Below are 131,300 nucleotides of genomic sequence, written 5' to 3' on the forward strand. Positions count from 1 at the left end.
GCTGCAAACTGATTCCATATACCAAACAGACCGGTTCTGTAAGGCTGCGTTCACATAGAAGTATTCGGTATTCGCTATTCGGGCACCGAGTACACCATCACCCGCACCATCAACTCACCATCCCACGCAGTGAGGATTTCTTCCTCCTACATCCCAGCAAATCTTATTAACAATTTCTAAACTGCATCAGAATGTCAGTCTACATGCCTATTTTTTATAAAAGGGCAAATCCAGACCAAAATTGTCATTATTTCATAAACGAGAGACGGTATACGCTGCAAGATAATCGAACAAGCTCGATTCCCACTTTGCTATACTATTCGCAGCTATTCGGTACTTTCGAATAGTGCCCTCTTATGAGAACCGGTGTGAGGAAATCCTATCGTTCGATTCAAGCTATTCGCATGACCTCGAAAACGAGCCCCGAATACCCGAATAGTATACTTCTATGTGAACGCAGCCTAATGTACAAGTATTCTGATTTTATGCATTCTTTGTGCACAAAGGTTGCCCTTAACAACCATGAAACTTGCTGAGGGCTTGACCTACCTAGCAATAACTAAGTGATTCCAGCCTATGGAACTTAATGGAAGGGCACAGGTGAATGAAATGCTTCCTTACTGAGCAGTAGGAAATAAAAATTCATAAATTATATAACATTACAGAAACAATCTATTGAGTATGCACAGGAGGATGAAATACCTCATTACTAGGTTCATAGACCAAAAATATCCATCCAATTTGAATATGTTAGAAACCCTGGCCTCGTGCAAGCTCTGTCACATGTACATAACATAATTTGTGGTTTTTGTTCTCTTTTTTTTTTTGGTATTATTCACATGCACACAGCAACTACAACTCAAAATAAGTTAGAAAGCATAGACAAAAGCATACCATAATGACAGGTATGCTTAAAATGCTATTGTGCAACTCACACTTTGTAACAATACACCAGGTGCATGATGTTCCTAACTCATTATTAATAAGCAGGGTATTCAAAGAATGAGAAAAATCACATTGACACAAAGAGCATTGTCTGGCTTTGTCAAATCTATCCTGATTTCAGGGCCACACTGTGCAAGGGGCGGGGCAATCCTAGTCAGTCAACCAATGAAAATCTTCCTGTGATCTGGCCAGAAATTGCACAGTTATGATTTGTGCTTTGAAGGGTGGAGTTGCTGACTGCACCGGCAATCCAGTCATGTCTGTGCACATTGTACATCCGAGTCCTTTTGAACACTGATAGGTGCAGCTACATACTTTCAATATTTAATAAGATGTTGGGGGGGGGGGGGTAGGGAGGAACACATTAAGTTGTGAATCTCCCAAACTATAGCACACATTGCGTCAAGGCCATATGCTCTGGTTATAAAAGCACATACATGTACCTGCACACAGGAATGTCTCATTTGTGACAAACATAACTGTCTTGTAAAGGGCTGGTTTAGAAGAACTACATTTTTTTTTTTTTTTTAGTTTTTGTAATGAACTTCACATCATGACATGAATCTAAATGCACTTTTGAGGTAGGACCACAAGGCATGTGCCCTGAGTTTTCCAGTGAACTTGAAAAAATGTGCATCCTACAGCAACAGATATGAATAGCAAGCAAGAGGTGGCTACTGATTGGCTGCTATCAGGATGTTACCATGCTCCATTTTGTAGCAAGAATTAAACAGAAAGTTTGGTCACTTTTAGAGAAAAGAAAATAGTGATCTAAAGATTTACCCTTTTATCAAAGAATGTCAGGACTATTTGTACTACATCAAGAAAACATGAACATTGAATTACCATGAAAATGGTACACAGGCAGTAACACCACACTTTCACTGCACCTAAGCTGATCTCTTCAAGCTAAGGGTATGCTATGCAGAGATACCGGTACTGTATCTGAATCATCCTACAAGAGAATTATCTGACCTAAACATAACTGATTTGCCATTCAAAGAAAATTATGAAACTGCAAATAAAACTGAACTCATACAAAAACTGCTGCGGCTCTCAAAATTCACTCTTAATCTGTTTGATTTGTAAAAAAAAACACCTCACAAGAAATCCTTTTTACAAGTTAAATTCCCCTGGTCCCATGATAACTTCAAACTCAAACTGGGTATTGTCACTGTGTGTCTGTTAACAACTTAAAATATCGTAGGTTGGACCAACCTAAAATACAAACTGTTGGTAAGATGTATCGCCATTGAGCATCAGCAAAGCTTCTGCAGTTTCATTTCTTTTGTAACATTAAATGTCCAGCTACTAAAGGCATTCAGGCCTCTGAGTTCAGCCATAAGGAAGCAGGGTATATTTTCATGAGGAACATGACACCAATTTCAAATTGTATCTGTGCATGTATTGCTCATCTATTTCGATGTTACCTGTTGCCGGCAATATTGTTATTCACAAGTCATATTGGTTTACCTATTTTCATTCTGAATCCATCACCTTTTGATGACATTCTCCATCTTATTAGTGTACAGCATTTACAAGAGTTGCAACTGCAGTTGCTACAGCTAGGACCAAAGATAACTTCATGTAGCAGGCAATATGGCACTCAAAGACTTATCATTTCCTCTGCATGTGAAGAAACATTTGCACAGAGGGTAAACTCTGTGATTGGATGTTTTCAAGAGATTCAGGAATAAGGGCTTCCTACAGCCCTATATCACAGCTAGGGACAGATTTCAGAACTGCCCTCTACTTCTGGTATTGATAGCACTGCACTCACTCACATTTTCACACAGTGACTACTGGATCACATATCATGAATGATCTCTAATGGCTGTAACACTGCTGCAAGCAGTCAAGGGGTTAACTTTGGATACACTCTGAAGTACCTTTCCTCTACCAGACCATAACGGGAACCCTGGCCAGTGAGTGGACACCATAAGCTGGTTCTTTCAACACTTGTTCTGTTTAGTTAACTCATCCCATCTACAGCATTGTCCACACAGTTTCTAGAATGAAATCCAAAGGCTAGTATCAAGAGGCACGAGGTCTAGCGATCAACAGTCAATGTGAGGGCGGTCATCATCTCTTTGCTTCTCGGTGGTGGAAGCGCAGCTGGACAGCGGATGACCCATTGACCGATGGCGCACTGTGGCTGTGAGTCTCACCATTGTTCCTCATGTACTTGCTCATCTCAGAGTAGGCTCGACGCTGACCCTCTGTCTTTTGACCTTCGCCCTTTTGACCTTTTGCAGACTTTTCTCTCCTCTGAAAAAGGGCAAGAAAGACATGCTTTCATTCCTTTTTTTTTTTTTTTGGTTACATTGTTTACTTTCAAGTACACTTTTCTGCAAGAAAACTAGCTATACCACATCATATGTCTGCTAGGAAAGACAATCTTATATCACATTGTGAATATGCATGGTTGAACCTTCTTGAAATTGGACCCTGTGGTCAACTGATTCTGAAAGTGCAAATTTCCTTTTCTTCCTGAGTGCATAAAATGTTTGTGTGTATGCACATCAGTGAGCCCAGAAATCTGGGAGTAAATTCATAGAAGACCTATATCAAATGTAACTTCAAAATGATACGAAAACCCATAGCCAAAGCAGGTCCTCAGCTGGTACTCCTGTTGTCATAGCAATTTCCATTTTTTTTTCTGCTATGAATATTTCCATTTCTGCGGCAAAGCAGCACAATTACACAATACCGTCAGCTTTGAGCAGACTCTGAAATAATTGGCTGACGGTGAGCTTGCACAAGCCTACCTTGAACTGATTTAGAGCCGAGACATTCGCAGCGGGCTTTGGAGTGATGAGTGAGGAGAGCTTGTAGTAGTCTAGAAATGTCTTCACAAGGTTCCTGCCCAGCTTCATATCTGGTTGTGGTCAAGCGGTTAAGAATGGATAAATCTCTGCTTGTTTCTATCACATTGTTCTATAGGGTAAGGCCATAATGCTCTCGACACACATCCAATACACATTATCCTTGCACACTCTAATTCAAGGCTCATCTTGTTAGTGGAATAGCATTTACATTTATTTTATTTTATTCATCTCCATTCAAATATGCACATAAACACACAGACACACATGCACACACATTTGTTGCTGTTGTTTTTTTTCACATTAGGCATTTTGTCAGCAATTATTCTCATCATATAAAACTGTCATTCAATTATTCTCAGTAAGACAGTGACAAGTAGTGTACTGGTACTCTCACGGAATTGATGGCCTTACTCATTCTTATTCAGTTTCTGATAGTTTCTGACAGCATGTGGTCTATAATACCTGTAGAAGAAGACTACATTGTTATATCATATTTTATTTATCATATTCATTTCATAATTCATTATGTATTGAGTGTTTGTCTTTTTCAAATAAAGTGCTAAAGACTAAAAACATACAAACGATCAGCATCGCCCAAAACTATGCTGTTCAACTGAGAGAATTCCCACAATGCAGCACATTACTCTTGATGTAAAATAAATAAAATTCATACATCCCAACGTAACAGAAGCCAATGAATGAAACCAGAATAGTAGACAGATGTATGGAATGTAAAAACTAAGATTAATATCAAAACTAAACATTTTTTTTTCTTTCACAAGTCAACTGATTTTAGAACGCAAGGTACATTAGCTATACATAAATATAGGATTATCTTGCATTTTCTCTAAAATCCTATATAAGTGATCAATTTGTTCAGTGCGCCATCTTAAAGGCATAATTTACCATTTGCAAATGAAACAAAAACCCAGCATTAGCGCTTTGAAATAGTTCAAAAATATGAGTTAGGAATAGAAACAACCACTGTAAAAATGTGAATCAGTAAAATCAATGTTAAGTACTGTTCAACATACAAAATGTGAACAATAGTTATAATAAAGGTGTTTCCAGACTAAATTGTCTACAATTACGATTTTATCGAGAAAAATACAGATATCTCCTTATATTTCAGGCTTTATCGCGAAAATTTTTTGATAGGATGTTTTGTGGTACAACAGACCTACACACATGCATTAAATGTCATATCTTGAAAATGTTTTAAATCACTGTTCCCAAAGGTAAACAGGACCTTTAATGTCAACTGTTAAGGGTGCTGCCTGGTGCTATTCAATGCTGTTTTTCATCATTATTATTTGGGATTTCCTTATCTTTTTTTCTTTGGTATGCTAAAGATGAATCTTCAAAAAGAAAAAAAAAGGAAAAGGAATCTCCTGCCCACCTATAATATCAGGTACATGCATGAAATTCAACAAATAGCAGCGGATAGCCCTTTGTGTAACAACACTCCCCATTCATTGTACCGGCACGTCTATGCTTAACACTGTGGAAGTTAATTTACTGTGCAAGTAGTAGAAAGCCAAGCCTATTCAAACAAGACGGCATCTCATCCAGCCCAAAAAGCCAGATTGTAAATTCTCATCCCTGTGTTCTCTGTAAAATTCTTTCATTTTCTTCCACGAGCGCGGGCATCTCTCTTGTGTCCACATTAATCACGACACAGTCATCCGCCGGATACCAAATGCGTAACCCTGAAACAAACACCCGATGTTGTTTACTGCCGTACCTGTTTTACCTGATGCAGCACGACAGTTCGTCGTACTTTGATCAAACAAACAAGGTGGAAATCACCTATTGCCTACCTGGGCTCACCATCTCAATTCCAGATCAAAAAAAGAAAAGATAAAAAAAAAGATCCCCCACCCTCCTCCATTTCATCACCACTCTACAACAAGAGGCTCATGAAAGATTTAGCAGGCTGTGGCAGAGAAACAATGAGAGCGTTGATTAATGGAATAGCTCATCTGAGTGCGTGTCCATTTCAGGCTAATCAAAAGCGACTGACTGCCTACCGGTAGAGATTCCACACAGAGAGTCACCACCCTACTTAATTGATTTTCAGAGACAAAAGAAATGCCGGATGTTAGGTGATCAGCTTTATGGATACAGCACATGGGTTGACACACTGGAATGATTTGTAATTGATTAATCCCTGTTGTATTTTTTCCCCTTACCTTGAAAAACATATTAAAAAAATGAGAGAGAGAGAGACACTAAATTGTGAGAACATTACAGTCAAGGGAATGACTTCAGATTGATTTACATTGTTAATAAAATCAGTTTTGGTAGGAGATAACTTCAAGTACTAGTAGCATGGAACAAGAAGCTTTAAGCAGAGTCTGGCATTGCAATGTGCACATTGATGCTCATGCTACATACAGCCACACAATAACTTACTGTGACACGCCAAGCATATGTGACCGTGCACCTCAAAACGAACATAAAGTCGCACACGCTGATTTTGCGTTAGGACTGAAAATAAGTGAAATGGGTCAACCTAGCCGAACTTGACTTTTTCATATTTTCTGAAAGAGCGGGTCTTCTTTTACATTATGCTAAAATTTGGTATCATAAAATGGGCAGGAAAGTGTGTTTTTGTAGCAGTTTATCTCGAACATTTTTGGTAGAATAGTGTGATTAGGTATGTCTTTAGAATCCCTTTTTCATTTCTGAAAAACCTTGTCCACACTCTTCCTTTCAACTCTAATAACTTTTGAAAGGATAGTGCTACTGCTTTGAAAGTTGGCATTAATTATGGACAGAATGTATTAATAAGGCATGCTTAATTTCAGTATAATCTGATAATCCCTTCATTGTTGTTACTCTGGTGGTTTACTTCCTGTTTTTTGTCCCATTCATCGCACAGCCAGCACAGTTTGGTAAAGATTAAGCATTTGAATAGACACTGTACTTCAGAGCCTCTTTTCTCAGTTCACACTTTTCCTGAGTTTGTGCTTTCTTTCCAATATCTAGATAGGTTAGGAGAGTCCATTTGATTTGAGTTATACATCATTTTAAAGCTTAAAGTCTGCTCTTTCAGAATATGGTCTTAACTAAAAATTCATGTCTGGCGACTTTTTGTTTGTTTTGAGGTGCAGGGTCACATCTTATACTGATTGGGTTGCTTTGTGGAAAATAAGGTAGCCGTATTTTCTTCTTTCTGAGCATTTTATTACCATGAGCCATGATCACTTGCTGATCTGTCCCATTTACTACCAGATTCTTACATTCCATTGGACCTTACTTAGGACTCAATAGGTTCCTACAGGCAATGTGTTCATACAAAGAAAATATACTTAGGCGACATCTGTCTTTTCTTCAGTCATATTGTGTCAATATTGTGTGAATGTGAATGCTCCCTTAATTAATAACATTTCCTCTTGTAATGTGAGAAGGGAGGTGATTTGATCGTAAGGGATAATAGCACAAGTTTTAATGTTATAATAACAAGTATGTCCTCAATGCACACGCCTGTTTGAATGGTACCTATTAATTCAAACTTTGCACCTTTACATCATGGTATCCTCACCCATGCCTACATAACGTAGGTCTATCTCCTGACGAAATCTGGAACAAAGGCAAGCAAAGTCAGAGTAGATCTGTATTGTAGGCATACTACTTAAAACAGACTGATTTAATTAAGCTAAAAATAGCCTCATAATCCTTGAATGGCCGTTTGATAGATATGAGATCAACCAAATTTGTGACTACAGCCATCTTTCCAACAATTTCATGACAGCTACTTTGAGGGAAAGCTTGCATTTGTGAAAACTTGAGTTATTGATGGTTTAGGGCAACTGCAATTATTCAAAGCAAAGCAAAAATAGATCTCATATAAAAACCTGTAGTATTTTGTCGCAGAGCAGAATGCTTAGAAGCATGATCAGGTACTATTTTCACTGTACTTACAAGTGTAAGTTTAAAAAATGGGGCAAAAAAGGGAGATCCCAGAGGATTCTAATTTCACTTATACATTGAGGATTCCAGAAATGCTCATTTTAATAAAGGTCCTCTTGGGTGAAACTTTTCTCATAACCAACATAAACAGAATTCTAGCGACTACAATCTTAAACTTAAAAAAAAGATAAAATAAAAAAATAAAAAATGTTTTAACCTTTGATCATGAAAAACACATAAAAAAGGGGCAATTTTGTGTTATGCAGTCACAGGGTTACTTGAGCAGTGTAATAGATCTACCTGCACTGTCCAGTCATGTACTATTCATGAAATGGACAATGTACTTTTCAGAATTCTCCCAGAAGCTGGGGAGTAATTAGGGTTCATCACACTTATCTCACCATCCTGGCTTGAATTGTCTCTGGAGAGCATTAGCTCTGCCTCGCTGGCGCCGCAATGTTTAAGGAGACGTTAATCATTCTCATTGATTCTCGCAGCTTGACACAAGACTAATGGTCAGCCCGTTCCTCCGCACTCCTGCGACAGTTTTACAGTAGCCCTCACTGAAGGCCTGACAGAGCTACTAGATGTAGTGTAGTCAGTGAGGCGAGAATGTCACTCAGCACCACAACTCTAAGCCATATAGTAATGTGTACTTGGAAGAATACGTAGGTAATCTAAAATGATCTTTCATTGAAACTAGATGCAGTGTGAACACCAAACCACCAATCTAATGACAACATCATAAAGCAAAGTGAGTTCCTGGTTTCATGTAATGTCTAACTCATACAAGTTCCTGTCATGAATGGCTAACTGTCAGAGTTCAACAAGTTCATGTTAGAATCAGACTTTGCAAAGTCTCTGCTGATGATTGGTTCTGGCAGTCATCTGAATTTGCAACTTTGCATTGAGAAATCTAATTCATTGAACATTTGAACATTTTTCCTCATTCTTTCTAAGATTGTCCTTGGTTGTTTTGACTATGCAGAAAAAGCTGCATAGTTGTACATATGAAGAATTCTCTGATAGCCGTAGTTTAGTGTTTTCACTTTTAATAATTCATCATGTCCAGAGCTACACAAGACATACTGTAAAACACGATATATTCGCGGCATGAAAATTTCGCAAATTGGAGCCGAATGCGTTTCTCACAGCATGAAATTTTTGTGACTTGACACTGGGATCCAATGCATATTGTGTAGGCAAGAACTTTCAAGTGCATTTTAATTTTGCGAATGTTGCAGCTCGCGAAATTCGCCAAATTCAAATGCACGCGAACATTCCTCGTTCTACAGTATCTAGAAAAACAATCTGCAATCTACCATAACTTGACCAAAGATGAACCCTGCATTTCAGAAATTTAGATACTGTAAAAGTGGTTTCTTTCGCGTACAGATACTTTCGCGGTTTCCATCGGTGCCGACTTTTTCGTGTGTGTGTTTAAATTCGGGGTCGACAAAATCTGTGAATTCACAGTCGGCAAAAACTGTTTTATTTTGCACATGAAAACCCAAACTATAATCCAATTATTTTGTTTAATCTATTAGATAGAAATTGAAATTAAATGCAGGCTTACCTGAAATCCCGTCCCTCGAGTACTTTATAACATGCTTGTATAAAACTATTGATGCCTAGATGACCTAAATTGCACGGATTCTTCGAGTGTGCATGTGCGCAATAGCGTTGTAACAAGCGGCGAGTTTAAAACATTTCCTTACGTGGTTAATTTCGTGCGACTTTTTAAAACATTTTCGCATAATGTTAAATTCGCGGTTCAACCTCAAAGCACGAAAATAAAACCACCGCGAAAGAAACCACTTTTACAGTAATCAGCTTTCCACGGCAGAGGGGAGATCAGCAAGATATGTAGATAAAGACAATGGTAAAATATTTATGACCGATCTATGACGAGAAAAAAACTAATGAAAAGTTAGTCATCAGTCAACTGTAATAACTTTCAGCCTGTTAACATTGTTAATATTATTAACATTTCAGCTTCAGTAACATTGATGCCAAGAGTTGTACAAAAACAAGCCAATATCATCAGGTTGATAAAACTACTCAACTGTTTTCATGATCATGAGGCCATCAAAATATTAAGACATATTTCTGACAGTCTAAAAAAAGAGTTTAGATGTGTACACTCTGCCATATAGAGAAATACTGTACACTTTGCAGCAGTGTGAATGTGTGTTTTGAACATTTCTGTCCTTATGACAATGTCAAAAATAAAAGATAAAAAATCCCCAACAGCACTTCTAATAAAACAAAAGGGGGAACCTCAGAAACACATAATACTTTTTTTTTTTAAAGGCAAACTCTTAAATGTAAAAAGAGAAGTGTTGCATTTGTCCAGTAAATGCCTGTTTAGGCATGTTTTAAGTGGACATTGCACTATTTTAAAAGGCACTTTGCACGATGAATTGCTATGTGATGAATTAAGGCCATTAAAAGAGTCTCATTGGCATTCAGTAGAAGGACATTAACACTCATGTCTGGAGACATAAAAGTCTCTGCAACAATCATTGTAAGTGAGGGAAATTGGCCATCAATAAAAGTGCCAATATTTCTCACATTCACAGATAACTAGGACTCTACAAGTGTCAAAAGTTACTCTGGAAGACAATGGGATGATCTGGTTTAATTTTTTTTTTTTTTCAAGATGCTGCTGGTTTTTAATGGTTTTTAACATCCTGCATTCAGTGTCTTGTGGGAATCATTAAACTACATTCTCATCCTGGTAAGCAGCGTGTTGCAATGGTGTTAATGGTATATTCTGAAATAATCAAAACTGTAGTATCCATTAATCTAGATAGAAAAAAATGACAGACAAATTGCATAAGAAGGCGAACTATGTGAAGCCAAAGGGGGGTGGGGGGAGGTACATCGATTGAAATTTACCCTCTGCATCCCCAGCATTTGTTTTATTTTCTTCCGTGAAAGAAGTAGCATTATGGGAAAAAACAATTATATTATTAAGCTATTGTTCCACAGTCATTGTTAGACAATGCTAATGTAATATGGCGTTTCCTGTCGCTTTTTCTGTAACATCCTAGTATGATGTCTGCATGTATCTAAATGTCATAAGAAGTGATAACCAACATCATTTCAATAAAGTGTGAACGTAAAACCTCATCACACAAGCATCAAGTGACAGGTAAGATATTTGATGTTTTGTTGCCTTGTAAGTTTACAATTCATTCACTGAGGTACCATATTGCTTTTCCTCCAACAAATGGGAGGAAAAAAAACACATTAAAAAGCTATTTTTTCCCCTGTCTTCTTTGACTCTCTTTATTTTTTATTAAATGCTTGGGGGGGGGGGGGGAGGTAATTTGGGTGGAGGCGTGCCTGCTCAACTATCAAGATTGAAAGGTTTTGTGAAAAGGAAATGCAGCAAAAAATATGCATGTAAAGTAGCCTGTCCAAATTATTGTGATTTATGAGTTTCATGTACCATAAAGTCTACTTGACTTTCCCCATGTTACCCATTCAGGTAAAACAAACATTAGATTGGCAAAGGAGAAGATACTTTGTACAGGGTTTTTAAAGTGTGTCTGGACACTAGCTGATAGACACAACTACCTCTGGCAAAGTGGTTTCTGGCCTTATCAATTGAAAAGAAAAGAAAAAACAACCAAAAACAAAACAAAACATGACAATAATAACAGTTTTAACAACAATAATAGTTCATATCTTTATAGCATCTTTGCCACTGAATACAAAGCACTTTAAAATGCCATCCCTGGTCAGCATAGGAAAAAGAATTATAAACAAAAATTACGCGGCAGTGACTGTAAAAGTCCAGTGCATACATAGGGATTATAGGGATATCAATATAGAATCAACTCACCTTCCACATATACACACAAGCAGAAACAAACACACACATACCCCCCCCCCACACACACAAACACACATGCATACACACTCAGAGTGGCCTGCCATCACATTCATTATTCCAATTGTTATGACAACAAGCATCATCCAAATCACCAGTCACCACCACCGTCCCAGTTGCCATGGCAAAGGATACAGCTGTCCTCATCATAGGGCACCACAGTGGAGGATGAGGTGGGGGTGTAACAGAAGAAGGAGACCTCCAGCGTGTAGCAGAGAGAGTTCTCGTCCAGGATGCCTCCAAGAAAGCGTCGCCCCGTACCAGCTTTGACGGCATCTCGGTTGAAAGACGTGTTCATCTGCACAGGACAGTCAAGGGATACTAAAAATTACTTCAATCTGCTAATACATGCTAAGAGGAGCGCTCACTACATGATGAAAGTTGTTAATTATATGCATCACTTTACGCAAGTCCAAATTACATTTGTTTCAGCATTCTGTTTGATGTTAATACTGTATACCTTCTCTTTTTTACTGTGTGGATCCCCTCAAAAAGAAAATGGAAAACAGCTTTGCAGGCTTTCAAATCAATAACAGGATGTGAATCTACTGATACGAAATAAGTATAAAAATGTGAAGAAGTAAAACAACATAACAAGGGATATATAAATAGATAATGAGAAGACAAGTGAACAAAGTCCTTCTTGGGTCATATGGAGATACAGTCATAAACATGACATCTTCAGTGTAGCATTTGTCATCTACATGACTACTGACAGACAGACAGAAAGGAAGAACTGTTGAAATTCATTTAAAAAAAACATGGAAAGTAGGAGGCAGACATTACCTGGCATTTAAGAGGAAACCAAGTCTGCACTATAAATACACAGAAAACTGTGAGTGATTGCTGGCATATAAGCTAGCTTTAGACACATGGCTGAAGATGAACCAAAAGGGGGTTGAATAACAGTGAGGCAGAAGAGAAAGCAAGCCATGCACTTACAACACAGAAAGCTAGAACACTATGGTGGGAGACATATGAAGATGAAGGCACTGTGCTTTTAATATGACAGTGAGAAAGAAAGAGCGAGTGAGCCAGATGAACAAAGAGGCAGAGACATAGGGAAAGACTTGGAAAAAAATCAGAAGTGGACACTAAAGACATTTTGCACCCTACCTCCTTCCACCAAATAAAGGATGGGGTGGGGCATGGAGGGCACATAGAAGTATCATCACGGAGTGGAAAAGAGCGACAGATATTCCAGGAGAGACAAAACATCAGCAGTTCCGACACACACAAAATCAATGTTTGCCAGCAATCTGACACCAGAGCTGACAAAAAAATTGGGGCGATGGGGGCCCAAAGGCATCTTCAAATTGGTGTCACCTTACCACCAATTAGCCAGCTCCGCCTCCCTAAATATCACCACGGGTGATATCCTGCCCGGTAGGGCTGGGTTGCCGGGCTGAGGTTCAAGGGGCAGGCAGAATTGATGGGAGTGTATCGCTACCAAACTAGGTATCATCCCGACCTAGGATGAAATCAGGGATGCGGGCGAGTCTGATCTCATTTTGGGCTTTTAACCCTGTTAACCTGAAGGGGGGAAGTGCAGGAGCTGGGAGAAAGTTAGCAAAATATCCGAGGGTGTGGGGTTTCTCTCCCCGGGCAGAAATGGACAGTAGGGGTGGAGGGGGATACATACACCTCATGTCTCGAGACAGGGACGGAAAGGTTAGAGAGTACATTGGCTGGGTGATGGCTGAGATCAATGACCAGTCCAGTGCCAGGTTGGTGGTGCTTACTGCTTAGTAGCAGTTGGGGTGGGATGGGGGCACTGGTGGGGATGGGGATGGAGGGCAAATGGTAGGGGGTTGGACAGAGGGGAAAAGGGGAAAAGGTAGAACCATCTCTCTCCCATATATGACATACCAGAAACTGAGCAAATAAAAATCATTCCAACACACCAATGCTCATAAATTAATGGAAAGATTTTTTTTTTTTTTTTTTTTTTTTTTTTTTTTGCTTTAGTCTTCAACCAATCTGCTTTCTGGCTTTGAATGGTGAATGACAGGAGACATTTACAAACTATGACAATGCAACAGCTATACTTGATCATTAGTATCATTTAATGGTGGTTAAAGTTTAAAATGAAAGAATTACAGAATGGCAAAAACACAAGAAGAGAATTCTATCATAGTCAATTTCACCGTGTATGTGATGAATATCCAATGACAGTAATTAGTAACTTTACTTCAAATAATGATATTGATTGAAGAAGCAATCTAATGAGAAGGAACAAAACTGAAAATAATGACTATTACTTCATTACAATTATCTTTATTGTTTTAATCATCATCATCTTTACAATCATCATCAGTATCACTATCTTAACATCAGCAAGACAACTAATGCACTTCAATTCTTTAATGTAGCCAACTGGAAGTTCAACTACATGTAGATACACTTTGAGTGCAAGTTGAAGAGAAAGGGTTTTTGAATCAACAGGCGAACTTTGTTTGGAATGGATGATTCACTGCTTGAGGTGACAGTTGACTGCCTCAGCCAAGCATATCAACAACATCTCAAACTCAACCAAAAATACACAACTTGGTTGAAGAAGTATGAGTCACTGATTTCTCAGAACGCAGCAATTTTCACACGGTGAGTTGAACAACATCCTCGCGTACCTGTACAAGTACAAGTACAAGAAGTACGGAGCAGAAGGAAAAACACGCAAACACAGTGAAAAGGGGGAAAATGCAGAGAAAAAACAACAGCATCATCAATGGGAGCTGGGCAAAAACTTTGTTCTGGAAAGAGTGAATCACCAAGAAGGAGCACATGAAATTTGACAAGCCAAGTTGAACACCTTGCTCCCCACCTGAGCCTCATGATTAATCCATATGCCACCACAAGGAGCTCTACCCTTCATACATCTGACTCCATCGTATCACGGGGGGCACTTACTTGAACTTTGATGGCAGGCAAAGGGAGCTAGAGTCCAGCTTACATCAGTGCTCACTTTGCGAAATTTACACCTCTCTGAACAAACTCTCTCTTATCTCTTCATATGAGTCATCGCCGCACTGAAAGTTAAACTTTTCATGAATTATTCAACAGATTGGAAAAAATCTTCAGAGCGAAGGAACAAGTTCTCCACCTCTCCCTCTCTCTCTCTCTCTCTCTCTCACTCTTTCTCACTTCTCTGTGTTTCTCTCTTTCTCTATTTCTGTGATTTAAGATAATGATGTAATGCTTTCATTAAAGCTTTCGCCTGTCTTGTGTTTTCCTGCAGTGGAATGGTGGGTAAGAGAGATGTGCATTAGGTATTTGACACATGCCTGACTTCACATGACCTTAAACTTTTCCCTACAATTCACAAGTAAGGAGAGGGGGAATCATTGCTCCTGGTTGTGGGGGGAAGAGAAATCCTCGCTGCAGTCATAATGGAACCAGACATACAGATCGCATCCAATGACTCAAAGTGATGTCAGCCATGACATCAGCACACGGCTCATGCATATGCACGAGCCATCGACCGTGGGTGTGCGGGAGAGCCCGGCCAGGGACATGCGGCGTGGAGATGTGCCTCCAGGGGGGGATGCGTACTTGAGCGAGCAGCGAATGGTAATAAGCCGTTGCTAAATGCATCCCATGCCAGGCCCTGCCTAACCTTGGACTTGTCTTCTGTACTGCAAACTGATGTGATTTGGACGTCTTTCCAAACAAGCAATCGTTAAGCTTCCTTCCTCTTCTTTTTTTTTTCCATCCTCTACCTACTTCTATCCCCTCCCTTCATCTCTCCCCCTCCCCAACTACTAAAAAAAGAAAAAAAAAATACTCATCTCTTTTTTCCCCTTCAACTTTCCTCGTTCTTACCACTTGGCTGAGCATTTTCTATTCATCTAATCAGATTTGTTTCTCTTAATCAACTTGTGCTCCAAAGCTCAAGAGAATAAGTCAAGGTCAGAGTTGCCAGCTACAGGTGATTTTTTTTTGTCTTTTTTGTTTTTTGCTCTTTTTATTTTTTGCATATTGCCCTTTCTGAAAGTTGGTGTTATATAAATTTTATGTGCAGCAGGAATGAAATGCAAATGAAAAAAATATGCCTCTTTCTCACTTTTGTTTCTGGGAATTAAATACTAATAAGATAATTTAGCGCATGTCTATTCCATTCAATGTAATTAAAAGGTGGTAAAGAAAATCTATTGTACTTCATTCTCACATCAGATAATCTTAGGATAATCCTTATTATCGCTTAAGCCTTCAGTCAGTTAATGTCATTAATGACTCACTATCAAGAGACTATAAGCATGGACAACACATGTGTTCAAACCAAATTAGATCTTTCATGATCATTGTACCTCAAAGTGTTGGCTTGAACTGGGGCATAATTCCTGGCCTGCAGGTTTGTACTCTTAGCAAAAAGTTTGAAGGTGCATAATAATTTTATTCACAGTAAATTTTTCACAAACATATAACAAAATCCCATCCATTTCTTTTTGCTTTGTTTGGTTGGTTTTTTTTTTTTGGATAAAGAGATATAAAAAAAGATACTGGCTATAAAAGTAATGAAGACAAAAGAAAGGAGGCAGAACTTAATGGAAATGCCTGCTCAATCATCAAAGCAGATTCTGAGCTTTGCCTGCAGAGCAAATGTAAAAAAATAAAAGCTATTTGTCAAAAAGAAAGAGCCGGTATAAAGGAAAGGAGGGCTAACTTTCGGTAACAATATTAACATGCATATTCATAAAAGATAAACAATGAAACAGTTATCTAGAGCAAGAGATAAACATTTTCTCTTTTTACGCAATAGTTAACCACATACACACAGAAATATGAAAATTTGAAGTATGATATTTGAACCCCCCCCCCAGAAAAAACAAAAAACAAAAACAAACAAACATGAAGATGCAGAAAACAGCAAGTTGTAGAGAAGATCAAAGGAGAATGTAAGATACGTTTAAGGTGATAATCCATGAGAGAAGAAAATTAACTGACACAAACAGGTGATAGATGATGGAAGTATTAAAGAGAGAAAGCACAATATGTAAAAAAATAAAGAGTATTTTAAACAAAATCAAAATGCCACAGGAAAGGTTGTGGTCCAGGTGTAATACCAGGGCAAGTTTGACTTACCATTGAGAAGTCATCTGCATTGGCTAACATGAGTTTGGGAAAGACAGCTTGTTTCTCGTAACGCACCGGGTCGTCATACACGTTGCCGTACATGAATCCGTTCATCAGCGTGGAGTGGGCATGGATGTCGATGTAGAAATCGACCTCAATGTTCTGTGACATGATCAACAGACTCTCAACTCACATTGGACTCAATGATATTTGACATCATTTCCACACATTAAAAATTTGACATACATGTGTTTGTCACAGCTAGTTCAAAACAATATTAAGAAGACTGTTATCTTTATGACAAATATTTGCGACACTTCATCACAAAACCAACAAAAAATTGCCAGACATGGATTTTTGTTAAGGGCAGATTCTGAAAGAGCAGACTTTCAGCTTCAAAATTATGTATAAATCAATTCAAATGGACTCTCTTAACCTATCTCAATATAGACAGAAAGCACACTCTGGAAAAATGTGTACTGAGGAAAGAGGCTTTGAAGTTTAGGGTCTATTCTAAAGCACTTAATTTTACCCAGCCGAGCTCTAGGCAATGAATGGGACAAAAAGACAGGATATATAACTCCTTAACAACGACAATAAAGGGATTATCAGGTTATGCTGAAATTGAGCATGTTAACACATCATATTCATGACTAATGCTAACTTTCAAAGCAGTAGCATCACCTTTTCAAAAGTTATTGAAGTTGAAAGTGAATAGTGTGTAAAGGGCATTTTAAGAAATGAAAAGGGACTCTAAGACCCATCTAATGACACTATTCTACAAAAAAAAAAAAAAAGTGTTCCTCTAGAAAAACTGCCAAAAACACATTTCCCATTCATTTTATGATTCCAAACTTTAGGATAATGTAGCAGAAGAATTGCTCTTTCAGAAAATATGAAAAACAAAATACTGACTAGGCTGACCTGTTTCACCTATTTTGAGTCCTCACACGAAATCAGTCTTTTTTGTTGGTTTTGTGATGCAGGTCACATTTAGTATACATCAGCTACCCATCAAAATGGATAATGGAATGAGTTCCAGGATGGACAATTAAAATGTGATAGAACTACATAAAAACCTTGTACTTTGAACACATAGCCTCATATAAATATTATTCAAATACTATTTTACAGGTCTCTTGTGGTAGGAATTGGTAGATGAAAACTGAAGAAAGAGTTGAAGGCTGAAATATTCTTAAAGATCATATGACTGCGCTTCTCGATCTTCTTGTATTTTTTCCCCTTTTTTAAATCAACATGCCATTAGTCAAACACCTAAAACCAAACTCTCACTTGAAAGGGTAGAGAACACACAAAATTCAAAAACAACTTTTATTCATCACAGTAAGCAATTTCATTTGAAGAAAACTGACAATGAAATATGGTAATGAAAGCCGAGAAAAGACCGGAAAATGCAAATGATTTGACCTTTTTCTTTTTTCCTGTCACAAATTGCAAAAGGAAGCGAGGCTCATGACTAGCTGAAGTAAGAATGAAAAGGAATACTGCAATAAACACATTTGCAATTGATATAGTGGAACTCTTTACTGGGTTTGCATTCATGTCCATTAGGAGCTGCTTGGTGGCGTGCAGCGTGGGGTGAGCCCAGGGCGACGGCTCGTGCCAATGTCTGTTGAGATCAAACCCCATGAGGGAGCACCTGAGGAGAGAGAGGCAGCCAAAGACCCGCACTGACAACACTATATACGCCTTTAGGGATCAGCAGGTATGATCAGAGACTTTACAGCCCGGTACACAAAACACCCTCATCATTACAAAACCCTTCTCAAGTCATCAACTGGCCATTTTCATGAAGACGTGGGACCGACAGCTCACTTCTTCATTTCACAGGATTCAGAGAAACTCTGGTTTATCGCTCGCCACTCAACAAACAGTAACATTATCTGTCAGGTAGAATTTTCATGAATATTGTGCTTTGACCTTTAGGTTTGAGGCAACACCTTGAAATAAAATCTTACAACAATATGTATAAGTGTGTTTATATTACATATATGTGTGTGTGTGTGTCTACATAATATGTTTATATTTATTCATATGCAGAGAGAGAAATAGATAAAGAGAGAGGGAGAGAGAGAAAGAGAGAGAAGAAACTGCTATAAAGGTGTCATGTCCTGGAGCCAGTATTACAGGTCATAGGTATCACAGGAAATATGTGATAAAAGTGGAAGACATGTTCAAATATAAATGCTTACAAATATTGGTAATTTAACTCTCAAATTATAATCATATTCGACTGTGTAAAGTTTCCTTTGAGCTGCGGCACCTACATATGAATATATAACCCAAGAACATGCATTTTAAGGTACCTGACAACCAGAAGGGTGTAACTCCACAGAAAAAGTTAAGAATTTATTAGCATTCTTCTGGCACTACTGTAACATCTTTCTTCAGAATTAACAAACTTTGCCATCACACACTCAATATCATGCACTCCTAAGAACACCAACACATACACACAAAACAAATATTAAAAGGAAAATAATCAGAAACTTTAATTTTCAGGTGATCTAGGACACAGGTGAAGGCAGAAGGAATGGGATTGTCATTAGCAAAGCTCTCCCTCTCTCTCTCTCTCCCGATGGTGGCTCGACGTGGTGGCACTCGGAACTCACCTGTAGTTGCCAAGGTAGACACCGTCTGGGTTCAGCATGGGCACTACTTTAAAGACGACGTGTTCCCGCAGAACCTTGGCCACTGGGTGCTGACTGAGCAAGAAATCCAGCAAACCTGGAAAAGCAGACACATACACAACACAAAACTTATCACTTTGGTGCTCTTTACAAACAGATTGGTAGATAAGAATGCTACATGGCTATGGGTAAAACTGTAGTATAGGTACAAAATTGTGCACTGTCTGATACTGACACAAAGTCATTAGTAACATAATAATTCAAGGTGCTCCAGAAACTGTCTGAATTCTTACCACAAAACAGAAGTTACACACATTATAATTTACACTGTACCTTTCATGAGACAAAATTAGTCTACACAATAATGAGGTAGAAATTTAGTAATTTTTCTTAATTTCTGACTACTCAGATTACTTCATAATTGAATTTTGAAGAGCTGCTGTACTCGGCCTGAGATTGTCACCAAAAAAGCACAATATTTTCATTATGAACTTAGGCAAGATGCCCATGACGAAGTCCTTCTATCATTCATTTACTTTGTAACAGCCTACCATTTTTTCTGATGCCCAGCCACGATAAACTGCAGAAATCATAGCTTTATTTAAAAAGTTGCTTTGTGCAATTTTGATCTTTTCTTTTTAAACAGCAAAAGTACACCTGCTGCACAAACTGTCCTTGTCCTCAGCAAAGACGCTGTGAATCATTTTGATGCTCGCTTGGTGACAAGATACAAATTATAATGACTAATTCATTTCATATTTTTGTCCATCCTTTGATTGATATCAGGGACATAAACTTAGGTGATGAAGAGCAAGTCATCATATTATAATCTGAATCATATTCCTTTCCATGACAAGGCTGCATTCAGCAAGATAGATAATCACATCAAGTTCATAAAAACAATCAGTGATTGGTTTGTGTATTTGGATGTGTTTTTCCCTGTGGTTTAATGTGGTATAATAAAACTAATAGCAGTAACATTAATCAAACTCCATTGTATTAGAAGATGGAATGAATGTACACACAGATGTTCTAATCAAGGCTGTGCAAATATCCCAGCATTATCTTTTCTCCCCCACCCCCTCCCTTTATCTCCTTCTCTTTCTAATCTATTCCCCTCTCCACTAAATCACTGAATTATACACCAGAGTGTAATCAAATCCATTATACCAGTCACCTGGTGAGGATGAAAATGGAGGTGACTTTGACAGGGAGCTTTTAATGACCCTCGATGTGCTCGCTAATCAAGGACAATTTTTCACCTGAGATTGGATGAGGGGGATGGTGTGATGCGGTTCAATATTTTTTTTTTCCACAAACCTTCCGCTCACGCCTCCAGAGGAATGCATGAGATTCAGCCCAAGGGCACTTTGATGGGCACACACACCAACTCGTGTCATATCATCCTAACTTGCTTTGCATCGCGACCCCTCCCCCTCCCCCCCCCCCCCCACACTTTCAAAAGAAGTAGCTCAACTTACACAAACTATCTCTTTCTGCCACACCTCATGTGACGTCAGTGCTTGTTATCAGCACAAATTGTTATCTATTCAATCTTACATTAAACTACCAACTGGTTTGACAGTCAGATTAATGAAAGTGTTACCCAAACTTTTACATACATTGTCTTCGAATGTTTATAAAAACCTTTCAGTAATCCAAAGACAGCCAAGTTGAATAAAGTTGAGGCATCACTGTTACCATGAATAAACTGTCGCCAATAGTTCATCTCCCTCACTAACCATTTATAGTAACAGTAAGAGAGAGAGAAAGAGAGAGTTAAAAAAAACCCAAAAACTCAAGACCCATGCAAATACAATGAATGTACACCTAGGTGTGGCTTATGCAATGCACGATTAGTAGTCAGCAATGCCAGTATTTATTTAAACCTTTTCAGAGAGGCTCGCAATCAGATATTCAACCATATGAAAATTTGTCTTACAAGTCCCAATTTAGAAAAAAAAAAACAATGCCTAATGCATAAATAGCATATCATACAGTATAGTACTGTACAACAAGAAATTTTCATGGGCATGATACTTTCATTTATTTTGTGAGGAACCACGATTTGCATCAGAAAAATACACGCAAAAGTTTTTGTCTACACAATGCAGCTTCATGCTGCATATGTGTCTGTTTTTACAGTACTGCAAAGGAAGAAACTAATGTGGCATTAATTTTTGCAAAATGGAGCCGATGTCCTTTTTGCGCGCCATGTTATTTCTGCAAATTGCCACTGGCATTCAATGCATATAGTGTAGAGAAGAAATTTCGCATGCATTTCAATCTGGCAAATCTTGGCTCTTGTGAAATTTGCAAAGGTAAAACACTCATGAAAATTTCTGGTTTTACAGTAACTAGAGGTGAATCTGAATGAAGAATGACCTCTGACCTTGACAAACATAAGAAGCAGGTGTTTCTCCAGGGTGCACCCTGGCTGTGATGACTACTACTCTCTGTTTGACGTCAGGCTCCAGGTTCTCTGCAAAGACAGAAAAGAAAGAATCACAATAGCTTCCATGCAAGACAAAACTTTTTTCGTCTAATCTTGTTTCTTTTCTCTTTCTTTCCCCTCTCTTTCATACTCTCTATTCATCTATCTCTCTCTTTATCTTTGTATACAGACATTCATACATAATATTGGATTTTTGTTTCTTTTTTCTCTATCTATCTCACTTGGTATACTACTCCATCTATCATGGCCTTCTATCTATTCATGTTTCCGTGTTTTTTGCTCTTACAGTTTACTAAAATGGATTACTGCATCTCATCAATGAAAGTGCACTTTTGCACATTTTCATCTGCACACGTAAATGCTAATCTATTCAAACTTTTCTCTTTGTCGTGATACATGTTTGTCATGAATGTGCTATCACGCTGAAACCAACACACGAAGAAGACATACAGCACATAACACAGGGTACCACTGTGAATGCTTTGCTGTTGAGCTTCATGTTACAAAGAATTCTTTTTGCCCACAGCAACTCCCTAAGCCTGCAGTTCATTGCGCAGCATAATTCATTGTGGTCTTGTTCATTGCGCACAAATATAAAGATACTGTCAAGACAAAACCAATTAGAACAATGGATGAAAGAAAAAAAACATGGAATAACAAGAGTAAAAAGTTTGTCAACATTAGGGATGCATGAAAGAATTGATATACAAGGTGTTTTCTTCATGCAGTAATGTCTGCACTGTATAGAAGCACAAAGCCCCTTACATCATCTCCTCTCTACAATACACACAGGCCATGTGTTAGCGTGCTGTGACTGAGCCCCCTTTTCATCAAATCACTCACTCAGGCAATGTAAGAAAGGCTAAGTATCTACATTGTGTCCTGTACCTCCAATTCATTCGCTTTGTGATTCTCTCCCCACATGAAGTGTAAGACAACCCAACCTCATTCTCATGCATGGCCGACCATTTCACAGTTTCCATTGCAGGCAAACATACAGAGTTGGTCGGCCAGAAACAATATCGGTGGTATTTAGCTGGCTAGGTCCTTCCGACAGGCAGCCCACATAACAAGCTGCCTGCATGGATTCTTACACCTTTTCCCACAGTAGAGAATTCACCATCCAGCCCACAAGACCAACTGTTAACTTATCACTTGCAAAGCTCCTGTATTTTGCTAGTGTTAACTCAAGGTCAGAGCGAGGGGGTTCTTTTTAGATCCCTTTCAACCCCCCCCCCCCCCCCCCATCCCAACCAGTCCCAAGAGTTTCTCACTGTCTTTTAAGTCCAATGTATGAGGAAAAGGTGACAGGATTCAGGAAGAGGCGCTAATGAGAAACAGGGGCAGGCAAGCGAGATGATTGAATAACCAGCCTGAACTTGGCACTAGCTGCAACTTATTTGGAAGAGTGGCCTAGCGGAAAATGCGAAGCAGCTTCCCAAATTGTTGGGCTCACGCATCGGTGGAGTGTACTTTCTTCTGGGCTGATCGTGCGTGAAGAATAGTTTGCTATACACCTCCAGCATCCTGCCAGCGAGGTAGGATGGGGGGAGTGCGAGACGAAGGAAGAGGGAATGTTGGGAGTGAGAAAAGAGAAGGCGGAGGACGAGGCCAGACAGACAAAAAATAATAGCAAGCACACAAACAGCTTAAGCTTTAGAAGGAGAGAGAGAGAGAGAATGAAGGCCCAAAAAGACTTCCTAGCACTGGGAGTGAAGGCTTACAAGGATTATTAGATGGTGGGGAGTGATAACTGGATGTTTTGGATCGACAACAAATTTGGAAGAGAAATCTGCAGAGTTGGTGCATTTGAGAACAGCATAACATAAAGAAGGGGTAGTTCAAAACAGAGAAAGATAAAAAGTAATTTGCAGTTTAGAAAGAGATAAGGTGTAGTCAAGTTGAAATATGGTCTATAAGTGAAAGGTAATATAATAAGATTATTTTCAAAACGTTTTATACAGAGGGGAAAATACTGTCATATCACAAACAAAACAGGTAAGAAAATATGTGTAACAACATGGGGGGAAATAAACAACACCAGGCACTGTACCATCAAGGTAATGGCTCTAGCTTTTCTTACATTCCACATTCCATCAAAGATTTTTTTTTTTAATGATACTTTTCATTTGATTTCATTCAATATCAGGTTCTTTTTCACAATAATACCAATTCAAACAAGAATAAGCAGCTGTTCTTCTCACTTGTGCTGTTAAATCACATTCTCTTTTTTTTTTTCTTTTCAGTAGCACAAGTGTTACTGTTATGAAGCAGATATTGATTAGTTTGATCAGGTTGATCAAGATAGCTTTTTCTGAGATTTATGCAGAGTTTGATATCACTTTCGTATACATAGTTTGATTTGTAACAAAAAAGAAAAATGTATTGTATGTTCTTTAAAAAAAAAAGTGTACCCTCATACACACACACACACACATGGGATGAAAGGTGTGGGACATAAAGAAGACAAAGTTTCCTACTAGACACAGACCAGAGACAAGCTGGACAGTCTGCCTGAAAATCATGATACATCTCATGGGCTACTCCATAGAAGTGAGTGGAAGAGATGAAAAAAAAAAACAGAGAAAAAGAAAAGTGTAAGAGAGAGAGGGAGAGAGAGAGCAAAGAGATACTGGATACTGGTCTTTTTGGGGGCTGAAATTATGTAGGAAGAAGGGTAAAGGAGTGACTGGGGTGTAAGGGTCACGCACTACTCTAACTATGAATTATCAACTTGTGATGGTAGTCATCCATACCAGGACTGTGTACATTTCGCCTCTTGCCAAGCCTCCAAGGATCACAATTGTGCCTTGCACCCTGACCTACGGGGGGCCCTTGTTTGACTGAAGAGGTCTTCCCTAAACGGGTCCCGACACTTGACTCACTTTCGGTCTCCACCAACGGGTGAGATGCAGTGGAGTGGGGCGGGGTGGTGTGGGGCAGGGGTGATGGGATGGGAGGGGGGTGGGGCGGGGTGATGGGGTAGTGCAGATGTGACGAAAATCCCACCATGATTCTGTCAGTCAGAGCAGCAGTGCTTCACAGGAACACCTGCCAGGCACAGACAGCACTGAAGAGGGTGACTTTAGGGGCAGACAGTGTACTGTCTAATCAGGCTAAGATGTGAACTAACTGGGAGAGTGTGTTTACATTTTTGGGTCACTGCGTGTCCTGTGCAATCTCTGACACAATCACACAAGTCATGTAACTGGTTGGGTGGGGGTGTGTGAGATGCAAGATATTAAAGATCCTTGTAAATGTATAGAAGTGTATTCATTTGCAAAGACTGTAGCAGATTTCTTGGATTACTGCCAGAAGGATCAAGATAAGACATGGATGTAACTCATATTGAAGGATGTCTGAAGTCCAGTGAATTCCTTTCATCAGCGACATGGATATGGGCAGAGCTGGTGTCCTCATGCGATGGATTAACCAACTCTATAGTGTCAGGAGCATGATACATGAGGTACGAAATAGACATGGGTAAATCATCATCTTATTGACTGATTCATCAATTACTCCTATGTAGAAATGATTGATAGTTCAACAGTTGAGTGGGAAGAGCAGATCTATAATTGCTTACATTCAAGCCACATCATCACATTACAACACAATCAGTAAATGGGTAGTGCGCTACAAAGTGACAAATGATGTCATTTTACTGTCTTTTAGCACAACTAAGTAACCAATGAATTCTGGAGATAAAACCCCTCATTTGCTAAAGATCCTCTGGGCAGAGAAATGGGCGGAATCAAAATTGTACTCTTACTGGTGAAAATGACGTATTGTATGGCAAAGAATTTTCAAAATGTAATCAGTGAGCATTTACGTGCAGGAATGTTAACTGAAAGTAACAAGAGTCACCCCTCCCACCCCTTCATCTTTAAGGAACTGGAGGAAACTTGTGCAATATGAAAGTTTAAATTTTTAATGACATTTTGAAACAAATTTGCACTTTCACTGCCATGCCTAAATGAGCTTGAGACATTCACTCTTCAAGAAATTTTAGAAAGATCATTGGACAGCTCTTGAATTGAAAACTATTGCACATGTCGGTGCAGCAGTACTTTTATAAGTGCTACACTCACGATGGAGCAAAGACCTCAATCAACCAAAAAAAAAAAAAATGTAAAGATTTTTTGCTATGGCACAATGACATAGTCCGAGGAAATGCACTCCTGGCAGGAACATGACCTACATCAAACCCTGCACATGGGACAGCAGACACCAACAGGAGCCATGTCCCCCTCCGATGTAAATGGTCTCTCCCGAGGTGCATTTTGTGTTCTTGCTTGATTAGTCTAGCAATGTAAGCCTGCCAAATCCACCCCCTAATCCCGGTATACGCTACGTAACCTTCTTCAAGTCATTCGTGTCTGGCAGTCCGCCTACTTGATGCTGTGACCCTGCATTGCACGGTGTCTTTCTCCATGCGGAGAAAGTGCAGAGGAGCAGGAGTTCACGCTATGATGTCATTCCTCTTTCAAACTTGTCATGGGTGATAGATGGGACTTTGTGGACAGCTAAAAATACATGTTTTGAATAATGTTATCTCAGTACATGTAACAACAGTTTTCTTCTCTTAGACCGCCTTACAAAAAAGTAGCGAGTAGATTTAATGTTCTCATATCGCATCAAAAATGAAATCTACCTGCGGCAATTTGATACCTAGGGCAGTATACCAATTCACACCTGAGAAATATGTCTGAGTTGTAGGCTAGAGGTTAGCACCTGTAAATGTTCTGTCAAGTATCTGAAAGAACTTTTGCTCAAAGTATTTCAACCATCCTGATCACACTATACCATAACATGCATATCTACCACAATGAAAATGAGATGAATTTCTTACACTACCTCTCAACGATATAGACATACCTTTTGGAATATTCTGGTAGTCAGTAAAAAATACTACCCTAGGAAAATGTAAGAAAAGTTAATTACATTACATAACTCTTGTGCAATGCTCAGTTGTTATGTTATGTTTTGTTTTTTCTGTTGTTGAAAAAAAAGGAGATTTCACTCATTCTCATTTGTCTGGATGCTCATACAACACAGCTACATGGGACTGCAAAAGGAACTGATTCTTTTTGACAATTTGAAGTCCCGAACACTAGCTGACATCTAAGGCTTACTTCTATGATCAAGTTTTTCTTTGTATAAAGCTTGTTGTCTATGAGCCACTACTTGACACGAAGAGACATGAAATTTTGACACTCTTTGTTGATCTACAAATCAAACTAACAACAAAAAAAGCATACAATGTAACATATAGGCAACCTACAAGAAGGCCAATTAGTTAATTACACTCAAGAGCAAACAAAATTTTAACACTTTTTGCAGGAAAAAGAGCCCCCCCCAAAAAAATTTCCACACACATTGCGACGGCATAACCACAATGTCACTGCTCTACATTCGTTACACAGTGTATGATTCAGTACTCATTACATTGATTTTATTGCTCCATAACCATAATGTACAGTGCAAGGATATGAGGGGGGAGGGGAAGATCACATAGTAGGATACTGTACTGGAGATGTACTGTATACGTAAGACCAGGAACATTCGCAGCATGACACTTTCGTGTATTAGAGCCAACAGCCTTTTTCATGGCAAGAAACTTTTGCAAATTGAATTCAATGCATAAAGTAGACAAAACGCTTGTGTGCATTTTATTTTAACAAATCTTGGCTCCTGGCAAAATTTGCAAGTCTCATGCACTAGAAAATTTCTGGTTTTACACTAGTCTAAACCTTGTTCTCCATCTTTGCATCATCAATAGGTATACATTCTTTGAAATACATTTGCAACCATTCCTGATGTTATGAGGTTGACTTCACCTAATGTACCAACCCTTGTCAGCTATGCAGAGTGTAGAACATTTAACTACCAATATCTCAGGAAATGATTGCTTTCTATCATTGGTAACTTTCTTTGGTGACGTGAGCCTCAAGCCTTGAACTAACCCTTTGAAGACAATGTCAGAGAGATCTCTGGCTGATGTCTATGTAATAGATGTGTTACAGCATTTTCAATCTGACTGCAATGGGTTCATGGATTAAAGGTATAAGGTGAGTACATGTGGCATGTCAGCCGCATGAGGGAGACCTGCAGGTTTGCATGCATGTTGAAAGGTGTGTGGGCATGATGTAAGAAGCAATCAACTAGCAGGTGGCTGCAAGACAAGAGTGCTTGATTAGAATTAAGCGCTTAATGAGAAATGAATGTCCCGGTCAGTCCAAGAAAAGTTTGATCACATGAGCCATCGGGAACGCTCGATTCAAAAGCTCACTAAGAAACAAGAGAACTACCTGGTAGGCTACATAAAGTGGAAGGGGGGGGGGCAGATCTAATATGAACTTAGAATTAAGGAATTGTACTGCTTCATCAGAGAATTGAACATTCACCATCTCAGGTTAGATGCATGCAGAGATTACAGCGTCTGACACAATGGGCAATGCTCTTCCAATTATACTAAAAAAGAGCTGCACGAACAGTTTTAATCAATTTCGGGCCAACAACTGTAATCAAGTGTCAGAACCCAGCGCATGTACTGCACAACTCTCCACACCAGTAGCTGTCTATCAACAGCACTGAATCACAATTGACATAAGACCACATACAGCACCAAGTGGAAAGAGAGTTTATAGTGAAAGTTTTGTCATTTTTTCCAGCCTTCACTGGATAGCCATACAAGAACATGATTTTAGATCATTCACTCTCATACGTGTAGCTTCCTCATTTCAACGGCTTGGAAGAAACATCAGCAAAAAGCAGAGTTTAGATAAACAGCATAGGCATGAGGAAGAACGATTTATGTGAAGTACAATTTTGATTTCTTCATGACAAAAATATAGATAAAAGTTATCCTGTGCACTCACAGACAGCACTTAAAGAATGAAATCGAGGAATAACATGATATAACACACATTGTTTTATTGCAGCCAACAGAACCCAACTAAGTTCAGAATGCATACATGTCTTTATGTATGCATTACAACCACCAGGAAGGTACAGTAAAGCATACCCTTGATATCTGTTTTGCGTTTGGGGTGGGGGTAGTATGAATGAAGATAATATGTTCTCATTTCTTCTGATGGTGTTATGGCCTACTTTCTGGTGGGAAATCAATTTACATCAAATCAATAGAGGAGGCACGCACAGTTCATTGTATCACCTCAACTTCACAGTGATGTGGCTGACGTCATAGCACAGATAACAAGTGGCACAGACTCAAACATAGAAACATGTCCTCTCCTTCTCTTTGATTCATAGAGATTGAACACAAATTGATGAATTGACTGTAAGAAAATAACATGACTTCAGAACTAGAAGGGCTGTAACATAGTATGAAGTGAAAGGAGATGACCCTATTGTGTTTCCATATCTAAGGTAGATGTCATTTCACCATAAGACCTGCAAAGGTCTGATAGAAACCAATGAATTCTTCCCTTTTTGGGGGGTGGGGGGGGGGGGGGTATCCGAAATGTACTTTCAGCAGAGAACCATGTATTCATGTGCCCATTTCAAATTTCATCACATGGAAGGATACGAGTGGTCCACCTTCTAGTGAAGTGGACGTTGTGAGAAAATTTTGCTCTTGAGTCTCATTTTGTTTCATTTCATTTCATTTATTTTCAAATTCTCATTACAGTGTGAAGATCAACTGTGAGAACAATAAGATTATATTGGATTGCAACATCAAAAATACAATACATTGAGAGAGAACAAAAGATTAAAATGAAATTCTAAGAGAGAAAATGGAGGAGCTAGCAGAGGCCACTGGCCTATCTATGGCTGGGTTCCCACTTGAGATTACATATACATTTTGAGATACACTTAAAACAGGGAGAGAGAAAACAATAAATGACAATGTTTCTTGCTTAAATTTTTATGATTAACTTAAATTACTTTTTGACATAGTAATACATTTAGCTATTCAATTATGCTTTCTAAATGCAAATTTTTACAATTTCTCTTCCAAATATTAGCAGTTGAGAATCAGAAGGACATATTACAGCTGCATAGAGCAGTTCGTACTATCCTAGCTTTTCACTGATGTTCTGATGTTCAGAAACGAAAACTAATCTCTTAATTGATAGCTAAAAGAACACGAAAATTTTGTGAAAGTCTCCTTGAGCATAAACAAAAGTAACATACACTTGGCACATACAAAGTTTTGCAGAATAGAAAAAAAAAAGCCACGATAACAGACAAACTTAACTTCAAGCTGGATTCACTCAAAAGTAAAGTTTATTGTTGTCTCACGCAGGTGCGCACAGAACATTCATGGGCCTATTTTCAATTAATTTTTAATGAGAAGTGCTTCAATGATTAAGGACGGAGTACAGCATCTGATCAGGCAGACAGACATGACATAGCAGCAATCAAAAAATAGACCCGGGAGATAGAAGGGAAGTACAGGAAACGGTAAGAATGTGAAGGTCAAACGGGCATCTCTCCCTGCCAAATGCATTTGGTAATGTCAGATTGGAAAATTCCAAGGTTACCAGGCATTTCCATCTCTTCCGTTCTCTCTCCCTGTCTCTCTCTCCCTCTCCCTCTCCTCCCTCTCTCTATCCTTCTCTCTCTCTGTCTCTCTCTTCTCAATCTATCTATATCCATCTCTCTCCTTTTCTTCATAGAATATAATTGTCTTTGCCTTCATGAAGGAAGTATTCTCTCTTCTGCGTAGACCTAGGACTTATAGTAAGTATATGTCTCTCCCTCCCTCTCACTATCTCTACCTTTCTATCTTTTTCTTTCTCTCTCATCCTTGTTATTTCCTTCAATGTCTGACCCTCAATCTTCTCCCTGGTTGGTTCCTGAGACCAGGCCCAGTCAAAACGAATCATTTCTGGTGGAGCAGTCCCACCACAGGATGAATCATTCCCCTTCCTTCCCCCGCTGCTCTACCTGCTCAAGCCAACTCTATGTCTCCTCACAAGAGGATGTTGCGAGCAAGATTCTTTTTTTTTTTTCTTTTTTTTTTTTTTTGGGGGGGGGGGCGGTTGACTACTTGGTCAGCTTTGAAAAGATGCTCCAATAATCCCAGAACATGTTTTGTTCCTTAGGACACATTACACTGCAGTTATTCATGTAAAAGAAAAAAAAATCTTTGCTATCTTTGCTGACTCAAGTATATAAAGATTTTAAGAATTACCTTGCTGACCACATACATCAAAATATCTAAGAATAGATGCCGTCATCCTTCTAGAAAGCAATTTTGAAAATACTTCATTCTAAATATGTGTATTACTGCCAACTTGTGAATTTTAGTTTTCATTCAGGAACTCAAATATTGGATGGTAATAACTGAAAGATAATAAGCATTCCCACAACAGTACTAAAAATTGCACATGGTTTTAAGCAAAACTAACAAAATCCCCATTGAAAACGCCGTTAAGATGAACACTTGGACATTTAAGACAAATAGTGCACTTCCACCTACAGAATAGCAGTCATACAAATTATATGCTTCAAACCCTATTCAACCCCCCCCCCCCCCTTTTGTGTGTTTTTTTTATTTTTATCTGGACATGTTTAAAAGGCCAGAATGTCTGCGGCTGGACAGGATAGGTGGTGGTATTTCTCCCAGACAAGGCTTGTGGTCAGAAGGGTGCAGGGCTATGCTGTAATGTGATTAGTTCCAGGTGACGCACCTCTACATGCACTGTTCACTTCACTGCCCAGCGCAAGTGCGCTTGTGAGAGAGCGAGGGAGGGAGACGTTTACAGCCATTTACTGCCTCCGCTCCTCTTTTTGTTTTCATTGGCTTCTAAAATTGGCGAATCTCCCATTGTTTTTAGCATGAGCGAATCACTGGATCGTACAAACTTCTGGCAATTCAAGCATGGCAAGAACAGATATAGGCATTTATAATGCAAATCAGAAGAGAAAATGTCAAACTATTTCCCAACCTATTTGATAGTCTCTAATCATATTCTTTGGTCTTCTTCTTTAAATGCTTTTTTTGTGTGTGTGGAAGTGCTCCTCATCATGAATATGTTTTTCAGGACCAAGAACCACTGCAATGGAATGAGAAGCAGGTATCACTCTTTTCCCATTTCCCCCCCCCCCCCCCCTCAAAGAAAAAGGGAAATTAATTGATGCTATAAGGACATGCCAATAGAATCAATTTCAGTTTGGTTCTGTTAAAGTCTGGTTCTGATGCATAAGATTACTCCAAGTCATATGCACTTTACGCAAAATGCATGATTTCATTTCTCATTTCAAACAGCTTCTGTAAGTCTTACAGAAACCATCAGTTTGCCCAGAGAATAAACCTCTAGCTATCATGACAATTTTGTGGTGTTTACACGGTCTTCAGGTAGCAATCAAATGCAACTTTTGAGTGGTGCATGTACCTTTGCTAGAGTAGCATTGACTGATGGACCATGAGGGATCTGGCATGTTTGTACCTGGAAGTAGGAATGTCATCAATTAGACGCCAAAGACAGGAGGGCATTAAACCCTTCCTTCTTATACACATGTTCCTTTTCATTGCCTCATAATTCTCTGTGATTAATTCCTAAGCATGTCGACAATTGCGCTTCAGAATTTTATCATATGAGAGAGTGGGGAAAAAAAAAAAAATCAGCACCCTTCCAAGGCGCTTGATAGTTCAGCAAGATGTAATGATGGTGGTTTTACCAAGAAATGCCCCCCAGGAGAATGGCAAGCCCAGTGCATGTGGTTAAGCCATCCGGTAGCAAATGACAGACACGATCTTTGACTGTAATCTGTGCCCCCCTCCCCTCCCCCCCCCCCCCCCCCTGCACTTCCCCCTTCCTCCTCCCCTGCTCCTCACCCTGCTCTCCAGGCTGCTGCTAACTGACCAAAATGGAGAAATGCACATAGATGAAGACTAAGTGCATGAATGTGGAGAGACTACTGCAGAAATGATAGGTTGGTGATTGATGAATTACGTTATGACAGGAAGAGGGGGCAGTGGTGATGTCATAAAGCATGTCATCTGACAAATGACAGAGCAGACCCTATTCTCCGGATCTTCTCTTTTTTTTTTCTATCTCCTTTTCCGCTTGCTGATGGGGTGGGCGGTCTAAATTTGGGAAGCAACAAGCAGACGGAACTGGCATGGAGGGGGATCAATTGGTTGAAATGATACGCACTGACTCCCGGAATGACTGATCCTCACTTTGGTTGGCTATGATTGGAAATACTGCAGGTCATTGCATTGGAAGTAGGGCAGTAGTGCCTCTTGTTTTCTCTCATACACATGAGTCAGTGTTTGGCCCTCTGGCTCCCCACACTGACCTATGAATAAGGTCTGAGATAGATCATCGAACCTATTATAGTCCCTTTCTTTTCCTGAGCAAGGGAAAAAAAAATATTGATTAAGATTGATATGAATCACTCAAAGAAAAGAACACAAACAAATTTAAAGAGCAGCAACAAAGCAAAACAAAACAAAAAATTGCATTTTGTTACTCACACATTTGACATAACATGAGTCAATACTTTACTATCGGTGGCAAACATCTATTGACGCAGATTGACAAAGTTATAATCTACAGGAAGAACTGATTCAGAATCGGGCGGTTATTGACAATTTGAGCATACATTTATTTGATGAAACACGACTGAATGACATGGATCCCCATGCTGTCACTTCTGGTATCACGCTGCACATGAACTAATCTGCCTCTCTCCCATTCATTTGGGCAAAATTAATTGTGCATCCACGGATCACTTGCTTTCATTTCACAGAGTACATCACTGACAAGAGCCCATACCATCCCATGGCACAACTCAACAGGTAAACGGAGATACAGGGATTGGGACAGGATGAAATTATACACTGCAGCTCATGAAAACTGCTCCTGATTTCCATACTTTGTCCATCTGAAAACTAACATACAACTCTGAGAACATTATTTTAAAAAAAAAAAAATTATACCTGATTTTGATTTCAGTGCATACTAAATAAATTCTTATTTTCACATTTCAAACCCTGAAAACTCACAGAGAATCTTTCACAGCTGGCATTCTCTATTTCTAAATCAAGCAAATGAACTGGTATATATTCAAATGGCACCAATGATCAAGGCTCCTTGAAACCCATTACAGACTTCCATGCTTGTCCCATAGGGCTCCAAAGAATATGCTGACCAAAGCTACTATCAACAAAGGCTTATATTGAGTGAGGTCATAGCTTCAAAAAGAGCTTTTTAACTAACTCCATATGATTGAGGACCAAAATTTTCCATGAAGAATTAATAGTCATCATTGGGTGACTCACTAAAAGACTGTAATCAAGAGTTATGAAACAGAATCTCTCACCCTAGGGCACGGGAATGACAGAGTTGACTACAAATCCATGTACTTTTGTTTACTATCTACCCAAAGATATCAATGATCTGTGGAAATGTGTTTTCGATATCTTATTCACATTCTGGCTTGCATAAATGACAACATTTGAGAAAGCATCGCTTGGAAGAAAAAAAAAATCATATATTTCAATTAGAATGAGCTTTATTGAATACATCATAGCAGATATACATCTCTTCAACATGCCATGCCGTTCGTAGGCTTTTCATGTTTTGCTCATGAGACACCCTGTACTGCTTGTAAGCGGGCTGGGATTAGATTGTTGAATGTCATGTTAATTCCCTGATAGTGAAAACAATTACTCATTCTTGTGAGGATTGATTGCGTGCCCTTGGCTGCTCACATTCAGATTAATTTCTGAAAGGCCGCAGTGAGTCGAATAAAAATATGATTAACGAGAGTGAGGAGAGGATGAAAACCCCGGCCCCTTCCCTCTCTAAACTAAAAGTGGAGAGTCCGGGAAGAAGTAAACTATAAATTGTTGGTATTGTCAAACAAAACTAGAACGCCAAGCAGCACAGAAACTTTGGTGTCATAGAGGTAAAGATCATACAAGATTGAAATATAGCATCATATCCATTTGATGCCTTATAGTGAATAAATCAAGACATTATCTTGTTTACAGGGTATAATGCTATCAGTGTTAAAAACACACATAACTAAGGCAGCAGGCACCCCTTCAACTGAAGAAGTTCAAGAAGATGGAGTGTCAAATGGCTATAATTATCCAAAGGGCTGTCAGTTTTCTTAAGTGAACAAAAACATCCTACAGGTGCATTTGTGCCTTCAATGATCAGGGTTTGATGCTGCCATCTTTCTGAGGAATGTGAAGATTCATTTTTAACACTAACATAATATTGGGTATATATTTTCCTTTTTAACAAATTAAATTAAATGAAACTTCACCTAATGATAGAGCATATGAAACAAAAGTCAATCCCACCCAAAAATATGTGAAAAAATGTAAATCTGAGCTGTATGTAGTAAAAGTATTTGAAGGTATACTTTCCTGTAAAACCATTTTCCTCACTCTTCTGATTATTTCCACAAAATGAAACTGGTAGGATCTTCAGGTGTATATAAATTGACATGTCAGGTTAGTGTCAAGACAATTTTCATCTTTTATGTCAGCAATATTTGTGCAAATTTCTATTTGTGCCTGCCCATGCCTTTACCATTCTGCACTGCTCATTCTTCCTAAGTAGGGGTGGTTAAAAGCAATTACAATCGTAAAGACATATTTTCATAATATTCTCCAAAAAAGTTCCTGAGCAGAATGGCTATATTGAAGATACATTTCAATCACAGGTGCACACAATCTACGCATCATATCATCGGTTGAGAATGATAAGGGCGTTAAGTGACCACAAAACCCATAGTGTTCGAGAAGACTTAAAGCCCTTCTTATTCTCAACAGACACTATTGTATGGTATCACACTTGGTGATATAGACACACCTCTGGTCAGAATAGAAAACAATCAGACAAATTCTTATAACAGAAAGGTCAGGTTATGGGCACACATATAACATTTAGCACTTGGATCTTAGCTTCTCACAAATGACTTATTAATCTAACTCATTTGACTTTTTTAATGCATCCCCAGTAGCTTAGATTAGTGAATATATCATACTCTCACTCTATTTTTCTCTCACACTCATCATTTACACAGTGTACCTTTAGCTGAACCTTTTTCCCTTTTCTTGCAGTCTGTATTTGATGGAAACCAGCACGTTAATAAAATAAATGAGGGAATTACAGCCATTTCCTGCGTGATTATGGCCATAAATCACAACAATTTAGCCTAATGACCAGCATCTTTATAGTTTGTCAAACTTTGCGCTAAAATGAATTGAGTAAACAAGCATGGCAAAAGTTTCGATAATCAATCCCCTCCCCACCCCCCACACACACAAAAAAAGAAAGGTTAATGACAGTTGCAAAGGTTCAAAGTCTCAAAATCAAGCTGTGTGAAGAAACTATAGCCCTCAAATGATTTCAGTTGCATTTATTAATGCCAATATCCATCTAAAGCCTCGTTTTAACAGAGCCTTGTTACCATGACAGCATCTGGGTAGCATCAGGGTAAATTTTTTACCCTGCCTGTTAAAACAGTCCCTGCAAAATGTTGCTCTGACGTTGTTGCGGTAACTTTTGCCAAATCCTACACTAGCCAGCTAGGGTAATTACCACGGCATTACCCTGATATTACTTGTGTAACCCTTCTGTTAGTAACATTCCCTTGATGCACTCAACACGCATGAGCAACATTGCTGACAAAGAATGATTGACATACCTCACGTGCATGGATTGTAACCACTGATCTCTGTGTAGTTAAGATCAGTGATTGTAACCATGTTTTGTTTACAGACACACGGTCAGTGGGCGGAATAGTCGCATCCGTGGACACACCCTCTTCGTAGAAACCTACACAGAAAAGGTCTTTGGTGTAAGTCTGTTAAAACGGTACCCCTTGCTCTCATCTGTGGTTTTATTGTCCGAGACAAGGAATTTTGTTCTCCTGACATTGTCGCGGTGAGGTCTGTTAGAATGGGGCTTAAAAGCCTTCAAGAACTTCATACCAACCATATGAATCCAAGAGCTGTCATGTTTGTGACAACAGTAATGTGGGCTCCTGTAGGTTGTGTTTGCTTTACATTTCTACCATTCACACCTCTTTATTTCACCCATAGACTACCGGTACCATTCAAACCCTGTAATAAAACATGGTCACTGACAGGATGCAAAGACAAAACCTGCAGATTATTCTACGGCCCATGGGAACCAGATGTGTATTGCATTGATTCCATACAGGGCATCTCTGTGGAGGTAACTGGTTAACCCATTGAGGACAAGTCCCAAGTATACTCGGGCAAGTATCTGACGAGAAATGCACGTTGTTGCAAAATCAGCTAATCCTCAATGAGTTCAAGGCTATTTAAATCATTTTAGCTAGACAGTCCATATCACAAGAATTAACTCCGGGAGATCAGTTAACTAACATACCAGTACTTAAATTGCCTGAAAACCTTCATTGCAATTTTTTTCCCCTAAAACATAAAACTCTTAACTAAGGAATGCAAAATGCAGCAACTGCTGGAAAATGCAGCAAAGAATCCAATTATTGTAGAAAATCTAGTGGGAACAGGTGAATTAAATAACATTTTTGGTAGTCTGCATAGAAATATCCATATTATCGTTGATCAAACAAAGGGCCTACCACATAGCGATAACAGGTGATTGGGTATCTACTGTGGAGAGAATGTATGAAAAACAGGCATAAGAAGTATTCATGCATTGTATAGTTGGTCTGTAGTTTTATTTCAAGCAATTCAGAATAATAGTGAATTAAAAATGAAATATAAGATCACTTTTCCCCTTTGGTATCCATGAATATGCCTGACCAAAGGATTACATAACTCATCACTGTCAGTGTACAAGAACACCACTAGCAGTCAGTGTATAGGTACACCATTGACGGTCAGTATACAGGTACCACCACCACCAACAGTCAGTGTACAGTTACACCACTGGCAGCCAGTGTACAGGGACATCTGCAGTCAGACAACAGGTGATGCATTTTCCATACCCTTTTAGCATGGCTGCATGCTGTCAGAGATTTGAGAGTCATATCAAGTAATAGAGAAAGGGGTGGAAACTGTTGGAGAGAGAGAGAAAAAAAAACATTCTCACCAATGGCATTTTGTTTACAGGTGGGGATAAAAGGAAGAAGCAGCCACCTGTCAATCGACATTGATTAGTTGTTTTGACAGTATGGTACACTGTTGGAATGCTAACAATCCATCTAGGTGTCATAAACAAACACCAACTCTGGTGTCAATAACCCCCTGGATGCAAAAATCTTGGGTCAGGTAGGTCATTGACTGACACAGATTTGCATGGCCGTCATGCAAACTTATGCATTCACTCTACCCTTCATAAGCAGAGCTAATATCATAAAGAGTTATGATAGCAATTAACCACTTTATGTCATGCTGCAGTAAATGTGTAGAGCATTCTTGTATGCAGCAGCTCCTTCATTCATAATCTGCATACAAATGTACCATTCTGGTCCTTCATTGCTTAATCTACGGCATAAATTATATGCATTGTATAATACGTACTAATTCTGCTATATCAGACAAGCCACTGCCAACAAGGGGGGAGGGGGGAGGTCGCACATGGTCTGTTATGGAAATATTAACTGGATTATATACATTACAAAAAGACTTATTCATGGCAGTAATTGACAAAATACACAAAAATATGTGAGGGGAAAACTGACTCAAAGATATTAACAAAAACACATACTTTACATGCTCAAGTAAAATCTAGCTGTCAAACAGCTTGTACAGTATTTTTGTATACACGTGCCAAGACATGATTTAGAATATTTTCGTTTCCTGCTTTGAAGTGTCTGAATAGGTTGGACAATAATAAAAAGTTGTAGTAAGTGAATCTGCACACAAATCACTTCTGGTCCCATTAGCTGAGAAAAAAAAAGAAGAAAAAGAATGATTCTTTCCTCAATTAGTATGCAGCCAGCAATGCACTGAATTCTTAAAAGTTTTTCTGACTGGGACAAGACATCAACATTCCATTCATGACTGTCTCCCATGAGTGCTAATGGTCATTGCATGAATTGGTATGGACAAGCTTCCTTGAAGACAAAAAATAATCTACGCTACAGAGCCATAGACAGGACCCTTTTGTCTATGGGTTGGATATTCTGGTTTCTATATATGTTACATTCTATTTCTTGCAACAACAACAACAACAACAACAAAAATATTAATGACTGTGGCCCATCCACAGATGCCCACTTGATTTTTTTTTTTTTTAACCATGGAATATATCGTCCATCATCCCAAACTTTTGTGAATCCATTTTTTTTTCTACGAAAAAAGAAAATGCAGTCTAAATTGATGTTGCCCTATCAAGTGGGTATTGACAGTTGCTGTAACATATTCTAAATGATACTATTTTCCTTTTTTTTTTTTGGTTTCTTTACATTATGTAATGATGGCGTCAACATTTACTGATGTATGCTGGCATGTCATGCAAAGAACTAGCAAAGCTTTGTTTGATTACAAATGTGTTGTTCTCATTAGCAATGGTCTTGTTTTACGGACGTTCTTTTTATAGCAATATGGGGAAGAACATCAAGTTTTGTGACAAATGTGCTCTTACTTTCCAGGGAGTTAGCAATGTGTAATGATTATGGGCTGTCTAGACACTCGCACCCCTGCATACAACAAACGCACACAAAATCTCTGATGCGCTTTGAAAATTGTCAGCTTCATCTAAATCCACTTAGAGAGGCCAAATTTTGACATCACCCTTTGCCAATTGAAAGCAAGGCCAAATTTAAGAGACACATGCTTGCCTGGATACGTGTTTAGTCAATCTCTCAGTGTGGTGAAAATACTCTTGTTTTCTTTTTCTTTACCCCCTTTTCTCTTCAGCAACATGACAATTGAATACGTTGGCTCAGCGCCTACATAATTCATGTAACAGTAAAATACAATAAAAAGAAAAATGCAAAGGACCTAAAGGCTCCAATTAATTGTGCATTTCCTTTTATAAATCACACCTATAAATTGACATTTAATGCACCTCCACTAAAACGTCATCATCGCACGCTGCCGGGCTGCACGGTTCGTGGCGAGAAACTAATGAGCTGGGATGGGACCAAAGTCCGTAGTGCTTATTAAGCAGCCCGTACACGGAAAAATCCCCCGGAAATTTCAGCTTTTGTTTTTGTGGTGCACTGCGTTTTTTTTTTTTTTTCCTCTCGCTCTCTCTCACTAGTTAGTCCCATTCCCGTTTATGGTGCAGAAAGCTGGAGATATAGAGGCCCTGTTGCTATGCTGATAATTAAGAGTAATGGCAAAGAGTGGTTTTGATGGGGTGAGAGGAAATATGAGCTGTCATGTCACATTAGGTGTTTATGATCATAAAACACACTTCAGCCATGGGAGGGTATAATGTGCCCTGTAATTGAGGGGGGTGAAAATATCATGATTTCCACTGACAATCAGCCACCACTAAGTGCTGGGAGCCGGTTCTGCCTTTTGGGAAGTCAACAGAGACGAGAGGAATTGGTTACAGAGAGGCTGGACTGCTGCCTGGCATAAATTTCACGGACAAATCCTGTTTTAAACTAACCAGTTGATACATACTTCCTGCTATCACTCACACTTTGCACAAGGGTTACATAACACTGAATTATCCATCAGTCCTTATTGCTCAATAATTACAGTAAATACAAAAGAAAAGCTGAAAGTCAATGCAATGTATACACAATGTGGACTCTTTGTCTCCAAGCTGTTACTTAATGTGTCTCTAGACACACATACAAGTCTGCAGACCATCAATCAACAAACACTACAAAATGACAGTCAATTTAGCAGCTCTACTCTTCTCATATGGAGTCTTTAAAATATGATCCGTAATTTCCATCATAAATTTCTGGTCACATTTTATATCCTGTCCCAAGGCAACTAATCTTCACACCAAAGATAGGGACATCAGCATGCCATACCATAGCCCATTGTTCAGGAATGTCAATGTCCTAATCCACTGTCCTTCCTTATAGTTGGTCCTATTATGTTCTAACCTCCCCAGATACACACACTCCCACACACATTAAGTAGAAAAACAGTTGTGAAAATCTCTGTCTCAAACACGTGCAGCTCTATTATCATCCATTAAAAGCTTAAGATTCATATTAGTACAAATTTGTCAACAAACAAGATTCGTGGCCATGCTGCTAACAAAAATAGGTGTGAACAATAAAATCTTTCTCAGGTGTAGATCTATTCTATGTTCAGGTTTACTTAAAACATCAGAGCACACAATCAAACCAAGAAATAAGATGATAATGTCATAGCCTCAAAAATTTTCATTCTCCATGCCACAATTTCAGCTACATTTCCACCTTCTGACATGCAATAGACTGGTTCTATAATGTATTCAGATTTTATGCATGCTTTGTTCACATAAGTTGTTCTCACCAACCACATAGCTTGCTGGAGGCTTGCCCTACCTACAGCAACAACTACATGAATTCCTGACCATAGAACTTATAATGGAGGGAACAGGTGAATGAAAGAAAAGAAACATCCATAAATTGTAATACCTGGTACACTGAGTACAGCAATGGTCTATTCAAGAAGAAGAAATTAATGATGAACAAAGTTCAATACTATGTCGGGCCAGTCTCAAGGCAAGCTTTCTGATTTCAATAGCAGGCTTTGTATAAAAAAAAACCAACAACATAAGATTTGAATAAGCAAGTAGTTAAACTGTTCTTTTGTAATGAAAGACTACAATACAAAGCTAAAATAAATGGCAACCTGGAAGGCCTGAAACATGCATGAATTTGGTTACATTAGAGAAGCAGTCTTCCAAGGACTATTTGAATGATATCTGAGGCCTGCAGTGCACCTGTTTAGACAATGGGGGAAATAGCTGGTTGTTGGGAGCCTGAGGTTAGCAGTGGTATACTCTTGGATTGCTCTATGTTTTCACTCATTCACAAAGCACAGACACAAACAGGAGTAAACATTCATGCCATCTGTAATATGCCGATGTAATACACAGCTCCCATCTTGTTCAGCCTTCACAGATTCTTAACATGCAGGCCAAAATGACACGTATGACATCGAAAAAAAAAAGTGATGCGAGTACAAATATGCGATGCACGTATAGAAGAATTTGGTCATTTATGCATAAAGTGCCTGCAAAGTCCATACAACTGGACTTGTCACATTCAACTGAGCTTTAGCATGGCTATAGCAAATTGTGTTTCACATTTAATAACCTAAATGATAAAGATCACACGAAAAAATGCAATGAAATCATGACATTTACAGTCATAAAATATAATCCCCAACTAATCATTAATTACTCTGAGAAACAACTTTTTAATCCTTGTTTTTCTTTGTTTGTTTAATCATTTTTGTTTAGATGAAGAGAAACTAATGCTCAAGCTCAGTTGCAATGATATAAACAAATATCTTCTATGTAATGCGCACTATCTCCTGCCCTTGGGATATCAACAAGTGAATGTATCTCAGAACTTATGGTACAGACAAGTCTCATGGCAGATAAACAAAATAGAGACTACTAAAGAGCATCTATAGAATTACCATTTTTAGGTATGTGAAGAACAAAATAGCCAGAGGTTGATTCACTATCATTTACTTTTATTTCTTTTTTTAATACGCCAAACACTAATGTCAATAGGCGTTTTCACATCAGCCCAATGTTTCGAAATAGCACGCTATTTTCTGACTTGGGAAATTAACCCGATCACGAAATAGTGCGCTATTTGATAATGTGAACACAAATTAGAGCGCTAATTGTATCGCTCTGATCGAGAAAATTTCTTGAGTCCAACTCAGGAAATTTGTGAAATAGCGGGATAATTGGCAAACTAGTGCGCTATTTGATAATGTGAAAACGCCTCAATAAATTAGCGCGATGCATCCCATCATGCATAGCGTGTGTGACCCGATCGATCGAGGCAAACTGCACACAAATCATGAGGAATTTTTGAAAGTGCACACATTACTGATGCTGTTTGCACATGCTCAGCTGTCGAATTAGCTCGAAAAAATTTCAGCTAATTCTCTTCGGGCTGATGTGAATAGGAAATGAAATAGCGCGCTAATTCGCAATCGCGAAAAATATCTCGAGTTTGGATTTTTATCGGGCTGATGTGAAAACGCCTAATATGACATCCTAAACCTATCGAAAGCCCTGGAAAATATAGAATACAGACTATGGACAGAACAGCAAAATGTCTCTGCATACACACCCTAGTCTAAGGCTTAGAAGCAGTTCAAAAACACACATTATGAAAGGTTATGAACTCCCTACTTCTCTAACAAGAAGGTTCCATATCCCTATGGATGGACCCCTCCCCCCCCCCCCCCTCTTAAAAAAAAGGGAAAAAAAATCCTTTTATGCCACAGGAAATGAAGACACCTGTCTTTTGTTTGAACTTTTTCTCCAGATATGCATTGGGCTAAAGACACACAACAACAAATCTGTGACAGGCATGAATTTTTACGCTGAATATGTTTTGAAAAGGAACAATTCAGGCATGCTGAATTGGGTCTGTGGCAGATGCAAATTGAGCAGCATCATCCTTTTTTTTTTCAGCTAACCTACTTATTTAATTGTACAGAACATAAGGCTGCTGGACATTTGGTTTACATTTATCAACAACTGCTGAGCTTGTTTACTGGCGATTCTGGATAATTTGCATGGTATGCCAACCTGTCAATTTCACACCTCTGTGTCAGTCAGTAAACATACATTCTTCAGTTTTGGTCTGTCTATTGCATTTTGTTTTTGCTGGGATTTTTTCAGGGTCATCATGCATACATTTTATTAAAGAGTTTGATTACTATGATAATGTAAATTTGAAGGTTTAATCACAAAAACAACTATGACCTCCTATTGTTTTTATATTGTCTTTTATAGTAATTTCCACTTGCCTTTGAATCTTTTTTTTAAATTGCAAACAAATCCACCGCATTAATCTACCTCGCTGGTGTGTTTACTAATCCTGGCAAGAGCAGAATTTTGTTGTTGTTGTTGTTGTTGTTAGCTCCTTCCCCTAATCTCCATATTTATCCCTCCCAATGACCTCCATAGATTCAGACGTAAATATGAGCACACATCAAACACTTGGAATGTCGAAATAAGGAGACACACAAAATGATCCCACATACCTGGAGCTGTTATTGTCAGCAGATCCAATCTCCGTTGTTGCTGTAAACGAAGGAACAAAAAAAGAAGACACATTACAATTTCTTATTATGCCCAATGTTCTGTTGTTACCATGGACATTATTTGAAACATTTCCACTGTCTTGTACTAGTTTATATTTTATAACATATATTTCTGTTTGTTTGGACCATTAGATTCACTGGCACAGTCATAGTGTTGCATTGGATATGTTCTGGAAAGCAGGATACATTCTACTATTGCATTGTGATATTGTGGCATACTAAATTTTACATGATATGGTGATGGACCTTTTATCAATGAGGAAAAGAATTTACTTGTTCTTTTAGATGACAAACAGAAACACAGAATATTTCCAAACAGAAATAGGCATTTATAATCAGTATCTTCCATCAAACATAATATCTCCAATATTCCAAGATCCAATGTAAGGATACTGCACTCACAGCTTAATTGTGCGTGATAAATTATCACCAGGGCAATGAAGTATTTAGCCAAGCCATCTCATGATACACTCCCATAATGGACAAGCCACTATTTGAAAGCAGAGTCTTCAAGATTTTCACATTCACGCCAAACTATCTCAAGAGAAAAATACACACAGACAAAAAACAACAACAACAACAACAACAACAACACAACATACACATATACAGGACAATGGCTTGCATTTTGTACAATGTGTAAAGAGTACTGGAGGCAATATTACTTATGAAAGATTCTTAGGTTATTGGTCAATGCACTCTCTCACACACAGTCAGATAATTTGTCCAATGAGCTAAACTAGTTTCATGACTTGACGTAGCTCACTCTGTGATAACTGACACCATTTATATCAGCAACTACACATCATTCCAGATGATGGTCAGATACGCTACTAATTATGTTGATTGTGCAAATCACCCAAGCTTTCATGCATAGCTACCCACCTCCCTCCTAAACATCCTGCCCCCTTTGGTAAACTGATAGCCTAGTGACCAGCTACTTAACGACTCCCATACCCCCTTTCAAATTTGTTTCCCTTCCCTGCATGGTTCAGCCAGGCCGGCTAGTGGGGGATGGATGGCTGCCCTGATGCACCTTGACAAGCCCCCCTCTGGTAGCGGCCCTCTCCCGTTTCACCCCCAGCCAAGCCCGAACACCATTAGGGAAATTACTGCTAGCCAGAGCGCATCTCGCCTCGCTCTGCCGCCCTTGCTGGCTGCTCCCTGCACAGCGGAGAGATGTGAAGCCCCGTGATGTGATTACACCATACTAACGATATCGTCTCCATCCAAAGGAAGGTAAATAATAATATACAAAGTGGGGAAGAAGGAGAATGAGAGCCAGGCGTGGGATTTAATAGCATCCAGGAGTGACAATACCTCATTTGAAAAATTAACCTGAAAGATTCCGGCAAGGAACATACTGCTTGCATTAGATGAAAATATAAAACTCACTAGCAGTTTATAGCATGGAGAGGAACACTAGATAGCGACGGCAAGATCACTGCTTAAATTCTCTCTTGATGAATTGTAAAGATATCTTGAAACCAAAAGTGAGCACATTTCAATTGAGTGCTCCTCTCTCCATAAAATCAAGCTTCAAGTCTTTAGATTTGCATGGTTAGTGAAAATTCAGAAAGGCAAATTCTGGTTTTTATCCAAGTCAATGAGATTTGCAACAGATGAAGGGCATAATGTGAAGATTTTTGGAGCAAACACAACAAATTGGCTATATTAGGGGACAGTGACTTCTCCCTCTCTCTTTCTTTCTCTCTTGTAAACAGAAAGTGAATAAGTCTATAGGGATCAGGGTCCCTGGTCAATTCAAGTTATACAGACATCCTCTAACAGTGATGTATTATTCAAATCACTAGTATTACCTTCCTAATGGACAATTCACAGGTAGCACTGAGTCATGAAATAAATCACTGTCAGCTGCGTGGCTCAAATTACCACGCGAACTTGGTACACCTGCACCACTAATACTACTTAAAAGACAAAAGCAACTGTAAAATACTGCTGTGGAGAGTGAAAACAAAAAAAGAAAATAATATGATGATGAGAAATAAAGACAAATATATGACAAAATGATCACTGGAGAAGATTTGGCTCAAATATAAATTCTACGGAAATCAAAAGGCAATAATACAGACACTGCTACTAAATGAAAGAAAACTTTGATTTATCATGATCTGGCCATAGTTCCGTTCATATCTTTCATTCAACATTTTCTCCAAAGTGAGGGAACTTTTGTCACAACATTACCGTAATAAGTGCCAAATTGTCAGGTCTGTAGAAGCCTTTCAAAGGAATATTAGTATCACAAACTTGAAATACAGACCCTCACACTTTAATTACATTAAACATCCCCACATACAGTAATGTTTCAATTCTATGCACGCTTTTCCAGCATGATCAAAGTTGTGGCATAATGTACACAAGCCACAGATTCAATGAAAGTAAAGCATTAAACAAGTGCTTAGCTACCTTTGAATATTTGATAGTCACTCAGAAAATGTTTGAGGACTTATCATTTTGCAACAGCAACAGTTTGTGATAAAGTAGCTCTGTGTCTACATACACACAAACCACACACACAGACACACACACAAAATGCTGTAACATAATGTCAATCTCTGTGCTACAATATACACCATTGTGACATACAGAACAAGTGAATTACTTTGGTTATAGCTTGCTTAAAGCTACTAAATCACTCCAATAATACTATTTCAAGGTTTTCTACTCTTTTTTAAAAAAGTAAATTAGAAAAATTATTTTAAACCTTTGTGAACATCTTTGAGACTGGGTGCAGATATACAGTTGAAGGGAACTCTACAATGTCTCATTCTAAGATACAAACTGTTGACTTGCATACATATTCCTATTAAGTTAGATACATAGATATATTACATTTTTATCTCCACTTCATGCTATCTAATGAAGATATGAAATTACACCAACAAATTCACACATTAATGTTGAGTGATCAATGCTTTAATGTGATACTGCACATGGGGAAATATTGGAAAGGGCATATGAGATACATTCCTGAAGAATCTGTGACCATCAACTGTACGAATCATGCTTTCATATAGCACAGCAATTAAACCAATGATTTGGGTGTGCTAAGCTACAATATCAAGACTCTCAAGTTCATAATATTGACCATACACATAACGATAAACATATAAACATAATTTATGTGTCAAGTACAGGTATTACTCAATATCCAGTAAAGAGAAAGAAGAGTCGAGGATCATGTTTTCATTGTGCAAGTCCTTTTTATTCATCTTGCTTTGATGTGAAACTACCAAGGCCTGCAGCATGTGGTATATCTGCACAGTGCACAGCCAAGTCAGAATCCAGCCTGTCTACCTGTTGTGCATTCAGGAAGAGCGCCCCCACTGGCAGAGTTTGTACAGTCCAATCTTGGAGATCTTGCCTTTGAAGGCATTTCTCTCCACTGCAATGTCATTCCCATCACAAACCAGCCTCACATCCCAGACAAAGTTAGCTATGACCAAGGAGGTTCAAGAGATGGAGTTACAACTGACTATTTATTATTCAATCAGCTGTCAGTTTTCTATGGATGGACAAAAGAATTCCACAGGTGCATTTGTGCCTTTGATGTTCGATGCTTGAAGCCGCCATCTTTCTGAGCAATCTGAAGACTCATTTTTAATGCTCACATAATATTGGATATATGCTGCTCGTTTATATATCAAATGCAATGAAATTTCACCTAATGATAAAGTATATAAAACAAAAGTCCATTCCATTCGTAAATATGTGCAAAAGTGTAAATCTGAGCTGTATTTTGTGAAAGTGTTTGAAATTCTACCCTCATGGAAAGCCGGTTTTATCACTTTTTCTCCCTATTTCCGCCAAATGAAACTAATATGGTATCATCTTCAAGTATAGTTCTTTATAAACTAATATGTCAGATTAGCGTACAGACATGTACAGTCGAGTAATTTTGATATATATCTATTTCAGCAATATTTGAGCAATTTCTATTCGCGCATCCCCGTGCCTTTACCATTGTCCACCGCCCATCGTTTGTAAGTAGGGATAGCGAAAAAGTAATTACCATCACAAAGACATATCTTCCTTGGAAAGTGGCTGGTGATTATGCAATGAGACACGAGTCAATTGTCTTCGCATCTGAGCGGCAGATCCAGTTTGACACATACTTCAAATATTTTTGAGTGGTGGCTTCGAGCATGGGATCAAAGCGTATAAGACTGTTGTGACTCCATTTCTCGAACCTCCTTGCTATGACCAAGAGCTGGCATTTGTAGAACTCTGTATATCTTGCCCACTCCATCATGAGAAAAATAATGTCAGTCAAGAAATTAATAGAAAATAGTGTATTTATAATTATATAGACACATATTCATATAGCTTTTCAAAACATTTCCATGCACTTTCAGGAATCACTCTCAGGAAGCAGAGTAATTCTACAGTCTTTGATTTTTTTTTTTCATATTTGCTTTACTTTGGAGAAGGTTTGCTGGTGTCTGTCTCTCTGTCCGCTGTGCTGTTTTTATGACAATAATTTTATATTAAAGTATGTTGACAAGAACACAACAGTACAACATCACTTCAAGGAAGGATTAATTTTCAGAATTTTAGGTTGTCATTCACCACACATAACTACAGATCCTCTATCATGGAAGGGTGGCATTCACTTGGTGAACAGCCTCAGTTAAGTCAACATTTGAAGTAAATCTGTATGCTCCACATTCCTCACCCCCCCCCCCCCCAAAAAAAAAAAAAATACTATCACTTACTACAGCTGCTTTGGTGTACTGAAACTTCACACCAATACCTTGTAAGCCACAAAATGAAACATTTTCACAGCTGTCAGTTGGAATTTAATCAGGCAATATGCCTCTTTGGTGATTTAGGTTGGATTTTATGCTGTATATCAGAAGGTTTGAATATACACTGACTGGAATGTCTCACATACCCTAGGTGAACGGCAATCACCCTGCATACAAGGCATGCAAGGTGTTATGTACAACAGATAAATAATTCATGAAGGGACTTGTTTTGTTCACGTAATCCCGGCAGGACAAATTCAATGATGAGGCTGGCATATAATTCCCCACTTCACAGGTATGGTATATGGATTAGGGGTTTAGTCCTGCATTGCTGGATGCATAATTGAGGAGCTAACTTTGCGGGGTTGGTGATCGCAGTGCTCTCCTGAAATCATCGTGTCAAACGCAGTGTAGGATGGATGGAACCCCATAGCACACAGAATGCCTTGTCTCAAGAAACCTTATATGATACTGCAAGTAAATCTTGCAGAATACATGTGTTTGTCCAGGTAGATGATAACTTATACATGACAGGGGAAAAAAAACACACAAATTTTACTCGATCAATCTTACCCACACAAGAGACAGCACCATTTTAGCAAATTTTCTACTTTTGAAATCAAAACCACATACACTATGTGTGATGCAAAACCATTATCATGCAATACTAATGTTTGAATACCATTCTATGTCATATTCAACATGAAATAAATGTTTATCATTAGTCTAATCCTTTATCTGGGATATTTTGCCACAAACAAAAGAAAAGGTTTTACAGCGCTTTCTGTACAATGTGTACTTAAAAGAAAAAATCCCCAAACTAAAAAATTTGATATTGTATTTAAAAGACAATATCAAGGGACCATATTTTCCCCTTAAACATCGCTACCATCTCATTTTTGGGTAATCAATGCTTCTGTAACTATCTTTTTCTTGCATTTGATTATTCAAAAGAAGAGTTTTACTCAATCCACATTGATATTTGGGCTTTGTTTCCTTTGAGTGAATGTGTGAATTTAGCACTGTTGACTAAGTTATGAATTATGACAGTATGCAGCAGACCGTGTAAAGAATTAACCCGTCTCAAAGAAAGTTATGAAATCTAAGCAGACCAACAGGTCTCCTGCAAGTTACGGCTTTAGAATCTCTTCCTAAACAACAGTGACATATTCCAGGTGCTAACTTCATGAAACCTAGGTGTGTCCAACAACAGACAAATATCTATCTCAGCCACAATATCTATGAACAAAGTCTGCGCAACTACGATCTGTAGTGGAGTGGCTGGCAGTAACCAGTCTACCCTTGACTCAAGGTCACAGCAAAAAACTTTTCATTAAGGGCACGATTAGATGAAATGCAGAGTGGCAGAGAACACAGCCACAGCTCACGATCCGCACCGGTTGCAGACTCAAGGTCGCTTGACAAAAGTTAATGATTCCATTAACTCAAAATCACACTGACACACACCCTGTACGCTTGAATTGAACATGTGACAAGAATAGCCACAACGCTGATGAAGGGGATTCAATGTACCTCTACACCAATACAGCATCAACTGTAGCTCAAATCCCCATCCCATTTTTATCTTTAATTATTCTATATGAATAATGACGGCAGAGTTGGGCCTGAGAGCCAGACACAACAGCTACCAATTCTGTGAGATCCTACAGTAATTGATATTGTTCAAGCAACAAGTGGCTGGTAGCATAATCTCCCTACGTACACCATTAGAGAAATTAATTGCGTACCATGCATCCCATAGCACGACTTCCGGTTACACTACCACCCACTCTCCTTTGTCTCAGCATTACACGATTTCCCTTCATCGGCAGCATCCTAGAAATGCTTTCTACACATGATAAGGTGTTCTCTCAATCTCTCAGACATCGATCGACCGACATTTGTGATGGTTCATTTGCTGTAAATCTAAGCAGTCAAGTACAAATACCTGTGCCAATAGGTAATGGAAAACCTTACACCTCTCCCTGTCCATTTTGGTGACCCAATGCACATAATTACCACAGTACAGGTCTTGACTACTGTGCATCTATGTAACTACCACTCTGTTTATGCAAGTACAATGCTCATGCATTAATTTGTACAAGATCAAGGGAAAGCATGGCGCCGTTCACAGTGAACAATTAATCTAAAAGATAAGGAATGCGCTTCATTCGTGAGTACATCATTCAGTGTTTGGTGTGATCTACTCCTTTCTGATTCATATCTATCAAGGTTCAATACTTCTCATCTTGGCATTTGTAATCAATGTGTGTACAAACATGTACAGAAGCTCTTTCATGCACACATAGTCTGTGTTGTCTCCGACTCATAAAAAGATCAACTGATCAACACTGCCCTATATCAATATTGATAATCTAGTGTGAACAAAGCAAAGCTTCTGGTCATTGTACTTTCATCTGGTTCAAAAACGATACTGAAAAGCACACACATGCAAAAAGAAAAAAACAACAACACACACACACGCACGGGTATCCAAGCACATGTCATTATTGTTATCATGCTTTATTATTCATGAATTTGTGGGGGGTAAAAATTATTCATGTCTCGTCTTTGTTCCATTTTCTCTCTTTCTCTCTCAAAGACACACACACATGCACACACACACAAACACACAAACACACATACAAACACATTTTCTCTTTCTCCCTCTCTCTTTCCTTCTCTCCCTCTCTCTTCCTCTCTTTCTCTCTTTACCCATTTCTATTGTTTTATAATTTCTTTATGCACTTTGTCCTGTCTCCTTGCATTTCTAAAGTGTTCCTGTTGTTGGTTGGAAATGACATATTATTCTCATTTCCAGACTGTACTACTGAGATTGGTGATAGCAGAGGACTCAAATGTTGCCATTTACTTCAGCAAATGCCAGCAAAGTCTCAATAATTTAGACAGCAAGAATAGGCCTTTCTCATATACCCAAACCAAAGTCCCACACACTCTATGAACTGTTTTAATATCCCCCCCCCCCATCCAAAAAGTCAGGGATGACAAGCATTCAAGTACAACAACAGGTCATGCAACAGCTGCAGTATGCAAGTATGACATTGCATTAAAAAAAGAAAAAAACTGAGAAACACATACATAATTGAAACACTGAATAGGTTGCCTGGAATACGGATTGGGTCATTCTTACATAACAGCCCTTTCTTACACGACTTCCTGCTCTTAACATTTTTTGTCATGTGGAAAAATGTCTGCCATCAACGTATTTTAGATTATGTCAAATACATTAGATCAAATTACCACTTATCCTTGGTATGAATGGAAAAATACTTCCTGAATTTCTCTAAATTTCTACAAATTCAGTAAAAATCCACTTCCATGGAGGTGATCTCTTGGACCCCGTTTACAGTGCAAGGCGAGGCGGTGGCGAGGCTGCGGCCGAGCCCGCCTTCATTTCAGTGTAAACGTGCAAAAGGCCAAATGCAGGGTCAAAATTGGCCACGCATTTGGCCACGCTCTGAAGGTGGTCTCGGCCCAGCCCCACATTGTAAACGGGGTCCTATGTGACAGTGTAGCAATTAAATTCGTGTTAAAATACTGTATGTATAGGTAACTTGTACGGCAGCAGAGATGAATGACTGTCAAAAGAAACATAAAATCTTGAGTCCCTTCAAAATAGATGGATTTGATTTGATTTTTTTTTTTTGCATCATTTGCATTTAAACCATTTCATAAGGTGGCAAACAATTTTGCTTAAAGCAATCCTTGAAGTTTTTGTGCTTTTGTTCAGAAAGAAAATTAATGAGAAACCACATAAACCAATGATGACATTATTCATCTGCCATCATATTGCATACAATATTTCACATTGTCACATATATGGGAACATTTACAGTATACAAAGGTTATACCTGACTCTGTAAGGACAGAAGATTTGACATCTAAGTAAGATTTCCATTGGCAGGGGGATGAAGCCTGTAAGTGTAGTACAGGACTGAATGCATTATTACATGAAAACTTTCTGCCAAATTTAGTTTTGGGTTTTGAGAAAGTAACACAGCCTAAACACAAACTGCAAAGACGTTTACTGTATTTTAAAATAAAAACCTAATTTTTTACATAAAAATGCTCTTGTTTACTGAAATGTCCTGGGTTTTTTTTTTCTTAAGGTAAAATCATTGTTTAATCCAAGCATGATTGTACAACACAATGTACTTTCATTTAAGAGTCTGAAGTCTCTTATTTCAAATGTTAAAAAGGAGAGATTAAATTTACTCACAGTTCCATCGTAACTTGATTAGCACTTCCTGTTTGTTAATATTTCACGCATTCACATAAAGTTCCCTTTATTCATTATTGTTTATCTTGTTCTACTCTTTGCGAGGCTCTATGTTGGAAGCCTGCATTATAAGAGATTAACATCAGCGAATCTACCGTGTGCTTTATACTGAAGTATATGAGTTTTCTCTCTGATGCGGAAACATGGACAGCAAACGCATTCAACAGCTAAAAAATAAATGTGTTTCAAGGATTATGAAAACTCAGTATCGTTGACATCTAGGGCCTGCTGCACATTACATGACCTAAGGTCGTACGACATTCTGACTGTCAGTTTGACGTCATCAAACACCCAAGTGTCAGATGGTAGGACATGGTTGTACGACCTGGTTGGAGGGTTTAGCATGTTGAATCTTTTCAAGTGGTCATGTGTTTGTAGCTAGCTAGAGCTAGCTGCTAGCTGCTAGCTGCTAGCTGCGCACGTACTGTGTGCTAAGTGCATGGGAGGCAGGCTGCAGGTCCTACGGTCAGGTTGTATAGCATGCATTGCCAGATTGCATGACCTGGTCTCATGGTTGGAAGGTTGTACAACCTCACGTCGTGTAGTGTGCGGCAGGCTCAAAAGTTATAACTGATCCTGAAATCAAGTATAACTCTGAATCATTTAAAGTCAATTGTAAATTGTGATGAAATATAAGTTTCTGTTTTATAAAGAGACTTACAATTGCAACTGATTGACAAATTGCCCTACATCGACGTAAATAAGCACTGAATTGATCAGTGTTTAGTAGTAGCCATGATAAAAAATACTTGCTTTCGGGCGAAAGCTCGGTGGTCTAGTGGAGATGACGCCTGTCCGGTGATCAGGAGGTCGTAGGTTCGAATCCTGCTCGAGTATGTACGCCCATGATTTTTTATCATGGCTACTACTAAACACTGATCAATTCAGTGCTTATTTACGTCGATGTAGGGCAATTTGTCAATCAGTTGCAATGAAAACATCTCGACGGAAGAAATTCATGAATTTGAATAACAAAGCAGTACCCGCTGCATGCTATAAGGATTAGAACCAACACTTGCTTTCGGGCGAAAGCTCGGTGGTCTAGTGGAGATGACGCCTGTCCGGTGATCAGGAGGTCGTAGGTTCGAATCCTGCTCGAGTATGTACGCCCATGATTTTTTATCATGGCTACTACTAAACACTGATCAATTCAGTGCTTATTTACGTCGATGTAGGGCAATTTGTCAATCAGTTGCAATGAAAACATCTCGACGGAAGAAATTCATGAATTTGAATAGACTTACAATTGATTTCAGCTTATAACTGATGGAGGCGACTTATAACTGACTCTACTGAAACAGCAATTGTTGGACAAGCCGAATTTTTACCAGTTTCACAAATTCTGTGAAGTCACCGTCCCCTAAAAAAGGGGGATGATGACATGTACTGTACACAGGAGCTGCACATCTTTAATGCGCTGACGAATATCACATCAAGTGACCCCTCAACTTACTCGCAATCGGCCTTTTATGACTGATTATGTAGAGATACCTTGTGCTATCGATTGTGTCTGGATAGAGATCTCACATAAGTCTCACATGCACCCGGCCTTGGTCTCCCATGGGGGACCATGGGGAACATTACTAGCAATAGCACTACAGCTCACGTGGACCAAATATAGAGAATGGAGTAAATAGCAAGCGTGAAGTTTTGTGCTCATATCACATTGAACACAATGCATTTGAAGAGTTCCTCTCTGCATAATAGTTGACATTAATGGCAGTTTGTCTGTGACTTTGGCTGAAGGAAGCCTAAACATCAATTAAGGGAATAATAGACAAAATCACAGAACATGACATAAATGAATGGGAGGTGTAAACTTATTGCTTTAAACATTTATAAAGGAAAACAAACATGGTGTTCCTATCAAGCAGGTAAAAAGAGCATTTGTGCTGCTTAACATTTATTGTGGAACTCATATATTGTTATCAACAAGTGGAAAGACTCTATTGACATGAGCTAAAATTACTGTAACTAAATAGCTGAAAAAAAAAATACATTTGTGTCGCCCAAGAGAATGAAGATTATATGCCAGGGTGTTGTTATCAACAGGTGGAAAGTAGATCTTATTGGCATGAGCTGAAAGTACTGAATAGTTGCATAAAAGATGTTGCATAAAATACAGTGATTGCCTGATATTGCTAAAGTGTCATAAATTGTCCAGAATAAATGGGTCTAAATTGCTTGGCCTGTGTTGCAGGACTACAACTTCACTACAGTCTATCTTTTCCACATGAGAAATGTTCCTCCTCTGCCCTCCCCCCCCCCCCCCAAGGAAAAGAGGTGGGTTAGTTTTCACCTTCAATATTCATCAAAGCAAATCTATTCCAAGCATTCAGGTAGATGCAAATAGCCATGCAGAATGCACCACAGCACTTCCATTTGTGGGGCCTTAATTCTGCATCCAAACACTTGATACGACACGCAGAGCCACCAGTGCAAACCTTCACTGAGGACCAATCCCTACCCTGGAATGGTTAAAATGCTGGGTGCATTCTCAGACATTCCTGGTCTATTTGGGGGGCAAAAAGAAAACAGTGTTAAATATGCGCATACATGATTTCTGTGAGGTGTTTTCTTTTATGTCATTCTCTCCTTTCCTTCCAGTGGCAAGCCAGCGCCAAACAGAAAGAGGTACCAAACAGGTGCACACTTCAAAACAACAAAACTCCAAACGCCCACATCCACTGTTTCTCCACACTGAGTGAAGTTAAACAGAAAGAAAATAAAAGAATGATTTTAGTGCTCTTCTATCAAAGTTCTTTTACAATATCAAGGTATTGCATGCCATCATTCCTATTTCCAAGGGCAACTAAAATTTACTGTGAGATATATGCAGATTATGAACAGCACCTTGCCAGTTCAATTTATTGGACCTTTGCTTTGTTTCCTGAAAGGACAAGTGGAAACATATAATAATATGCTTGTACCATAGTCAATACTACGTTTTCTTCTTGAGAATAGAATGTTTTCATTTTGTCCAAGTAGCCAGTTGCATCAAAATGCGAGTTTTTTGATACCTTGCCAAAAACCAGTATCATGATCTCCCCAAAATGAGCTCAACTGATGCAAGTTATTTGCTTGAGATGTACAGTTGTACACACAGGCTCTTGAACAATTAACTCTTACTTCACACATCATACATTCATTCATTATGTTTAAGGTTGTTGTTTTTTATGACACACAATAAAAACTGACTCTTGATCTAGGATTAGATCAGATTTCCGGTGATTCTCAGTTCCTGCTGCAGTTACCAGTATGAAAGGGACTGTCTGCACCTTTTTTGGGTCTGGTCCAGGCTTGGTCTTAACAGGTGGTGGTTTCAGAAACTTCTACCCTGTAATAGAAAACATTTCTTCCCTATCGAATGGAAGTAACAGATGAGAAAAGATCTGGGCAAAAAGAACAAAAAAGGTGCAATAAGAACAATCACATAAGAATGTTGATAATTATGGTCCTTTACTGTGATTTTTACAAGTTGAAAAATTGACTTGACAAGTTACAAAATGACTGTCCTGAATGCCTGACCATAGTTTGCATATTACTCTCCAGTTCTTTCGTACATTTGATAAACGAAAACAAGGGGAAGGGATTGTTCTTTGTGTTTTTTTTTTGTTGAATTCCAAGAACTCCATCCATTGTGGAAGACATTCTACATCTCATCCATAAATCTTAAACAGAGAAGAAAGTATCTTCCATGAAACTGAGAAACTGGGTTTGTGTTTGGTTTTTATTTTTTTTCCACAGCACAGTAGATCAGACTAAAATCCTCCAGACAGCATTACTAATTCAATTACTGGCAGGCTGTTGGTACTGTTATTCATTCGATATCTGTTATATTTATTTTTCAGTGAGCTGTGGGTTTTTGTTTTTTTTTCTCTGAGAGTTATTCTCTTTGAGGCAGAATCTTCACCTCACATCATGGAAAGACCTGACTGACGTTGCCTCGTCAGAAGTGTGACTGCATCTGGACTCAAAGTCCAGAGAGCATGAACATGATTGATTGCAGGTCAAGGTTTACCAAGTACACCATTTTATGTTGTATTTGCTGTGACATAAATATCAAGAACTTACATATCTCAACTTTGAATGTGTAGAAAACATAAAACGGTGGGAAATTTTGTCCCAATAGTACCAAATGAGGTTGCACACACTCTGTACACGGTATCAAGCAGCTTCACCACTGGTACAGCCAGAAGTCCACTTCTAGTGCATTGTTGTCCCACTCTGCCAAGTACCCAGAATTTCACATAATTTTAATTCAGCAGAATCATGACAATACATAGTGGTTATCAGCAAAATCATGACATTACATAGTGGTACACATAAAAAGTAAAAATATTTGTACGCTTTTATTTTTGCGCTAGATTCTGGTCATGCGATATACACGAAAATTTCCACTCTTACAGGACAGTAAAAACAGAAATTTTCCTGTGCAGAAAACTTTCGCAAATTTCGCGAGGAGCCAAGATTTGCAAAAAGTAAAGTGCATGTGAAAGTTTTTGACTCCACAATGCATTGAATGCCAGTACAATGCTGTACACCATTATGGTTGGTAATTCGTGAAAGTTTCATACTAGCGAAAAAGGCCATTGCTTTAATTTGTGAATGTTTCTGGTTTTGTACGGCAATAAGCCTTTCAAGAGCCTGGGCTGAGCCTTCAGACAAAGCCAAAGGGTCAATCAACTATGTGACTGGATTGTTAGACTAATATGGATCTCAGACAGGTATCAAGCAAAATATACCATGGTCATAAGATATCTTTTCAGGCATTACAGGACTGGCTGGTTATAACTTCACATTAAAGAAAATTTATTAAGAAAACACTACTATCTCAAGGAGATATGAACTTGTGTCAAAAATGCCCACAAATAATGTACTTTTGAAAATCATTGTTTCTTCCCTTCCTCGCAGTCACTTCAGGATATGAGAGCACCCTGTATTCAATAATCGGTCTGTTCCCTGAGATTATTTCATTAATGTGACCAAAGCCATATTAAAAGCTGTCAAATGAAATTGAACTTTGATATTAGCCTATCGCATGCTATAAAGCATCATATTGTCTCTTATTAAACCACAAGGAAACACATTGCCTGCCTAAAATTGAACTTCTGGGCAAACAACATACATCATTTTCTCCACCATTGTTGCGAAAAGCTCCGCGAAAATCACGTCCTTGAGGCACTTTTAAACCCCCCACTTAAAACAATCAGGAGTCAAATTTTCAATACCTGTGAGAACCTATAGGAAAAGAGAATCCCTGTGCCTGATAGTCTACAGACAGACATTTTTCAGACCCCTTGCTGTTCATCTATACAGAAACAGCAATCAATATATTAATAGCTAAATGATATGCATGAAATCTATGGCAGTGCAAAACCTTAAAAACCTACAGCATAGCGTATAATAGAGTATCTTGCTGCCGTCTGGGGAGAGAACAGTTTGTCCAGATGGGTTTGTTTATATAGCTCTAGATGGACTGATACCTCAACCTTTGAGACTGCCTATCTGGGAGACTACCAGTCCGGTTGGAGTATAAAATGTTGATGTTCGACGAGAGGAGACCAGAGCGTCATCCGGCAAGCATATATCATCAGCACACAATGTCCCCCATTGTTTTCAATAAATCAAGGTAATGCATCTGTGGCTGGCTGCCAACAAACTTAAAGCAGAATTAATTTGGGAGATGGTACGATGCTTCCGTCGCCTTTCACAGTCAATGCGGCCATGTGGATTTCAAAAATCATGGAGTGGGAGGGGTTCTCAAACAATCAAAATGAAAATTGATCTCTCTCTACAATACTTCCCTATTTCTGTGACAGTTGTTTCCCCAAAGGAACATTTTAGTAGCCATCCACAGTCTGAGCAAAAGGGTTTATAAAAATAATTATGTGTGATACTCATTACAGGTGAGGTCATGAAGAATCAAGTAGACAATCACACTGGTGAAAAATAAAATTACAGCTTCCGATCTTTCACAGCGTATAATGAGTTTTCTACGCGTGTGAGTGACATTATTGGGATATCATCAATAGATGCAATTTACACTTACAAAAATACACAAGTGTCATTCTTTCAAACACATGAGGCAGGAGATGACAAAATCAGTTCATTATACCCTAGACAGAGACACAGTACGCCCACAAGAATTTCATTCCATGACACCTAACTTCCATTAACAATGTTATCATCTCTTTACAACAACAAAAAAGTTGTCATCTCTCCCTCTCCATCTCTTTTTTCTATAATTCACTGTTTCTTGCCCGTAGTTTATCATCTTTTCTCAGATTCATGGTATTTCTATCAAAATCAACTAGCATTGTAAAGTGAATAAAATATGGATATTTCACAATCGAATTTACATCATTTATACCATACATAAAAGTAATGATTAATGGCCAGTGATTTTTTTTTTTTTTTTACAGTCACTATCTACCCAAGTTTATCTAACCAATCTGATTATGAAATTCCTGGATATCAAGGTCAATATGAATCTCAAAAAACTTCTTTGTATGTATTCTTATTGTTTGTTTGATATTAGCCTCTCACCCCTGAGTATTACTGTATTGGGCTGAAGGTAAATGTGATACTTTATTCTGTAAATTTCAATGCATGCACAAAGTTTGATTATCTCTGTGAAGCGTGTAACACTGCATCAGTTAGGGGGGGGGGGGGGAATGGTTTCATAATTTGACTTAATGCTCCCTCATTATCACACAAGTAAATTCTATTTGTTTATAGAGGTAGGCTGGAGTAACATTGCTGAAATATTTTCCCCTGTCATACCCTTTAAAATTACTTTCCTAGCTCTCTCTCTCATTCTCTAACAATTATGTTGATATACCTTGTTTCTGATTGCTATAGTTTTCATATGGCTTGCCATCAGACATAGTGCCAATACTTTCTACATCTTCTTGATTTAATTATTTTCATATTTATTTCTGCTTGAATCTGTCAGAGACAGAGTTATTCTTTCATACTGTATATGCCGAATATTTCACAAGGTTTTATTTTCGTGAATTTCGCGAGTCAGGTGCTATTCGCGACATTAAAAATTAAAAACGCGGAAATTATTATCTTAATCCCGACAGGAATCTGACGCACATGTATACAATTCTCCGTTTAGTACAGTGCTCTACGGTCACAAATTTAACCACTCACAAAATCGTCGGGAAGTCCCAATTCGGGAAAATTTAGACTCACTAAATATATGGCGTATACAGTATCATCCAACAAGTCTTTGTTTTATCCCCAATGATTCAAGTGAATTTAATACATTGTCACTGCTTAACACATAGAAGAAGTGAGGAATTCCTCAACGAGAGATGTAAAAATCGTTTGTCAAAGACTGATGCTCTGAATCACCTACATATGAGTTCAGATGGCCTGTCTACATTTCTTTCTTGCCTTTGCATCATATTTCTAACATTTTCATTATGCCTTTTGCTTTGTCTATAACTTTCTCTTGGCAGAGCACTTCCCTTTAAAACAAATGCATGTGCTTTGTAAGGAAGCATGCTATCAAATGCTGTTGACAATCAGCCATTGTCATGCTAGTCTTCCATGCTCATAAGCAAAGCAACAGTCCATGCACAGCCTGAATAGGTGACAGACAAGTCACATCTGTCAAAATCAGAGCCAATCCAAACGACATTCATCATACTTCTGAGTATGACAGCTTTTTCTTCCATCCCCCAGGCCTTCTCACCCAGCATCATCATACCCCCTGTCTGACCAGCTCTTCCCTTTCTTTCACTTTCGGTGTTTATGGTTAGCTCTGGTATTTTTTTCCCCCTCCTTGTCTTTCAGTGTGTGATCGCAGGAGATAGACACGCGTCGGTCACGGAGCTTCGCACAAGCTTGGCAAGGCAAACACGGAGCGTGGTCACAGCTCCGTGAGCACCCACACTCAGCCCCTTACGCTCCACTGGCCCTCCCACTGTGTGCACCCACACCCCAGCACTTAATTCATTATCTCCCAATGACTCTCCTTCTCGCTCCATCTCTCCCTCTCCCTTTCTCTCTCTCTCTCTCTATCCTTCATTCTCCGTATCTCTCTCTCCCTGGTCTGTCTCTCTTTGTTCCTCTGTGTTTGGACAATTTTCTCACATTGATTCAGAAAGGCCAACTCTTGACCCAGCTTGTGTAATAATGTGCACAACACGTACATATAGATGTTATAAAAGCGCTGTATACATTGCATATATAAATAATATTATCACTCAAATACAAAAGAAAAAAACCTGCACTTACCATCCTCTTTTCATTGTTTCTTTTTATCCCAATTTTTGAAGTACACTATAGATTTGTTTTGTTTCTTATTTTCTATTTATGTGTCTTGCTCTTCTCTCTTTTTACACAAGAGAAAAATATTCCTTACAATCATAAACGTATTGACTTTCTTTCAGATGGAATAGCAAGTAAATATTACAAATCTTGTAAAGATATCATTTAAATGCAGATGAAATATGTACACACACAAATAAAATCAAACTTTATTCAATACACAAAATTGCCAAATAGTTTCTCTCATCCTTACGAATTTTAACAAAGCAGATTGATGTGTAGATGCATACATTCACTACATTTATAATAAAAATATACATATAGTCTTATAGAACAATTTGGATAATGCTTACTATACAAAGGTGCTTTCAATCAACCTGAAATTATCAGAAGTTTGAATGCCACATTTGATCAGCCCTTGGAACCTGATCTTTGCCTTTTTCTCTTTCTCTCTGTGTGCTATGCCAAGCCTGACTTTATTTTTCAAACATGACTGCCTCTCTCTTGACCTTTCTGTGAGGGTACACATTGTTTTTTCTCCCATTGATTCACAATGATATTGATCCTCTCAATGAATGACGTTTTACTATTTAAATGTCCTTTACAGTAGTAAATTGCAAGTATCATAGAAATTGATTTAGTTATTATAACTAGGCTTCCCATTTTTTCTCTATTAATTTCATACTTTCTCTGTCTTTGTCTCTTTTATTCATTTTTTTTTCTTTGCTCTACTTTTTTCACCTCATTTACCAGCAGCTGTCGAACTCGTCACATTTGGTTGGACATTCCACATTTCATCCCTCAATTCTCCTCAACGGTATCATCATTTCATAGTGCTCTTACCTGCCTGTCCCATGCTCAGTGCGCTATACTACACGTCTGACAAGGCGAGGTTGTGACATCGATATGGGAAAGGGGCTAATTTCATGGATAATGAACTTCAGCATTCATTGTGGGCTCCACTAGAGTAGTCAGCTGAAATTAAAAAGCCTATTGAGTCAATGGCAGTAACTCTCATATTTTCCATCAATTAAGGGACATCCTCTGCAGCTGGCTAATAACATGAGTATCAATGAAGAGAACTGGTCAAGCAACGACAGAACAGTGTCCCATCAGTACTGCTTTCTCCAAAGTCTCAATGGTATGCTGTAATCCACCTTTGTTTTGAAGACTGTAGACAGCTTTGTACAACCACATTCAGTTTTTGATCTAGACGACATCCTTTAACCATACTGGATGATGATATCGGGCACATATTACTACAACACCCATCAATCTGAATTCTTAAACATTATCATAAATGTGAAATGTATGGCATTGAAAATCATGTAAGCAAGAGACAATTAAGCAGACGGGTGAAGGTTGAGGTTTGAGTTTTCTTCAATTTGTCTCCCTCTATGAATGAAATTAGTAAGATCGCAACTGCTGATCTATAGTTTTAACAAACATGTCGGGGAAAAAAAAAGGAACCACAGGACTCCAACCTGTCATCTACTGCTTTCTGGGCAGTGACACTACCATCAGGCTATCCCTGGCTGCAGGCAGTGACACGATGGACTTGGAATAAATACCCAAGCTCCGAAATTCCAACATTGTTAAGTTCAGTAGTTCACGATATTTGTTCAAGTTCATCGTGCCACTATCTTTGAAAAGCATTTCAGGGTTTTGTTTGTTTTGTTTTGTTGTTGTTGTTTTTTTTTTTTTCCTTTTTTTTTTTTTTTTTACTTGACTGCATGCAACCAAGTGTATAATATCAGCAGTCCACAGATTTTCTCTCTTTTTTTTTGCACAAGATATCAATCGACAACAGCGTATCATATGCAACTTGTACACTTCCAAGCCATCACAGTTGGTCCACATTGTATGACAGCCAGTCTTAAATCATGTTTTGAATGGAAAGTGCGAATAACTCAGGAATTGCATTTTTATGTCCTAAACCCTTCCTAATATCATATTAATGTACTGACTGAATTGTGAATTCCTTTTCAGCTGAAAAGACATCGACATATTGATCATTCAAAAGCAAAATCTACTTGCAAAAAGTGTTTATCTGTCTTTGTGTACATTGGGACACAAGCAGTACATATTGGTTCATCTAAACAATATAGAAATTTTAGAGAGAAATAATTGCTGTCAGGAAGATGAACAGAAATGACATACATGTATAATGACTTAGGGAAATTGGTTGTACATTGGGACAATAGCTAACAGTACATATTGGTACCTCTAAACAATCTGGAAATTTTACAGAGAAATGATTGCTGTCAGTAAGACGGACAGGAACGACATATGACTTATGGAATTTGGCTGTGCAAAGATCAAAAAGAAAAAAAAAGTAATCATAATTTTGTGAACAATATTCAGATGACTTTTCACAGCATTACTTGTCAGTTTCTTATCTCTTGTCCATACTAGCAGTCATTGGTGAAAGCAGAATAGTTGGCTCATCAATCTTTCTATGAGAGGAAGCATATTGTCACTCTACAGCAATCTGCTCCTCAAATAAAATGTACATCAAATATGTATATTCATACCACAGTCAGATACAATATGGCTATACATTCCCCACATGTCTCCTTTTCTGTAGCTCTTCACATGTAAATCCCCTCAGAAAAGGGAAAATCAATCCTTTATAATTAATCCTTCACTCCATAAATCAAACACAGAGTTGAATAAGTTTTGTATGCTTCTCTCAAGCATCTTTATTTCTCTATCTTTCTATCTATCAATGCATCTATCTATCTATCTATGCTCTCTCTCTCTCTCTCTCTCTCTCTCTCTCTCTCTCTCTTCACTAATCTATTGCTGGACAGAGATAAGGGAACAGGATTTATCTTATCTCCAGATGTCACTAAGATGCTGGCAGTCACTTTATATCGCCATCATCTTGATGCCAGCTAGTCATGTGATTCCAGTGAAATAGGCCAGTATCTACCAATGATCTCCAGAGATATATGGAGATGAAGCGATACAGACATTCATGGTACATAGAGAGAGAAAGAGATAGAGTGACAGACACACACATACACACACACATGATAAAACAAAATACCTCTGTTACTCTTCCTTTCATACTTTTTCTTCCTCTCCCCTTCCATCTCCCTCTCCCGCCTCCCCCTCCGACTCACTCTCTCTTCTCTCTCTCTCCTTCACACACACTCACACACACACACACACACACACACACACACACACACACACACACACATACAGACGTGAGATGGAACAAGAGATGAAGTGAAAGACTGAGTGTGGAGTCAATGCACTCTTTCCTCCATCCTCCGCAATGATCCGAGCGAGACAAAACAAAACATGGCTGGATTGGCGAATGAGTGCTATGCAACGCCGCGGCACCTGTCCTGTGTATTGTTGTTGGGGCATGCACATTTTGTGGGATAATGGCCCTCAGAATAGGACAGGATATCCGCAGAACGGCACAGTGTGAGTCGTACAGGTGGAACCTGTCATCAGGACAGATCACCATCCTCCGTCTTTTATGTTTGGAGCCCTGTCATATCAAGACTTACTTATGGAAACAAGTCATTCACAAAACTTGTCTTGTAAAAAAAAAAAAAAAAAAAAAAAAACAAGGACAAAAATATAAGGCAATGGCGTGAGTCTGTATGTGTGTGTGTGGGGTGGGGGGGGGGGGGGGGAGGGGGGAGAAAAGTCAGATGATCAGCTCTTTGTGTCATGAATGCTCAACTCTGTCCATGACGTGACCTTTCCAAAACATCTGTATTCATTTGACACCTTGAAGCTTGTAACTTCTCACAAGAAGCATTTTTGTTTTTGGTTTTTCTAAAGAAATTATCACAGAGGTTGCCCAGCAACCAAAGTTATCAAGGACTGCAGAGACTGCTGCTGAGCACCAGGATAGCATATACAGCAGGTCCCTCAGAGTGATGAATTTTGTTATGTTATGCCTCTGTTATGCTCTGAAGAGAAACATGAGTAATCCTTAACAACACACTTGACATTTAAAGAGCAGAGGCAATGACATGTAGAGAAAACCTCCACAGGTACATTTTTCATTGTATTGTGTGATGCTGTGTACATCTCATGACTGTAGATTAAAATAAAATCAGTGAGCAGAGCTTGATTTATAACATCAGAGAAAGATAATTTGTGAGTTATTACATTCACAGGCCAATTACCAGGTATAGCAAAAGAGTTTGACAAATGAAACGTTTTGAAAGATGGGTTGCTGCTATGCAATATACTGCAAGAATTATCAGAGATTTGATCAGGTTTATCTCCATATAAATTACACTGCACCCATACAACTTATGTTTTCAATTCTTACATGTTAAAGTTACAACAGGGAGTAGCTTTTAAACACGAAAGGTGGCTGTGTGTAGATGCACAGATTCATTTATCATATGAGAGAGAGGAAAGACAAAGAATTAAAGAAAAGAACACAGAAAATGGACTGGAACCAGTAATGTAAAAACCCTGAATATCACCTAAAGCCCTTGATACTCAGAAAAGATAACTGGTATCAATAAAGAGTCTCTAACTCACAGATCATCATAATTTTGAGGAGAAAAAGAAAGAGAAATTGGTTTTCTTTGGATGTGTGTGCACTGGAGGGAGTGTGTTGGATCAGGTTCATTTGTCAGTTAATTATAATCAGTAGGATCCCCGCATCAATCATGGGAAGAAAGGAGATTAGGCGGAAGTCTCTCCCGGAAGGAAGTTCTGTGTGGCTGGAGAAATCGCAGCTTGATTCACGGAGCACCGTATCTCATTCTCTTCCCATCACTCTCTCCTTTTCTATCTCTCTCTCTCTCCCTCCCTCTCTCTCTCTCTCTTTCTGTTTCTTTCTCTCTCTGTCTTTATCTGTCTCTTTTCTTCTTTAATTCAATCTCTCTCTCTTTCTCTCCTCTTTCTAATTTATTTTTCAATTCTAGCTATCAAATTCTCCAGATTCATATTGGTACATTGTTAAGTCATCAATATATGCTTATTTGGGCAAAACCTTGCTAATATCACTTTTATCTGTCTGTATTTCCCTATCTTTTCCATTCCATTGGTGCTACCATAACCTTCTTCCCTTTTTTCAGTATATCTTGCTATAAACGTTATCTTGTTCACTTGCACTTCTTTCTCTTAAACTTGTGTGTAATGAAATCTATTCATATAATCATGCAATATTTCCCAGCAGTAAATCTAAAAGTATCGGACATCTATACAAAGCAGGTCATCAATCTTCTAAAATCAAAATTGACCAATACACTAAAATAGACATGAAATTAATTATCATGCATTACATCTTGCAATTCAACCTGTTGTATTCTACATGTATACATCATGGTGTGCAATATTTCAAAGATCTGCTTTTCTCAAATTCTTTCCCTGTATACAATCTCTCTGCGAATAAGTTAAATCTTAACACCTTCCTTTGGGCTCATGGATGTCAGGGCAGATTCTGTCATGGTACTTCACATAATTTTCCTTCTATCACTCTCTGATCTTTTAGATTCATGTTCCTTGATAGTTGTTGTTTTATTAAGATACCTTCTTATGAATTCTTTTGCAGTATTTCCCGTGAAATCCTTGGCCTGCAAATGTACAATTTTTATCAGGCATAATGTTCCTATCCTTATGTCAGGTGAGACAGGCTGAAAAGCTTGGGCAATGCTTTCTTCTTAGTCCTCACTAAGTTGCTAATGTTCCCAATTGATCACTTCACATCCCATCTGGCTGAAGATTGCAATCAAAACTTGAGTACACATATTCCAAAGGCTCCCATCTACCTGGCCAGTATTTTGCCAGCATCAGTATTGTATTCTAATACGATGTCATAAATATCATATGTTCAGAATCACTTTGGTAATTCATATCATGGCATTTTCTAATAACAGAAACACATAGTGACCTTTCTTTAGAAACTTGCAACACAGACTTAAGTGTCAGGAGGAATATTCTTGTTCAAATACAAACCTTTGAATGCTCCTGCGTATATTCTACATCAGACTATACATGTTATCACCTGTTCACAAGCTTTCGACTGTCAAATCTTGAACAATCATCTCTCCTCTATACTCATATATTCAGGGGGGAAAGAGCTATGAAAATAAGAAATATAAATTGTATCTATATGTGTTTAACGTCTTGATAAGCGATATCAATACTAATAAAATATTGTTAATGGTCTCTTTATTGAGCAGAAATTGTGATTAAACATGCCAAATAGTATTTCAGTCCCACATAACATCTGCACATAAGTAATTGTTCCCAGATGACTTTGAATATTATTAGTTATCCCCTGCTTGTTCACGAAATACGGGCAAATATCTACGGTCTGGTGCCATATTCCATGAGGCCGAAGGCCGAATGGAATATGGCCCCAGACCGTAGATATTTCCCGTATTTCGTAAGAACAAGCAGGGGGTAACGATTTTATCTTTTAGTGTAAGTGCTAACCTTCTTCTCGCTGATTTCCCCTCGTGAATGATGTTGAAATCGCCGGCTGTCAGCCATGACCATGTTGACTATAGGCCTACGTCTCGCGAGCTGATTACTGTATGCGCGCATACAATGTACAAATACGTACAAGCCATAAGATACTGCAGTAGCCAGATACGTAAGTTGCTGTTGCCGTTTATCAAGCGTCTAGTGGTCTCAGGTATGTGCGTAATACGCTTGAGGACCACGCGCTGTCCATTTGTTTTGTACAGGATTAGCGCGCACTTTCCTATAAGCGTCTTTGGTACACGCGCAGCTAGCGGTGTAATATGACGTCATATCACGGAATACGGAATATATTCAGTGGTGGATTTAGCGCATGCGCACAATATGACCTTATCACGGAATACGGGATATATTCAGTGGTTGATTGACCAATGAGATTACAGAATTCACGATCACTAAAAGATAAACACTCTTATTTCTGCGGCGTCAAAAATAACTCGGAAAGTGTGAAATGTGACTCGGAAATGGCGCCAGCTGGGAGTCAACTCCTTCCGAGTGAAAGCTACTCGGACTTCCGAGTCAGATGATTTCTCTCGGATTCCGAGTCACTTTCTGAGTCATTTCTGTAGCGTCAAATTAACTCGGAAAGTGTCAAATTTGACTCGGAAATGGGGTCTGTTAGGTGCAATCTATTCCAGCAAAATGACAGGGATTTCCGAATCAAAAGATCACAATTTCACTCTGATACGGTGTCGTTTCCCGCATTGTAAGTAACCCATTTTTATGTAGTAATGACTCGGATTAGGTGTGCTCTTTTGTAGAGGAATGGGAATGGAGGAATACATAGAAGTTTTCATCGGTGAATACCCACCTCATTCACAACAATCATATAAATAATTGCCTGAAACATGGTCTTAACAGTCAGTTTTATTTAGGGCAAAATGAACTTTCGACACGGACACATTGACTGGTAATGGCGTCGCCGTATGCTGCCGTACGGTAGCTCGAATTAGCAATCAAGATCGTACTATGTGTATTTTATGCATGCACAGTGGAGGTGTAGCTAGGTAGGTTCACATCTATTGTAGATTGGTTCTAACGTATAGCATATAGCCCAGGGCTACGTACAATAAAGGTACGAGCTACCGTACGGCCGCCTACGGCTACGCCATTACCAGTCAATGTGTCCGTGTCGAAAGCTCATTTTGCCCTAAACAAAACTGACTGTTTAGACCATGTTTCAGGCAATTATTTATATGAGTGTTGTGAATGAGGTGGATACTCACCGATAAAAACTCCTATGTATTCCTCCATTCCGCATTCCTCTAGAAAAGTGCACACAAAATTGTCCATCTTGAAGACAAAAAGTTGCAAGACATCTCACGGCCGCGGCGGATCGTCGAGAAATGACGCCTTTTTTTTTTCCATGGGGGTACTACGTCACATAGGACACATGACATGTTTTGTCCAATTGTAGCGCGTGTATGTCATGTACACCGCGCTGGGTATTTCTGATGTGACTCTGCGCAGGCGTAAAAAGTCCGATAACCAAAATGATAACTCGGATTTGAGTCAGAAGTACACGGTTGGTGTTAAATTTACACGGATCGGAGTGAAAAGTTTTTGACTCGGATTCAGAGTTGAAATTTTGACTCGGCAGAAATAAGAGTGTAGACAATGATAAGAATGCAAGTTTGTTTACTTCAGGTAATTGTTAAATCGCTCCTATCATGGACCATTTCTTACTAATCACAGGAGTACCCTGGGTCTGTACTTTCTACAGGCAGACAAATTATCACAGTTGGACAGTCTACTCAATGTGCCTGTGAGATATCGCTGCTTCATTAACACCAGCCATGTTGTGCAGATACCCACAGGAGAACAAAGGTTAAAAAAAGTAAACTAAACAAAACAAAGAAGGCTGGCAACACAAAAAGAATAATCATTAAATGATTTACAGCATTTAATTGTTCACCTCATATCCCCCTCAAGTGGCATTGCGCAACTACCTAACCTTTATCGACGGCGGCTGAACGAAAGGTGGTGCTTTTATTCTTCCTTCTCCCATTGTGCTGGGGAAATTAACTCCAATATTCGTTAACGGATGTCAGCTCATTAGTTCGCGAATTTATATCTCGCACAATTCCATGATACATTATTCACAAGAGCCCTTTGTGTGCACAGGGTTGAGGCCATAAATGAGATTTTTTATGACAATGTAGAGTTAAGTAGATTCACTGACTGAGGCAGGATTAGATGAAGAGAGGAAATTAATTGTTTTTGTGCAGCTTGGTAACACGATAGCTCTGCTTGCCATTGTTGGGTTGATGTTGTCTACATGTACAGTATGCATTTCAACTGGAATGAAATGATATGCACATGTTTAATGTGCTGCTTACAATAGCCAGGATAACGAAACTGTTGAAGTGATCTCGCTTTATATCACACCTGCCACCTCATAGAAAAAGAAGACCATCCTCATTTACTGATAGAGAGATTTACACAATTTGTTGCAGGCCTTTACACTTAGTTTAACAAAAGCAACAACAAAACATACTGTGTGTATGTATAATATTATTACATAGATTGATAGATAGATAGATAGATAGATAGATAGATAGATAGACAGATAGATAGATGGATATATAGATAGATAGACAGACAGACAGATAGATAGCTGGACAGACAGATAGCTAGACAGACAGATAGATAGATAGATATACAGATAGATATAAATAGATCCTAGATAGATAGATCATAGATAGATACAAATAGGTAAATAGATAGATAGGTAGATAGATAGATAGTTAGAGAGATACTCTCTTAATTTCTAGGATTTATTTTCAAGTCCTAAGGATTTATTTCTTTAAGTCCTAGCGGACTGTAAATACAGACAAAACCTTAGGACTTAAAAGTAAGTCTTAGCTAGGATTTAAAAATTTAAGTCTATGTTCGACTTAAATTTCAAGTCTATAGGATTTATTTTTTAAGTCTTATTAGATTACATTTAAATCTTTCTTAGACTTGTTTTTAGAATAAATCCAGCTTGGATTTAAACGACGAAAGACTTATTTTAAGCGACGAAAGACTTATTTTAAGCCTTCCTTGGATTTATTTCAAATAAATCCATCATGGATTTAAACTCAGACTACTGAAAATGACAGCCAATTGATGCACTTTCTTCACATGTAAAGGTCTATTTATTTTAACAAAATCAAACTGATGCATTTTTCACAAACATCGATAAGTTACAAAATATACAGATGATTGTCATACACATGTAGGCTCCAGAAAAAATGAAATACGACATGATGAAAACAGAGCATATTTTGCAATAGTCTCAGATGGTCACATCTTCACATTCATGTTACTGATGCTTCTTTCACTGTGTTCTGTAAACAAGTTACTAGACGACTGGAACCTTCATTGCCAAATAGATTACTTTTTTTCACTTTTTTTTTTTAAATCTTGCAAGATGACTCCATACGACTCGATTCACTTTCATTTTATGTATTTCTTTCCCTGGTGAGCATCGTTAAGTCTTAAGATGGAAACTATGAACAAATATAAGATTATATATGAATTCTAATAACTTAAATTTTAGAAATGATGCTGTGTAATAAACAATACAGCCTCCATTAAGTTGACGTTTAGATTTACACGCTTTGTACGTCCCATGCATGCAATTTAAAGAATTATTTGATTTTTTGGAATGATGCATAGTATAAATTTAATCAAGAGGGAAGTAAAGGCCAAAATTAGTGTAATCAAATTAGAAAAGAGAAGAAATTTCCCTACACAGAATGGTGTAAAGACTATGAAAATCAGCTACGAAATAAGGAAGATATGCCTCTTTTCAATTTCACACATTTCCAGAAAACAGATCTTGTCCAGTCTTTATGAACGTCCAAATGAGGGAATTGATGTCATTCCTTCAAAATATTTTTACACTTTTCACCTGCATGTATTTGCATATTCATACGGACTAGTCAAGAAATGTTTTCTGAAAACGTGTTACATTTCCTTATTTCTTACCAGACTTCCCTAATTTTTCCACTATTCCGTAGGGAAAATTTACAATTGAATCCAAACTGTATTACATACAACAGTAGGGAGCAAGATCTATGTAAACTCTGAAGTAAATTCACCTTAAAACGTTAAGAAGCTCAAATAACAATTAAATTCTAAAATTACTTCTAAAATTCCTTGAATATCGATTGTCTGAAATGGATTTACATAAGTACATTTCCATACTGCATTTTGGTAGACAAAATGTTTGACAAAAGAATATACAAATTCCTGCTTAATCTATTGATATTTAAGAATCCATCTCAACTGATGACAGGGAACCATCTCAAGAGACTGTTCAAGTGAGATGGACCACTAGTTTCTTAATTACTTTGATGTCATATCTCGTAACAAAGCACTATGTTGAAGTGATGCAATCTGAATTTTTAACTAGAATTATCACTCATTGTGATTAATATACCCCCACCCACAATTGAGGGAATTAGCTCAACCAGGATTATTTTTTCTTACTTTTTAATAAAGAAAAAAATTACCATGGCAATGCACTGTTCCACCTCTCAAATCAAGTGCTCAAAAACTGAGTGAGCAAGATAAATAACCTGACGATTTCTATGGTCTTTACTAAAAATTGTGTAACCATGGCAACACAATGTTGGACATTAAGAAAAAAATGAAGTTTGCACAACTATAGGCCCTATATCATAGCCGTCATATGTGCCAAATTTCAAGCTAAATGCTAAAAGGGTGAGGGGTTTAGTTGAATTCACATTAGAGTATCATTTTCATGCAAAATATACTGTTACCATGGCAACACATTTTCCACACTGACAAAAGATTTTTTGCACATCTAGGTAATGTAGAGGTAACATGTGCCAAATTTGAAGCCAAAATGCTCTAAACAGAGACAGGAGAATCGAAATGTTTGTATGATTTTCATTGAAAATGCACCGTTACCATGGCAACACATTGTTTAACAATGATGAAATATGAAGTTTGCATATTTCTGAACTACAATGGTTGCATGTGCCAAATTTCAAGCCAAATGCTCAAAGACTGAGGGAGTTACCTGAATCCAAAATGTTTTTGTATGATTTTCATTCAAACTATGTTGTTACCATGGCAACACAATGATCAACAATGACGAAAGGTTAAGTTTGCACATGTACGTACCATAGTGGTCAGGTGTGCCAAATTTCAAGCTAAATGCTCAAAGACTGAGGTTGTTACATGAATCCACAATATCTTTGTATGCATTTTAGTGAAAAGATGCTGTTACCATGGCAATGCATTGTTCACCATTGATGAAAGATTAAGTTTGCACATGTATATGCTAAAGTTGTTGCATGTGCCAAATGTCAAGCCAATTACTCAAAGAGTGAGGGAGTTAACTGAATCCACAATATTTTTTGTATGATTTTCATTCAAAATATGCTGTTACCATGGCAACACATTGATCGACACTTACGAAAGAATACGTTTACACATCTACATACCACAGTGGTCTTTTGTGCCAAATTTCTAGCTAAATGCTCGAAGACTAAAGGAAGTTAGCTGAATCCACAATATTTTTGTATGTTTTTTGGTTTAAAAAAAGCTGTTACCATGGCAATGCATTGCTCACCACATTGTTTCCATATCTATATACCATAGTGGTCATGTGTGCCAAATTTCAAGTCAAATGCTCTAAATTTGTTTAAGGTGCCCATCTGCACTGAATCTATCCTTCCTCGTGGGTTCAAGCACATACTTTGGCTGGAAAACCAAAGTTTATTTCTTTATAAATAGAGAGTTTCATATTAAAGTGTTTAGCCACAACGTCATAATGAAAATAGCAACAAATCAGCGCTCAATAAATGTGATGGACAATGGCTCAACAACACTGTGGGAGTGATGAAAATTAGGCAATCGTTGAATAATTACAAAAGTGTTCAGGGGAACTTAAACTTTCTTCTTTCAATTTAAATCAATGCGGATCTGGCATTACTTTTTTTTTTTCATCATCAACCAGACATAATATACAGAAAACAAGCCAAAGATGAACAATAAATAAATTGAAACTGGACATGTATAAAAACTTGAAATATTGTTGAAATGTTCACGTAGCAATGCAAATGCAAAAGTGAGGCACACACATACATGATAGCACCTCTAAAGGAAACATTGCGGCATTAACTTTCCTTATTGTGTTATTTTCATTTAAAAATGCACACAAAAAAAAAATTACAAGGAAACTTTACTACAACCAGGGCATGACAGACATGCTTCTTGTGTGCATGGATTTGTAGCTCAATATAAATGGAAAAGTGAGGCACACATAACATAACTCAATATCCATGAGTCAAACATTATGCATGATAGTATCTTCAAAGGAAACATTGCAGCATTTTACCTGTGTTACTTTGATTTAAGAATTCACCAAAAATTAAGAAAACTTTAAGAAATATTGTTGAAATGTTCACGTAGCAATGCAAATGCAAAAGTGAGGCACACACATACATGATAGCACCTCTAAAGGAAACATTGCGGCATTAACTTTCCTTATTGTGTTATTTTCATTTAAAAATGCACACAAAAAAAAAATTACAAGGAAACTTTACTACAACCAGGGCAAGTCAGATATGCTTCTTGTGTGCATGGGTTTGTGGCACAATGTCGGAAAATCTTACTAGCATCATACACTGACGTGTTCTTGAAGTTCGTGGCTAATGCCCAGAACGAAGCCCTCACTTGGGATTGTAGCAGTGACATGAATATGCCGCCACAAAATCAAAGAATGCTTCAAGCACCCAAGCATATTTGACGATGAAGACACAGTGGGCTTTAAAGAGTCTGTCAAATTCTTGCTTCCGGTCATCTCCAGCCTGGACTTAGTATGGTCTTGTCCAGGATGAGAAAATACTTGATGTACGTCTAGTCACTCCCTTATCTGACTAAGCAGGGCTGGCTGAAGGTGGCATCTTTAGCATCACTGAACTTCGCGCTTCTCGCTCGTGATGTATACGTTTCGCGCAGATCAACTTGGCGTTTCCCGTTTGCTAGGGCTTTCAGGTGGGAGAATCTCCAGATCAGAAGATGCTTGGGGCTGGGGTTGGAGTCTCTGCATCAGCAATGCCATGAACATTGGTTCCTACCTGAAAAGAGATTAAACATGTATAGCACTACTGATATTTCGAACTAAATTTCACTTGAATCGTTTGAGCAAATGACAAAGGCTACAATTATTATCAAATAAACTTTGCTTAACATAGAGGGAAGTTAAGTTCTCAGTGAGAGGGCACTCTGGAGGGAAAAAATATTAAAATATAATTTTACATATTGATCTTAAATACAATGTACTAATAACATATTCATCACATAACTTTTAGTTTGTGATGTACAAGTAAATATTTCTGATATATTTCGGAACATATTATTTTAAAACATTTTGTCTCATCTGGTAAACCTCAAAGCCTTGAAAAAAATTCCCAGAAATCAGATTACTTTTTGCCATCATCGGGGTGGGGCCTACTTGATATTTACATGTTCCAGACTCATAAGATATTTGATGTACATATTATTACAAATCAATAGAAGTCAGCATGCATTTTTAATCCGTAATTTAATGAATTTAAAAGAAAACTGTCAAAACACGGTAGATACCCCTACACAATACTCATTGCTGAATGTTCTAAAGTTTGTTTGAGAAGAATCGCTTCAAAAACACTGATATATCAGAGAAGAAAACTTTGCATTTCTCACGACAGCATGAGAAATTCAGATTTTTAAATTCCACCTGTTACTGAGTACATGCAGATTCTACACGAGTCTTGCTTTGTAAGATACGAAGCTCAAATATTCTTCTCTAAACATGAGCTGGTACTTAAAAGCCCAATGAAACATGCATATTGATAATTCTCAAAATTGGAAGCTCAATGATTTGATCATAAACTGATTTCAAGTCTATAAACATTAAGCATATACTGTACTTACAGGCACATAGTCATTCTGCACCAGGTACTGCTGGGCATCCCTCGGGAGCATGAGAGGTCCTCTCCCTTTCTTCTACATGGGGATGTTGGGTCTGTGAAGCATCGCTGCAAGTAGTGACATTCCACAAAATTCCTATAGAATGGAACACAACACAATTTTTTTTTTCAACTTTAAGTATTTCACCCATTCTCTTTAACATATTAGATATGACGTATTGTATCAGCTCTGACAATCCCTAACATTCAGTTTTCGACTTATTATCAATATCAGTCTATGAAGAGCAAACTCGTACACATTCACTTTCCTGAAAGGTGTAATAGCAATGAAGCATAAACAAATGAGTAAGTTTTACTCTTACACTTTGGACAGAAATTGTTCCAGTAATTATAATCAATGCCACAAGATCTATGAGGACTGGCGGAAGGACTTACTGTCTCCATCCATGTCTTCACATCTTCTTACGATGTCTTGCAACTAAGGGTGGTTTCGCTTGGCAAGTGCAAGATTCTATTGACGTAAAATGGCCCCCATCTGTTCACCATCTCCTGCACTTTTCTCGGTACAACTGGGCAAAGTCCGTATTGATCTGAAAATAAACACAAAAACTGTGAAATATCAGTGATGAGGAAGTGGAAAATGAAAAACAGAAACGCTTGACAAAAAAAAAAAGGAAGAAAACAAATATGCTTCGGGGGTATAAACGGTCGCCATAGCCACATTTCTAGATTTTTATGTAATTAATTATTTCTTATTGGTCTCGAGGGTTGTATTTCATGCTGGAGGAAAAAATGAGACCGATATCTCTGATTTTTGTTTCAGATGTTATTGTTAAAATCAATTTTTAGAAATACCAGGGATGTCTTGCATATCTAAACACCAAGAAGGGATAGTCCTGACAGAGTACTCCTTGGAGTACAAATTGACAAATAACAGGTAATTTGCATTCCCGTTATCTTAAAAAATATTAAAAGTAAAAAATAAAAAAAGGCCTCATATATTGTAAAACTTCACTACATTCTCTCACTGGTGTATGTGATGCTTAATGCATACATCTCAGCCAGAAGTGTAGATCTGTAGAATTTTTAAGTCTAGATCCTACTACTCAAACACAGATCACCACATTGATTATGCTACAAAGAGAAAGACTGGAGTAGAATACCTTTATCCAGGTGCGAAATCTTGTTCCATTGCACGAGTTAATCCCATACATTATTTGTTTCATACAACGCCTTCAACAATAACACTAACAGACTTACTAGTTCAAGAAAGAGTCTTGAATTCAGTGCAGAAATGGCAACCATAAGGCCTAGGTGTCCAGGCCTACTACTGAGTGGTAGTAATAATAGTAGAAGTATTTTCATGGAATGCAAATCAGTAGCACATTCACATTACATACACATGTACGCAGCCGAGTGCAAGTAGCATTGAAGTTGATTATTCCAGTAAAATGAGTGACATGATGCACGCTTGATAGTAAGAGTGTTGAGTGCACACGCCAAAGGTAATTGTTTATTGTGACATCAGACTCAGTAGACCTAGTCATGCAATGGAACAGAAACTGTTTATTAATTGTAGACCCCCTATTTTAATATGGGAGTCAATAGAAATTGGTGATGTCAGCCAATATGGCCCATGCGATAGAAGTTTTTACAGTTCAGAGCTTGACGCCACTGATGCACTGGCATTGCAACATTGGCGCCCTAAACCCTGGGGCGCTCATCACACAGGGGGCTTCGTGTTTGGGCTGGTCGCAGTTCTATTGTAGCGCCCATAGGGTCTACGTACTATTGGTGGCCTAAAGCAGGGAGCACCTCCCTGCCTAAACACAACGTTAAAAATAAAACCCATCTAACAGCATATGCCCTACATTTTATCACAGCATAGTGGGGCATGATAAGGCCTAGAACTGTGCCTTTCTACGTAGAAATTGACAAATTAAACCTTACAAGAGTGTAGGAAGGGGTGAACTGACACTAACTTGTTACTGTTACTCAGTGTTAACGACAGTTAACCGTTAGGCCTATGCTACAGTAGCCTGTTATGCCCATAGCTTTACCTTTCAGTCAAGACACCAACATCGTAAATCATTAGGTAGAATGGGCGCTTTATAAGAGTCCCTGTATTATTACACTTGTATTTGCAGTTTCACCGAAATAGAGCCCCCACAATACTAGTATAACGTTAGCCTACATGTAACTTGTTACAATGTTTGGATAGACACATTAGCCATGAACAGCTAACGTTAGCACTGGCGCTTCAGGGATGGACAGCGCTGTATACAGCGGCAAGGCTCAAACTCGCCAAAAATGTAGGGCGGTTAGTGCACATCTTAACATCTTTTATCCATGGTTACTGAGTCCCAGAGTTATCAAACACATTCTTAAGCATTCATACAGTAATATGCTCACCTTTAAGCAACTTGGTCAAGCTTCCGTCAGATCATGCCCTCAAAAAACTCCGGCCTGCATGACTTCTGCCTTCAAGACCAACTCAACTGTTCGAGTCAATAGCGTTTGTTTGCAAATGGTCGATGGTAGGTAGGTACGTACAAGTACTATAGTACATGCACAATGTACAGTGTGCACTGAATGTGTGTGTATGACTACGCTATCTAGCATCGCATGAAGCAAAGTGACGGCCAGCGCCAATTCCGGTTTTAGGCGGTTCAAGATAGCGCATGACGTCATTTACAAGTCATCTGATTGGCTGAAAGTTTAAGTCCTTGTTAGATTTAGATTGCGAACAGCTTCGACACTCAACTTTTAATCGAAGCCACCTAAAATAAGTCTTAAAGACTTAAAATATTTTAAGTCGTAAGAAAGATTTAAAATTTAAGTCCTAGAAATTAAGAGAGTAGATAGATAGATAGATACATGTAGATGAATAGATAGATAGATAGATAGATAGATAGAAAGATAGATAGATAGATAGATAGAAAGATAGATAGATAAATAGATCTCTTATCATCTGACATACTATGGCTACAATTGCAATAGTCACACTATGATGAGTGCACATACTTCGTATGATGTAAATCTGTCTTTTCAGGTCTATACTCAATTGGGAGGGAAAAGGCATTAACTCAGTAAACATGTGTATTGAGTTGACCTGTTTTTACAACTAACATCAACAGTCTACAATTCAGTGATAAACAAATGCTCAACCACTGAATCCTTTGTAACATGCTTTAAACGTTGATTTCTGCAAGTCAGAGCTCAGTGCTTTTTCACAGGGAATATCTTGTCGCCATATATTTTCTCTTGCCTGAAATTAAGGACCTTCTACCACAGTAGCTAGTATCTTTATCATACACATTTCAATGTTGCTATCCATCAAAATTGATTCTTTTTTTAATTGCTTTAGTCATATGTGATGCACTTGATTTGAATAAAGTCTATCATGCACATCAATATGATTTGTTTTCTTTTTGCTTTTGCAGCATTCATACACAGCAAAGATTGGATGTCTTGTATGCCTCCTAACTCCATAATATACACTATTAGTTGATCGTACATATACATGTACTGCAGTTGTTCACATTTACTAACTCCCAACTGAGGTTGTTTTTGATGAATTTCATCCCATCATCACAGTAAGCTCTGATTTATATCATAGAAGGGCAAACTATGGGGCATTTGTTTATAGACTGCCCAAGGGAATCCCCAATTCCAGCATGCCGACAACAAGAGGGAAAGTATGGTGCGTGGGGGTGGGAGGGGGCACCGATTCCTTGCAAAGATGCCTGGCACATATGATATGATCAATGGCTCATCCGAAGCTTTCTCGCAATGACTTTACAATGATGCATCCTGCTCTTCGTCGACCATTAAAATTTCAACATCAGCAGAGGAGCCTCATATCCTATTCTACAAGGCTCCTCAGGTCAAAGAGGGTACACAAAACAACAAGTTAAAATTTTCATGCCGTCACTATGACAACTGGACTGCTAACTCCTCCCCCCTCATCAGGTCCAATTCACTTCCTATGCCTCTCAAAAACCCGGTCACAACCCCACTCCCCTCCTCTCGACTCCATCCACCATAAATCAAACCAAGAAACATCTAACACCTCTGCACGATCTTCCACCTTGCATCGTTAAAATGTGATGAGCCAAGAGACAAAGGGGTACATTAAAACACAGCCCAGACCGCCAGACATGGGGTCTCCTCTCCCAATATTCTAGATGGGCTTAAAAGATAAATCTGCTTATTATGCTGTTATCTTCTTCTTCCTCATCATCCTTTTCTTTTTAAAGTGGAGAATTAAATCACATCAGTTTTACACTGGTATCTTGCATAATCAATGAATTCCCAAAAGACCAACATCCATTTTAAACACTATAAGCACCTTACAATGGCACTGCCTTCACTGTTTGCCTGTTGGCATTTACTCTCTCCATCCGTCCATCTCTCCCCCTCTCTTCTCCTCTCCCTCTCTCCCCTCTCTCTATCTCTTCCCCCTCCTCTCTATCTATTTCTCTATCTCTCTCTTACTCTCTCCCTTTCTCTCTCCTTTAATCTTATTTAGTAGCAATATCAACTATAACATCTAAATGTATCTATTTATACAATGGAGGATATACTGCAAACAGGTGGTGGAATATATTAGATCTTTCTTTTACCAAAAATTCCCCCGTTTTTCATCAAGCCAGTCTGGAGATACCATAGTGCAAGAAGCCTGCTGTGAAATGATATTGGTTAACTGACAGTCACAAAAAATTGCTTCCCTTAAAAAATATCAGTGACACACATGCTGTACATAATACACATACAGTATGTGTGCACCAAATAAATAATGGGTTATATAATGTTGTTTTGTCCAGGGGTGTCCTACTTGTAGAATGACATGTGAATACTGAGTACTGTATACGCTGAATATTTCACAAGGTTTTTATTTTCACAAATTTCACGAGTCAGGTGCTATTCGCAAATTCAAAGACATGCAAAAATGTTGATTCTGATCCCGACATGAATGTGAGGCGCACACATACATTTCTCCATTCAGTACTGTGCTCCATAATCGTGAATTTAACCAGTGCTCATGAAATTATCTGGAAGCCTTGATTCAGTATCCCATCAATTGATTTTGAAGTACCTTGGCTTTGCTTTTGTTGCATGTATACAATTTCACACACAGTAAAATTAAAGGGCTATATTGCAGAAGAGTGTGTATTGTTATTTAACTGTCAATGGAGCAATGAGTAGAATTTGTCAGTGCTCACAATATTACCACTGGGAAAATATCTGTTTTTCAATGGTCAAAATTGGGAGAAACTCTCTCCTCTCTCTTTCTCTCTCTCTTTCTCTCTTTCTCTCCCTCCCTCCCTCTACCAGACTACCAGGTTATTACATTTCTGTGGCATGGTCCTCTAGGGAATCGACATTATTCTAAACCAAAGTGCACAGTATGTTTATCACTACATTATGTCAATGAAAGGGGGAGGGTAAATCATTCTCAATGCACATCATGTATCCTGATCATTACTCTGTCCGTCTTAACTGCAAACCATCAGCCTTATTGCTGTATTTACAATATTGCAGGAAAAAGAAAAGCAAAGTGAGCTCATTGGGGTAAAGGCAAATCACTCACATTAGATCACAAGGGGGTGAAAATGTGTGCTATGCCACGGCATGGCGGTAGAAAGAAAAAGATCCCTTAACCCATTTCCTCCGGGAACCTAGTATACACCAGGTCCAAGCAGAATCAACTTATAGACAGAAACCGGGAATGTGGGGGGGGGGGCATTTATGAAGCGTTTTGTCAGGCAAGTTTGCTCTCAACCAATCACAAGCAAGGATTTCAGAAAGTTTGTCAGAAAAAAACAAAACAAAAAATTATTAGTGGAAAAATGCGCAAAGAAAATGGGATTCCATCGGGATTCAAACCCGAGACCTCTGGATTGCTAGCCCAGTACTCTACCGACTGAGCTATAGAAAGCTCTAGTCAATCAAAGCTGAGCTCACTAAATTTTGACTTTCACTGACCTCATCAGGTGCTCTAGCAGTGTATAACAAAAGAAGTTGCCAGCCCAGCACATGCTCTGTTCATACCTCACATCCGATAGAATAAATTTCGCATTGTTTGATGGTACATGCAGACCGTGGAAAGGTATACATGTAATGCTTCATTGCTTTTTGAAGCACAGGAGGACTACCAACCTGTCCGTTCTTTGTTGACGGGCAAAAAGAATCTTGTTTGGGGGCATTGAAGCTTTTCGGAGAACGGCAGAAAGAACGGGTTAACATGTCTCATGTGGCCATGCGGACAGCACTTCATGATCTTTCTGACATCCCCTGCCTTCCCAGTCACCCTCCTGGAATGGGATTGAGGTTTGTAACTCTATGGAGAACTGCAGACAGATAATGAGACCATAGGAGACAGACAACTACAGAAACTGATGAACACCCTTCAACTGTCACATAAACTCTTTGGGCCGACCAGGAGGCCAAAGTTTACAAAGAGCCTTCATGTAAGGAATTAAAAAGGGGAAAACAATTTTAAACAAACAAAAACCATTAGGGACATTTGTGCACACACACACAAATGCAAAATTGCTGAGTGGCAAGGGCGTAGTAGTTAGATTAGTTCTAGTTATAGCAAGAGGAACATGTGTAAGATATAATAAAGCCTTTTCACAACAGAATTCCAACTGCGACATAGTGGGTACACTTAATGGGGGGTCTTTAAGTGGGGTAAGGAGAAATCTTCAAGGACTTTGGGTAACTTTGTGTTAAATATAAAGTAAAACAACTTTCAGCACAATCCCACAATGCATTGCTAAAAAGGACTAGAGGAAAATCTGTCATTATTTCACTTGGTTATTGTAGCAATTACGTATTTTGTCTTCTGGACTCAGTAGGCTACAGACAAACTGAAGACAACCAAGGTTATCTGCCTGGCTCACTTAAGTGATAAGATGGACTTTTGCACTGTCCCATGCACAAAATTTTCTTTTTCCATTTTAGAGAAAAATCCATCCCATATCACATACAGATATACACATTGTACAGTGTAAGTTTAATCAGAATGTTCCTCCCTCTTTCTCTCTCTCTCTCTCTCTCTCTCTCTCACACACACACACACACACACACACACACACACACACATGCACAATATTTCAAAACGCTTCTTGAAAACTTTATACGAAGCTATTGATGTGCGAGAGGATTACACATACGGATGCTTGGAACAGGTCAATATGAAGGAATTCACACATCATACTCAATACATTCTATTCTAAAGAAATTCCCCCCCCAAAAAAAAAAAAAAAAAGAATCACAAACACTTAAAGAACATTATCATCTAATTGTGATCATTACCATATAATATAATCATTTTCTACAGTCAAAAAAAAAAAAAAAGAATGAAATACTCCCTGTTGGCAGGAATCTGATGTGTGATTTCACATCTAAGGAAGATGAATTATTTGCATGAATAATCTTTTGGCTAATTTAAGGAACAAAGCCTTTGAAGTAAACAGAATGGCAACTTGAGTGTTATCTAAATCACCTCTAAACATTTTCCTGCAGAGTCTTGTGTCTTAACATCTACCTGTAATACACTACATGCAGACAATAAATTTGCTTGCATAGATCCATAGATACGTTATCAAGAAATAGAGACATACACATTTCTACTGATGTATGATCTGTGTGTATGCCACAAAATAATCAGAATTATGCATTGTTTTGTCTGCTTGCATACAATGTTCCCTCAGACAGAGTTGGATTTGGAGCAGAAGCTACTGAACAAAACAAGTACAGAATTTGCAAGTTCCTAAACGAGCAAAACCTTTTAAATACAGACTGTACATCATGCCTGCTCCACATCATCAGCCCAGTCTGTATGTGGCACTCTGGGGGGTACTGCTGACAAGTCTATGTTAAAATTGCACTGAGTACAACAAGTTCTTTCTTGACAGGCTATTAATAGTCTGAAAAGTGAGTCACAGGACAAGCTATTTTCTGACAACTACTAAGACCATTGGACACAGACTAATGTATCCCCAATATACATACATACACACACACACACACACACACACACACACAACCTAAGAGGTCACAATAAAAAAGAACAAAAGAATAAAAGAAATGTACAGTCTGGACAGCAAATCAATAACAGAGTGGGACTGTTCATGTGGAGAATAAAATGTGATGGCGAGGTTAATTTGTGGCTCGAGAATCTGGCGACACATTGATGAGGGTCAATTCAATCACAGATGGTTAATTTATTGGGCGAAAGCAGAGCAGAAAAGAGACAAGGGATAGTGGACACTTGGCCAAGTTCTGTTCTGTTTCATATCAATGATTAGCTCTTGAAAACCCTTGCTTTTGACTCCATCTATGTGGAGACGTGTTATCGGGCAATGGCCTTTCTCTTGTTTCGAGTCCAAAATTTGTATCGCAAGCGCCGAGAATGGTTACAATGGATTACACCACCAAGTCACACTTTCAAAATAATCAAGCGTGTGGCCTGCAACTAATAGAGAAAGCTGCTACGGTAACTAAATACACAGGTACAAAAGTCTAGACTTTCAACACACAAGTTTTCACTGCTTCCATTCAGAAAAAATATTTCTCCTGCACAGGTAACAAATAAACACTCTTTACTTTGAACAGCATCCCCCTTTCGGTATCCAAAGTATTACTGTTAATGAAGATATTAGATATCTAAACTATTCTATATGAGTTTGTATATCATATATAAGTTTCACAATTGATAGGCCTTATATAACCCATTCTGCACAGTTAAAGAGTTTGTAAATAGGTGTTTCCTTTAGTGTGTGTGTGTGTGTGTGTGTGTGAGTGTGTGTTTCCCTTCTGCTATGTCATATCTTACAAATCATGTATAATTCGGGATGAAAATGAACGATATCATGCATAACAGTATGTCACTGTTGAATGGTTGGAGCAAAGAAAAAAAAAATGGTATCAAATGAATATCCTCCATGCACACTGGATTAATCATCTAATTCACAGAATACAGCAGTACAAGATTGGACAAATGCAGCAGTCAATGCTGTCATTACAGACCATGGGAAAAAATGAAAAATAGCTGCTAAAAATAAGAAGTACCCTCTAGCCACCATATCTCTAGAATAAAAGTGCTTCTGGGTTTCTTTTTTTTTCTTCCTGGTTTGTGCCCAAAACAGACAGGAGAATCACAGTTCTCTTTCTCACAGAAAATGGGAAATGAACAAATCCAACAGTTTAAATGTGGATCAATCATACTGCCCCCAAAACATTGATGGCATTTCCTACAACGAATAAATGAAAATGTCTGGCAGAGGGCAATCAGCAAATGTTGCCAAGAAAGACCCGTAAGGAAGACAACCTCAAAAATGCAAAGTCATTTCTAGTTCATCAAGAAATCCATGCCTCTAGCAACAAGATTTTTTTCCCCTTCTGTTTCTTGATTTCTAACTCACTCCCTGTGCTTCCCATGCCTTCTACAGAGTGTGGCTTTGGAAGGGTTTACCAGAGTAACACACTTCATGACTGGGAATGTTTAAAAACTGATGGCATTCGATTTTTATTTGTTGGCAAATCCATTTGAGGGGGCACCCTGACGAATATCTGGGGGGATGGGGGTGGGAGCACAAGAAATACGGAGAGACGGGGCATCGCGGTAACGCACGTGTGCCCCCTGGCAGGTAACACTCTATGATGTGCTTTGCCAGGAACTCAAGTGCCGCCCAAGCTCAATGCAAATGCATGAGGGATGAATTATGGATGCCGGTTATTTCATACCAGAAATCAAGTGCTTATAGGTAGATGCCGTGCTCTGGAGGATCTTAACTTTGGCGCGGAAGAAGCGACAAAAATAGGCCATTTCAAGAAAAGAAAGGAAAGGAAGGGAAAGAAAGGGAAAGTGAAGGAGCGAGAGAGAATGGGAGTGCTCCTCTAGGGCAGTGCTGCAAAGACGTGTATAGTGGCGAAGATAACATTGGAATAAGCGCTCCGCCAAGGCGAGAGGCTAGAGGAGTGTGTGATCATTCCTCATAGCTATGAGGGGTACTTGTCTTGGCAGGGGTGTGCGTGGCAACCCGTTGGGTCAGCCTCCATCATGCATCTTTAAGGTGCTCCTAAGGTCCCTTATCACCACCTGCCCTCCAGCCCAGTTCCACCCAGAATCCAAAAGTTTGGGGGGGGTAAAGTGTGAAAAGGGGGGTGAGGGGGCTCTGTACCAACAGTAATAGGGGCAGGCTATCCCACACCTTATCAGTGACAGCTCTATGGCTTGGGTCTCTGCGGCATGCAGCGACATGTAGGAGGGTGACAGGAAATGCATTAAGTTGAAGGTATCTTTCAAAGGATCTTTGTTTTCTTTTGTGTCTCCAGTCCCATCCTTTGGGGACCACAGGGCTTGAGATATCTTCATACCTGTAGTTCCACTCAGGAGTGACTCTGAATATTCAGAGCTGACTGGAGAGTTTTGTTTTGAAGTCTCGGGGGAGTTCACACAGGGCACCAGGTAAGCACTTGAAAGACACCTTGGTAAACCGGTAGGGATGACATTTTCAAATAACACCTGCCTTTCACCGCCGACTTTCTAATGAGCTTTGACATTCAGCATCCCTAGTAGAGGGCCTCCTTTGTTTTTTCTTCAATTCTCTCACCTTTCGTTTCCTCTATCTCTTTCTCTCTCATTCCACTAACTTCCTACCTTTATTGCTCTTGTTGCTATTATGCATGCATGGGAGCTCTTTGCTGCCATGAATTGTGGTGCAAAGTTATCACACATCAGGGTGTATTTCAAAAGTCTTTCCTCGTGTATAAACCATCTCAAAACAAAATATCTTATCCCTGTATTTTCTTCTTTTTTTGAGGGGGGAGGGGTCCTTTTGGCGGTTGTGAACAAAACTGATCAACATCATGTATTTTGCTTAAATCTTGAATTCTCAGTCATCCTGTATATAATGCCTCATTCATAAACCACACCACACAGAATTATTTAGTTCTCATGTAGACAAAGTATCTTTTGGAATAGTTGCTTTGATCCCTGACTTGTACATGATATATCATTCTGTTAAAAAAAAGTACAGTAATTATAATAATTACATTTTCTGCAATCTTTGTCACAAGCACTATCTAAGAACCCTTTTAAATCATCATGTATGCAAAAATCTCATCAAGGACAAAAGTTCTGATGAACAGACATACAGATGAACCCAAAAAAAAAAAAAATGCCTCTGGTACCATCAATGAAGTTAATCTAAATTTATTACAAGCACAAGTAAAGGAGGGAATTACATGGGGATATTATTATTTCAATTCTAATTTTTAAAAATTGTTGTAATGATAATAGTAATAATACAATTTATGCATAATGTATACCATGGCAGGAGTTTAATGCAACTGGGAAGCTTTTGTTTCTGTTTTGTGTTTTTTTGGGAGGGGAGGAAGGATAAAAGCACATGGTCTTTTTCAAGGTCATATGAGCGGGATTCACAAGTAGACAAATCAATGGGATACAAATCTCAAGATTTGCATCAGGAACAAAATCTCGAGATTTTTGCCTGTGTGGATACAAAAATCCCAGCAATAATCGTAATCAGCATCGCAATGCAAATCCCAAGAAATCTTGCACATATTTCTGAATTGTCCGAATAACTTGCCCCACGGTGACCGTGTGAGTGCTGGACCATATAATCTCAAGATTTTATATGCCATCATTCAAAGCGCACATCAGCATGTGCACCACGAAAACGGAGTGTGCATCATACCACTGTGACCCACAAGAACACAGGGAAAACAGAAGTGTAAAGCGCACTGTAAGCTTTAATTAGTGGGATATTTCAGTCCGTGTGAACGCTTGCAAAAAAAAAAAAAAATCTCCAGATATGGATTGTGATTGTTATGCCGCTATTTTGCACTGTGAATGATGCTATGGACACCATCGAAAACATCATTTTTCAGAGATTTTTGAGAAGTGCACAAAGAGATTGATGGAAATGGATGGACACACAGCAGAGTGCCAGACTATGCATTGTGATGCCAGCATGTTGGGGGGGGTGACACAAAAGGCAGTGGCAAAGAGTACTGTTTTAATGTGGAACAGTTCTGCCTTGAATAATCTGTTAATGTTTTCCAATGAAGGATCAATCTTAAGAAGAGTCCAGTGTTGAGGACGAACCAGAAAGTTTGGTTTTCATTATGGAAAAATCAATGTAGACACAGAACAAAATGCCAAAGTAGACTGTACAAACAAAGAAAGAAAAATCCTCTCTGACGAAGAGTCTTTCATTTGACAAAAATAACGATTTGAGTGATTAATTATTCAGAACATATTTGGCTTGTTTAAAAGTAAATTTTCCTCAATACTGGGATTTAAGAATACTAAGTTAACAACATTTCTGAGAAATAACAATTCAAAAGTCTGAATGGCAAAGTACAAACTTATACTCACCATCTGTATCAATGTCTAAAGTAACAATACATGATAAAGCTACTTTAAAGAAAACTGTAACAATGCACTTCAATTAGACTGACTAGTCACAAAATGTTAATTTCAAACAATATTTGTTATGGTGGAATAGGTACCAGCAGTCATAGTCTGAATGTGACAGACATCAGTACTATCAAAAGATATCACACCGACACTGCTCTCTTAATCAAATCAACCTTGTGGGGGTTGTCAATATTTTATTTGGAAGAAAAATATGATTCACCCATCCACTGTCATTTTCAATTAATCTTTCAGATGAGATGGAAATTGCTTGTTTCACATCATGTCTGGGGTATTTGAAGCGTTTCTTGCCCACAGTATGGCTCAGTTAGGTTCCTCATTAAACTAATATGTTGTAAGGTGTGAACATAATTGCCTGCCAAAGGTGGAGGCTACAAAACAGACATCTAATTCATACCCTATCAATCGCTTTTGTGCAAAGTCCCCCCAGGCTTATCTCAAAACACCAAGGCTTTGCAGGCATGGCTACAAAGTAGTGCCTGATGTTTTGACACCTTAGACAATTCATACAATAGTAAGAAAAACTGAGCGGAGTGAGCAAGACGTTTTAGTTAAGTTTCTCACAGAAACAAAAGCCGGCAAACATCATGTGCCCTGAATGATTTGCCACATGCTTTCAGGGTAAATGGATAACCTATCATGCCCACCATTAACTCATGTGCAAAGAACCACTTCACTGAATATAATCTCAACATGCAACAATGGTTAATAAAAATTCATGATGTCTGTAACAAAATATGTGCCATAAAAAGAGCTTGTTTACATGATTTGCTCATCATTCACATTGTCCCTGAACAATCACAAAAAAGTCACTTGCATTACAAGTGGTAAAACTCCACAATATTCATTAGGTTCTGTATCTGTTTACATGCAGAAAAATTTGAGAAAATTGCATAGATTTCTCTGTATCAATTGTATGTGGAATACCACTGTTCATTCTAAACATTTGTTATGGGTACATCGTAAAAATTACAGAGCTAAGAGACTTTATTTTTAAGACAAGATCCCATAGTGAGCGACAGAGGGATGAAATCTAGTTTTGTTTGTTTGTTTGTTTGCTTGTATGTTTTCTGACTCAGGTTTCCATATCACATCTGTTATTCCAATCAAGTGACTATCATATAGACTGTAATTGCGCGCCAAGTGGTAACGGTGTTTTTGTTGGATTGTTTCCTTTTGCTTAGCTGCTAAAAGTGACTACAAACAATTGCAAATAGATAAAGCATTGATCTCTCATGGGTTGGCCAACCTTACACCTTGACTGGAATGTCTTGTGTTCTAATTTCTGTTTTCATTCAGTGCTGAATCCACAGAGAGACAGACAGATATATTACTTGGCACCATTTTCCCATTCATCCTTTCTACGTGGCTTTATTTCCAGCATCAATCAAGAATATAGCTTGTAATTCTCCGCATCACCGCCTCTTGAAAGTAATTCATGATTCCTGGTTTTCATTCCTTGTTTCACAGAAGTGTAAACCTCAATTTATTTATCACAGGCACTACAGTAAACAACTCCAGCATCATCTAATGGCTATTGAGGCTGTCTAGTGATTGCAGATTGTTTGTGGTTTAGCACTTGTAGATGATAAAAAGAAATGAAATGCACATATGTGAACATGCATCACAAAACAAACAAAAAGTCGCCCCCTTGATTTTTCGTGAGGACCCAAATGAGGTGAAATGGGTCAACCGAGTCAATCTTGATTTTTTCATATTTTCTGAGAGAGCTACACAATTGTATCCTTCTTCTAGATTATTCTTTAAAATCATAACACGAATGGGAAAGTTCTTCAACCCTCTCTTTTTTTTTTGGGGGGGGGGGGAGTAAAATGATCAGGTACATGTCTTAGAGACCCTTTTTCATTTGTTGAAATCCCTGGCACACCCTTCACTTTCAAGTCTAATAAATTTTGAAAGGAAAATGCAACTGCTTTGAAAGATGGCACTAATCATGGACAGAATGTGTTAATAGAACATGCTCAATTTCAGCTTAATCTGATAATCCCTTCATTGTTGTTGCTCCAGTGGTTGACATCCTGTGTTTTGTCCCTTTCATCTCAGAGTAAGCCAGCTTGGTGAAAGATTAAGCACTTGAATAGACACTGTACTTCAGAGCCTCTTTTCTCAGTCACACTTTTCCAGAGTGTGTTAGGTAGGTTAGGGGAGTCCATTTGAATTGAGTTATACATTATATTAAAGCTTAGAGTCTGCTCTATCAGAATCTGCCCTTAACTAAAAATCCATGTCTGGTGACTTTTTGTTGGTTTTGTGGTGTAAGGTCACATATATGGCGAGTGGATGGATAGTTACATCAATATTCAATGCATTCATATCTCACCTAGATCTACTGATCTACTCGTGAGTAAACTACATTTCGATCAAATTAAAAATTACAAGGCAGCCTACTTGATTTACACCGTATCTCTAGGTTAATTTTGCACTCTCTTTTCACACTTGCACAGAATTACTGAGAATTATTCTTTCTCACACACTACTGCATGCAAATTACATTCTATAAACCTAATCAATCATAATGCACACACAAATACACCACACAATACATGTACATACCTCTAGTCTAAGCATACGGACCAACTCCTGATGGACTCATAAATAGTTCTTTAAATATATTCAACTTACAATAAATAGTAACAGGTGATGCCCATGGTTTGGGCGTGGCTATAGATGGTCAGTGTGCCTTCCAAAATGGTCCATGTACGAGGGTACAAACAAGTGCACACACACACACACACACACACACACACACACACACACACACACACTATAACAGATTCACTTAAGTACTGACCCCAATCAAGGGACTTACAAGGACTAACGCTGGGAGCAACTTTCACCATTAACCCCATCACCAACGTGTCAGATGGCACTCAGATATGCTGAGAACTCTCAAATTGGAAATTGCTCACTCCCCACTGGGGTGAAAATATGGCAAGATGTGAGTAGCCTACTCTCTCTCTCTCTCTCTCTCTTACTTTTTAAATTGTTTCTGAAGTGTTTTTGACCTTTGCATATGGATGGCCGGAAACACAGAGGACACAATGTTATATCTGGTTTCAAGTGAAAAACCTCTGTGGCAGCCAGTGTACAATAGATTTGGCCATATGGAAATGACTGGGAGAGCAATATTTTTCAAAACAAGGAACAAGGAACAGATAAAAAGAGGTTAACAGCAGTATGGATTTGGAATTATATCTGATTCCTCTGGAGCAATGGTGAAAAGAAATGTGTGCAGTTGAGCTTGGATTTATCTCAAGTGGTCAGTTAGAAGCAACAAGATATGCACAAGCAAACAGCTGTGAGACCAACAGCTGTATAGACTCTACAAGGACTGCACAAAGGGGGTAAAAAGCACTACTGCTGTTGATGTCAGCACACTTGAACCAGAGACCCATTGACAGAGAGTGTGGTCTAATCCATGAAGCCACAGGAGCTCAGCCAGTGGTAAAGAATACGAGGGGGTTCAGGGAAAGACCAAGAGCTAGACATGGGTTATAATAATCCCAATCAGACAAAACAGAACTTATGCACACAAAACAAAGCCAAAATTAAAAAACACAAAATCTGAGGATCAAAAACAAAAGAAAAAAACAACAACAACAAGAAAAACGAAAGTATGAGGTATTCTCAGAGGTAAGCACTATCTTCAAAAAAACAAAAGCAAGGTAAATAGAACGTAACCATAATATTTGTGTTGTCTCTGTTTGTTTGTTGTTGTTGTTGTTGTTGTTGTTGTTTTTGTCATCAAGACAATATCTACAGATATGTAATACCACATGGGACTGTGTACATACAGATTCCTGTCTTGCATCATAACTATTGTACCAAGCAAAGTATACATTAAAACATCAAATATTGAAGTCTTTTCTCTGTAAAACGACATTACACTTCAATATGGCACAGATCCTCATTCAACAATCCACTGTACGCTGCTTCAAAATGTATACATTTGTGGTGTTTATTTTCCTACAGCCCAGTAACAAGCTATTTATTCATCGGCTCCCTCCAATTTAAAGTTCACTCTGCATTCATTAGCTGTGCTAGGTAAGGTAAGCCTCTGGCAAGCTTTGTGGTTGTTATTTAGGCAATCTTCAATGAATAAAGCATGCATAGAATTTGTATACTGTACATTACAGAAACAGTCTACTGAACACATAGTGATTAAATCAGGTCAATGTATTCTCTTTCTTCTGGGAATATTTTCCTCTTCATTTGCACTTCCTAGAAACTGTGCTGAGGAATGTTAGATAACAAACAGCATGACTTTTATACTCCACACATTAAACTAAGTGACAGATTTGCAAACATACATTGTAATATGGAAAGCAGTATGTCTGACTTCACATACATGTCCTGGAACATTGACATGATTGTTTGGTGGTTTTGTTTTGTTTTGTTTTTTTGTTTGCCAAACTAATGCATGAAAACAGTTTGTTTGTTGTTATTTTTCCCCATGATATGTACATACTGTGTAATGCAGCAAATATGAAATAAAGGTTGGTTACAGGCATCTCCAAAACTGCATCACAGAAGTTGATTGTCTGGAATTCATGTTTTCCTTATCTTATTAGCTGTATCACTCACATGTTTTTACATTCTTAATGAATATTATGTAAATATACATGTCCTTAAAAATGCGAATGGAGAACAGAAATTAGATATCATTTGCTTACATCCCTATCCACCAACACATATATAGGCTAAAGTGTTACTAAACACACTGACAAGTTTTTGATCCTGTACTCATCAGCCCACAGAAGAAATGATCACCAAGTCAGATTGGAAATAAATGAATAACATGCCACCATGCAGCACAAATGTAGTACCAGATGTCTTGCATTCCATTTGTAACAGTAGTCTAACTCTTCAATTCGTATTACAGTGTATGACTTACTAAACACTACGACAGTTGTAGAAGTAATACGATGTGTATCAGGTTTAATTTTCACTAACCCTTGTGATTTTCAACTGGTTATTAATTCACCAAGTAGTCGATTGAATACACATTGGGCAAAGTTTTTGAAAGGTTAGGTGATTTCCCTCTCAGTTGCCGACAACTCATCAACGGCATGACTATGGCAAATCACGCATTGCCGCCATAAAAACATGCATAATTCAATGCTTTATGCACTGACTCTCTGGCTTACAATATCAATGGCACCCAACCAAATCATCAAAACTTCATTAGCATCAGTTTGAATCACATCATCTTACATATACCAGCTGTCTATAGATGCATTGTTTTCAATACACTGCTTTCTCTCGCATTTGACATGCTTTTTTTCTTCATTCTATTTGCTGTTACCAGTCTACACATCCCATCCTTTCAAAGTCTTTTCTATGATTTATGCATGTTTCATCTAAAACAGTCTCAGAGATTGATGCATTTACAGGTTGCTGGATTATCTATTCTCTCTTTTTACTTGCTAGTTTAAGGATGCACTTTGGATCATCTTACATTCAAATTAATACCAATACAGGACACACACAAAGAGAGCAATGATACAGTTTTATTCATTCGTCATTATTCAATTTATTCCATCAAACTAGCACACTTTTTTACTGAACTCACCTGGCTGTCATGGTAATTTCCAATTCTGCTATGAAAGGATGATGTCCTTTTTCATTATAGTCTCTCATGCTTAACAGGACTAATTTAATGATTTCTACACTTTGTCAAGATCACCTAGCTGCTGTCAGACATTTGATCTACTGAGATTCCAGGGGTCTATTCTACAAAGAGGTTCACAGCTATCTCAAGCTACAATAATTGCAGCAGCTGGGAAGTAGCCAAGCATCTGTGACTACTGAAGTATGTGCTGCTTTGAAAAAACAATGATATAAAACATAAATTACAACTTACATGTACATCTAAAAAGTAAGAGCTAGCGGTGCAGTTCTTTAGAACCAAGCCTTTCTTGCAACACTTGCATAGTACACACTGCTCTTGACGCATTATACCTTAACCTGTTGAGAAAGGGCTGATTTTGCTATAACACACATTTCCCATAGACACCTGCCTGAGTAGTCTCAGGACTAGTCTTCAAAGGGTTCAAGCTTTACAGCACAAGGAGTTTTTACCATCACTTCAACCGCATACACACAGAAACAAAGACACAGAGGCACACACAAACAATGCCACCACATACTCACCACACTGAGACAGAGCAGCTCCCGCTTGACAAACGGCAGGCGGCGCTTCTCCACAGCAGCCAGGTAGGTCTGTAGACGGGTGTAGGAGTAGGGGTAGCAGTAGGCAAACTGGTACGTGTCCTCCTCCTTGTCAAAGCAGAAGGCAAAGGACATGACATAGTTCTTCCTGTGGTCTGGGCAGCGGTAGTAGTACACATTCTTGGAAGGTATCCGCTGCCTGCATGAGTGGAAACCAACAAGGACTCATTTCAAATAATATGCTAAAGAATCTTAAACTTCTAAGAGGTGTGATTTGGTGAAATCAGTTTCTAATCTCCATACAAAGTAAGGAATGAGAATCATAATGGAAGGATAATTCCACTGAAAGAGGGTCCCTTTCAGTGACACGGTGAAACAAAGATAGATAGCATATGAAGAATATGAGACACCTTGCAGACTGATACACCTGGTGGTACAAGAAGCACAAGTAAAAATGGAGTCAGAATCACTCAAGCTTGGTATGAAATGTGTCATCAGGTCTCATGAATTCATGACTCATATCAAGCAGTTAAAGATGCTAGGTTCCTTCTCTTATGGTTCAGTAGTCTACAGTAGGATTGCATGTACTGTCAGAAATGTTGCACTTTTTTTCATGATAGGTTGAACAACCTTTTTTGCAACACCTTTAAAGGGTGGCATCTAGCTAATCATTATGATTTTTTTTTTTTTTTTGCATCTTCAAATCCAGATCTTGGGAAGAATTCATGAATGTGACCCATCCCCATGTATTATTCTGATAGACTGAGAGACCATAAAGTCAAGAATATTGCACATTAAGGTGATCAGGTTGAAAAGTAAAGAAATCAGGCATCTGTTCAAATATATGAAAGGCTTGAATTTCAAAGTCTAGAAATGCTTTGAAATTGTACACATTTGATACTTTATGAAACTAGTCTATATTATGCTGTTTGGAATTAATCCATTATATTTCATACCCACATTCTTGATTTGCCTTTCAGCTTCAAAGCCAGCTTTCTCAAAACTGTGTGGTGGCCCGACTTGTAACATTGTTGGATATTGTTTAAACTACCAGTAACCAAGACAAAACTGAGACAAATTACATGACAATGGAAAGCTTTCTTTAGACGTGCATGAAAGTTTGAAACTTCTAAAATTAGGACATCAGTCTTTGGCAACTTTATTAGGCTGTCAGAATGAGGACAGGCCACAAATACACTCACTATAAACAAATCAATTTGTGATATACACATTATTAGACGGAGACCAGAACAACGTCACTTGATACAAGCAAACTGGGCATGAAATAAAATAATCTCGTACAAGCTTTATGGAGCTCAATTTCAGAAGTAAAGATTGATTAGGTCTAAATTTAAGATTTTGCCTTTCTCTCTTACTTGGACAGGTTAACATTAAATCCCTTACCTATGCTACAGTGAATATCTGCACACAGAATGTGCAATTCCTCACACAAATAAAAACTCAATGACAAAAATGATATCATTTACTTTTGAAACATATGAGAAAAAAAAGATAACAAAAGAAAAGGATTTTCTCACAATCCAGCTTCATCTATCCATCATTATCCAAGTCATTTCATCAAGCCACTGCACTTACTGACAAGTTTTTCTCACATCATGATTCTACACAATGAAGCACACCATGCAAACACTATTCCCCCTGTCCCCCTTAAGCAGCCTTTATATCACTAAGATATCAACAATTTTTACGCAGCAACAGCACGTAGCTACACACTTACAGCAGGCTCGCTCTCATTGTTTTCACGTTGTATTTTCACTCAATTGCCCAATCTAAAACTTTACAATACTTGGGGAATTTACTGGAATCAGAGCTTTAGTGTGATATACTCTCTTTCAATGACAACTTACAAGTAAATTGTGCTCCCAATACTCATCACTTTTGATCTGCAAATGATCACAGCCTATGAGCTTATTGAAAGCCACCTACTGTCCACTCCGCAAATTTGTGGTTTTTTAACAAAAAGCCAACCCAAGCAAAGCAAAAACAAAACAAACAAAACAATGACCGCCAAAGTGAATACTGCTCTGCGTGTGTGCAATTCAGCAGTGGTATCCAGGACTGGCTAAAGCTTTTGTTGTTTTTGCCACAGCGCCACGCTTGCATTCCCATTGATTGATAATGGCTTTGGCACAAAATATCGCCCCAAGGCCCCGTTGGCTTGGACCACTTAGATCCATAGTTCAAGTCGGGGGCAAGAATAAGCAAACTGGGAAAGGGGAGAGGAGGCAGAAGGAAAAAGGATGCCAGCAGAGAAGCATTGTAGTTTTAGATGCATGGTCAAATTAACAAAACGAGGAAAATCACGAGGGAGAAAGAAGAGTATTTTTCTAATAACCTTATACGAGTGGCAGACATATTTGCAGTTTGTTTTGATAAAATTTAGTCTCCTTTGTGGTAAGGAAAATGCAGTTTCTATTTTCAAGTGAGTTCTCCATTATGCAGTGGTCATATGCACTGACTGCAGGAAAAAAAATATATATGTAAATTTGGACTGTCAATCAATGCAAACAGACCCTTGCATCAAGATGTACCATTTTTCAGGCTCTATTTGTCAACTTCTCACATTCATCTTCTATGGCTGGCTTTCTACTTATGGTATTTCATATCAATACAATTTGCAAGGAAGACAAAAAAAAAAAATAAGAAGAAAAAATTGATTCAAATATTAGGGAAAAACCATCAGAGGAGTGTAGTAATGTGGTTAAAATGGCTAATTTTCCAATGCATGATAAAGTAGCATGAGGATGAGTAATACCACAAACAAGTCAAAACTTCTCTCCATGGTGCGCACTCAAAACCACAGTCTTCATCTAATTCCTCAGCATGATATGCACAAGGGTTTGGGCAGACAAGACATGTCGGCAGAGGTCAAGATCCATAGCAATGTTCACCCCGTCTGATGACACCACTCGAGAAGAGAATCAACATCTCTCTACCCAGCACGGGTCGTGACTGCATGATTACAGTCTGAGTGAGCCATCTATTGTGGGACGGAAGCCCTCACTGACAAGTCTGATGGGCCCTCGTAGTCAACCCGTCTGGGTCTACAATTGTCACCGGCTCCCAAAATCTCTTCCCAGACTTTTCTGAGCCCACTTTCTGATCGCTTCATTTCCTTGCAGTCATGTCCAGACAGAGAACATGACATTTAATTAATAGTGTAATTGGAACTTTTTTTTCCTTTTCCTATTTCCTCTCTTCTTTTTTTTTTAAATCTGTGTGAAGAGAAGTCGATTACTCTTAGATTCTTGTGCATATTACTTCATGACACAGCACCACTGGATTATAAGTTAGATGCCGACCGAATGCAATCTTCATATCAAAGTAGTGTAAGTCAGCACGCAGGCTTGCATCCAAAGGAGCACAAAGTCAGATTGCTCAAATAATGAGGATATGTTTCCCTGTCAACCCATGGCATTTGTGTTTTTGTCTTTGGTGTTTTGTTGTTGTTCTTTGTTGTTGTTTGGTTGTTGTTTTGGTTTTTTTTTGTTTTGGTTTGTTTGTTGTTTTTGTTTGGTTTTTTTTTTGGGGGGGGGGGGTATTTACTTGATAATGGTAACCTGATATTGATAGTAACAAGCTGATGACTGAGTTATCCCTTCAAGGTACCACGAGGACAAATTTTGTCTATTGATCCTTGATTGCCTTGTGGGTGAATGACACAAGGACTTAAACACAAACACATACCCATGAAAAATGCAAACAGAGCTTTATAGAAATGAATCCAACTGATTCATGATCTGCAATAAAGAACAGTACTTTATCATGCTCCATGAAGGCAAAATTTAAAGTGAATTAATTATAAAATCACACCGTGTAATACATAATTATCTGCAATGCAAAGTCATGATAGCAGACGCCACATACACGGAAGAGAGATGAGAAAAAAAAATGGTAGTCAGTCAGAGATGGAAAGTACTACTCACCATCGTGTCCTGCTAGAAGATTTCACCATTGGTGCCATACCCTCTCTGTACAGGCTCTTGGTCTTACTGAAATTAACGATATTGAAGATCACCCTCTGGAAGAGACCACACAAACACATACATGGAATCAATAAAGGATATACCATTCACTGGCTTTCTGCAATAGGGCCACTGTAGACATGCTCTTTAAAGGTGCATGGTCCCGGTGTTTTAGCCAAATGCGTACGCGGGCGCATGGCGCAAGTTTCCTATAGAGACCTACGCTATCGACTCCTCTTTAGCGCTTACGCTTTGGCCCACTTCCCCGAGTCCGAAGAAGTCCAATTCACTGAAGTCAGTGGTCCGATCACAGTTCGGCTCATGATTCGGCTGAGGGGGATGACAGCTTTAGCAAACTTCTTTTGTGATGTCACAATAACAAGCACATATGCACGCACCCTGGCATTACCACAGACTGCGCGATGCACAGAGAAGACAACGAAGGCAACGTTACTAATAGCAACACCTACGCTCTTTACTCTTGATGACAGCTCAACTTCGGTAATCTTCGTATCAATGCTAACAGTGATCGGCAGTATCATTATCAGCGCCCTCTACACTCCCGGGACTATGCACCTTTAAAACAATTCTAACAATGGCCTTTTGTGCAAAGAACTGACAAATTAATCAGGAGGCACACTCCATTTACTGTCATTAGCTTTAGTTCTCATTTCTATTCTCCATTAAACAGACAGTCATGAGTAGTAATTGTTGATGATTGTGCAGACAGTACATGAAATCACTAAAAATTGCATGAAATGTCCTAGATGGATTATGATTGTTCTATTACACAATTAAAACATCCTTTGAAGAAGGTCAATGACTTTTCTGCTCATAGTCTTTTGTCATTAATGTACATTATACACAATGTACAATGTACATTGTATAATGTATACTTTGCTACTTTAAAAAATCAATTTTTTCATTTGATGATGGGACACTCTTTCGGAAAATCCCTCTTTAAAAGTAGACACTTAATGTGTCCCACTCTTGGATAGAAGTTTAATTGTTACTGTTGTCATCGTTTTGTATGGGTAATATTCTTGTTTTTCTGATCATGAACATATACAGTGTATACATAGCCCATTCATGAGAAATAGAAGTAGGAGAACATGAAATAGCTACAGGAAGATTTGAAAAAGAAAAAGAAACGTCCAATTTTGCCTGCTAAGAAGATCATACAAACTTGACTGATAGACAAGAGGAAAACAGAGGTCAATTACACTTTTGACTTTGCAATTCAGCAGATATTACATGTATCTGCAGAAAAATAGATAAAGACATATTTCCTTCTGCCAAGACATGACTGAACATGACTGAGTGTGTCTGTCTTTAACACCTGCTGATGAGTAGTTAATGGAATGTAGTCCATATATATATATGCAAATTTCTTCTACATAAATGCATGTGGCAAATTCCATGACACACCACCAGACACTGTACCCAATAATACAGGTGCATTGATACGCATTTGAAAGGTATGCCTATTTCACGCTTATTTTAGTCCATGAACAAAATTTAAAGCATTGTTTTGATTTTAACCCCCTTCATAAATACGGGCCATTGTGTTGGTTTCAGTTGTGGTCGTCAATAAGAATTTACCCAGGTAAACCATTTCAAGTTGGTGTGGTAGACTTGGGTGCATTGTTACGAGTTTGACAACCACAAATAATACAGTCCAGGAGTCATACAGCCCATTAGTTCGACACTACGCAGACAAGATCCTCGAGTTCAACACTAAGCAAACAAGGCCCACGGGACCGACATATTAAGCCCTGTGATGTAATATCAAACTCGTAAGTCATTTTTACCTGGTATCAAACTAGTGGGCCTTGTTTGCTTATTGTCAAACTCGTGGTCCCTGTTTATGTGGTGTCAAACATGTGGGCCTTGTTTGCCCAGTGTCAGACTCATAGATCTATTAGTACGGTGTCAAACTCATGGGCTGTATGACTTGTGGGCTGTTTGGCTCATGGACCTCTTTTCAATGCCGAACTTGTGGGCTGTTTCACTCATGGACCTTTTTTCAATGTCAAATTTGTAGGACATAGTGACTCGTGAGTGTTGGTCTGGAGGGATGACCCCGTAGAGTTCCTGACCTGGGGTCAAACTATGAATGCATTTTATGCGTAGATAAGTTTCCACATTAGAGCTAGTTTGAACTTAAATCATCATTGACATCTAACTGCTTCAATTGATTATGTCCCACTTTAAGCTATCAAGTCCAGGTAGAATTTTCTTGCAGGTATTTTCATCTTGTCATCATTATATTCAATAGTAATGGTGAAATTTATCTAATACATGTCTCACATTGGAGAAAGATCAGATGAAATTGGTTTTATCCGCACAAAGTAAGAAATACATTCACACACACATACAAAAAAACAACAACTACTACTACTCATTGACAGACAAACAGGAATTTTCATCTTCTAAAATGTATTGATGATTTTATAGGAAGGTTCAAATGAATTTGGCAATAGATAGGGCCTTGACAATTTTGTGACCATTAACAGAATTGTACATTCATGAACAACATAGGGCTCAAATGAGAGGGAATTCTTATTTCCCCTTATGAAATGGCAACAGTGAATAGCAATAAAATAAAATAGAAATAAAACACCTAACTGCGGAAATGCGCTTTATGATTAACAGCCCTAATGGTTAACTACATACCTATCACTCTATGATGTACAGACTAGTTAGCCTTCCTCTGTTGAAGATCCCTATTTGGCTTTGAAAAAGAAAGTTTGATAATAAATTCCATGCTTCTCAGATAACAAACTTGATATACTCTATCTACCTGGTCAGCCTTGACGTTCTCCACAGTGAAGTTGAACCAGACCCTGAAGCGTGGGTTGCAGGTGTCCGGCCGTACAAACAGGTCATACTCATGCTCCGTGATGTAATCTACACGCCCAAGATTGCCTGGGTTGAATCATAAAATAGATATCATCACAACAAGGACCCCCATGATCAGACGCTTGTGGAAGTGGGGGAAGGGATGATAGTGATGAGAATAAGCCTGTTAGAGGGGTACCAATCAGTGGCGGATCCAGAGGGGGGCGCAACCAGTGCACACCCCTTTTATTTTTTTTTTTAAACAACAAAAGAAATAAACAGAAAAAAAATCAGATGAAACCCGGAAGTGGCACCAGTATATTAGTTGCACCCCCCGCCCCCCTTTTACAGAATTCCTGGATCCGCCCCTGCCAATGACCAAATAATTATAATTTTAAAATAAAATTGTTAAATACATAATGATTACACAATAGGATACCACCCATGGCTCTGGGCACATTCACATTATTGTAGTGTTTGTCAGTTGGCAGTAGATAATAAATTCATAGTGTATTTCTGTAAGACCTAAACACTCATTGATATACAATTTACTGATTTATGTGAGTGACGTACACTCAATTTCATTCAATATCAAGTGGATTAAATTTGAGCAGGATCATTTCCACTGTCCTTTTGAGGCAATTGTTACGGTGTTTCAAACATTTTTTTAATACATTCCCTTGACTGTCCTCTTCTGCTTCCTTCTCTTTCTCTTACCTTAGTTACTATAACACTACTTTACAAAAGACCTGTATGAAATACTGCTTGATGGTACCTATAGCTGTATGTGACCATGCATAACAAAACCAACAAAAAGTTGCATGCCCTGATTTTACATGATGACTCAAAATAGGTGAAACGGGTTAACCTTGTCAATCCTTTATTATATTTTCTGAAAGAGCAATTCTTCTACATTAATCTGAAATTTGGGATCATAAAACAAATGGGAAATTGTGTTCTTAGCAGGTATTTAGTTTGGATACTTTTTTTGTAGAATAGTATGATTAGGTATGTAGGAAGCCCCTCTTTTCATTAAATTCTTATAACCCTTTAGGGCGGACGTCCACTTGGGCGCGGACAAGCCCCGGAAGGGTTGCGGAAGCAAATTTTGTTATTTCGGCATCCTGTCAGCGACAGACGCGGAATAACTTTGTGAATCGGCTTGTCCTGGGACATTCCGCGGACTGTCCGCGGACTGTCCGCGGACTGTCCGCGGACTGACTGCGGACATTCCTAGGAATCACTCCGGAAGAGCGCGAAATACCTCGGAATATGCTAATCGTAGCCGGGTAGCGCGGAAACATCTAGGATTACACCAGGAATGAACGCGGACAATCAGGATGCCTTCCGGACAACACAAGTTAGGCATGCGGACAAACTGCGGACAATACCAGGAATAAATTTGGCGCTGACTTTGACTTTTCCTCATTTGACTGCTAGCCGTCATTGATGATATTATATTAATATGATTGGTCAATATTATTTGATAAATGTGACCACCAAAAGTCCAAGAATAGGATTGTCTGCATGTCGGCTGACGACTCATTTTTTTTTTTGATTTGTCTCATCTGGGAGAACAATTTTTCCTCTGCCTACAGTCACATGGATGATATTCGCAAACCGTTTGAACCATACATATATATATATATATATTATATACATATATATATATATATATATATATATATATATATGTATACATAATCATGTTGATAAGGTAGTCCACGTGTGGGCAAGATAAAAAGATAAGTAACAAAACTGCAACAAAGTTCAGGCTTTATTTCTTCACAAGAAATAAACCGTTGGTGTTAATACAGCATGAACTTTGTTGCAGTTTTGTTACTTATATATATATATATATATATATATATATATGTATACATAATCATGTTGATAAGGTAGTCCACGTGTGGGCAAGATAAAAAGATAAGTAACAAAACTGCAACAAAGTTCAGGCTTTATTTCTTCACAAGAAATAAACCGTTGGTGTTAATACAGCATGAACTTTGTTGCAGTTTTGTTACTTATTATATATATATATATATATATATTCTTTATTCCTTTTTTTTTAACCTGTGCTTTATCCATCGTGAAGTATATACATGTTTTGTCTGATACTTCTGTAGAGCATGCCAAAATGATCCTACTCATTAAATTTGTTTTTCTTTCTCTGATTTTTACCCTTGTGCATCTCTAACCCTCTCTTATTTTGATCACTTTTGAACATTTTCAAGTCCGAGAATTTTTTTTTTCATGCTTAGAGCTTACTAGCCTATTGTCAATGAAGTGTAAAAATGGGGAAATATTTTTAACCTACTTTGATTTACTTTTTTTTTTGGGGGGGGGGGGTTCAGCTGGGCTGTCAAATTGGACAATCGAGTTTATTTGCAACTAAAACAAAAAGAGAAGAAAAATTATTAGGTAATAACAACTACGAAAATCATTCAGGTAAAGAATATTTCTGAAATGATTTGTGATGCTTAATGTGTACTTAAATTTATACACTCAGCAAAAAACAAAACAAAAGAAAGACAGAAATTTAACACTTTTTCGAGTTCATGATTTATTGCTTTTTCTCTCATTTCGCTTGAATTTTGAAGTGACAGAAAATTCTTCATTGTCCTCCATCATCTTTAGCTTTCATTGTTATTCTGGGCTTCAAAGATATTACATTGTTATGAGACCACAGGTATATCTTTGCAATTGAATTCATGCTTTTTAGTGTGATGAATTTGTCTTTTGTTCTAATATGTTGTATCATCAGAAAGCATTTACGTATGAATAACAACTTGTTCATATTTATATAATACATTAACATTTAGCCAAAAATTCTATGCTTTTTTTTTTTTGAGTGTACTTCCACCTACTTTTGTGATTTTTCAGCTGGGCTGTCACAATAATGAGACAACCTAGTTTGTTTGCAAATAAAATACGAAAACAACATAAAGGAAAATGTACTATAGTAAGTAATAGGAACCAGGAAAGTCACTCAGATGAAAAATAATTTCTGAAAAGATCAAATCAAAACAAACTTACCAGGAAGTTAGGGGGCTGATTTCACTTCTTTATGATTGCTTTTGGCACAGTCTCTACTACCTTATTCTTTGCCTTCTAAATTCCTTAGATTTACCTGTTCTTCATCACTAGACGAAAGGTGTGCCTGTGATGGGGATATTTGCATGGGGGCCTCGCCTCCCTTCTTGCTCATTTTGCGTTTCATTGGCATGACGCTCGCGGAAAGTGTCGACATTTTCGTGTCTGGATCACAAAATTTCCGCATCGGTTCCGGACACTTGCATATTTAGATCCGCATCGGCTCCGCGCTGTCCTAAAACATTCCTGGTGTCTTCCGCTTTCATTCGGGAAGCTTCCCCACACCGCGGGATTCTTTCCGGAGCGTGTGCGGAAGGAGCGGAAGGGTTCCGGACAAGCGGGACATCCTCAGGACATCGTCAGGACAAGTCGCCGAAGGTGTCAGGAAGTTCATTTCCGCGTCCAAATTTTGGTCTCGATCAAAATTTGGACGAGGAAATTTTTCTCTCTCCCGAAGGTGCGGAAACGCCCGGACATGTTTAGGACAGTGAGCGGACACGTTCAGGAACGTGCGGACAGGTTCCCGAAGGAGTGCGGAATACCAAATTTGCATTCCGGGGCTTGTCCGCGTCTTGTCCGCGCCCTAGTGGACGCCTGGTCTTAGACCCTCTTCACTTTCAACTCTAGAAACTTTTGAAAGGATGATGGTACTGCCTTACAAGTTGGTAATAGTCATGAAAAGAATGTGTTAGTAGAGCAAGCTCAATTTCAGCTTAATCTGATAATCCCTTCATTGTTGTTGCTAGGGAGTTTTACATCCTGTTCTTTGTCCCATTCATTGCACAGAGTACAGCTTGATGAGGTTAAACACTTGAATAGCCCCTGTACTTCAGAGCCTCTTTTCTTTTATAGTACACACTTTCACAGCTAATGTGTGCTTTTATTTCTTTCCAATTTTTAGATCAACTTGAATTGAGTTATACATCATTTTAAAGCTTAAAGCCTGCTCTTTCAGAGTCTGTCTTTAACTAAAAATCAATCTCTGGTGACTTCTTGTTGGTTTTGTTTATGTAGAGTCACATTATATGTAAAACACTGATTGAACTGATTGAACACTATCTGAATATTCCATTTGCTGTAGCACATGGTTGACTTACCTTCGAGTACACTGTATGATGGGTTTGTCATAAAAGAGTATTAAAAAAAAAGCATGTACATGTATGATGCTTCATTTGTGATGACTATAGGGGCCCCATATATCATTACAAGGTTTGAAACTACTAGTGTTGCAGATGGCTTAATTCATTGCAGTAACTATGGTAGCAGCATGAAAAGACCAATCAGCCTTCAGCATTTCAGTTACTGCTTTAGTGTGCCTGGAATCACTGCAATTTACAACAATTGCTAACATCTTTGTAAAATGGGCCTAAATTCGAGTACAAACAAATACCAGTAGATTGAATCTACTAAAAAACAGAAATATCATGCCAATTATGCATAGTTATTCACACTAAGTACTTTGCATCCTTGCAAGTTGCAGTGTATGTACATATTTGTATCTCAAAGTACAACTGTAGGGTGTTGCAGTGCAGCAGTAAACTTGAGATAGAAGAATAAACAAATCAAATCAAATCAAATATGACTTGCTTTGTCTCAAATGAGTACACTTATTATGTGACACATACAATTATATGTCATTTTGAAAAGAAAGAGATATAGCGGAAGCAATCAGCTAGTTAGAAGTCAAAGAAGATCAGATATTGGTGTTAAAGATTCAAGACCACTTAATTTTGTTAGAAGTCAACTAAGTTGTTATCTTATTGGCATAAACAGAAAGATGGCTACGACAGTCACAAATCCAACATTGATTGCTAAGTCATCTGCTCTTGTCTTGTACAAGAAATATTCAAATTTTTCGCATGTACCTCAATATTGACTGCTGCTTCGCATGCCCCCTACATCCCATATCATAGTACACAGGTGCAAGGCTATTGATTGTATACAGCCACCATTGTAGTTCTTGATCTGTATACAAGGTTCTGGGGCTCTTTTGTTTCCATGTGCAGTGTAGGTGCTGGTACAAGGTACCATTGTTTTGGGGGTATTATGTACAGGTGCTAACTTAAAAGGGTGGCAAGGACACATGTCTGTAAAGGTAAAGTATTAAATAAGTGCTATGGGTAAGGAGAGGAAGTGAAACTGACAATAGACATAAAAAGAATCATCTCTCTTCACATACCCACCCCATAGGCTTAACATGTTGAGGACGGACTAATTTTGTTAAAACACACATTTCCCATAGACACCTGCCCAAGTATACTAAGGGTAATAGTCTGCCACGGGTTAATAATACACCATTCAGTCCATCACAACTTGAATGGGAAGCCCAGCATGTGACTTTTTGTTCCACCCCTCCACCTTCTCCTTTCTCATCAATCTTGTATTGTTCTTCCTCCTTTTCTCTTCATTTTTTCTTTATTATCATTCTCCTTCTCTTCATTCTTCTTCACCACACCCCATCTTCTTCTGCTTCCTCTTTTCTCCTCTTCTACTTCTTCTTCTTTTCCTTCTGAAGTCAAATTTTCTTCAGGAAATTGATTATTGATCAATCAGAATGGCAGACCACAACAGCTAAAGATCTATGTTGTACCTCTTCCTTGCATCAAATCAGTCTCTAATGAACACTCACGAGAAACACAAAATGTGGTCACTCTACACAGGTTTGATGCGATAGCTATCAATGTTCCCCATGACTACACAACCACAATAACTAAAATAGTACTTTGGTACAGTTCTACACAAAATGCACCCTTATATACTTGCATTTATCACATGTATTATGTTCTACCTGATCTCTTTTATCAAAGATGTGTCGATCACGGTCGACCAATATCTAATGACCCCAAGCATATCAGCTAACTCGTCTTCTGTGCAACTTTCATATCTAATTATTGATTGATTTTTATTTTCCTCTTCTTTTCTTGGGGGGGGGGGTGGTTGGTTTGCTCCTTTGTTTGTTTGTTTGTTTTTATGTTTTTAAAACACCTGCCAGTGGTGGTTTCAGAAGCCATCATTGCTGTGTCAGACTGAGAAAATGCATTGCATGCTGGAAGCAGCTCAAGCTCTTTGTCAACCTAGAATTTAATATTTCAGGTCACACTTTATGATGTTTCTGTTAATGTTCTGAAACCCTATCATAAACTGTACAGATGTACACCACAAGGTGAATTTCATATAAAATAGAATTTTAAATCCTGTGTACTACTGACAAAGGAGCAATTGGTTACAGTTGGAGGATAAATGTTCATGGCAGAATCTTGAATGGATATACTCAGACATGTCTGTACTTTGTCTTAACAACAAACTAAAGACTGATAGTTTAAAATAAGCTCAAAGTAGCTCAGATTTAATTTTTTAGAGTTAAAGGATGCACACGACCTTTCAACACATCTAACAATGGAGCAATACTCTTTAAAAACAAACACAAAAACAAAAAATCTATTTTCTGCAGGATTTGTATATGATTGTAACTACAACCATTACCAGCAATCACTTATAGATTATTACAAACATTAGGAACTTCTACTGCAAATGATGTGCATTTTTTTATGTCTATTGCACATTTACATGTACTTACCACATTCAAAGCAGGCATCAAACATGAGATGACCTGGCTTTGGTCGGCCGCTGTAGCCAATAGGAAGCACCACAAACTTGCTGAGATTCCCTACCACAGCCTCATCACCGTCACTCTCAGAGCCTGATCAGGATGTGACATAAAATAAGCAAAAACAAGATTGATCATTAAAAATATCATTACGGAAGGGAAAGAAATATTGGTTGCCTAACAACATGTCACACATTCTGACAACAAACAAATCACCACCACCATGATATCAGACTTAAAGTAATGATACAACCTTGTTCTTCCCTAGCCTCAAGCGCCACTGTCCCAGTCTCGATCCATGTTCTTTTCAACGTTGGCCAAACAGGCACACCCACTTTGTACAAACGCATATTCATGACAATATCATGATCACTTGCAATTCTACTTCTTTCCCTCTCCATCCTTCATGGCATTTATCTGATCTCTCAGGCAGAAGTAGAGCGTACTTCCTTAAGAGTGACAAATGGTATTATTAAATGATCACATACATATGTATAAGCAGACAAAATATTTGCGAAGACAATCTGACCTTGTGAAAAGCATCCATAAATTGCCCTGATAAATATTGATCACTGATGTACATTTACCCAGATCTGAAAAGATGGAATGTGTTACAATTTAGGTAAAGTTTTATATGAAATATACTTTTGTGTAGAAGCACCATGCTGCAGTATACTAGTATGGCTCTGGGTATTTTCTTATCAAAAGGACCCGTGTCTCAATGCTCCCTGATGCACTCGTCATTGGACAAGATATTTTACCCACAATGCCACTCTTTACCAATGTCATGCTGGACCTGGAATAATGCCAGTGCTTTCTTGAAGAGCACTGCTAACACTTAAAAGGCTGTGTGAGCATACAGATGACTGTATTCTTTTTCTTCTCCTCCAAATAATGATTTTAAGGGTCATCATTATTGCTCTCATCGCTTTCATAATTCTTTTTAATTAAAGAAACATAAAATGCATTGCATCACAACTGCCATAACACAGGCATAGAATCATTTGCCCGCACGCTACAAAGCCACCAACATTTATAAAACAAGGTTGCACGCCACTCTGGATTAATCAGTTTTTTATTGCTGTTGTTGTTGTCTATACATACTGTAGATATAAAGCAATAAATGAGCACTGTGACAATTTTATTCCACTCCACTATCTCAACCTTCACCAAATGTATCGTTCAATTGTCACAAATGTACTGTAATCATTCAACCCAAAACAGGTCGCTATAACACCCAACATCAAGAATTTTCAAACTAACACTGAGCCAACATCAAATTTATGTAGGAATATCACAATTCACACATAAAGTTGGTGAGTAAATGTCCTTGCCTAAACCCCACACCGATCATAACAATTCTGAAAGTGTGTTTGTTTTTTTTTTTTTTGTTTTTTTTTTTTGGAAAAGGGCCACAAAGCCAGAGTTCAACAATAGAAAAACAAAAACAACAAATAGATAGGGAGAATCACAACAAATTTTCCACAGAAGTTTCAAAATAAAGCAAGACTCCTAAATTTGACATCACACCCAAACTTACTCTTCCACCACAGGACATCAAAATCATCTGAAACGAGATATCAAAGGAATAACGTGCTATACTCATGGACCTTTCTTGGTGTTGGGTAAATATAATGTCACTTGATTACTACATGCAACACACCTGATACTAGCAGACAAACCTTTCAGCAAAATGTTTAAAGCAGATTTCTTTCATTGAGTTGCAAAAATCATGGTTCTCTGTGTTTCTGCCATCTGAAATTATAGTTTATAGTTCATTCTTTTCTTTGCTAACACAAACTTATAAGCATGACAGCAGAAAATTTGTGGACTAAACAGTTCTGCAGGGTTGGGGATAAGCAGGACATCTGTCAAACAATCATTATTACATCCTCCTGATCATGCATTGGACTTTTGACAAGTTACACACATATATGCTGTTAGGAAGCAATATCTCACAAGAAGTTTTCAGCAAGTAAACTCTCACTAAGTTAGATTTAGCCTGCATGGAAACCTTCTTCTTTTACTTCTTCTTCCTAGATATCAACACATATTATGTGACAGTACATCATAAAACCAACAAAAAGTTGCATGACCTATTTTTGTGTGAGGACTCAAAACAGATGAAATGGGTCAACTTAGTAATATTTTTAGTTTTCTTTATTTTCTGAAAAAGCAATTCTTCTTCTGATTCTGAAGTTTTGGGATCATAAAATGAATGGGAAATTATTATCTTCTTCTTCTTCTTCTTCTTCTTCTTCTTCTTCTTCTTCTTCTTCTTCTTCTTTTGTAGTTTTTCTGAAAACCTTTTTTCATCTTATCTACGTATTGGTAACTCAGATTTATGGATTCGGAGTGAGAGAAACTCCTTACACATTCTTCACTTTACCCGAAGCATTAGACATTTACAAGGATGAAGATATTGCCTTGAAAATTCATATCAGTCATGAATAAAATGTACTTCATGAGTGTTCAAAATTTCAGCTTTTAATTTGATAATCCTTTCATAGCAGTTGCTCTGGAGTTTCACATCCTTTTCTTTGTCCTATTCATTGCACAAAGTGCAATCTGGTATTCAAAGATTACAAAAGATTTCCTTCCTTTCTTCCAAATCATATCTTTCTATTTCTCTCTGTCTCTTATTCTGTCTTTCTCCTACTCTTCTTTTCCTTTCGAAAGCCACAGCAAAAACTTTTAACAAGTTTCTTATTCAAGCACTCTGTGGCATCATGCAATACCATCGCAGTGATTCTACTCCCCCCTCCCCCCTAGTAAGAGGTAAACATTTTCCCTTGGATAAGAAATAAACTGGAGGTCTCGTGCATGAAAGGACAACAAATGTAGAGGAAAGATTCTTCTTCACTTCCTTTGCAAAGTCTTACAGAATACAAAGAGCAATATAGGGCAATTGTGCACTTTTGGGCCCTAAATCATCGGTGCGAGATTCAAATACCCTTATCAACCAGAGGATGCTAATTAGAGTACTGTATGCATGTACGCCGAATATTTCGCGAGGTTTTTATTTTTGCGAATTTCGCTAGCCAGCTGTTGCTCGCGAAATTAAAAACATGTGAAAATATTGACTCTAAGGCCGATATGACTTTGACGTACGCGTATCATACATTTCTCCGTTCAGTACAAGGACTCCACGATCGTGAATTTAACCACTTGCGAAATTGTCGGAAAGTCCCGATTCGCGAAAATTTAGACTCGCAAAATATATGGCGTATACCTATCAGGCATCACGGGTTTAAAAGTGTACCCGTGTTCCAGTATCGTACTTTGTGCTTGTGTGTGGAATTTCACGTTGGGATACAGTGTGTGTATGTGCCAATGTGTGTGTGCATATTGAAGGCACTTACAGTACGCCACATGGTTGCTTTAACACCCTTCCCTGCAAGGCGTGGTTAGGCAGAGACAAACAGAATGCTGTGCATGGCACACAATGCAACTCAACAGTGGCAAAATTTCGTCCAGCATTTGTGATTTTAAATGAATGGATGCTTTGTTCCACGTATATCTCAAGCAGGGGATCACTAATCAACCCTATTGCAGAGCCAGAGGGCAAATACGTCCACTGTCCTTGGCAAAATTATTCTGTGAAATAATGAAAAAAAGAATCTACAAAAATATTATCCCGATCAGGCATGAATAGCGTTACCATCTACACAGTTACCAATTTACAGCAGCCACTACATGCACACACATAGTACATGCATACACACACAAGCCTTGCCCTGCGCAGGTGGTTTGCTCGAATCGTTCTGGGATCGCAGCGAGGCATAAAAATATTCATGTAATTGTTGTGGCTAGCTAGGAAGTTCACTAATACAGCTGTAGAAGGTATTGAATTGCAGACTTCCTCACACTTTGCACCATAATCAAGGCAATTTTCTGCAATCCAACATTGTAAATGTAAAGCTCAATAATCCTGCAGCAGAGAGCAAAGGCACAAGATATCGCGCATTGTTCGATGTGCCAGAAGTGGAGCCGGGCTTCCTAGTGACTCTATCATTTGTCAAATGGCATTCCATACATTTGTACAAGAGAAGCTCGCCAGCTGCTCAACAGTGCATGGTGGATCATGTGATATCACCTATATTGCATATGTATGGGGAATGAGGTACTGAGGATACTACAGGGCCCTAAAGTGCATGATTGCCTGTGCACTTTAGGGCCCTGTATCATCGACATGAACCAGTAATAATTAGAGCCTTATAACAGAGGGTCTTGAAGATAGAATTACTAGATTTTGAGTAAATAACAGTTAGAAGAAAAACCCCAATTTTCGGACACTTTAGCTGTTTTGCAATATTTGTATGAATCAAATAATACTCTACAAACTTATTAAATAATAACGTATGTTAAATATATCAACCTACTTTTTCCCCAATATTGATTTTGTTTTAAATACCGGTACATAATAAAATTTCACAGAATCCCCAAATATTATCTCCCTTTCAATTCCCCAAAATTCGGACAGCCTCTCCAAAATTCAGCAAACGCGCAATGTCAATACGCATACAAGGCAGCTGAAAAATGAGCACGCGCCATACCTTGTTGGCGCAAGGTTGTATAGGGGACGTTGTGGCGCCCATTCGTGTCCGAATTTTGGACTCTGCACTTGCATTCAGCCCCTGTACATTTATTTACTGCATCGGCACATATGGAGATTTTGTTTTTCTTTTGTGTTTTTGAGGATATCATCACACACTAAGCTTGCGATAAGCGAAAAATCTCGCAACAGAACGGCATAATTTTTCAATTTTTAGCGCTTTTTTGGCGACATCGATTCTAATACAAGGGACCTGATTCACGCTCTTTGGAAAAGTTGCGGCAATTCTGCGTTTTTGACGGCAAAATTTGGGATTTTAGATGGATTTTTGGAGGTGAGTCAAGCACTTTCCTGTGTTACATGGTGAACTAGTGATGTGTGCCAGTATGTGAAACGATTAGCTCCACGCAGCCGCTGTCGCTTCGCGACAGCGGCTGCACCTCTATTCCTTCGCAGACGTTGTCATTTTTCAGTGTGGTTGTGCGACTCCTTCATGAATATCTTTATTAATCGTGGAAAACTAAAATACAAGGAATAATCGTAATCTATGATAATCATTCAATAATCGGTATGCGATTTTTTGTTTAATTACGTCAAAAACTCACCGAAATCTGTGGCTGAAATCAGGTCTGTAAACGTCCTTATTGCTTCACTCCTCATCTGCGTGTTATTTGAATGGCATTCACTCTCGTATACTACAACGTACAACGTACATGTAGGTAGTCGGAGAGCTAGAGGGCGCCTCTCCGACTACCTACGTTGTACGTTGTAGTATACGAGAGTGAATGCCATTCAAATAACACGCAGATGAGGAGTGAAGCAATAAGGACGTTTACAGACCTGATTTCAGCCACAGATTTCGGTGAGTTTTTGACGTAATTAAACAAAAAATCGCATACCGATTATTGAATGATTATCATAGATTACGATAATTCCTTGTATTTTAGTTTTCCACGATTAATAAAGATATTCATGAAGGAGTCGCACAACCACACTGAAAAATGACAACGTCTGCGAAGGAATAGAGGTGCAGCCGCTGTGTGACAGCGGCTGCGCTGTGTGACAGCGGCTGCGTGTAGTTAGTGAAACGATGTGAAATGCGTGCATTGTGACAGTAGAATTTGCTGGCTTGTTTATTGTGATCAGTGATAAGCGTCCGGAGTTTGGAAGCCGGCCAAAAATTGAGTTTTTTTTACTCTAGAGCTACATGTAACTGTCTGTAGTGTTAGAGCCTACCAACAAAACAGTGTAGTGTCAACCCAGGGTAGTGGTGGCAGTGCAGGAGAGCCAGGGCCCCGGGGGCAGAGCACCTATCTTGCCACCTTGTTGTTTTGACAGCACACATCAGGTCACAAGATGTATAATTCACCTGACATGCCCAAAAAAAGGTAATGGGATTCTTCAGTTGGAAAATATGATTGTTTGCGATGATTCATTGTGGCAATGGCGCACACCGACACCGATCACCGACACTGCAGCTGCGCTGGTCATGAACAGAGCTCTATCTACGCTACGCACAGCATAGGAAGCACAACACAAAATTGAGCATATCGGACTATGCAAAATCGACACCAGTGCATCGATATCACAGCGTTGCGGTTCAACTTTGACACACACTTCTCTTATTTCACAATAAAGTAGAAATCTGAGTCATTTCGACATATAATATAGGTAGCGTCAAATTATGTCGTCAATACAGTACAGCACTGGTTTTTGTATTAAATCATACATACACTCACCCGAGTCTGTACGCTTATCTGCCATTTTTGACGGTACACTTGTGCGCATGCGTGATCGCGGTTGCTTGGCAAAAGACGCCACCCACCATGTACCATACTTCAAGTACAGTAGCTGGCTAGCGCTAGCTAGGCCTTGTACTAGTACAGTATCCGACAGTTTTCGTTTGCGTGTGTGTACCAGACGCAAGAAACAGTCTGAAGCCAGCCAGTCCCGTGACTTTGACCGCAGTCATACAATCAATGATCATTATAAGTTTAAGAATATATTGTACATAAGTCTTCGTGCCGACTGTTATTTTTAGGCTGAATTTAGATTGATATTACGATGATAATTCAGTCAATAGTTTGTCATCAGTTTCGAGCACAAGCTAATTCAGAGAGACTTAAAAGCAATTACTAGTAAGTAATTAAGTGAGCCTTAATAATCAAGTTCGTAAACAATATAACAGTGGCTATGATCAATTCAATAATATTAAGAGTCAAGTCTGCCATTCATTTCCCTTTGCTAGTATGGGCTCAGATCCAAGTGCAATACAAGGGATATATCCATATTACACAGTGTTTATGTGTTTGATCAGTGATCTATGTCTATAATTCTTATTTTGTCCTGCATGTTCATTGATTATAGGCATACGTCTTGTCTTTGGCAATGTGATATCGGGATAATAGTGTAATTTTATTGTGTTGTTATGTTTTTCTATATTTCCCTCTGTCGTATGTGGTAGGCCTACATTTCGATATCTTGAAGTGATGATGTAGGACCCTATTAGACTGAGCTCTACCAGTCCCGGGCCGGGGGAAGGGGGGGGGGGGGGAGGGAGAAGGGGGATCCCCTCCCCCCCCCCCCCCCCCCCCACACACACACACACTTCTTCTTCTTTTTTGTACCACGGAAGTGGCAGTAGAAAGTTGCGCAGAAGGGCCCCCCTTTTTTTTTCTTCTTCTTTTTGTTAGCTGATGAAACCCGGAAGTGGCATGCACCAGAAATACAAACTGCCCCCCCCCCCTCCCCCAAGTTGCGCCGGCCATGCAGTTTGCGTCTTTATGGAGAAGGACAAGGCAACCGGGATTTGTAAGCCTTCTCTCGGCGCCTTGCCTGTGAGCCCCGCTGCGTCGAAGTTGAAGAGTTAGAGTTTTGTCCTGAGCTGCAATGGGTGCTATATAGATCTGGGACGCGAACGCTAAGACGACGCAGCCTCCCGGGTTGAACAATGCAAACAACTGTCTCGCCCAGCTCTTACACTAATTTCCATCTCCAGAAAACTTAATTAGCGTCGTCTTTATGTGAATTCGGGTCGCAGATCTAAAATTCGCTATGGCTCTTAGGGCCTATTATAGTGAAAAACTTGCGTGCAACTACGAGTACTCGATCTACAGGGGCGGATCCAGGAATTCCGGAAAGGGGGGGGGGGCAAAAAATAAACTAAAGGGAGGCGCACGCGCCCCTCCCCTCCCCCCCCCCCCCCCCGATCCGCCACTGATCTACTGTATACCGGCATTATCATTGATAAACGCATGAAACACACGTAATACACCATGTGCATGTAGTACTGTACGTAATTACAAGTATACAACGATAGTACATGTACCTGTAGGCAATGCACTCAAAATGCCAGGTAACCCGTCTATGTACTACTGAAGTATTATTTAGGGACCACCTACTTTATAGTATCCATAACATCCATCCTATATGGCCCAGGGCACTGTTTCATAAAGCTGTTTGTAAAGTTACGAACAACTTACGAGCGACTGGTGATCAGTTCTGATGAGCTATACTTTTAAATATCAGAATTAAATGTAGCACAAGAACCAAAAGAACCGAAAATTGAATACTGTATTTGATAATAAGTATAATGATTATAGAATTTATTTAAATGAATGAATTGAATGAGATATATGTAATATGTATTGTGAATATAAATGGTTATTATTTTCTTTTTCCTGCAACAAGTATTGCAAAACAATCATGTTTCATGTTTAAATTGTTATTCGTAATCTGTGACGTATACGTTGTTCAATGAACAATTGTTATCTGTTTGTATCTCTTGTATGTAACGCTGATGGAAGGCGCATTTCCACATTCGCATTGTGGACAATAAAACAATCAGTTCAATTCAATCCAATTCAGTTCAATTCAATCACCTGTCGCTCGTAAGTCGTTACTCGTAACTTTACAAACAGCTTTATGAAACACCCCCAAAGAGATTTTCCCCAGTGTGGGGAGGAGAAAAATCTCTTTGAACACCCCCCAGGTTCGACTGAACTTCATTTTGTACTACACTAGCACTGTACGCGCACATAAGTAGCCTACTACTAAAATACTAGTAGTAATGCAGTATGTGCATGTTGCTTGTTGTAGTATGCACTGTGCGGATGGTGGAAAACAAAAAGCGCGCGCTTCCAGAAGAAAAATGATACATCGACTTCCACAGCGGGTCGCGCACGTATAAAGTAGGCCTACTTGTTTATACATGTACTGAAGTTTTTGATTTGTGTGGTTCAATGACCGGAAGTAGGATTGACTGTAGGCCTATATATTGCTGCCCACCGTACCGCAGTATGTAGTTTTATTAGGATTAGGCTGGGCTCCATAGGTAGGCCCAGCATTTCTTGTTTCCCGTTCTAAAAAAGTGATTTCGATCCTGAACATAAAAGTCAAAAAGTGCAGGTAGAAGTTAACTCCAATGTGTACGTAGACTGTCTACAACCTCTGAACGAGTAGCGTGTACTTTTGCTGCGCGGGCACGTCTGGCACCCTGCCGTTATCTGCGCCTAACCACCCGGGCACTTTCGGGTTGCCGTCGTGGACAGCGCCTAGTGATGTGGAAGGGGCATGGTCAAATACGCGAAGAGTTGACAAGCCAGTAGTACGCCCGTACTACACTAGTAGTAGACTCTAATTGTTAAGTAGTGCCAATTACATACTATCAACCGATTCGGTTTTAGTGCTTTTTTATGTCAACGTCTGTTTTAACCATAAATGAGGGGGCTTAGAACAATGTGACTAACAATAGGGTCTAGTCGATTTATGCATAGCAATGCGCGTGACTCATTTTACATTTCCTGAATAACACATCAAATAATCTTTTCTTCTACTTGTATATAGTAGGGGATCTATAAATAGGCCTGTTGGAAGCACCTCCAATTTATAGTTGACGTGTTTTAAAACTTGGTAGGTCTATGATATACTAGTATACAACGAGATATAATCTATTTTGGTGTAGCATTTTTCTTAACTTTTTTCTTTCCATTTCAGTAGTGCGATTGCATGTTTAGTATTAATTTTCAATTGTTTTATTCATTCTTTGAATTTGCTCTTGGATTTCTGCGATTTGTTTACGATTTTAAACCTATGTAAACGAGTATTTATGCAATCCGTACCAGTAACTTTTCTCACAACTTATGACATTTGAAATTCCGAATCAGCTTTCCCACCCATTCCACATTTCAAAATATTTCTTAAATAACTATTTACAAATTGTACCTGTTCTATTCATTGAATTGTTATTCTTTGATTTCGATTCGTTCTTACTGTTTTTAGATTTATTTCATACTTGTTATTCAAGTCTCACTCAATTATTTTTCTTGAAGTTATATATAACGTGATATAATCTGTTTTGGTGTACCATTTTTCTTAATCTTTTCTTTCCATTTCAATATTGCGATTGCATGCCTAGTATTAATTTTCAATTGTTTTATATATTCTTTGAATTTGCTATTGAATTTTTGTCATTTTTTATGATTTTAACCTTGTGTAAACGAGTATTAGTTATGCAATCCGTTACCAGTTAATACTATTTTATTATTTTTTCTCACAACTCATGACATTTGAAATTCCGAATCAGCTTCCCACCCATTCCATATTTTAAAATATGTGTTAAAACTGTTTACAAACTGTACCTGTTCTATCTATTGAATTATTATCCTTTGATTTCGATGCAATTATTTTATGCCTCACCTTTAGTTTTCCTTGACATATCACTTGCCACGAATTTTAGTTTTCTTAAGTTGTCAGAGATCCATCTAAGCATTTTGTACAAGTCTCCAGTTTCTTTTTCATTCGTTTATTACGTATTTCTATTTAAATTGATCAAAGTAATTATCTTACAACAATCTGTTTTTCCTTTCACCGCATATATATATATGATTGAGGATTTTATTTCCAAACACTCTATTTTTATATTCAAACATATTTTGATTTGTTCATTGTTATATTTAATTGCCTTTAAGACTTTTCACTATCCGTTGGTGTTTTTTTTTTCTCTCATTTTACTGTACGTGTTTCCACCTGCATGTTTGTATAAACGTTGGTTTCATTTTGTACGTGTCCATTTTAAATTGTATATTGTATTCATTGTGTGTGGACCCCATGGAAGAACAGCGTTGCCATGTTGGCAACGCTGAATATGGGCAATCCACCCGTTTTTATTGTTTTTATACGAAAATAAATACCATACCATACCTGGATGTGGTTACCATACCATACCATACCATACCATACCACACCATATATTTTTTCCACATAGGCCTATTATACCTACCACTGTTGTGAATAAGATGTGAGGTCAACTTGACATTTGAGTTGAGGAATGGATGCTAAAGCTGCAAATTTTGTTGCGCACGCTTTGTTTTACATATATGTGAGGCGAATTGTCAACGTTTTCTTGGGCATTCGTCGACGATGTATTGATATGTGAGAACTACAAAAACGTATGAGGCTAAAGAAGTGATCTTGATCAATTCTGCATTTTAGACACATTTAACGACGTAATATATATAATATAGCCTATACAAGCTGTCGACTGAGCCAGGGTACGGGTCGACTATTACTCCGTAATGCGTCTTTTAAATCAGACTTTGTGGAATGTCCAAACTGTTTATGTTCAGAAACTACAGTCTGCAAACAGCTAAGGATAACTAAATAAAAACTTAAAACTTGTTTTGGTTTGAATATTCACTCAAGATGTTTGATGAGCCATGGTATGATGACCGCACGGCCCACTTCCGAAGCAATGAGCCGTAAACTTGTCAAAATGAACGAGCTTCTTTCGGGCAAGTACGATTCTTGCTACGTGCTGCAAATGACATGACATTAGGTCGGTGTGAGCTTCTATCTCCCATGTCAAGTCTCGGGGTACGCCGTCCATTTTTAGAGAAAAACTGCAAATTGTAGGCCTACAGTCCTTGATATGTTAAATTGTATGTTGTTTTTTTTTTATAATTGAACTATAAGCCTATAAGCCTCTTCAGGTGTTACTTTATTGTTTCCCCATATGTAGATCTATCTAATTCGTGTTGAACGTGAGCGTTCGTATTTCTAATAATGATTTGCACTTTTCAATGACCATTGCTATAGTATTGGTAATATGGATAGCTGTGTAGGGGCCTGATACCGACATCGATGTTTGATATTGGTATAAAATCACTACAGATATCATCTCCCACACACTATACTAGTATGATAGTACTTCTCAAGTCTACAGAGTGTTGCTATTAACGTTAGATGTCTTCTAGGCTACTAGGGCCTACGTCTAGAGTTGTCTACTACTACTACTACTACTACTACTACTACTACTACTACTACTACTACTACTACTACTACCACTACAACCAGTGGTGGATCCAGGCGGAGCGCATCGTGCGTCCCCTTACTAGTATTTTTTTTAAACAAAATAAATAAAAGTCCCCCCCCCCCTTTCCCCCTTTACGGAATTCCTGGATCCGCCCCGGACTATTAGAAACTACTACTGCTACTGGTCTACTACTACTACTAGACTCTAGGACACAAGGTTATTGAGGACAAGTGCAAAAACTAGCTTGCTGGAATGGCAACTTTACATTAGCATCAGCCAATCAGGAAGCTGGATTCTTGTTGTTACCATGACAATTGCCATTCCATCAAGTTCAATAGTACAAACAACAACAACAACATTAGAAGCATACTGGAATCAACTAGAAAGGGGTCTAGGTAAGCGTCGCTGTGACCAATACACGGTAAAATCTTCAGGAGGAATACTATTTAAAAAAAAAAAAACGAAAAAAAAAAACTTGGAACTGCTTTAACGAGTCCACACTGAGTTGAATAGTATTAAGTCCACCAAGAACTGCATTTGCACTTCAAAATGACAGTTTTCGCAGATTACGACTGTGATAGTCGCCCTCAATCCCCGAATCCCTATTCACATGCATGTACTATTAGTATTACGTCCGCTGACTAAAAATAGTAAAATTGCATGAGCTGCATGCCTTGATTGTAGTGCAATGACAAAGTCGGGGGCTAAAAGGCTATCCATGGGTCTGAAGGATCATTGGTGTCGAGCGCGCGGGATATGAATGGAGAAGATGATGCGGGCTATGTAGCTGTGTGTGTGTGTAGTAGGTGCTGACAGTGGGCGCAGCTAACTGTAGCAAGTTCAAGCCCATATCATTGCATCAGAGAGCCTATAAATAGCTGCTTTCAAATACCATGCAGCAGTAGAAACAAACAGGGGCATTAATGCTCAAGGCAGACACTGGTCAGACAGCAACAGATTTCTCGCCCGGTAACCTGTAGATAGCTACAGGTGTGCCAGCCACAGGTGCTTCGTGGGCATACCAATAGAAAGTAGTTCCGGTATTGTAGGCGGGGCCATCATGAAAAGTTTTATAGTGGGTCTGGGCCATGGGGTAGCCCGCGCCCCACCTGTCCTGTGCGCGTCTCCTCCTCTACCTGTAATGATTTTCTTTTACAACTATTGTCTAGGTCTTAAATTAGGTACAGGTATGCTATGGATTGCATGCAGAGCCATCAATGAGGATCACATTAAACAAAACAAACTGCTGACAAGGGTCCAAATTTCATGTCTGTACCTGTTAGACAGGTCTACGTGATCGTGATGAAACATTTCGATTCACCATGACCTTGTGTTTATTCCTCATTTCCTCTACAAGATCTTAAGACATAATGAATTTGACGTGAACGTGTACTGTTTATTCCTCTACAAGATCTGAAGACATAATGAATTTGACCTGAACGTTTAAACATGACCTGACAATTTTAATCTGACTGAAGGTGAATATTCGGGTTGATTGTTAGAATCAAGAAAATCAAGAAAAGACACCATACAGAGTTTTGTTTTTGAGACGTGCCGTTATCACGGCTAGAACCAGGGAGGTGTTGTCAGAAGGAGTGGAATCTCTTCGCAATTTGTTTAAAGGTTCTACTGTAGTATACACTCAGACAGCAGCATGATCACATGAATGCTTCTCCAGTGGCGGATCCAGGGAGGACCGCAACCGGCGCACGCCCCCCCCCCTTTATTTTTTCTTAAAACAAAAGAAATAAAAAGAAAAAATGGGGGAGGGGTACGTGCGCCCCCCCCCCCTTTAATTTTGTAAACGCGCCCCCTCTTTACGGAATTCCTGGATCCGCCCCTGTTATCATTTCACTGGCTTTGGATGCGCTCCAAGCCGCTCTTCCATGAAGTTTGGATATGGAAACCAAAGAGAGATCTTGATTTGGAAAAAAAAAAAAAAAAAAAAAAAAAAAAAAAAGTAATAGCAACAATGTTAATAGAATAAGTTGTATTTCAGATAAAATGTTGAAATCCTGTAGGGAAATTGATTGTAATATTGTACGCGACAAATTTTCCAGTTTTTCGTCATTTTTATTCATTTATGTGTGCCTACATAACAGAGCTACCAAATCTCACGCATTCTGAGTGAGACTCAAGCATTTAGGGGCCGTCTCACGATCTCACGCATGGCACCAATTTTTCTCACGCATCGGGCGAAGTCTGCAACTTGGGCCTATAATAATGAGCATAGCTCAAAGGATTTCCCTTTTGTCTTTCAAAATAAGTCAAAATTAGTCGCTTAGGCCTACTTGTAAGTATGCACCTGATCACACCATTATTTTATAAGGGCTAAAAATTGAAAAAGCTCCCTACCGTGGGAGGGGGGGGGGGGGGAAACCCTCCAAAACCCTCGCTCACGCGCACATTCGTTCGCCGAGATGCCGAGTCATGAAAATCTCACTCATAAAAATTTTTTGAACTTGGCGTCCCTGACATAATACATACTCAGTAGACCTATAATACACTTACCTGTATGTGGCCTAATGAATATGTAGATACGTGTCATACATTTTGTCTTTTTTTTCTACCATATTTCTTATTTTACTTGGATACCCTCACAAAAAGCCTGCCAAGTCAAGATTCTGTCAATTACGTCACCTGTCAATCATTGCTAAATGACTTGGTTCGATAACAAAATGCACTGAAATGCATATCTTTATCTATTAGATTGGGCGTAACCTGCTTGTTTCAAAGTTACTATGATAATGATTAACGAAATATATTGCAGGGGAACATGAAATTATGCTCACTCTGGGGGAAGGAACATTTCAATATCTTTTTCATAATCATGATATCAACGAACCTCCAGAAAGTTGCTTTAAAGAAAAATAGCTGAAAATATATGACACATTTTTGGCCACATACTAAGTGATGATCAGAGTAGGGTCTATAATGAATCCATACAAGTCAACATACGTTCCATTGCACGATTAGTCCCTTTAAACAGAAGCGCGTGTCTTTTGTCAAATCAATCTATCAACACCTCAGCAAAGAGCGCATAACTTCTCTGCGACACTGAGCATGCATGGGTACAAAGGAGATATTCTTGTTCTTTGTTGTTCGAGACCATTCACTTACAAGTTAATATAAGAAGAAAGAGAAGCACAACCGATGATAACAGTCAACATTTATATTTTTGATCAAAATAGAGTTCGTTTGTCAAAACATTTTGTGGCGCTGTTAAAGGTTCGTTATTCCGAAGGTTTGTTTATCCGAATATTAATTAGGGTTTGTTTATATTCCGAAGGTTCGTTAATCCAAAAATGGAGAAAATGTACGGAAGACGAACCTCCAGAATTACGAACCTTGTTTCGCTTTCTGGTCAACGAACAGATATAACGAACCTTATTTCATTTCGGATCCGGAATAACGAACTGTAAACGTTTTAAACAAACTAACAGCTTTTATAGGCCTATAAAAAAAAAGTTTTGACATGTGCCATTACTGAAAACATGTGCCAACTATAGAAGACTTCGCCTTCATTTCAGCAATAATGACATCGGTATTATAGTGCCCCCTCGTCAGCTGTCCTTCTTCTTCTTCTTCTTCTTCTTCTTCTTCTTCCTCTTCTTCTGGCTTCTTCTTCTTCTTCTTCTTCTTCTTCTTCTTCTTCTTCTTCTTCTTCTTCTTCATTTCTGTTGTCATCTCCTTGTCATAGTCGAAGGTTGTTTTCTCTCTATGCTGTGTCTTCACGGCGTTATCTATCATGATAATCTGCACTGAAAGCTGCATGGTGCAAGTTTGAGTCTCTCACGAGCAAGTTGCCGATGGTAATGAAAAAAAAAATAATGATAACTTGGACGGTGATCCAAAGATGATAACAATTGATAGTTTTAGCCAACACTGTATATGTAAACAATCGTCAATCCCTGAACACCTAAAGTGAATTTCGCAAATGACGACTAAGTAATCAAGTTATAGAAGATCCCGTTTTGTTTTCGATCATTCTGTTCCATCTGTCTTGATACTTTCAATTTGAAATTTGTTTTTGAATTAAGCTCGAAGGAAACCAGCGACACTCAGCCAATCTCCATTGTATTACCACAATATTAATATAATAGGCCTATCCCTCACCGGCGCTTCTTCTAATTTTGCTTTACGCTGATACTTAAATTTCTTTTCTATAGCTTTTACTTTACTCCATCGTTCTTATTGCTTTTTGTTTCTCTGAGATAGCAGCGTTCAGTGGTCGCCCAGCATCCTTCAACTTTGAGCATGATTTTATACCTAAGAATACTATTAGATCACACCCAGAAAAAACATGTAAGTATAGGTCTATATTATGATATTCATGAATGGGTATCGTGAAACCTGAACTCGTGTTCTTTATCATTGGGCCTTCTTGATTTAGATATTGATGCAGTTAATATCAATTAATTTGCGTGTCAATCTCCCGATCGCATATAGCTCTCCGAATCTGAACGCATGTGGCGCTCTCTGTTTTTGTTTTGTTTTGTTTCATTTGTGTTTACCTTTAATTCTTGGGACATCAACTTCCGGTTATGAACGCACGATGTGTAAAATATGAATACGCTTTTATGCACATTATACCAAAGTACTACTAGTATATAGCTAGTAGGCCTATTCATAGATCGTATCAAAATCTGTCTTTACAATCTTGCAAATAATCGAGTTAGTTTCTAATCTGTATAACTTTACATTATTTTGATAAATGGGATTCTTCTACAAAGCTGCCCAATGCTGGGCCGCCTACGGGTGATGATGCCAAACGACGAAATTATTGAAAATATCCATAGATGAATCAGGACCTGACGTGAGTGGAGTTCCCAACAGACAATTTCAGTAGAGAGCGTGGAAAAATCTGCTTCACTGGAAAGAAAACTTCGACCTGATATCAAACTCGCGTATCATTGTTCGAGACATTTCCAGAAATGAATGTATACGATCAAGGAGGTTCTAGATAATGGAGTCACAACCGTCTTATTTCCTTTGCAAGATGTTCGAAGCCGCCGCTCAAAAATATTTGAAGCATGTAGCAAACTGGATCTGCCGCTCAGATATGAAGACAATTGACTCGTGTCTCATTGCATAATCACCAGCCACTTTCAAAGGGTGATGGTAATTACTTTTCGCTATCCCTTCTTATAAAAGCTAGGTGGTACAGACACGAGGACGCGCGAATAAGAATTGAGCAAAAAATGCTGAAATAAAGATGAAAATTACTCGACTGGGCATATATACCCGGGCACTAATCTGATATAATTATCTATCAATAAAGAATTATATTTGGAGATTATTCCATATTAGTTTCATTTGTGGAAATTAAGCGGAAAAGTGATAAAAGCAGCTTTCCAGGATGGTACAGTTTTAAACATTTTCACATGATACAGCTCTGATTTACACTTTTGCGCAAATTTCTGGACGGAATTGACTTTTGTTTTACATGCTTTCATTACGTAAAATTTCATTTCATTTAATAAATAAATAAGCAAAATATGGCCAACATTATGATAACGTTCAAAATGAATCTTCAGATTGCTCAGCAAGACGGCGGCTTGGAACATCGATTATCAAAGGCACTATATTTGTGAAGCAGTTACTGTGTATATAGTAGAATAATCAGAAATTGGCACAATGACAGTCCTAAGAATTATTTTGTAATATTTTGATATATTAAGTTTGAAATGTCACGCAGCAAGCAACACAACTACATATTGAATTGTAATCAACGATGGATGATGGAATCGAAATAAAATATTGTTTGAAACAAAAAACAACACCTGTGGAATTCTTTTGTACATCGATAGAAATCTGACAACTGTTTGAATAATTGCAGCCAGTTGGAACTCCAATAATGATGATATTGAGGTATGGATGTGCAAGACATGTTTTTTTTTTGTCGGACAATGCGTTGCCATGGTAACCATAATTTTACCAAAACTTTGTGGATTGAGTAACTCCCATATTATTTAAGCAATCAATTTCAAAATTGGCATCTGTGTTGATCTATAGGTGTAATGCAAGACACTTCATGGCGTCACATTATGGGGCAACACCATGGGGGGTATAGAAGAAGCAAATGTTATGTTGTTGAATATTGTAAGATGATTGATGTTGTTTATAATTGATTTTTGTTAAAAGAAATGAATGGAGAATTTTGAGGTATATAATATGATAATGTATAAGTGAAATAAGAGCTTAGTATAGATAATAGTTATTGATTTTGTATATTGATAGAAACAGAATTTAATGGTTGTACACTTTTTCAGGCACGTATATTTTGATACATATGATATTCCCATATCGATTATAGAAGGTTCATTTTTTTAGAAACCCAGTCAGTATCTTTTTTTCATTCTGGTTGCAAATTGATGCATTTAGTCTCATTCTTTATTTTCTCATTTTTATGAACAGTTCTGGTCTGTATGATGTAGACCTATTGTGTTATGTTAAAAATGTTATTTTTTGTGATTGTTACCTTGTATGTATGTGTTTACAGGGCCCCCTGGAAAACAGTACTTGATTACTGACGGGGCCACCCTGTATAAATAAAACGAAATAATAATAATAATAATAATTGCATTGTAAGATAGATTGGATACTTACATTTTGCGACAGCTAAAAGACGTGTAATCATTCACAATATTATGATTTTACTGAGTGACCAGACTAAGATCGTCTTATGTTAGGAAATATACCTGATATAATGATCTGCAAATACAAACGAACAAAAAAAAAAAAAAAAAAAAAAACCACACACACCCAAAAACATACACATATACAAACAAATGGCAGACAGAAACACAAAGAATGACAAAAGGAAATATTCTGCAATATCAAAAGGTGAATCTCATTCGAAAAGACTCGGATCACGGACAGAACAATACATTTTTAGTATTTTTCCATTTCTATTCACCAAACATAAGCACTAATGGTATAGTATTTCACACTTTTGCAATCAATGACTTTTATGAGACAGGTATGCTTGGATCGATGCACAACTTAACAGCGACCATCTTGAAATGCCCGCAGGAGATATCAATATTGCCTGAAAAAAAAAATAGGATATGGTATACATATAGGTCCTACATGCATAATGAACAAATACATAATCATATGATCAAAATGCTTTTAACTTGCTATTGACTGCGTTAGTTTCAATTCTAATTGCATTGTTGCTTTTGCAATCTGTATATACGCCATATTTCCCGAGTTGTTGTTTTGGGTGCGTGTTGTTGTTGTTGTTGTTTTGTTTTTGTTTTTAAATTTTGCGAATATCACCCGACTAGCGAAATTCGTAAAATTAAAAAACGCGCGAAAATATTAACTTTGCCCCCGGCATGAATGAGATATGCAAAAATACATCTCTTCGGTCATAACTGGGCTCCAATCTCGCCAATTTATACTTCATACTCACTCGCAAAATAATTGTCGAGAAGTCCCATTCGCGAAAAAAAAACCCAAGAAATATATTCAAGACTGGCTTGCTGATACGCGTATTGCACTAGCTCTGAAGGCAAATAACTCACATTTTCTCTCTCTTTTAAATGATATAATATTACCTAGAGTGACTTTTCAGAAAACATCACTTGTGAACATATTCTATAAAAGAGCAGTGTATTTGCCCCGTTTCATAAAAGATGTTAGGATGTCAACTTTTGCTATAATGACAAGTTCCCATAAAATAGCAACAGCCAATCAGGAAGCTGCATTCTTGTCATTACCATGACAATTGCCATTCCAGCCAGATTTTTTATCATATCAACTTTTCATGAAATGGGGCCTAGAATATTGATGCATAATTCTCAAAACAAAATTCGATAGCCCTCGAATGTGAATTCTTGAAGTCATGTGTTGTTCATACCTTATCGCTGAGGGCGTAATCGCGTATCATACTGCAGAGCCTTCTAAGGCTCTGTTACACCAGGGAGGTGGGAAAACCCACCTCCCTGCCCATTGGTTACACTGTACCTCTGCACTGGAAACACAAAGCGTGTGCAGTGCGTATATCGTAATTGTGCATCATTATTGTATGATAGATTTTATATCCGAAGAGTTTGTTCGCATTGTATGATAAATTTTATATCCGAAGAGTTTGTTCGCAAAAACTGATAAGGCCATTTCGTTCAGTTCTGCTAAATCAAGAATTTCGTTAGAAGTGATGGCGTACAACGCGAATGAGAGATGATCAGATATCAATGTAAATTATTATGTTACCAACGTCACAGAATGTTTAATTTTCAGAAATCTACACAAGATGTAAAAGCGAAATTTAGTTCTTTTCAATGTGTTTTGCTTTAAAAAAAAAGGAAAAAAAAAAGAAGAAAGAAACCGATATGTCTACATTTTGTTTTATTGCAGAAGCCGATAAGTCCGCCGCTCGCGGTATGTGCGTTGCAAATCGTGCAAATCAAATAGCTTCTTCATTTTTCTTTTTTTGTTGTTGTTGCAATGCTCATGAAATTTAGCATATACATATTGATTTGGGGATGACGATGTGGAAGACTTTTTTTTCGAATGTATTGGAAACTGCGTTGCCATGGCGACGGCATAGGCCTATTGTTGTGGCCATAAATCAGGACATTATGGGGTGATCGAGCTAATTCTGCATTTTTAGAGCAATTATACATCTTGGCCATGGGTGAAGATGTGCAAGTCATATTCTTAATAAAAACTGAGTTGCCATGGTAACGGCATATTATGGCGATTGATTAGGGATATCAAAAGGGATTGAAAAAAATCCTTATTTTCAAGCAAAATGCACACGAGTCTTGACACACACATTGGTGTCGGAGTGAAGATGTATGCAAGACACATTATTCGAATGTGGGGGAAATTGCGTTGCCATGTATGTTAACATAATTATAGTAATATTAAACTAAACGACTTTTATGGCAATGAATAGAGAAAATACTGCGGATCGAAGAATTTCTTAATTTTTCAAGCAATATGCGCACCAGGGCGATGGATCTTGGTACACACATATTGGTTTTGGGGTGAAGACATGTTTCGATTCGTGTTGCAAACTGCGTTGCCATGGTAACCACATATGGATAGTGTTCATTCTCAAAATAGTGAGTTATCGGAAATATACGGCGTGAGTTAAGTTTAACAACCAAAACACTATAATTCAAGTCATCTGTCTCTACCGACAGCATCTTCTCGTGAATTTTATGATAATAAGTGAATAATCATTTAGTATATCCTCTCAGCTTTGTTATTGCTCTTTCCGAGTTACAGTCACATTCTTGCAATGTTCATCATGTGGCTTTATATATATCAAAATAAATTTAAACAACAAAGTGATTGTAGTTTCGCTGAAATCGGACTTGTTCATATGGCTTCTTTTATTCATTTTTTCCTTCTTTGCCCAGGAAGCATGGAGTATCATGCACTCCGGAGTTGTCTTTTATTACTAGCGAGCGATAGATCTGCGCTAGTTAAGACGACGCAGCTTCCCAGGTCACGGACATCGCGCATGTGCAGAACACCAATTTTTGCCTAATTAACCCTGTCTTTACTTTAGCGTTCGCGTTGCAGATCTTAATGCTCGCTAATGTTGAAACATTGGTAACAATGCCTTTATTCTTGTGATACTCTCACTGCTTGATATGAAAGATTATTTTTCATGATAATCATCTGAAGCTGTCTCGCCACAAGCCGTGCCTAACTATCGCTGAGAAGAAACGCGAGGGAGGGAGGTGTAGTGAAGAAAATTGATTGACAAGTTACATCATCGTGCTGAAGGGGCAAGACAATAGCCGGGTTCACACGTACAAATTAGCGGGATGACGATCGCGATGCTCATCCCGAGTTTTTTGGCGAGCGTCCACACGTACCAAATTAGCGGGATGGCGATCGCGATGCAAATCTCGAGATTTGTATCCCGCTAATTGGTGTACGTGTGAACCCGGCTAATAACTGATTAAAACATCAGCCGCTCAAAAAGTAACAAACAAAGAAGGAAATATACATGGTTCGAACCTGCAGTATACGCGCGTATGTGTACATTCCTAGGTGGTGACGAATCATTCTAAAGTTACCTGCAGTGTGCTCTAATCCAAAGCGATACCGATTTGCTGCAGCCTGGGCCGCCACGCCGGCTCTCAGCTCTTCGAGTGTATTTTTATGGCATAGCGCCCTCTCTTGCTTCCGTTACACTTGTTTCGATACACCTTCAATATATTCTTGTACTGGTATTTCACTGAATCCTTTTCACTGATACTGAACTGGTCACTATCTAACTCATTTCAATGGTGTTCCATATGTCATATTCTCTCCAAATTACACAGTAGGTCTAAATAAATCTATAATCAAGGAAGGCTTTTAGAGCCTCATGAATTAATCATTTGGACAATAATGTAACATGTACCGCAAATAAATTCACTGTTTATTTTGCTTAGTTTATTTTTTGTTTTTGTTTTGACTTAAAAAATGTATTTTACACTTTCGAGCGTTTTGATAAGAATGGGACGCAGTAGCCCTCTGGTGGTTTATCTTTTTAGTTTTACCATGGTTTAAATCATCTGCGGTATGATAACTTGATTATTACATTATTTTGGTAAGCCAGTCTTTTTTTTTGATCCAGACAATGAAGATGTCTACAGGCCTACCATGAAGAACAAAAATAACCGAAAAAAAAACGACGACGACAACAACAAAAACAAACACAAACACAAAAACAAAAACAAAAACGGAATTCGTGTATATTTATAGGCCCTTACTGGCAAAGTATTTTCATGTATCATCGAACTGAGGGACAAAAAAAAAAAAAAAAAGGAAAACACCGAGGGCCATAGCCCGCAGTCCGCCCATTCGTATTATTTACTATTATGCTACAACCAAACTAATGACATTATCTGCTATCCGGGCCTCAACTCTCCCTTTTTTTAAAGAATATATAGCCTTACGTTTATGGATAGCTTGGTTACTAATATATTAAGTTTTCTCTTTGCGAGATATCTTTAACCTACATTGTGTCGAACAGGTGGTCAACAGCAAACGAGATTTATAACGATTTTGAAAAAAAAAATACTACTGAGCACTTCATTTTCATTCCCCCCCCCCCCCCCCCTGAAATCAAGAGACCGATAGGCGCTAGGCTCATCAGACTAGTGAGAATGGAAACGGAGCAACTTTGGAACCCCTTGTAATCGTCTGACCAGAAACCGCCAATTTATTAAATGGTCACTTACAGCTTTTAAAACAAGGGATTGTTGCATTGTACGTTAAGGGCTTAGATAGGTGGATAGGGGAAGTAATGCTAAATCGCGATATGCCCCATTTCCGTTAGGTCTGACACCAAAGCATTGTCAAGGTAACTATCCTTTGTGCTGGAGCAGGAAATTCACAAATCCTTCAAATTTGGTGCTGATGTATCTCGGGCTTTCTTCTCGTGCGACGGTGGCACGACCATCAAACCACCTCGCACATGGTACATGTGATAAGTGCGAGACATTGCACAGAAAGGGGAAGTGACTAGAACTCCATTATCTCATTGCCCCAGGCGTAGATTTAGAATAATTACGTCAGGCATGTGACTGCCAGACAGT

General features: G+C 38.4%; 1 protein-coding gene and 1 long non-coding RNA gene across 2 annotated transcripts; both read right to left on the reverse strand.

The window, feature by feature from the left end:
• Positions 1–2,711: 2,711 nt before the first annotated feature.
• Positions 2,712–114,197, reverse strand: LOC139734860 (cytosolic carboxypeptidase 6-like). The gene is made up of 13 exons (XM_071645640.1): positions 114,173–114,197; positions 107,849–107,971; positions 101,141–101,265; positions 98,299–98,393; positions 94,334–94,550; positions 43,859–43,898; positions 21,703–21,792; positions 19,293–19,407; positions 18,208–18,319; positions 16,669–16,821; positions 11,725–11,887; positions 3,714–3,823; positions 2,712–3,213 (listed from the first exon to the last, which is right to left on the reverse strand). Exons 1-13 carry the CDS (start codon positions 114,195–114,197, stop codon positions 3,028–3,030), a joined length of 1,554 nt encoding a protein of 517 aa, XP_071501741.1. The 3' UTR covers positions 2,712–3,027.
• LOC139734859 (uncharacterized) lies at positions 74,184–76,252 on the reverse strand. Its single transcript, XR_011711188.1, has 3 exons — positions 76,120–76,252; positions 75,689–75,820; positions 74,184–74,850 (listed from the first exon to the last, which is right to left on the reverse strand). It is a non-coding gene; the product is annotated as an uncharacterized lncRNA (long non-coding RNA).
• Positions 114,198–131,300: the final 17,103 nt, after the last annotated feature.

The sequence above is a fragment of the Diadema antillarum genome, unplaced genomic scaffold (assembly GCF_040938485.1).
Source record: "Diadema antillarum isolate AM-2024a unplaced genomic scaffold, OU_Dant_1.0 seq00000550_RagTag, whole genome shotgun sequence".
Lineage (NCBI taxonomy): Eukaryota > Metazoa > Echinodermata > Echinoidea > Diadematoida > Diadematidae > Diadema > Diadema antillarum.

Coding starts and splice junctions, on each gene's coding strand:
- LOC139734860 (XM_071645640.1), bottom strand. CDS start 114,197: ATGGCAGATAAGCGTACAGACTCGG. Junction 107,972..114,172: donor AGATAAGCGTACAGACTCGG/GTGAGTGTATGT, acceptor CATCCTGATCAG/GCTCTGAGAGTGACGGTGAT. Junction 21,793..43,858: donor GCTGACAATAACAGCTCCAG/GTATGTGGGATC, acceptor CTGTCTTTGCAG/AGAACCTGGAGCCTGACGTC.